Raw genomic sequence first — 144,179 nt, forward strand, 5'->3', positions numbered from 1 at the left:
AGTGAAAAAATGATGCCCCTTCTCAATCACCCCTGCCCTCACTGCCCAGAAGCAACAGATGCTCAGATTTTTTCCCAACACGGGTTAGTTTTGCCATGCGTCTCCTTTGCATAACTAACACCCCGCATTCATGAGCTCAGATGGACACGCTCAGATGGACCATTTAATTTCTTTCTGTTTTCCAGGGACGGGGGGACACCCATTTGATATTGCTGCCACTCCTGCTGGCCACTTCGCGTCGCAGCTAGTGGTGTGTGGGCCTTGTCATAGCCTATGAGATGGATAAAGATGCCAGGTCAGCATCGCTGGGGACGGGGTGGGGGTGGGGGGCATGGGAGAGCAGGGGAAGTGGAAATCACAGGTTAGGTGTTCATGAAATATGTGCAGTATATAGGCACTGCCCAATCATACTGGCTAAGGGAAGCAGTGCTTTTTGTCAGTAATTGTACGGTATAGGTCTATAACTATTTGTTTATTTTATGGTTTGACAACCCTTCTATTTTGCGAATCCTTTAGGCAACAATGAGCCAAAAATTTAAAAGCTAAACTAAAATGTATGTTTAGTGAAAAATTAGATATTAACCTTCTGTGTCTCAAGACGATTGATGAAAGTGTAATGTGCACCGAATGTGTTCGGCATTTTCTGTCCAAATCCCTTGCTGCTAAGGGTAATGCCCCTTATCTAGTGAAGGGTGTCACAGCAACACCACCAAGGACTGGAGAACCGCAGGTATAAATTGGTTCCTGAGGAAGCCTCAGCATCTACTTCACAGTCGGTGCGTATTCAAAGAAGGAAGTGCCCACAATGGTTGTAGCTACAGAATATGCATCTACAGATCCCTTCATAAAGCATGGCTTTCCACGCAGATCAACTGAATAGTCTCAATTAATTTTGTTTGTTTTCAACTTACAAAGTGAAGTGGTAGTTACTAACAAATTGGTGGCTTGGCAAAATTTTTTTAAAAGGTCCGTTTTACATATCACTGTCACTTGATACTTCAAATAGAAAAAGAGTTAAATTATTTTCTAAAATTGGATTTTAAAAAAAAAAACCAACTCACAGAATGGAAGGAAAGCTTTGGAAGTTCATCCTGTCCAAAGTGAAACACTTGACCTTATTTTTGAATGTTACTGTAAATTCAATTAAAATATTTAGCAATGATGATAAACTTATGTGCTTTTCCACTGATCATCTAAATGCAAGTTTTGGTGCCACACAGCCACGTAGTAAAAACAAAGCTCTTATTGAATGAAAACAGCCCACAGAACAGAACTGTACTGAGAACTGGTTGGGTACACACAAAATCCATAGTTTTATACAAACAAGAAACAATATGTTACCCATAAAAATAAAAGCTTGGGTTGTTAAATTTTACACACACACTCACACATGCACAGGAACTAAACTACCAAATTTTTGTGACAAGGCTAATGTTGAAATTAAACAAACAAACAAAATACCTTGGCATAGTGATATGAGCTTTATCTTCTTGTTTCCTCAAAGCATTCAGGTATTAGACATTTTTAAACTTTTGAATTATTATTTTGTAAATCAACCTAAGTGCTCTACAATGTATTAAATTTTTATTTAGTTCATTAGCAATGAGAGTGCTAAAATTTGATTGAATTTTATTTAAAATGCATTGGAACTCTTTAATTATAGTATGTGTTGAATGGAAAGCTCCTCAGTGCAGCTTTTGAAGCTTACGGAGAACTGCCATAAAAAAAAAAAAAAAAAACAAAGTTTGCAAACAAGAAGAGATTGAGATATTATTAAAGCAAAGAAGGAACTAAGCAAAATAATAACTCAAACAGAATAAGAGATTTGATTTGGAAAATAGGTAATTGAATTTGGAATATCTCAACATGTAGAAAGAATATTTAGATGCTGCTTCTGTTTTTAATTGGATAAAGTGTTATTCTGTGTCAGAATGAAGTATAAGTAAAAAACTATAATTTTTTTCAGCACTTAAATTTGGTCAAATGTTAATAATAACAATACAGACAATCTTTATGGTAAATTCTGTCTTTAGAAATATTTGTCAGAAACGTTACTCTGAATGGACGCTGAAAGACAGCATGTAAAATATTTAGGCTGAAATATTTAGTTATTCCCATTAAAAAATAGCATTGAGAATATCCTCCATCCAGTATAAATTACCCTTATCTTACCAGATACACTAGCATCTATAAAATACTTTCTTAATTAAAAATATATTTTTGCTATAAATAAGAGTTATTTGAATATTCCAAGAACTTGAAATGTATTCATCATAAATTATAACTTTGAAGATCTCAGGAATTTTATGAAAAAAATACCCCACAAAATAATAAAAATATAATGAAAAAAGAAAACATTCTTCATAAAAATACCAGTGACAGTTTTTAAGTTAAAAATGGCTAAAATGAGCAGGCAGAGCACAGAAGGCAGTGAAAATACTCTCTGTGATACTATAATGGCAGAAACATGTCCTTACACATTTGTCCAAACTCACAGAATGTACAAAATCAAGAGTGAGCTCTAATAAAAACGACAGACTTTGGGTGACAATGATGTGTCCGTATTGGTGTATCAATTGCAATAAATGGACCATTCTGGTGGGGGACATTGATAATAGGGGAGGCTGTGCATGTGTAGGGGCAGGGAGTATGTGGGAAAGTTCTATGCTCTCTGCTCAATTTTGCTATGAACCTAAACTGCTCTAAAAAAGTATTTTAAAAAATTTTAAAGCATAAAAATATTGCTAAAAGTATAATAACTTAATTAAATAAAATATGTGTTCAAGCCAGAAACATTTTATGATCAATTAAGATATTACATTAATAAAGCATCATTATTCTTTGTATTGTATAAAATTTTGGCACCAAAAACAATATTTTTCTAAGTTTGCTTTATTACTTATATATTACAACTACCCATATTACATTTTATAAGTAATAAAATATTTTAAAGTAAAATAAATGACTAAGAAACTTATTAAAGTACAAGAATATGTGCTAAGAATATTTCTCCTCATTGTTATTTTAATGGTCATTTAATCAGTATATAGACATTTAAAATTGGTTGAATTAAAATACATGTATATGTTATTTTCTGTTTACTAGAAATAATTTTTGAAAATTAAAAATATAAATCAAGTTTTTTACATTCTATTAATAAAACACATCTTAGTCAACAAATATTTCAAAATATATAACAAATTATTTTAACCTTCTTTTCTCCTTTCAAAGGTGTGCTCTCACTTTGAGGGCAGTTAGAAGAATCCTGTGTTCTGAAAGGAGTTTTAAAGCAGGAGTCACAGCAATGTTTTGAGTAAAGGCAATCACCAATCATGGCATTTCTGAAGGGAGACACTCGATAAAGGACAACACTCATGTAGAATTCCCAGCATAATGTAGAATAAAGAAAGTCAGTTCCATTGACTTAGTTCTCTTGTTTGTGAAAGGAAAAAAATTTGTGCTGAAGTAGATTCCACAAGCCAGTCTACCGGAGCACTTTAAACAGACCCAGAGCCCCAGTCTCTGAGAGCGACACCCAGAAAGCTGCATTTTCAAAGACTCCCAAGAGATTCTGTTGGGCAGCCAAGCTTGAGCCTGCTGACGCGGCTGACGACCACGTCTCTTCTTTGAATGAATTTCTGTGAATCCATAAATGTTTGCTCTGTGATGTCCTGAAAGACTCGGGACATTGCTGTCATTAAACAACAGGACTGAGCATCTGCCTTAATAAAACATCATACTAATTACCCAGTCCTGACCTCATGTTGCTCTGTGTGATGACAAGACAGCTTTCCCAAACTTGACGGAAGACTTCTCCCTTTTCCTCAAGAAGCTTCCATTCATCAAAGTCTTCCCAGGGGAGGAAGATTTGTTCAGACTCTTTCTATTGCAGAAGCTGCACATCAGACAGAAGTCACTCCTGCCCACCATAATGGCCATTCATGTAGGCTATACTGAGTTCTTTAATTACGAAGTGGGCAATGAAGCTTGCCCATCACTAGAAATGGTCTACTTGTAGCATATAAGTGTGTATTCACTCCATTTCCTTCTTTTTTTGACCCTGAAACATGTATTGTATTTTTCTCATGTTAAACTAGTAATATGCACTGGTAGAGAGAAATTTGAAAACACAGAAAAATAAAAGAATAAAACTTAAAAATCATCTAAAATATCACTTTCAAGAGAAAGTTAATCGCTGTGAACATTGCTGGTTTGTATGTTTTTCTAATCTTATGTAATTGCACTTTATTATATGTTTCAAACAAAAGTGAAACTGTATTTATATGTGGCTTTGATTTCTTAAGTATGAATATAGTGAACATGTGCAAGAAGTGTGTCTTAAACGGCCCTTTCTATTTTCACTCTTCCTGGAGATTAAAGTGTCAAAGTAAATGTTTTAATTTAACTCAGCAGAGGGAGAGATAAGCTGTCTCATTAAAATTGGGGTGAACTCTCTCGGTCACAGCTTATTTATTTTAGTAGTTTTCTTAAAATCAATGGCTCCCACTAAGACATATACATTAATGTCTCACGGCCAAAGACATGAGACAAATGGCTACTACTTCCTTATATACTAAACACACAACAACTGTCGGCTGTGATGTGTCAGCCTGCTCTGAAGTGCAAGATTAGAAAACCGAACTTCATTGATAATTTCATGAACCCGAATTCAAAATCAAAGCACAACTTTCTGTGTCTCATTGAACTTGGAAGGAAGTGTAAGTAACCTTTTTGAACAAAAGCTGCTGGAATCTGAAAGAACCATTTTCTAGCCAAAGATTGCCTTTGGGGTTCACTCCAAAAACCAAGTGACTACTGGGAACAGCTGGTCTCATAATTTTGAGTGTTTAATGTACAGCAATTCCAGCTCATGGGCACTAATACAATTGATGAAAAACAACATACCTACAACTGGCATCATACACAAAGCTAAAAAGGGCTCTTTCCTACTGGCGTGCACCGTAGGCTAATTTCTTCCAGTCATCAAACTGGAAGACACGCAGTACTAGGACAGTGTTTTGGAGGAGCACATAGCAACAGAGCACAGAAGCAGGTGATTTAATCATTTCTCATCTTTTTTTTCCTTTAGCAAACATTCCTTTCTCCATTTTATCCTCGTTGCGATCATTTCAGCAATTATCTGCCCTTCAGTTTGTGCAAAACTACCTGAATAATTCATAATGCAGAAGAGCTTATCCATTTTCTTCCATGTTCCTTTGCCCAGAAATGATTAGCAATGAAACATTTCAAACATACAGAAAAAGAGAGGTAAATAAAACCAACCAGGTGGAATAGAGGTTAACACTCCACTGTGCATGCTTAATATAGTTGTAATAAAGCTTTTCAGTCATCACTGCCACGTTTACAAGGCTATTTGGCCCTCTGCTATAACATGTCTTATGAATATACCCTTGTCTGTCAGTCTCTTACATATTTCTGGAAGTGGTTGCATAGCTTTCATCTCCTTGGTCTTTATTTTTCCAGTGCGGCCCACTCCACTGGGTTGGGGATAAGTCTGAGAGGCGTCGTGGCTGCAGCCTAGTTTGGGACCATGCAGGTCTGAGTTCCAGTTCCTGCCAAACAGCTGGGTGAACGTGGGCGAGTGCCTGTGCCGTCTCATTTATGAAATGGGAATGATAATGCCTCCCTTTTAGAGACGGTGAGAGGTGATGTAAGTAAAGCATTAACTGAGCACCTGACACGTGGCAGGTGGTTATTACCAGCTTGTGTGTCTATCGTACGTACCAAACAACTCTCACAAGCCTGAGTGCCTGTCCCACTGAAGCTGTGTTCACCAGGAACCAGCCAACCACTGTGCAAATAATAAAAAACTCTTATTTGTGGACTCACTAATGTATGCCACTTTGGCATGGAAGGCCAGATTTAGCCGCAAGAAATGGTGATTTTCCAATACTTCTTCTTTTAAAAACATGAAAATTTGTAGAGTTTCGTAGCACTTACCTTCATATAAAGTCAAATTAACCCATGAGAAAAGGGAGCAACTGGGTGTAACCACGAAGCGAGCCCCTTCGTGACCATGAGCATTATTTGGCTCTCTTTATTTCTGTGTGTATCTACTTCTCTTCCTCTCCTTAGGTTTAGCTATGATTTGTCATTAAAACAAATTGCCTTTAAAAGATCCCATTGTTTGACTCGGTGGTTCTCAAATATGGCTGAACTTCAAACTCACCTGTGTTTTAAAAATATCTGTCTATCTATCTACATATCAATCTATTATCTATTATTTATCTATCTATCCAAGGCTCCAACCCAAGCTATCCCGGGAATCTCTGGGATGGGGAGCAATGAGGGTGGGTAGTGTGAGGGTAGGGGTTAGCGTTCCATTCAGGTGAGACTAATATGGACCCAGGGTTGAAAATCACACTTGGTTCACTACTTGAAACGGTATGTATCTAAAGAGCAGTCTGAGAGATTTTGGAATTAATCAGGAAGCCTTTTCTTTTTGTTCCAATTATTTTGTAGGCAGGATGCTGCTATTTCAAGTCTTCTGTTGTAAATTATGTCTTCCATAGGAATGAAGCATACTCATGATCCATCCATGCACAGTGTAAACCAGAACAGATGTCCACAGCTGGAGCAAAAGCATTAGGACCATTTAACTGGATTCCACTGGAATTCTATGCTGAAGAAACTGTAAACAACCACCCTAAAGAAAGCTCCGTGGAAGATAGCCCAAATGCAAACAAACATCGTATTTAACTCAATGATCTATAAAAGAAAAAAAGGGAAATGTACACACTGTATCCTTTTGCAAACAAAACCACACTAAATGTCAGGAACCCTCACGAGTTTTTATTGTTTTTCATATACGAAGCTCATATCCCCTTCCCTCTCCCCATTCCTCTTTCTCCCCAATAGCAGTAGGCTCTCAGGTAACCTGGCAGAGAAGTGCATCTGAAGATGGAGACGTTAAGGAATCACGCTTCTCTATTTATTACAGTTTCCATGGCAAAAGCAAAATAAAAGACAACAATAAGTGTTTTCAAAGCAACAACAATAAAAGAAGCAACATCTCTCCCGGGCAGGCCACCCCTTGGAGGGACAGTAAAAGCTGTATTACTCTCTGCGCGATGATGCCCTGCACCTCCCCCCACACCAAGGGGCATGGCTCTTAGTGGGGCTGGCGACCTGTAGCCACGAATGCCAGCGCCCAAGAAGCTTCTCCTAGAATGTGCTACCTTTTCTATTTTCTTTGGGGATCCTGTTGCTAAGTTTCACTTTCAATTAACTTCCAGAAATCAGACAGTGAAATCTCTAGGACTTTCTGGGCCACCTAATTCAAAGGAATCGGGAACCTGAGTAGCGTTAGAATGCTGGCTGACTTTTTGCAACAAACAGGGACCTGGAATTGGGGGTAGTGAGATACTTAGCACGTTCTCTCCCTCAGAAGAGAGCCAGCTGGGAAATGGCCTGGGTGGTTGGGTTTTCTAGGGCCTGGACCCCTTTCCCTCTGAGACATCGAGGCCACACTTACTCATCACGTGGTACAATACTCCCCTCACTGCAACCTTATCCTCATTTTATCACCTTTGCCTTGATTTTCCAGTGCCCTGACCAATGTCAATTGTGCCTGTTTGCTTTCCTTTTCCATAAAAGCTCCAAGTAGTATTAAATCATTAGTTTCCATGACCAGCCAACCCACTGACAGTATTCTTCTTGATTAACCTTGAGCCCCCGTCAGAAGAGTGTGGGAAATTAGAGAGAATGGTGAAAGCAGTAGTTTCTAACAATTCATTTTCTTTTCTTTTTTTTTAAGGGAGGAAATTCCCTCAGTGGATGGACTTAGACCAAAAATGGTATCTCGGCTTTGGACTTGCCCCTATGTTCATTCATGTGGTACTTTTTTTAATTTAAGTTTTTATAGAAGGTAGTTTCTCTTTGCCTAAAAACCCAAGGGAAAAACCCCAATTCTTTCATTTACTCACATCCTGCTATGCTTTTCCACCACTTACCCCTCATCTTCAGCTGCAGCATCCTAGTTGGAAGGAAAGGGAGAGACAGGTCCGCCGCTGGATCTTGTCCCAAGCTCAGAGGGAGGGAACTCCTAAGCGCTTCTTCCTGGTCGCCAACACCAGGCCACTCCTTCAAAACCTTAGCAGGCTCAATCCTAGAAACAGACACCATTTACTTCCTAACCTGCCAGTGCTCAGTGAGGCGTAAGGAATAAATTAAGTAAATTAGGTAACAAAACCTAGTAACTCTCAGTTCCTGAGAACCCAAGAGATAACAGTGAGAGGTATCCTCCATCTTCAGGGGATGAAGACGATCCTGTGGCAAGAAAAAAATAAAGGGATAATGAGCTCTGAATATTTGGAGAGAAACTCTCCTTCTGCCCAGGGGGTTTCCCCCTGTGTCCCTGGCTCTAGGAGAACATCTGACCAGCAAGGTTGGCAGTTGCCCACAAAAAGCATAACTTCTGATCCACTTACAAGTTGGGCCTGTGGACGGGTTATATCCCAAGGGTGATTTTTAATTATTTTCTTCTTGTCAGGGTGGTCTACACTGCCTCTCACCCCAATCTCTATATCGAGGTTTAATCACACTAAAACGAACACTGAAGGTTGCCAGGGAGGAGCCACAATGGGGGAAGGAGGAAGAGACAGTAAGAGGAGGCCATAAAGCCTACATTGTTTGATTGACAAGAATAATAATGACTGTGCAGTAGGAATGGTGGAGATTGTAGATTATATTATACTTGACTATGAAATAGAGGCACTCATTTTACTGTCCGATTGTTAAGCCAATTTCATTATTGTGCTGCCATACTAAATATGTATATGAACTACAGGTTTTAAAAAAAATATTTTTAATTTTTTAGTCCCCATTAAAGAATCCACATCCATCTCCTCCTATGCGGCCCCGCTTCGTCACTGTGCAGCTATCAGCAAGGCCAAGTTCCCTGGCCCTCAAAGTATGGAAGCTCTGGCCACTGGCTACTTATAATTTTGCTTTCTGAAATCCTTACATCTCCTTCTGAGTTTACACACTCAGAATTTGACATTATATCTTTAAACTACAAAGTCCTCCCCTTTACGCCCATTCAGAAAGCCTAAGCAAGCAAGACTTGTTAACTGAGGAAATGGCCTCTTTATTGTATGGAAATCCGATCTTCTCATTGTCCAGTAACCTTGGACATGAAAAAATTGCTTCAGGGGGTAAGGCACTCAAATCCTACTTCTTGCTCTGTTTCTAATAGCCATTTAACTTTGGGAAAAGACCCGTCTTTTCTCTGGATTTTAGCTGTCTCCTTTTTAAAAATGAAAAGCTGGCTAGACAGTCACATCTCTCAGAGCTATATGTTTATGCTTTGCAACTGCAAGGCTGATGATCAGAGAATGTATGCATGCCAGGGGGCTTAAAAATAATAGTACCTAACACTTAAGCACTTTACATGTATGAACTCACTTAATACTCTCTAGAACTCTATGAGGTACTCTAGTTATGACCCCTGTTTTTTAGGTGAGGAACAAGACATAGAGATTGAACAGCTTGACCTGTGCCACACAGAAGTGGTATGAACTCAAGTGGTCGGACTCTAAGGTAAGTACTCAGTAACCACCAGAAATACAGGAAAATAGATTTGAGGGTTGAGCCTCCTAGATGTTTGCATGCTTAGAAGGTGAAAGAGGAAGTATGAGAATCACAATTTACCTGCCAGTTAACAGCATTTACAGGGAACCAAGACTAAAGCCTACACTGACTTCTTTACCCTCTGCTGGGTCCTCCGTAATCACCATAAACAAACACAAGTTCTTAGAGGCAATGGGGTCAATTAGGATGACTCTGGCAGCCAAGCCTAAAATCACCTGAAGATAAAACTATAAGCTTGGGATCTCTTTGCCACCTACTGACCTGTCGGTGTGTTGATGTGGTTTGGGGCAGTAAATGCTCAGATACTGGATGGGGGAACCCAAGAGGCCAGGCAAAGAGAACCACTCTCAAGACTGGTTTCAAGGAGAAATAAGCTGTGTCTTTAGGGCCTTCAAAACTCTTGAGTTCCCAAAGTGGCCTGTTCTGATATCCCAGCATTACCTTCCTCAAAAGTGAGTGCCTTTCAGGGAGCCCGACACGCGCCCAGCAAGACCTTGGCAAAGGAAAAGAAACATGAGTGTTTTTGAAAACGAGTCTATTAAAAACCCCCAAACACAAGTCTCTCTACCATGAAAGTCTTGGCCCTTCACTGCAGAAAGGCAGTCATGAGAATTTATACTATTATATCTTGATTCTAAGCTCACTGCACCAGGCCTAAAGTTCTGAATTAGGACTCTTTTCAATGCTTATTTACTATAGAGAAGTTTCATTAAGACGTTATTGAGTGTTGTTTCGTTCTGTGCCCTCTGGGGTTTTTCCACCATTAACTCTCTGGGAGCAGGGTGGGGTGGAGCTGGGAACAACATTATATATAATCATGGTTGCAGGTATCATACACAACACAGCACTCCACAAGGTAGCAGCACCTTTGGGGGGAAATCAACACAGCCGTGCCATTTGATACAGCTTCAGGCTCCAGTCACTGATATGTATACTATAGCCAACTTGGAAAGAGTTCTCTACATTGATACTTTCTTTGACTTTATCAACCAAATAGCTATGTGCCATGTGACAGAATGAAATAATACCCCCCTTCCCCTTGAGCTAAATGCATACAGTAATAAGCTGTATATTCTTTGCTACCATGTCATTGATTTACCTACTGTATTTTGTAACCCAGGAGAGCTATGAATCATCCCTGTTAACGTCCCAGCTAACAAAACAGGTTCGTTTTGGTACAAGCTGTTCTTTATCTAGATTTGTTCTGAATCCTGATTCATTCGTAGGGCATTATTTCTTACTGAAGACAGCTCTCCCTCAGTGTTTGTTTAGTGATAAGTTTTTATTTCAAGCTCTTCCTGAGTAGTATGCTTGCCCTTCCTGAAGGCTTTATATTCCTAGGAATACCTGAGTCACATGTTTTCAGATCTCCAGCGTTCATCAATTACAGGCGGGGGCAGACATTTTTGCATCTTTCTCTCTTCTCTCACATGGCTCACTGAACCGTGTTAAAATTCTCATTTCTTTAGGAGTTGAGCTCAGGGACATCTCTTTTCTTTTTTCTTTCCTCTCTTCATACTCATTACTTTAATTTCCAGATAATACCACATATCCTTTATTCATTCAAACGTTAGTTTAGGAATTGCTATGCGTTGGGCACTTTGCCGAGTGCAGGGACAGTTGAAGAAACGTGGTCTGCTCCATAGGAAGCTCCCGATATGATGAATGAGATGAGAAAGGTCATGACCAGATAGAGTAGGAGCTGCTCTGAGGAAAGATCCTTACAGGTGTGAGGAAGTGCTTGGTTCAACCTTAAAGGGTAAGTAGCAGCCATTTTGGGGTAGTCCAAGCAACAGACGGACAGGTGTGGTTGCTGCAGAGGGACATAATCAAGGGTGACTCTGGAGAGTTGTGGCCAGAGCATGCAGGGCTCTGTCCCTTGGGCTAAGAAATGTGAACTTTTTCTTAGACAGGAGCCACCAAAGGGAAGAGACAGCAGAACTGTAATATATAAAGGTATCATGAATGAGAGGACAAAATTTATACGCATTAGTAAGACAGCATCTCCATTTCTTTCACCTGGCATTGCTTACTTGGCCCCAGTGACGGCATACGAGCATGGGGACACTAGTCAGAGCTTAGTGCCAATTCATGACACTAGTCTACCTCTCCCAGAGACTTACAGCAATGACCACCTATCAGAAGGTTCCAGCTGGTGATCGTCCTGGAAGCCTTCCTAGAACAGGAAGAATCTCTTTGCATAAGGTCATGAAATGAGGGATCCAGGTGAGGGGCAGCAGTGTAAATGGCACTTGCAGATGGGAAGAGAATGTGCACAGAGGCAGAGACACGAGTCAGCAAGCCCCACATGGTGGGAAGAGGTGGGAAATGTGGGAAGGGATCAGAAGATCCATGGGTTCCCTGTTTCAGGAGAACATCGCTGCCCAGGATATTACACATGTCCAAGTTGGAGAAGCTGAAGTTGAAAGAAATAAATTGTCTCAGTACAAATATGAGGCAATAGGAAATCAATAAAACAAATAATATGGGTTTGCTTGCTTCTGTTTCTAACCTCTGTTCTCCACACCCACGAGCAACCTGCCCATCATATCTAGTTACATATTCTCCCTGTGAAATCAAGCATTCACGGAGCTGAAGGAAGTTTTCAGGTGGAAATATAATTACTTTTATATATATTTAAAAAAGGCTCCCTGGCTGCTGACGCTCAGTGGATTGAGCGAGCCAAGTGTCGCTGGTTCGATTCCCAGTCAGGGCACATGACCAGGTTGCACGTCAGGTCCCCAGTTGAGGGCACAAGTGAGAGGCAACCACACAATGATGTTTCTCTCCCTCTCTTTCTTCTTTTCCCTCTCTCTAAAAATAAAATAAACAAACAAATTATTTTAAAAAATAAAAGTAAAAAATAAAAAACGGCTCAAGTAAAGCCCTACTCATCTCCTATTGTCACCTCTGTGGCATAGCTCACGTTCACTCAAGGCTCATCAGAGGACTTAGAAACGGCTCAGGAGAACAACTGGACTCCTAATGACCCCTGAGCAATTATTTTCTCCCCTTCTGGACACAGGCCTTTTCAATTTTCCATGGAACTGTTAGGCTTCATTCATTTCATGTGTACTGGCCTCTCCCAACCTTTTTTTACCTCTTATGTTTCATGAAGGACTTTTCCAGGAATTTAAAAGTTTAACACTTTCACTCAAGCTAAGTCAGTTTTCATTAATAATTTCACTGGCCTAGGATGTGCTACGGGGACAAAGCAGTTTCAAAATTGCTGACTTGGTCACGTTGCCTGCAAGTGACTGTCAGCCTAGCAAGAAGAAAACGGTTTCTTGTGTTGTTACTGTCCCCAAATATACCCTGATGCTAGTGTGTAACCCCCCTGGTACCTCCCCACCCCTGTTGTGGTCATATTTCCCATTTCCCATTTCACAGATTTAAGGTCACACGTTCTGGATACTGTACGATGAATGTAGGTTAAATATCCTTAATACTATAGGTATATTTCTACAAACATATACATAAACGAGGATTTTTGTGAGCACCTTTAAAAACTACCTGAAGGGAATTTTCTAGGTAACTTCCTGTGAATCTTTTTATACAGCAAAAGCCCTTTTGAAAAAATAACATCACTCTCTACTTCATGTGTTGTAATTTCAGGTTTTCATGAATGAATTTTTTAAAAAACTGATGGAGGCCACCATTTTTTTTCAATTATTCAGTAAGCTCCACACCAGCCCAAGAGCCAATCTTGCTCTTCTGTTCAACTTCACTAAATAACAGATGACATTTGAAAAAACTGGCTACTGAACAGAAAACTTCCCCATGAGTCAGTAGCCAGGCCCAGCAAAAGCTTTCATGGTTCCAACTAACTAGCTCACAGACTTTCACATCCAGTTCTGCTTTTTTAGTGGTCACTAAGAGCCCAATTTCTGGTTAGGAACTGAGAAATTGGGCTGGTTTCTACTTCCGCAAGATAGCGGCGCTAAGATACCTTGTATTAAGAGTGGTAGAAACAGTAGCTGAGTCCCGAAGTCTCAAACGTGAGAATTTTCTCTTCGGCCCCCTTTCCAGACTCTCCCCGATGAGGTTCCAAAGGGATACAATAAATAAGCAGCGAACAAGGCCAGGCAAAAAAAGATGTATTGTTAGTAGGATTCCTGCCTCGAAGCCTAATGCAGGGGATTCTGGTGAGCTGGCTTGGATGATAAACACTCTTGCCAGAGAAATAGTTCCTAAATCTGGTCACACATCACAGTCAGCCTGAGGAGGTGTGGCTTTGTTTTGAACTGTAATTCCAAGTCTCTCCTCAGACTTATCTCACGATTCTATATTTTAAAAAGCATCGCATATTGGCATATGACTCCCCCTGCACCCACCACCATTAGGGGGGCACTAATCTGAGTTGAAAGGCACAATGCCAGTGGTGTGCGGAAGATGGCTTGTACCAGCTCGTGAGAACTGATCATTAAATGTTCAGGACTTTTGCAAGCCCTATTAAACTTTAAATTATATAAGCTTACTATTAAATTATATAATAAACAAAGATAATACCCAACACTCATCACTTCCTAATCATTTAAAACATCTTACTGTTACCTATGTTCTTCAGGTTTTGTATATTTATTATATATGTAACTGTGGGAAATGCTACACAATGGTGCCTGGCTGCACATCTCTTCCCACCTCTACATTCAGTGACATCACATCGGTAACTAGAGATAAGAGCATTTATACCATGGAAATCAGCAAATGCTAACATTCAGGACTTGATTCATTGTTGATTGTCTCTAGATTTAAGCAAGTTATGGAAAAATGTAGTTACCTACAAGGGAGCTCCCATAAGACTGTCAGCTGATTTCTCAACAGAAACTTTGCAGGCCAGAAGGGATTGGCATAAAATATTCAAAGTTATGAAATGAAAAGAACTACAACCCAAATTACTCTACCTAGCAAGGCTATCATTTAAAATCAAAGATGAGATAGAGAAAAATCTGAAAACGTTCACCACCACACAATCAGTATTACAAGAAATGTTAAAGGGACTTCTTTAAGAAGAAAATAAATAAAAACTACAAATAAGAAAATATTGCAGAGAAAAAAGTTCTCATTGACAAGGCAAATATAATAAAAGCAGTAGATCAATCAACACTACATTTAGTACAAAGGTGCAGAAGTAAAAAGACCATATATAATTCCAACAGTAAATTAAGGGATATACACAAAAAACACAGAGAAAATAATTAAAAGTAATGACACAAATATAAACCTAAAGGGTGTGAGTAGAAAATAATAGAGATTGTAGAATGTGTTTGAACTTAAGTGACCACCAAATCAAAATGGACTGCTGCTATAAATATAGCTTGGTATATATTAAGTAATGACAAACCAAAAATCTATAACAGATATACAAGAAATAAAAAGAAATAAACCCAAATACAACACTACAGAAGTTGTCAACATATAAGAGAACAGCACAAGAGAATAAAAAAGGAACAGAGAACTAAAATAAATAAATAAATAAATCAGAAAACAGTTAAATGGCAATAATTATATAGCTATCAATAATTACTTTAAATATGCTCTGGTCAAAAGACAAATAGACAAAGATGTGGTATATATATACAATGAAATATTACTCAGCCATTAAAAAGAATGAAATCTTGCCATTTGCGACAACAGGGATAAACCTAGAGGGTATAATGCTAAGCGAGTAAGTCAGGCAGAGAAAGACAAATACCATATGATTTCACTTCTATGTGGTATCTAAACAAAGAAACAAACAAAAAGAAATAGACTCACAGATACAAAGAACAAACTGATGGTTGCCAGATGGGAGAGGGGCTGGGGGGCTGGGTGAAAAATGTGAAGGAATTAAGAAGTACACATTGGCAGTTACAAAATAAGTCATGGGAATGCAAGGTATAGCTTAGGAAGTATAGTATTATTGTAAAAATTATATATAGTGGCATATAGGTGCAAGACTTCTCAGGGGAATCATTTTGTGAGTTATATAGATGTCTACCACTATGCTGTACACCTGGAATAAATATAATCTTGCACATCAACTGAAGTTAAAAAAAACTTTTTAATGAAACAATGTAATAATGCAGATTTAACTTTAAAATATGTCAGGTCTGGACTTCTGGTCAAGATGGAGACATAGGTAGACATGCTTCGCTTCCTCACACAACCCTAAGAAGGATCACAACTAACCTCAGAACAAAAAACAACCAGAACTGCCAGAAAACCAATTGTATGGAAGTCTAACAACCAAGGATTTAAGGAAGAAATATTTATCCAGACTGGTAGGAGGGACAGAGATGGGGAGCCAAGACAGAGAGGATGTGGTGTGCTGGTGGCAAGGAGGTAGTGATGGCAAGGCAGCAGCAGCAACTGGTGGAACAGGTGGCCCACATTCATGTGTAGGGGATAAAAGCTGGGAGGGACACCGGAGGAGTGGTCCCAGTCCCAGGCCAAACCGTGCAGCCCAGGGTTCCAGCAGCAGGAAAATAAAGCCTCATAGTTTCTTGCTGTGAAAACCAATGAGGGTTGGAGTAGCAGAAGAAACTGCCCATCTCTCAGGAGAATCCACGTAGAGGGCCCCCACGGTCCTACAACTCACGCAAACCCACCCACTCTGGGAATCACCACCAGGGCAACAGCTAGGGCACCAGTCACAAATAGGAAGTGGGTGAAATGACTGGAAACTGGGTAAGTGCTGAGCAAGCGGCATTATTCCCTCTCTGACCCCTCCCCACATACAGCACCACAAAGCAGTGAAACCGGTGGCCCCACCCTGGCTATAATTACGGCTCTACCCCTTACAATGTAACAGGTGTGCCAAGACAGTGAGTCAAAGCAGCTCTACCTAATACATAGAAACAAACATAAGGAGGCTGCCAACTTGAGGAAACAAAAACATATGGCCCAAGTAAAAGAACAGATCAAAACTCCAGAAAAAGAACTAAGCAAAACAGAGATAGCCAACCCATCAGATGCAGAGTTCAAAACAGTGGTAATAAGGATCCTCAGAGAACTCATTGAATATGGTAAATGCATAAGGGAATAAATGAAGGCTACCCTATGTGAAATAAAGAAAAATCCACAGTGAACCAATAGTGAAAGGAAGGAAGCTGGGGTTCAAATCAATGATTCGGAACAAAAGGAAGAAATAAACAGTACAGAATGAAGAAACAAGAATTCCAAAAAGTGAGAAGAGAATAAGAATACTCTCAGACATCTCCAAAGTGCCAACATCCAAATTATAGTGATGCCAGAAGGAAAAGAGGAAAAGCAAGAAATTAAACACTTATTTGAAAACACAATGAAAGAAAACTTCTCTAATTTGGTGAAGAAAATAGTCATACAAGTCCAGGAAGCACAGAGTCTAAAACAAGTTGGACCCGAAGAGGACCACACCAAGACATAATTAAAATGCCAAAGGTTAAAGATAAAGAGAGAATCTTAAAAGAATGCAAGAGAAAAACAGAGTTACCTACAAAAGAATTCCCATAAGATTATCAGCTGATTTCTCAAAAGAAACTTTGCAGGCAAGAAGGGACTGGCAAGCACTATTTGAACTGATGAAAAGCAAGGACCTACAACCATGATTACTCTATCCAGCAAAGCTATCATTTAGAATGGAAGGGCAGATAAAGTGCTTCCCAGACAAGGAAAGGCTAAAGGATAAAGGAGTTCATCATCACCAAGCCCTTATTATATGAAATGCTAAAGGGAATTATTTAAGAAAAAGAAGATGAAAAGTATGAACATTAGAATGACAACAAACTCACAACTTTCAACCACTGAATATAAAAAACAAAACAAACTAAGCAAACAACTAGAACAGGAGCAGAATCATAGATATGGAGTTCATTATCAGCTGGGGGGTGGGGGGAGAATGGGAGAAAAGGTACAGGAATTAAGAAACACAATTGGTAGGTCCAAAATAGATGGGGGGGGGGGCTGTTAAGAATAGGAAAGGAAATGCAGAACCCAAAGAACTTATATGCATGACTCAGGATGGGGGGGAATGCTGGAGGGAAGGGAGGTACTGGGCAGAGGCAGTTAAAGGGAAAAAAATTGGGATGACTGTAATAGCATAATCAATACAACACACTTAAAAAATAAAATATGTCAGGTATGTAGCTGGTACATTGTGAATAACACAGTATTTGAGGAAATATTCTTCTAGTAATCAAAACTTGTCTAATTTCATTAAAGACATTATTCTCTTCACTGACAAGTGAAATTCCAACATGTCTTTGTTGTTTTGACTTTCATCTTACTCTTTCATGTGAAAAAAAAAATATTAACCACCATTTGTGTCAGGAACCATACTTATTCAACTGCAACCATAGTTTGGCTACAGATACAAGAGTTCCATAAAATCAATGAAAATATTCTGTAAGAATTAGTGAACTATAAGTAAAACTTACAATAAAAAGTATTGTATGTTCTTTTATTGCTTGGGAATTGTATATTTCATTGAATTATGTTACTGTATTATACATTTATTATATTTAATAATATTGCACATTCTATTAAATACATGTATTATTTATTTTATTATTTGTATATCAGTAAAATTTCTAAGAGACTTACATTTGATTCTATCTGCAATATACATTTCTTCCTCAGAGAGCTGGCGGTTAAACAGGTACCAGCACACCACTTCCTAAATCAAGAATAACAGGTTGAAATCCTCCTTGGCTTCTTCTGTCCTATAGGTCCACACCCTTATCTCAGCTCTGTAGTTTTACCATTCCCCTCTCAAGAATATTACAAAGAATTGTACAAGAACACAAATCTAAAAAAAAAAAAAAAAAAGAGAGAGAGAGAGATTTTTCCTGAAGACTCAAAGCATATAAATTAATCTCCCTAATCCAGTCTTTCCTAAGAAGTCTGACATCTAAGAAGGGTCAGCTTTAGGCTGATTTGACCACATCTGCCACGTGGCAGAAGTCAGAGAGAATCCTAATAGTCTTGACACCATAACTTAATAAACATCCTCCCCCTTGAATCCACATAGATAGCTCCTTGGGAGCAGAGGAGAGGGACATAGTGGCATCACAGTAGGAACAAAAGGAGTCTGAATCTTGTCAGATTTGGAACATGTTTGGGATACATAACAAAGACTCACCAAGCACAGTGCACATAAACATCAGGCTTTCCTATGGATTTATTTTTTAATTGTCATTGCTTAATTTTAAAATGTCTTTCTAAAGGTGAAATAAAAGTTACCAAACCAAGATGTATAGATATTTGAAATATTGACAATAGGTAGTCTTATTGTTTGGTAACCTTAGGCCAATGCCAATAGCCAACACTAACCAGTGAGGAATTTCCTTCAGTACTAACAACAAACAAACAAACAACAAAAAAACCCTCAAAGTTTTCTTAAACAAAACAAACAAAAAAGATCAGACCTACCTTTAATCATATCAGATTTCTGACTGTTCATGTTGCCTTGTCTCCTTGTCCGGGAATCTATTCAATACCATACATGATTTTCCATTTGGGAGTCTTATCCTCCCCTTACCTTCTCTTTAATGATTTTTCTCTTAAAAAACAAAAGAAGCAAAAGCTCACCAGATATCTGTTATTATTACCTGAATACCATGAGGTAAAAATGTTTGCTAAACAGACATCCCCCAAAGAAAGGAAACATAATTTTTCATGAATGAAAAAACACAATTTATTAGGTAAGAAAAGAAAGAGGGAGTCTTCTGGTATGTTGTTTTGGTGTCTTATTTATAATGTTACAAACATAAATGCACTAAGAGAGTTCTTTGACCTCCAAATAAGAGATGAGTCAATGCTACCATCACAAAACGTTCACTTCCACCCACCACAAAAGCAAAACTGGCTTCAGAACATCATATAGAGAGCATAGAGTTAGTCTTGACAAATGGCAACACTTACTGAATTGGTATGTTCTTGAATCCCAGGCACACAACTGCTCTAACAAGATCCCCAGGCCCTTAAGAAAGCAATGTGTTTGGTGAAGGCCAGACTGACACATTTAGGGCGTTGGGGGCAGGGGGAAGAGTGGGAGAAGCCTAGTCTGTCTGGCATCCTACAAGGTATGAGCCATGTATTATTACATTTTATGAATTAATAACCGTGTTCATGATAAGAACGAGGGGTAGAGAAGCAATATATTTCAACCAAAAAAATATACAAAAATTTACAGAACAATCTGGGAAAAATCAAGGAGATACGTCTACTTACCAAGCTCTGCTATCTGCATAGAAAGAACACGTACTCTCGACCACAGAGACGTTTATTAACTTAAACATTGTTTATTAGACATTTCTTTTTCTATAACTTGTTACCCCAGAGTAAAAGGGAAGAAGTCTTGGGTCATCACCCCATAACTTTCCCTCTAAATAAGAATGCTGAGGTGCTTTCCTATTTGACCTTTAATTATTAATCCACACCAGCTGCCACCCACTCATGAATCAGCTAAAGAAACACATCATCCATTAATATTAAAATCTAGAGGACACTAAATGTCAGATTACTGTGGCAACAGCCACTTACTTCTATATTCCTGTAGGAGATGCTACTGTGTTCAACAAGCTGTTTTCGCTATATCAACAGAGGGGCATTTCCCCAATTCGTCTTTTTAATGTGGTAAACCCCAGAATTTCCTAATAAATTGATGTTTTTAGAAGAGGACTCTCTTGTAGGCTCTGGGGCCAGGCTACCTGCCTCGAATCCTGTCACTGCCCCTCGCTCGCTGTGTAATCTTACACAAGTTACGTAATGTATCTTTTGTGAAATACTGATAATACTAATACCTATCTTATGGGGTTGTATTGAAGACTTAATGAGTTAAAAATACATATGAACACCTGGAACACAATAAGTTAGCTACTGCTATGGTATTATTCTATTTTCATGATGAGCATATGTATAGTTTGGAGAGAAAAGGTCTGTATGTACTTGAAGAGAACTAACTAGATAACTAGAAAAATATTAAAATATCTACCTAGAAAATAAAAGTTTCTGTAGACAACTTCCCAAATGATACTTAAAAAAAATTATTTACCAGTCCAGGCTGATTGAGAGTCAGGGCCTTTAGCTAAGAATACTCAGTGCCCATGCACAGATGCTTACCATCATTGAATGAATAGTGTATTTCAACATTTTCTTTTGTTTAACTTAAAAAACTGTTACCACCTAGCAAATAGGGGGATTTATTTGAAATAAAGTGACAATATTACCTCTAGCTTGGGTAGATTTCTACCCACAAATTAGGTCTAATATAGACTGTTTATACTTTTGTAAGGTGTTTTATCATTTGGCGTTATTCCAGATTAGGAGATCACATTTTATTTCCCAGCCTTTCTGGACTGTTACATCAATTACTAATTTATTGTCTCTCAGATTCAAGTGTACCTTTCCATGCCTGCTCACAATAATCCAATGACTCTTCTGAGCACAATGCCCTCAGGAGAAGGCATCTGAGGGACATTGCTAGTTCCAGCTGCTGCATGGCTGGCCAGCAGATAGAGAACATACAGTGAAGCTCTGCCCCTGCCCTGTGCCAAGAACGACAGCCCCATCTTGGCCAGTGACTACCTTCCCATGGCCCTCCCAAAAGACACCATGTGCCACAGTGGCACCCTGAACCTGCAGAGCACAGGCCCAGCAGCGGAGGCTGCCCTAGAAGGAGGCTTCATATTTCCCTGATGAGCTATTGGACTCTGACTGATTAGGTTGTCAATATAGAAGACTGGTCACTAACTGATAGGAGCCTCCAAAATAAAAGCTGACGCAAATGCTTTTGGTTCTGAATTTTGACCAGATTCATGTTCTATATCATGATTTTATCCTTAAAGGAACTAAGCCCCTAATTTTTTAAAGCTTATGTTTTTCTAAGCTTGCCATTCAGAGGTAGAAGTTGTAATACTTAACTTCAGGATTTCAGGTAAACAGTACCTGTCCATAATGAAAACAAAAATCCCTCAGCACTTTCTGCATACAGTTACCACAAAGGCACAAACAGAACCACTACAGAGAACATACAAATTGATTCAAGAGTGGTCATGTAGTAAACACATTAGTGCTATTACTGAAGAACAGGACCTTCAGTTATCTCAAGTGGGAAATGCTATCTGTTAATACAGAACTATCTCAGCAGCAGTTAATACAACTTGAAAGCTGTAAACTGCAATGCAGGGTTTGAATTTTGGCGTTGCGCAGAAATCCCAGGGGTGGCCAGATTACATCATATCTGAGTTTGTTTCCTTATCCTGCTTTGCAATGGTGATTGTAAAGCAGGACATAACTACCTTATAGAATTCATCTCAATTCTAAACAAGATGAGCACACACCACTGTGAGTGATTTTTTCCTCCCGTGTCCTCATTTTACAGGTAAGACAATGTTGAGGCACGGAATAAGATTTTTACTGACAGTGCAACAATTTATAGGTAAAGTTGAAACTAGGCTTAAAATACTAGATTTAAGTATGCAAACTCGGGAAACAAAGTATGTGCTAAACAGCATTAGTTCTATTGAGAGGGATGGTAACTTATTAAGTACCATCCTATAGCTTCCTGATAATTGCCATTCTCTATCAGACTGCTGATAAGCCACTGATGGAAAGGGTAGAATAAGTGCAATTTATGTGATTAAAAAGTGACATCTTAGATTTATATAATACTTTATACTTGATAAAAATGCTATGTCTAATAACATTTAATGTAATCACAATAGCTGTATCTTTAAAAGACCTATTTTTTAGTGATAGAACAAAACATTTCATAAACTAAGAAATATGAGAAAAAATATATTATTTTAGGTATGGAAAAAGGAAAATCACAACTAATTCATGATTTTGCTAATAACTTCCCAACTTTTAATAAAAGCCAAACTTTCCCTTAATTGTACTTATCAGAGATAGTAGACATTAAATTAGAGGTTTTAAGAAATAGTCACTTTGCTAGAAAGAAAAAGGCTGCCAGGATTTGTTGCATAAAATATAAATAAGTGATAAAATATGAAAGTAAGCTTTATATGATAAAGAAAAACAGTCCCTGAGGCTAGTAACACTTTTGCAAAAGGCTTCTTTATACCTTATAATTTCTATTAAACAGTGTCTTCAGTATTACATGTCTAGATAAACCATACCGTCTCTCCAACACTGACTGTCCCCATGTCTTTAAACCAATGGAGCCACTAGGAAATAAAATTTTAAAATCCACACAAACTCTTTAAAATAATTTCAGTGGAAGACTACTACTGCTTTTTCCATTTACGAAAAGTTTAAATGTCTCCTGAAATACACCATTTGCTGTGCGTAACTTAACAGAACATTGATCTTTTGCATTCTGGCAATGCGGGTCCTGGGGCACTGCTCTGGGCTGGGCAACATCATCCTGTCGCTGCATTATCTGACAGCACGCACCCACCCGTACCTTCATAACCCACCACCACAAACTAACGCGTCCAATGTTCTTCCTTCCCTCCCTTCTTTAAAGCCACTTGACCTAGTGCAGAATCTTAACAACTCATACTTACATTGTAGCAAATGCTACCAGCGGGTGCCTGCTCATTGCTGTCCTCTGTGTGGACCAACCTTGCATATTGTGGACAGACTAATAATGTTAAAGCAGTTCTGCATGGTTCTTTCTTTCTTCAAAGACCAATAAATGTTTCCCATTAATAACGTCACATTGAAATTAATGGCTTATTCTGTCCTGCCACACACTTGGTGGTTTCATTTTGTCACTTCACCTCAAAGTCCATCACAATGCAATGTGTAATGAGGACAGATTTTCTTTGAAAACTAAGATTTAAATGCTATTTTTAATTTTGTCCCACACTCTCAGTACAATACATTAACTAATAGCACCACCTACCTTTCAATAAAAGGTTAGGAGATTAGGTTTACTTTCAGCGTAATGCCCAAAAGGATGGCCTACACAATATGGAAGAAAATTAAGTCCAAAATGCAAAAAAAACAAAAAACAAAAAAATAGGGGGGGGGAATCTAAAAATCCAAGTTCCATTTGACACCATATATAAAATGCTTATACCAGTACATATAAATTTCTCAGTAATGTTCCAAACAAGGGAGTCTGGCCAGCAGTATACTAATAGTTTAATCTGACACAGAACAGTGAACAAACTGTACCTGTAAGTGTTAACTAGAAGTTGCAGGCAGGGAGAAGCAGGGCTCTTTTGACTTACAAACTCTAGTATTCATCGATATTTTGCTGCCCAAGTGTTAAGTGGAATGTGTGTTGCCTTTTCCTTTGAAACCTTCTCAATATTTCAGTCATGATCCTTGTTTAAATGAGAAAAAAAAGATGACCAGGTATAAAATTTGACTTTTATAGCGTGATCCCTATCACTACTAAAAATATATTAAAAATGTGGACTAGAAGCTGCGCAGGCAGCATAGTTCTTTCTCTGTTATGATCCAAACCATGGGCACCATAGTTTTTTCTCAAATCAGTAACTCTTTGACTTCGTGCTGAAATAGAGTATTTTTTAACAGGAATTACAATTTCCTTACATAAACCCAAGCAGGTAGAACTATTAGAGAAAATACTTTTTAGTCAGCATGGACGAGCACCTGTACCAACAGCTGAGACGTGAAACCATGAGAAGCAACTGATTATATGAAAAGCCTGGTTGGGAGGCCCGAGAACAGTTAAAAGGTCTTAAATTTATATAGCGTTTCTCCCGTGCAGTTCACAACAACCCTATATGGTAGGTTGGGGTGCAGATCAACGTCCATTTAACCACAGGGAAACAGATGCGCTATGATTTACGCCCCTCAGTCCACGGAAACCAAAACGGAACCCCAGGCCAAGGGTTATTTATGGCTGTCTCACGCTCTACGCCTTAGATATAAAAATTAGAAAAAACAAAACAAAAGGATTTTAGTTTAAACTGAAAATAATTTAACACATAAAAATTTTAATAGTAGTTGGTTACAACTCAGTAAAACTGTTAATATGACAAAACTTTTGAAGACTATCTTATAAAAAACAGCCTGCTGAAACTCAGTAATTGGATTAAGCATTTTCTTAACCAATCACAGATTGGGGTTCTGATTATTTTAGAAGGCTCTTTTCTTTCCTTAGAGCATGAAGTTCATCATGTCACACCATGCCACTTGTACCAGTCTTTCTTCGGGTGAATCACATCAGCAGACACTAACATGGGCCAAGGTCAGTACAAGTGTCTTGCCAGTTATAGCAGAGTTGTTAAAAGAAACTCTTCTAACCTTTACAATAATTAGTGAAAATTTCATATCATCAATGGAATAACAAGGATACTTCTCACCTGCTTCTTTCACCTTCTTTCCTGCTCTCTTTACATTCCATATCCATTATTTTCCTAGTGTCATGTTAGTTTTAAATTCTTCTTCTCTTCCCGTAGAGTCCCCTGTAAGCTGTTCCAGGGAAATTACTAATGTACTTCCAGGTCTCACTGAACTGCCCTGACCTGACTGGCATGGTTCAGTTGGCTGGGCGTCATCGCGTAAAGCAGAAGGTCTCTGGTTTGATTCCTGGTCAGGGCATATAACCAGACTGCGGGTTTAGTCCTAGGTCGGGGCACATACGAGAGGCAACCTAATCAATGTTTGTCTCTCGCACTAATACTTCTCTCCCTATCTTTCTCGCTCTCTTCCCCTCTCTCTAAAAATAAATAAGTAAAAAATCTTTAAGAAAAAAAATGTTTCACTAAACTTTCGTGTCCTAACATTTAAAATACAACAGAAAGTTTTACATTGTCTCATATCTTACTGCACAATACAAACTTGATTGAAATGCATTAAGAAACATTTTGTGTTTAAATCAACACTAACAAAATGTTTGGTAGTAAACAGCATAATTTATTTAAATATATTCCAGCTTAGTATGAAGGTGAGCAGTTATTTCTGAGGGTTTAAATATTTAAATTATAGTTTACCATTGAAACAAACAATCTTTTTGGTCTCTCTTTCTCTCTTCATTTTTGATTTAACATTTTTCCCTCTTTAGAAGTTCACAGTGTCACAGGAGTAAAAAAGACTGATAGAAAGCACTCTTAAACATATGGCTTTATATACATAAAAAATTCAATAATGTTGCTGCGACCCCAAATACAATGTGATCCTTATTTACTATTACCCAGAATAAACTTATGTACATATTAAACTGTCAAGTATATCTAGAGCAGTGCTTGTAAAAGTGAGGTCCCACTGCTAAGTTAGTGGGTATTTCTTTGAGAACCACATCCAATGTCAATACAATTAAGTAGAACTGTACCACTTTTTTTAGTTTACAATTTATCATATATTTTCAAATGTTCTGAAATGCTCCAAGGAGGCAAACAAATGATTTATTTTACATCTAGTTTAACACCCCCTTTATACAGCACCAAGATTAAAAATGGATCTAACTACATGTCCTCTTTTTTTTATTATTGTCGTTACAGTTTGTTATCATTTATTTCTACAACCTTAAACCCACATTAAAAATGAAGACAGCTCAGGCCAAACTCTTTCACCTTAAATAAATAAACATTTCATCCACTTCACACTTAAATACCTAATTTTTTTCATATAGTATATGTTTCTGGATAACGGTTCCATCTTTGAGAACTAGGCAAGTCTAACAGGATTCTCTAGGTTTGCTTTAAAACTTTCAAGAAACCTGGTAGCTAGTTCGTCATCCACGAGTCGACCGTCACTTGACATTGTGACAGTGATGAGTTGGTGCTGCTGCAGTTTGTCATTCCCCTCTTCATCCTGTGTGAGCTTCAGCACGGGGCGGAATCTCCCAACGGCCAAAATGCAGGCCTGAGGAGGGTTGATCACCGCAGTAAACTCATCGATGCCAAACATCCCCAAGTTGGAAATGCTAGAGGAAAAACAAAGGCTCTGAAGGTGGCACGTCATCAATCAAATCAGACTTTCCCCATACGTGTATTTTTACTTTACTAAAAAACTGCTACAGACCTTACATGAAGTCATTCAAAGGCAAAAGACTGTTATTTACAATAGCATTAAAAATTGTGTATTAAATACCGACACATACAGATATTATGTCTAATATAAACACCTATTCAGCATGGAATTGGAAGTTGTAGACAGTGGCATATGGCAAGAAAAAGAAATGTAAGATGCAAGGACTAAAAAAGATAAAACTGTCACTATTTACAGATAAACTGATGGTATACATGGAAAATCTAAGACTCCACAGATAAACTAGTCAGATTAATAAGTGAATTTATTAGATAAAAGGTCAATATAAAAATTCATTTTATATCTATATACAAGTTGCTATAATTAGGAAATAAAATTTAAGAGCAATACCATTTATAATAATATCAAACATATCAAGGAATAAATCTAACAAAACATTTATAAGACTTCTATACAGGAAATTACAAAACATAACTGAAAGAAGTCAAAGAACTAAATAAACAGTGGTTTTTGCGATAGTCATTGGCTGGAAGGCTCAATGGCGTAAATATGCCAATTCTCGAACTAATGAAAAGAGTCAAGGGAACCCCAACCAAAATCCCAGCAAGGTTTTGTGTGTGTGAGACAAATGACCAGCTGATCCTAAAAAAAATCTACATAAAATAAACACAATCTACATATAATAAAGAAAACCCAATTTCAGATGGATTATGATCTATACGTGAAAAGTTCTACTGCTTCTAGAAGATAACATAAAGGAATAACTTTATAACTCTTTAGGCAATAATTCCTATCAGAAAACAAGGACGAACTATAAAGAAAAATACTGATAAACAGGACTTCATTAAAATTTAGATATTCTGTTTATTAAAAAATACCATCAAGAAAGTTCCAAGGAGAACACTGTGCTAAGTGAAATAAGCTTGTCAGAAAAAGACAAATACCATAGGATTTCACTCATATGTGGAATCTATTGAACAAACTTAACTAACAAGGAAAATGAGGACAGACTCATAGATGGAGAGCAGATGACAACTAAGGGTAGGAGGTGGAGGGGTTGAGCAACAAGCAAACAGGACTCATGGACGTGGACAACAGGGTGGTGATGGGGGGTGTATAAGGGGACTAAATGGTAATGGAAAATACAGTAAAGACCCTGTTAAGTATAAATTTGTATATGCATTTTAAAAATTGTTTGGCAGTATCTATTAAAGCTTTTAATCTAGCAATTCTACTTGTAGTATACACAATGAAAATATGAATAGTTATCATAAGACACTAGAAAATGTTCTTAGCACCGCTAATTGTAATAGCACCAAAGTCTATAAAGACCATAAATGCTCAACAGAAAAATGAATACTGGCATATTTATACGGCATAGTACAGAATACTAGATACTGCAATAATAACAGATAAATGACTGCTTTACACAGCAACATGATTAATCTCACAGACATTGAGTGAGAGAAGCCAGACACTAAGAATGCATATTTAACCCTGACCGGGTGGCTCAGTTAGTTTGGCATCAACTCATATGCCAAAAGATTGTGAGTTCAATCCCCAGGCAGGGCACATGCCTACGTTGTGGGTTCAATCCCCTGTAGTGCGGGAGGCAACTGATCAATGTTTCTCTCTTTCTCCCTCTCTCCCTTCCTTTCTCTCTAAAATCAGTGAACATACCCTTGGGTGAAGATTTAAAAAAATGCATATGTATATAAAGATCAGAGCTAGCAAAGCAAATCTATAGTGATTTTGAGAATAGTGGTTACCTTTAAGAGGATGATGATTAGGAAGGGTAGAGGGAGTATATCCTGCTTTGGTAGGTTATACAAGTTTCTTTATTTTGTAAAGCATTCAAGCTACACTAAGTGCACTTTATTGTGTTTAAATTACACTTAAAAATAGAGCTGGCAATAACTGAAGGGTCTAAGTATTAATATTTTTTCCTAAGGTACCTTAAGAGATCACAAGTAGAAAAAAACAGAGTTGAGGTTTATATATCTATTGTACTTACATATTTTTAAATATCAAAACCAAACTCTGAATGTCCTTCTATGAACATTTGAATTGAGTTAAACCCCTAAAGGGTTCCGATTAGCTTTGATATGAAAATCTGCTTCATCTGAAGAATATTTTTCATATATTCTGTTATCTACATACAATATATGATATTTAGCTTCAATTTTAAGAAAAAGTTTCAGAAAATAAGTAAAACAGGTTAACATGGGCTTTATAAGTCTTCTATCTGTTTGATGCTACTGCTAATTGGAGTTTAAACTTTACCTGAAAGATCCGCCTTGGTATTCTTCAGGTAACAATTTTCCATCTCTTGCTTTCTTTGATAGAGCCTGAGAAAAATACCAAGTGTGTCAAGCAATACTACATCATGCATATTACATCATGCAATACTACATCATGAAATATCGGTACAGGGTGTAGCCTCATCTCTTTTATGCTTTGATTTTACTTATAAGATGTATATATGGGTTTCTCTAAAATAATTTTTAAAATGAACAAGATAGAATACAGATAACCTAAAGAAGCTAAAGATGTGAATCAAAACTCTATAAAAACTTTCCTTTAAAAATTCTTCAAATATTGGAATTACCTTATGCACCATTACTATGCAGATTGTTTCAATGTTTTATACGTTCTGTCTATAAACTTTTTCTTAGAAGATAAATTAGAAGGAGCCACTCTTATTAATCGAGCATTTTAAATAAAGTATGCAATAGCAACAAACCCACAATCAACATATCAATTTTCATCTTTCAGTTTTTGCCTTTTTTACCCATAACATATGCACAAGTTCAGACAGTTGTTAAAAACACCAGAACTCTATATTTCACTTTTCAATATTATAAATGTCTTCTGTGTTGCTAAGTCTTTATAAACAATGTTTTAATATTTGCTTAACATTCTAAAGACTATATCTGCCAGAATTTACTTAGTCATTTCCCCAGGGTCATAATTTGGTTCATTGGTTTCTTTTGAATGATTTCATATAAATTCTCAGAAGTGGAATTACTAAGCCCCAGAAAATGGACATTATTTTGGTTCTTGATCCTATAGCTGAAGCATTTCCTGAGTGAGCTAGTTCAATTTACACTGCCACACAGAATGCAAGAATGCAGTAATTTTCTATCCCTCTTGACAATACTGATTCCTAAAAACAGAGAGGGAAAGACAGATGACACCCTGAGAGTGACTGTAAGAAAAGTTGTTAAATTTTCCTCTACTTGTACTTGCAATTAACCATACTCTGTTGATTTTTATTTTGCAATGCTTCCAAAGCAAGGAAACAGAGGTTGAGTCATTACACATGAAAAATCAATAATGAATTATTTTATGCGGAGAAGAGTAAAGCTGTTGTCATTTGAACAGATAAACTAAATCGGGGCTTACTTCAAGTTCTACATTACATAGCTCACATAAGTACAGTTACAACCACCGTTAATAACGATTTAATTTTACACCATAGATGATTTCAATTTTGAAAACTAAATGTTCTTTAAAAATCTAAAAATGATCTCAGTGTATCACTGTGATTTAATGCAACTGGAACAACTACAGATTCATACTATTTGGATATAGTTACTTATGAAGCTATTTGAAACCAAAATGAAAAATGAAGAGAGACTCGTATAGTCCATGGAATAACAGAGGTAGAGAGAAGAAACTACAAATGTATTTTTCCTGCCTTAACCAATACAACTGTTAACATGATTTGAACAGGCATGTATCATATGGATTTTGAAAGGCACTTCTTTCAAGGCAGATGATCTCCACACATCTGTGCCATACTAAAACACACAAAAATCATATTCATTTTAAACACTAGATTGCAAGGGCACATAACACACTTTTAAAAAAACAAATCTCTGTAAACCCGAACTAAAGAATATTCCTATCAATGAACCTTAAGAGCTTAAAATAAAAATAGAATTTGAGGACGATCGTTGGTTCTAAAAATTCCTGAAGAATTTTCACTGGATTTTCCTAGTAATATGAAAATATGAACTTAAAATAAAGCAGGTGTTACCTGAAGCATCCAACTAAAAGGACATAGTACAAGATAACTAGCAAATATTTCTAAAATAGATTGTGTGCCTTATTAATTCATTCAAGAATTTTACTGGGTACTAATGAGGTAACTTTCACCTCTGCCTTTTAAAATGGCTATAATTAACGAGGGATTAAGAACAGTGTGGGATCTAAGGCTTGTTACTATACTACTCTATTTCGGAAATACAAACTTGAAGTTGGCTGAGACATGCCTTTAGCACCATACATTGACATCCTTCAGACTACTAAAGGTCAAGAGGTAAATACTTACTTAGTGCAGGGGTTCTTAACCTGGGTCCATGGATGCATTTACAGGGACCTACAAACTCCTTGGAAAATTAATTTCAGTAGGAGTTTTTATTGAATGTTTTAAAAAATATATTGAGCAACTACTATCTTCCAAGCACTCTTTTAGAATTGGATATATGGCAATGAACAAGGCAGTCAATGTGAGATAGGAGAGAGCACAGAAGGGTCAACAAATAAGGTAATTTTTAAGACTGATAAACCGCACAAAGACAGTACAAGAGGGTAACGTAGGAAGCCATTTTAGCTATGGAAGCCACAGAAGGCTTAGGAAAGTGGCATTTGAAAATGAGAAATGCCTGGATTTAAATAAATCCCCACTTCCACTGCTTTCTAAATGTATCCCATCGGGCAAATTTCTTAAAGGTGCTCAACTCAGTTTCCTCAATTGTAAAATGGGGACGTTTAACTTCCAACTATACTATTGGGCCAATAGGATTATATGAAATGCTAAGCCTAGTATCTGGTGTATCATAAGGATAAGAGTGGACTGTTGATCACAGACAGCAGGGTGGGAGAGAGAAGCAGGTGGAATGAAAAGTACAGGCGAGTAGCCACAGCACAGCAAACCTTACAGGTGCCAGGAATTACAGGGGACGCCAAGGATTCGCAGAGGCCCCGGGATGCTCTGACGGGCCCGGACTGCCTTCCCCACAGTGCGGAGGCTGCTGACTGCTTCCTTACCACCCACCTTCAGTTCTTTCAGGATGGAAGGGAGAGAGGATGCTATCATAGCTACTTTATGAACTACAGTAGTAAAATTGGCAAATTGGTCAGAATCAAAGAAACCTTCCTTTAATTGTTAATTTAAAAACTTAAATACATATAAAGGTAAGAAAATTCTAACTCTACAGTTAAATTCAATTCCATGTGAACTTCACAAAAACACTAAAATACATGTACTCTCAAGGCTGCTGAAAAGCCTTGATGAATAACGGGCATGTATTATCCTAGTACACCAACCTCTATTACTTTGACTTTTAAATTGGCCAAATTATTACCACCTCTCAATTACAAAATAGTTTTGCTTTTATCTATAAAAACACACTCCGCAAATCTTTCCCAAGAGGCGTGAAGAAAGGCTTTAAAATGACAATTCTACTAAGGCCACCTTTAATTGTATCTAAGATTCCACAGGTATGCTTTTAGACTTGATTGTCTTGCACTTATTTATTTATTCTGGGCAAGTAGGTCTACACCAGCTTCCCAAAGAAATCTTATCTTCTACTTTTTAATCCCCCTTTTATCTTGTCCTACCACTACACATACAACTGGTCCTTGGTAAATGAAAAAAGAATCACTTATCTAAATGAATCCAAAATGTTCAGTGTTAACACTCTGATATTTCTGACCAAGAAACACACTTAGAAGTTATTGAGGCTGTCAAAGCTGACCTACTGCGTGTATTCCTGCTTATTCCATGTGATAGTTTTGGTAAAATCAGAGTAATCTATATTAGAGTTACAAAACTGCTTTTAAGAAAACCCAGGAAAAAATGGAGTACTTTTGTTTTTGGAGTCCTAAGTAAATTTAGTGGTCTAAATTCTAGAAAGGAAATGAATAAATTTTTAAGAATAAAATGATGTTAACAGTGAGGTCTATCTAATACCACTTTAATAGAAATACAGTTTCAGCTTTAACGATCTAAAATATCATCTTCAAAGTTGAATTCTAGACTTCAGGAAGTAAAGCATTCATTTATTAGTTGAATGCAGTTGACTGTAATTTATCTGTATGTTATTTCCGAAATTTTAAATGTTAAATATTCTTAAACTGGGTCGTGCCTGAGTAAAAACTTGAAACTCCAAATGTACAAATGACAATCACTTGGAAATACACACACACATACAACTGCATATATAAATATATAATTATATATAGATATATATTATATCAATCATAAAGTGACCAGATCATGTCAAGACTTAATCAGAAAGTAAATCCCAGCATTTTGAAAGCACAGTATTCCTTAAGGTGTACCTTCACAGAGTCAGCTATTTCCTGTATACCCTTAGCAGCAGCATCTTTTATGATCGGTGTAATTAAACCTTTATCTGTTGCCACAGCCACCGAAATGTCAATAAAGGGCAGCTGCTTTGGCCCTTCTCCATCCCAGCTTACATTAACACTTGGCATTTGCTAGAAAACATAAACAGAATAAAAACATGTTACTGAAGAAGCAGCTTTAGACCAACGTGATTACAGAAAAATAACTATCACTAGTATGCATGCCCTGGCTGGTTTAGCTCAGTGGATTGAGCGTCGGCCTGCGAGCTAAGTGTCGCTGGTTCGATCTTCCAGTCAGGGTACATCAGAGAAGGAAAACTCTGACTCCAAAAAACCTCCGCTGCCTTGCGGCATACCTCTTCAGGGGAAAGGCTAAGGGAGTAAACCCCGACAGAAAATCCGGAGCCGGAGTCCCTAAGGCGGTTTGACGTTGTAGTCAACACCGGCAACTCCTGCGGCGCACCTGAACCCAAGCTGTATCGACTCCGTCTTTCCCTTGGACCCTTCAGCTGCGAAGAGAGGGGGGGTCTGCTGCATGGGCAACAGCAGACCCTCCATATTACCCTGCCCAGGCTCTGTAGCTTCAGCGTCATCACAAGATGTCGATTCAACACGGGAGGAGACAGATACCATGTCACTCCCGAGTCGGACTGCACAGCCATTCTCGGCGGTGCAGATAGACTCTTAAGAAGCTACACCATCGTCTCTCGAGACGGACGGCTGCCGACGACGACTAGTATGCATATCTGAAAGTGAATAATAGCTCAACAGAAGGAAATAAAAATTCGATGTAAAAATGGTTTGGATCTCTGTGTTAATATATTTTATGTTTGGGACGAATAATTAAGCATATCATGTTTTTCGGAACAAGTTTGAGGAAATTCTGATGACGTACATGTTTTGTCTCTTTGTATCATGGTAAAAAAAAAAAAGGCGGCTCCCTTTCTTAAACCTGATTGCTAGAAAGTATTTAATATTTGCTCTGCTTCCTGCCTCAACATTTGACCAACATGACCTAGAGAAGAAAGGGAGGGAAGCGGGTGGGGACATTCATTCACATCACTTCTGTGGCATGAAGCCTGACTGTCTAGCACAGCCCTGGGACATATCAGCAGGCCATTAATAAATAACTTCTGTATTTAAGAGAGATTTTCTAGCTTCATAAACATATGATATATCCTGTATATGAGCATGTATATATTTAATATACTTATAACTACACTGAGAATGAAAAACCAGATGAAATGATTAAATGCCTGGAAACAATGTGCACTGATAATATCAAATATCATAGCAGAAAATGATGCTGAAAAACTAGGATCAAAATCAAATTTTTCTTCATAAGACCCATGCCTCCCCACATGTAGCCGCCCACAATATGGTTCCGCCTACCTACCAGTTTTACTTCCGACCACTGCGCTATGATGGATTTCCCACTTCACTCAGGCCTCTCATTAGCCAGCTGTGCTAATTTCCATTTCATCTCTTTTCAGCTGCTCATTTCACTTCCCCATCTTTCAAGGTTCAGCTCTTTCATTCAATAATCCCATTATAATAAACAATGAAAATCCCAAAATAGTAAACAATGAAGTCCCAGCCCCTTAGAAGAATTTATTCATTAGAGATAATGGTAATGTAAGAGAGAGAGAGAACCCTCACAAATGAAGAATACCTGGAAAATAAATTTAATTAGAAAACAATGTGACAAAAACCTATGGGACATAACCTAAGCTGTACTCAAAGGAAAATTTATAATCTAAATAATCTTGTTAATAAAATATAATTCAAGTTTCCTAATAAAATACCTCTACCCAAAACAAACTTAAGGGAATGAAGGCATACATAATGAAACAATAGAAAGGAAGTGAGAATATAAACATGCAATAATAAAAGTGGGACAGAGTTCAGAAACCCCCCAGCACTGGGAACATAATTCTAAGAAGCAAATTTAAATGACTCTAGGCTAATAAGTTTGGAATCTAGATGAAATAAATGACTTTCTGGGAATATATACATTTCCAAGAGTGATTTAGGAAAAGCTGAAAATTAAACAGCTCAATAACTATGGGGAAAAAATGAGAAAGTTGTCAACGCTCCCTCCTAGAACTCAGATATTTTTACTGGTGAATTCTATAAAACTTCAAGACATAAAAATCTTTACAATATTGAAACAATCACAGAGAAATAAAAGGAAAAAAAGCACCCAAAGTCATTTTGCTGAGACCATTCATTTAAAGAAGAAAAAGGAAAAGCCTAAAAAAGCTAGCACGAACTTTAAGTTACAATTACTATGGCTCCTGATACAAAATTATGAAGTGAAATATTGACAAATAGCTAATGACCACTTAAGGAGGGCAAGAATAACTCATAACTAGAAAATCATTAATGTAATTCAAAATATTTGGCCAAAAGATGAAAGACTTAAAAGCATTTAGATATGAACAAATGAAAAGGGCATGCCTTTAAATTCTCTATTATTTAACTGTTCAATAAAAAAAAACAAATTCTTTATAAATATACTTTAAGCACAGCCATTACTAAGCAGCGATGCAGAACAGCAGCCTTGTTCGTGCAACAGCGGGACAGAAACCGGCGCTGAGCAGCCTGCCAGGAAGGCGGGGTTGAGATGTACATCTCCGGTCAGACCATCTGCCTTCCTGCCACTCCCACTAAGACTATCAGGCTTCTCAAACTTAATACATGTCCAAAACCAAACTCGAGATTCCTGCCTCAAACCCGCTCCTTTCCTGTTTTCCGAATCTTAGTACATGGGGAGCTCCATGCCTGCCATGCTTGGGTCAAAATCCTCACCCTTCTTTCTCTCACATCTCACATCCAATCCACCAACAAATCCTGTCGTCTCTACTCCTGATACGTAACCAGAATCGCCACTTCAGCCCAGCTGCACTGCTACCAGCAGAGTCCAAACCACTGGCACCTTCTACGGCCTCCTGGGGCGCTCACTGCTCCCACCTGGCCTCTCCACTGCACGTGTCTACGTGGCTCGCACCTCCTTTTTTTCCAGGCCTGTCTCAATGATCACCTTGCCAGAGAGGCCTTCCTTTTGAAAGTAACACCCCTAGTTATTCTGTCCCCATACCCTGCTTTCTTTTCCCCTCAGCACTTTCACTAAATATGATTATAGTATTTGTTTGTCTCTCCCAACTAGAACTTACGCCCCACGGGAGCAGAAAATACGTAGGCTTTTGTGCACTACCATATTTTTAATGCCTGGCACGTATTTAGCACAAGACAGGGGATCAATTAGTATTTGCTGAATAAGTGGTTTTTATTCTGCTATGATTGATTAGTTGTGAGCCCTTCTGATTTTCAGTTTCTTCACCTGTAAAACTAAGGAAGATTAAATGATAGAATGATTTCAGCAATAAAATTATAAAATGTTTGTGCCTTAAAAAATAAGAGTTCTATGTATCATATAAAAATTAAACGATGTGCCATGGCTGGCTGGCTCAGTTGGTTGGAGTACTGTCCCATACACTGGTCAAGGCACATGCCTCGATGGTGGGTTCGATCCTCAGTCAGGGAACATACGGAAGGAAGGCAGCCAATTGAAGTTTCTCTCTCATGTCAATGTCTCTCTTTCTCTCCCTCTCTCTACCCCCCTTCCTCTCTGAAGTCAATAAACATGTCCTCAGGTGAGGATTAAAAAAAAAAAATCAAAGATGTGAGACTACTTTAGGAGCCAAAATTATTAGGGTTTGCTACTTACTTTAAGGGTAACAGCTGCTGCCTTGATGATAAAATCATTTACTGAGACTTTAATGTCATCTGAAAGAAAAACAAGCATATTAAAATTATTGTTCATAATAAACTTTAACACTGAACCATTATGATTTCAAACTTTTAAATTACGGACTACACTGACAAACGATGATAAAAAAATTACAGGTTTTTATTTGTTCGCTTATTTAAGAAGGTTCTGCTAATCAGAAAAACTTACATTATATGAGGTCCTGAATAAGTAGTATTAATCATGAATATAAATGTTTACTTCTGGGCCTTGATTATAATTCTTCTAAATTTCTCAGATGTCATATATAAGAGCTTGAAGGATACATTATAACCTCAATCAGAAAGAAAAGAACCAACTCCTATGTCTCTAAAGAGATAAATTATTTTTCTGTGATGATATAAACATGATGCTTACAAGATGATTCATTTTTCCTCATTCTTTTCAAATGTCCTTATTCTGTGTACATTTTATAATATACTGATTATATTAGAGCTGTGGTACGTGTAGTCACTCTAAAAAAACAAATATATACCTGGGGGAGAGTTAAAATTTTCTTTTTACTAATTGGGTGTATGACAAAAATTTTAGAGCACTGCATTAAATAAGATATGCTTTTTAACTTAACAAAGGATACAGCAAATGCCAAAGATGAGGCAATGATGATGTAGGTCCCAGTTTAATAACTAAAAATGAGGTTTTCTGTCTAGTTTTATGGTGAATTCATTTGAATTAATTTCCTTCCAGTACACATAATGATTTTTAGATAAAACTGAAGTCCTCTCCCTCCCCACAGAGCTGATATAACTAAAGCATTTGATTTATACCTTTGCTTTTCTCAGTGGATATGAAAGTGTTGGAAAACGTAAACTATACTTGATTCTTTATTGCAAGAGCTTCTAGAAGAAGCCTTTAAGATCGAGATGTAGTCAATGGTATGTGGCAGGAATCACAAATCCTGTTATTACAGTATCATGGAATTCCGTGTGAACGACAGCTCATTCCAAAGGCATGCTGAAGATTTTGGAAAGAGATTAGATGGATTACCATAAAAACTGCCCAACTGTGATGGTAACTGTCAGCTGCTTATTTAATTCACAGCTATTCTAATTCAGATTTCCATAAACACACACACAAATTTCCTGTTTCTTTGAAATCCCTTTAGGAATAGAAATATAAATGGATTTCCAGTGCTCAGACTTCTAATAATAAACCATATAAAAGACTTGGTCTGTCCAAATTCAAATATATCAACATAATCTTTTATGAACTCATTATATTTACCTTTCCCGGCTCCCTCAGCTTCCTTCTCACTTTATCTACTACACATAGGTATCCACAGTGAAGACTTCCCAACCACCTACTAGCCGGTGATCTCTAAACCTACGACCCACATCCATAGTCCTCACCTAAAGTTCCCCAGACACAATGGAGTTAAACTAGAAATCATAAAAAAAGATAACAGAAAGATCCTCAAGTATTTGGAAATCAAACCGACATGTCTAAATAATTCATGGATCAAAAAAGATATCACAAGTGAAATTAGAAAATATCTTGAATTAAATAAAAAGGAAAAATAAAAACATCAGAATTTGTGTGATACAGTTAAGCATTGCTCACAGAGAACTTAAAAGCATTATATGCTTATGTTAGGAATAAACAAAGTTTCTTATATTGATCTCAGTTTTCACCTTAAGAAACTATAAAAAGGGAAACAAATTAAACCAAAGCAAACAGAAGAAAACAACAAAGAGTAGAGCAAAAATCAATGAAAACAAAATTACAAAAATAATAAAATGAAATCAAATGCTGGCTCTTTGAAGAGATCAATAAAATTGATAAGCCTCTAGCCACATGGCTCAAAGGTAGAAGACAGAAATTACTAATATAGAAAATGGAGATATCACTCCAGATTATATAGATGTTAGAAGTATAATAAGGTAATGAATGACTTTATGTCAATAAATCAATAACTTAGATGACATAAATGACATAAACAAATTCTTCGGATGACACAAACTACCAAAGCTAATTCACATAGAAAAAGATAACTCACATCTATTTTAAAAAATAAATTCAAGTTAAAAATCTTCCCATTAAGAAAACCAGAGGCCTAAATAGCCTCAACTGCTAAATTCTACCAAACAATTAGAAATAAAATCAATTCTACCCAAACTCTTCCAGAAAACAATGGAGAGGAAAAAAATTTCCCACCTCATTCTGTTAGATCTGATAACAAACCCAGAAAAAGTATCTCAATAGAAGAAAACTACAGGTCAGACTTTCTCTGTACATAGGTGTAAAGCTTCTCAGCAAAATGTTAGAAAATGGAATCAAGCCATTATGAGAAAATTAATGATTAAATGAGTTTTATTCGTTCATTACAAGTAATCGCTCATATAAACAAATCAAATTCAACATTAAGAAATCAACCAATAAAGTTCACCATATTAACAGATGGGAAAAGAAAAGACTATCTCCAAAGATACACAAAAAGCAACTGACAAAATACAACACCCATCCAAATGTGAATTTCTTGGGCCTGAAAAAGGAAATTACAAAAACCTACAGCCAATATTAAAGACTACAGGCTTTCTCCCAAGATCAAGAACAAAACAAGAATGTCTGCTTTTACCACTTATGTCCATCACTGTAATAGAGGTCCTCTACAGTTCAACAAGGCAAGAAAATGAAATAAAAGCCATATAAATAGGAAAGAAAGAAATGATATATCTGTTTATGCTAAAAATTCTTCTCTCAGCAACCTTAGCTTTAACTCATTTTTGGGAGAAACATAAATTTAATAACCTAAAATGCATTTTGAAGAAGAAATTTAAAAATTAAAATATATCAAGAGTGATAAATAAGACATATTTATCTAAAACATTCTTAAACCAGTTTTGGATTCTATACTTTCTAAAATGTTAAGGGCTGTTTTGTTCAGGTATCATACCAAAAAATATAATTTATTCAATACTATGGAACAAATTTATTTTTATAGGAAAAAAAACCCAATTATGTTCTCTAGCACTAAAACATGCCCAGATCATATAATTGAAACACAAAGCTACACAATGAATATTTAAAGAATTTCATGATAGTTAGCATGTGTATTGCACTAAGTAAATTCAACTTTACTAACCTTTGACCAGATTTTGTCTAACTTTTAAAACAGCTCCAACGTCACAATCAGCAGTAGCATATGCGTGAGGTATAGTACTTTTAGATTCAGTTAACCTCTTGGCAATAACTCTTCGAATATTGCTTGCTGGGATTTCAGTGAATGTGCCCTGCAAAGAAGGAGCAATCTATCCATTAAACTATAAATGGAAGGGGAATAAAAAACAAAAACACAAAAACTTCATAATGGAAATTAGGTCTCAATTACTTAAGATAATAAAGATTAATATAGAAAAAGTACTATTACTATTTTTAGTGTGAGAAAGTGGAAAAATTCAAGTTTTAGTTGTACATGGAACCTCTTATGTTACTATGTTTAAAATTATTAAAAAGAAATCTAACAAATCATGAATAATTCCTCATGGATGTGTGTGTACACACACATGCACAAACACACACACACTCCAGAGATAGTACCTAAAAATAACTTTTGTTATAAACATCATTTCTTTCCCCCCCCCCCCCCGGGAGAATATTTATTTATTTATTTATTTATTTTTTAATGTTTTTTATTGATTATATTGTTACAACAGTTCCAATTTTCTCCCCCTTGTTCCCCTCCACCCAGCACCCCCCTCCCCCAGCAATCCCCCCCAAGTCCATACCCCTGGTTCGTAAAAATTAACTATCCCCCCCCCTCTCAAATATTAGGACCCTTTGTAATCTTGTAAAGGACAATGGGCGAAGGTCTCAAGCTCCTCTAGCTGCTTCAAGCTGGACATGGTCGTCGTCCTACCTACCCCTGGGTCCAGAAAACCCTAATAAGAGTGGGGGTGTGGAGGGGAGGCTGGCCTTCCCACATGGGTAAGGCTAACACTCAAAGTAGCCAATATATCAACAAACTAATAAAAAACAATTCTTACTTATAAAAATCGAATACATTAGAAAAAGATTATCTAATATACAGCAGTCCCTCTCTATGTCGTGGTTCACTTATTGTGGCCTCACTGTATCGCGGGATTTTTAAAAATATCATATTTAATTATTTCTTGTGGATTTTTCGCTATATCTCAGGATTTTGCAGTACTGTATACGTATGTTGTTAAAGTTACATAGGTTTAAGAGTGTAGAATAAATGTAAGGTTCCTACTTCGTGGGGGGGAGGTGTCTAGAATGTAATACCTGTGGTAAGTGAGGGAATACTGTATTGGATAATCTACCAAATTATTTCTATATTGGTTTGTGATAAAAAATTAATTAATTAATTAAAATCACATGCAGCCCTGGCTGGTGTGGCTCAGTGGATTGAGCACAGGCCTACAAATTAAAGGGTCAAGAGTTTGATTCCCAGTCAGGGCACATGCCTGGGTTGCGGGCCGGGTCCCCAGTTGGTGGAGCGCGAGAAGCAACCACATATTAATGTTTCTCTCCCTCTATTTCTCTCTGCCTTCCTCTCTCTCTAAAAATAAATAAATAAAATCTTTTTTTTAAAAAAATCACATGAGTATCTTATTTCCTAGAAATTCAAAACATAAAGTATGAATGAGATAATAAATTCTCCCTGTAATTTCATTGTAGCTTTTCCATTCTGTTCTTTGAACTTCTAACAAAAGCATGATGGACCTTAAATTACATCTAATTCTTTCCTGTTCTTTACACCATCCTAGCACTGGGTTACCATCACCTCAGGATAATACATAAAGGCAGAAAGTATAGCTGATTTCTTTTTTAACAAATGTTCTCTTGTGGAATTATATATTTTAGGTTAGCAAAGTACCTGATTAAATAGCATATATGATCTCTACATACAGTAAGAATTTGCAAGTACGGTTTATCTTCCTAATTTGAATAACTTACTTTTTAAAGAAATAAGATTTTATTACACAAAAACTTTTTGCACATGTAGTCACAAAGCATTAATGTAAAAAAACCTGTTTCCTATGAAACTTGTAGTGTTTTCGATTCATTTAAAATATTTTGTTAAAATATATTTCTCCTTAAGCCCTGGCTGCTATAGCTCAGGGAATTGAGCGTCGGCCTGTGAGCCAAGTGTCGCTGGTTCGATTCCCAGTCAGGGCACATGACTAGGTTGCACATCGGGTCCCCAGTTGGGGGCGCAAGTGAGAGGCAACCACACAGTGATGTTTCTTTCCCTCTCTTTCTCCTTTCCCCTCGCTCTAAAAATAAATAAATAAACAAATAGATTATTAAAAAATATATATGTATATATTTCTCCTTTAGAAAAGCAGTGTAGGTTTGTCTCTACTTTTTTATTTTTTTAAGTGCCCATTCAATTTTAAATAAACCAATTACCCTGCATTTCTTCTGATGGGAAGAAAGTGACATGAAACCTCAGAAAGGAAGACAGAGAAGCAGAATGGAGCAATTTGAAAACAAAAAAGGACTGTTATACGTCATATACCTAAGAAGAAAAACATGATTAGCTATAGGCTCTGCAGTTCTTCATAGTAAGGCCATCTATTTCCATAACAAAAAAATAAAACACATCACAAAAAGGAGCTAGCATCAGCTACCAATTATTGGTGCCACACCCGAGAAAAAACATGAAAAGTTTCATGATTATAGAGCATATATATGGTATGAAGTTGTGGAACTTGTAGTAAACTTAAGTTGAATCATAATTCTAATGTTCCTTTTGGAAGTTGGCATTGCACAAATAAATTTGATTTGTTGTAGGAAATCTACAAAACAAGGCATTTTGGAGAGTTTTGTCTTTATCTGCTACTAAGAGATTGCTAGAAGTACTTGTAAAAACACACAGTACTACTGGTGCTTATCTGCTCTCCCACTTAAATCTGAAAACTCTACTCAGATGACATTACCGCTGCGTTAGGTTGTCCAGGAGTTGACACTGGCGGGACCATCGGCCGGGGATAAGATGGCCCGGCTGCAGGCTGTGAGGGCAAAGGTGCCGCAGCAGTTACTGGAGGGGCTGGGGTCGGTCTGGACTCAGTGACCTTGCCCATCTGTTTCAGCTGGACAAGCTTGAGAGCATCCCTGGAGATAAGAGGGAATTAGATAACCATGATTAGCAACAAGAATTATAATAAAACTTTTAGAAAATGGAGGTGAGATGTGGAGGGAAGACACAGAAATAGATACATGTCAAGGCTATAATGCAAAGTAAACTATTTGAGTTACACAAGTAAATCTTGTCTCTTACCTATCCTGCCGATTCATATTATTTGTTCAATGTCTACAGTATTTGCACATTTTCAACAACCAAACAACAATTAGAATTTTATCAAAGTATTGGGTATAAATATTCAACAGTTATTTTTATAAAAAGATATTAGTCTTTTTTCTCAGGGGTTGTCATTTGCCAAATGAACGATTCATAAATTAAACCACGCCCTTATACTTGTGAAATAATTTTCATATGGCATTCAGAAGTATCAACTTTATTATACCCATGACTTTCATTAGGATATTTACTAAATAACTGTTTAGTTCAAATTAGCTTGTTTACGGACAGGAAATCACACCAGTATTAATTTTGCTGAATATGCTATCAGCACAATCTAACGTAATAAACCTAACCCACATCATCATTTAGAATGAAAAATAACTAAACTGGTAACAAACTTGCCTTTGTTTTAGAGTAAAACAAAGATATCTTTGTTTTTTAAGAAGATATAATTAGATTACTAAATATCAAGCCCTCAATTCTTATAAATTAGACAAATGGAAATAAGCATATTACTTTAAAACATTAACTCAATTAGAAAATTTTAATATTACTGCCAAGAGAAACGTGGCACAACCACAGCAACCTAACAGCAGTTCATAGGCCTAGCTGACTAATCTTTGTCTTCCCCACTAGAATAAGTTTCAATAGAGAAGGCATGGTCTGTTTTAATACACTCGTGAAAGACACAAAATTTAACCAAATGGGAAGACATATCAGTGTTCTTGAAAAGGAAGACTCAACATCAAAAAGACACCAGTTCTAAGGTAATTTAAAATGTGACACAATCCCAATAAAAATGCCATACTTCCTCCACCAAACCCTGTCAGTAGGGCCAGATGATTTGATCAAAATTCATTTGGAAGACTCAAGAGTGTGGCACTAAAAAAGTAGACAAGATAGAAAAGAAAATCCAAAGAGACCAAACTGTATATGGGAGTTAATTGAATGAAATCCAAACAGACAAGAATAAAATTGTTTTTAAGAGTATTTCCATGTTTTAGAAATTTAAGTGTGATTTCAAGTTTATTTCATACAAACATAAAACAATATAGTTTCACTACTCTACACTCTAATTTTCTGCATTTATCACCATTTCTAAGGATCTGGCTTAGTTACTAAATTAGAACTATTCTTCAGTAATGCTGCAATTATTCAGAAAACAACCCCTGCATATAATACAATTTTATACAGACAAAAGTACAGATACAAAAAAACCCAGTGTATACTGCCTTTTAAATCTTAACACTGAAGAAGCTTTTATTTAAACACTTTCGGAAAAAGATGATCTTGATAAATAACAAAACTGGTTATTACACAAAGCACACACATACTCTTTCGTGAAGATCCCGCGAGGACCAGTGGCCGTGCCCTGGCTAGCATCCAGTGTGTGTTTCGCCAGAATATTACGGGCAGCTGGACTTAAGCGGAACCTAAGAAGGAAACATGAAGATTAAAGAAATCAATTAGCATTCATATTTGATTCAAATATACCTAAATGTCAACAGCTTTGCTAATAAGTAAAAAAATAAAAACATAATAAAGCTAAAATATAGTCACAAATAAGTTAATCTGCACTAATCTGGTTTCTTGTATTAAATCAAAACATTTTCATACAAATTTAATTAGTTACTTCAAAATATTCTTTTAAAAGAGTAAATATTCATAAGGAGAGAGTTTCTACTTGTCACATGGCTCATCACACAGATAAATAAGGAACTCACTATAATGTTTCTTCACTTTCTTGTGATAAAATGTATTTAAAATTTACCGTTTTAAGCATTAAGTACAAGCTCATGGTTGTACAAGCAGCACCACCATCCACGTCCAGAACCTTTACACCTTTACACCTGCCCAAACAGGAACTCTGCACAATTATAGAGGGATTCCCTGTTCCTCCTTCCCCCAAACCCTGGTCACCATCATTACACCTTCTGTCTCTACAACTCGGACCCTCTAGGTAACCCGTGTAAGTGGAACTCAGACAGTGTTTGTCCTCTTATGAGTGGCTTATTTCACTTAGCATAAGGTTTTCCAAGTTCATCCACGTGGCAGCGCGTGGCAGCACTTCCTCCCGTTTTAAGGCTGAATAATGCTCCATTGTGTGTATATAGCACATTTAGGACGCACAGGTTGCTTCCACCTTTTGGCTATAGAAATAATGCTTTTATGAACGTGAGTGTCCAATACCTCTTTCGTTCCCTGCTTTTAATTCTTTTGAGTATTTACCCAGAAGAGAAACTGCTGTATCATAGGGTAATTCTATTTTTAATTTTTTGAGGAACTAGAACTGCCAGACTGTTTTCCCCAGTTAGTAACTGTACCATTTTACATTCTCACCAGTAGTGCATAAGAGTTCTAATTTCTCTACATCTTTGTCAACACTTATAATTTTCTAGGTTTTCCCTTTTGTTTTTGTTTTTTTAATAATAGCTATTTAATGAGTGTGAAGTAGTATTTCATTATAGTTTTGATTTGCAGTTCACTAATAGTCAGTGATATTGGACATGTTTTCATGTGTTCATTGGCCATCTGTATATCTTCTTTGGAAGAAATGTATACTTGGGTCCTTCGCCTGTTTTAATTAGGTTATTTGTTTTGTTGTGGTTCAACTGTATCTTTCGTGTATTGGCTCAAGTCCTTAGTATTGATGCGAAAGCATTTTTTACTTTACTTACACTCTAGAAGGTGAAGAGAGGCAAACACAATTATGCTGATTCTAGAGACAAGGAACCTGAGGCACACTGAAAGGTAACATGACTAGTAAGTGCCTGCTCTTCAATCGAGGCCTTACAGCACAGCGGCAAACGCAAATGACTGCACAGTCAGGTAAAAGGGGTAAAATGAGCCGAGTCCATAAGTTTATAGCTAACTTAGAGATGAAATGGAATAAATGTGGCACATGCTGCATGTCAGGGAACTGTTTCTAGCTGATACAGACTCATGCTACCAAATCTTCACTGAAATTTCTGATTTTTATGTAAGATTAACTAACCAGCCAATTAAAAATGTTTTAAAGAAAGAAAACCACTGTGTGTGCCAACACTGTGCAGGTTCACAGTCAGCTGGTTTTTAACCTACACCATGAGGCCTCAGACCTATGTATGTCTCCAATGGTGAATGGTAGTATACACTATTATCTATGAAAGGGGAGAAGAACATTAAGTACAAAACATCCATGGGCCTACCTTCTGATTTTCATGTAAATGAGAGAAAATAAAGGGAGTTATCACAATGGAATCAGAAGTACTGTGTGATAACAGGAATTTAAAACTCAGTACTTCAAAAACATTTTTGTATTTTTTTTTCTGACAAGAACTGACAATGGTAAATCTAAAGAAAAAATAGTAAAGAAAGAAGGGGTTTCACTTAAATTCAAAAGTGGTGTTTAGGACATTTTCTCTATGAATAACGTTTTCCTATAAAGTTATTTGTATTATAGAAAATATTAAATAAATAAAACTTGTTAGAATTTTCAGAGTCCACCAATTAAAGCTATATAAAGCTAAAGTAAAACAATGTTTACTAAGTATCTGTGTTGTTTCAGAACAACTAGACAAAACAATGCTCTAATCTGTCTCAAACTCAAATGCAAAATAACTGGAAAAGAAATGCATGTTAAACCACTAACTTCATTATTAATTATACAGTTAAAATTGGTATTCATATTACAGTAATTAGAATCCACGAATGGGAACACAACATAAAAGTTTTATATACTGAATTCCATTCTGGAATCCTACAACCTCCTTCAGGCTCAGTGTGGACACAGACTGTTTTGTTCTACTGGGTGTACATGCCTGGCCCCGTACATGGAACACAGCAGGTATTCACTAACTATTTGCTGAATGAATGATGATGGTAAAGTACTCATACCTACGTCTCAGTTTCCTAAAAGAAAAAAGGGAAGGCAGGCCAGCAACTTTCTACTTAATGTACAAAGATGTTTTAAATATTATATGATTAAAATATTCTAAAAGTTGCCATAACATTTTCTAAATACAGTATCATTCAAATACACATACTCACTGCAATTTCCCTGGTGTGTGTTCCTTTTTGACAGCGACAGGAATCGGTGGTTCTGGTGAGGGGCGAGGCACTGGTGGTTTTGAAGCGGCTGCTGGAGGGCCTACATCTTTGGGAATTTGGACATTTTTCCAATCTTCTCCTTCTTCAACTAGCAAACCAATTAGTGAACCCAGCCGTATATTTTTAGATCCTTCTTCAACCTATATTTTAAAAAGAAAATAACTGCAGAGATGGAAAGGCTCATGACCTCGTGAAACAGTTTATTCCTTTGTTGGACAATTCTGTATTGGTTAGAAGGATCTCTTAATTTGAGCTAAAATCTGCTTCTTCTTCCTCCTCCTTCTCCCACTCTCCACCTTCCTTCTTCCCACATTTATACCTTTCTTTACTACTTTCCCCTCCCAGTTACTGATGTTATCTCCAGATATTAAAATATATATGTATATATAAATATATATATCCAGAATCTACCCTCTTCCTGACAGCCTTTAAATATATAAGACATATCTATGACCGTCTTCCTTCTGATATTAATCAGTACAAATCCAAAACATGACTGCAGTTGCATATCTCAACTACTGATATTTGCCTTTCCCAGAGTTTCTATACAATTCCAAGAACTCATAAGAGATTAATTCCCCCAAATAGGTTCTATTTACTTTACTAAAATTAATTTAAAGAAAGTATTTTCAGTAGACTTGATTTAGAATAAATCTCATTGCACAGATAGCATTGGTTACTACTCTGGTTAATGTTAAGTGTAGTTTCTACCTTTCTCTCTATATCTATTTACAAACCTGAGATCATATACAACTGCACGAAATTTTGATCAGTATATCAGATACATGGTGGTGTCCTGGTTAACCAAACATGTTTTCACAGATAATGCCAATTAAAAGTATAAATAAGATTGAAGATAAAGTTTAAGATAAATATATTCTAACTGCTTTAGTAGCATCAATTTATTTTTTAAAAATCAATTTGCCCTGGCTGCTGTGGCTCAGTGGATTGAGTGCCGGCCTGTGAACCAAAGGGTTGCCGATTTGATTCCCAGGCAGGGCACATGCCTGGGTGGCCAGCCAGGTCCCCAGTTAGGGGCTCATGATAGGCGACCACATATTGACGTTTCTCTCCCTCTTTTGCCCTCCCATCCCCTCGCTCTAAAAATAAATAAATAAAATCTTTAAAAAGATCAATTCTTATTTATTTAATTTTAAAAAGTCCCTAGAGAACCTTCAGATGATAATATTTTATAAGTTCAGTAACAGAAGAAAATGTCATTCCTTTAAAATCTGCTATTTTTCCCTTTCAATTACTTTAAATAAAGGTTCATTACAGATGTAAGTTAATGAATAATTGAATGACAGGCTGTAGGGCGTTGACTAATACAGGAATTATAAACTCCTAGAATGAGGCTGACATTTCTGAGCAACACTAATTTTGATGCTGATTAGTATGGGCACAATTCCTAAAATAATAGGGCATAAGTTCCAGGAGTAAGGAGGTTTTCTAAGTTACTAATTACTAATGGAGAAGAAACAAAACAATGCTTTCATAAAGCAAAATATACATAAGAAATGTGTATTTAAAACTCAGTAAGGACATTTAAGGAATTGTAAGCTGTGGAAAATACTAAAAAGACCCAAGAACAATTTGTTTAGTGCTTTGCCACATACTAAAGTTTTACTTCTTTGGGCTGCTTCTTTGTCTTTACTACTTCAAAAAAGATGAGTTAAGATTATCATTTCGTTAATATTTTGTCTTCTTCTAAAAATGTCTAATTACCTGCTTATGAATTGCTAATTCAAAATCATGAAGTAAAATAGCTAATATTCTTTTTAAAATTGATTAAAAAAACACTAAGTGATATAAAGTCCACTTGATATTAATTCCTATCAACATTGATCCAGAAATAGGATCAATATCCAAGTACAAAGAACATCACTCCAATGCAAAGCATTCTTTAAGAGGAAAGTTGTATTGAAAAAAAAAATCAACAGATTTCTGAAATCTGAATCAGACACTATAGTAAATCTACAACTAATAGTTCAACTATTTTATTTACAATAAATCATAAAAATGAGTCCCATATATGTCTTACTAACTGATACCTTCACAAGTAGGCAATGAGCATATCATATCTAAATATTAAATAAAACTTATTTTTAACTATTCATATTTTTCTCATTAAAAATGACCATGAAGAATGATACCCAAATATAATGGACAAGTGTATACTACCACACAACTTGAATATATAACAGATTTAAAAGAAAATAGTCTACTTATAGTTCCATTTGAAGTCATTAAAATCACTAAATGAAGCCAAAATCCTTCCTCAGACTTTCTTTATTCCCTGAGAAATATGAGATCTTTTAGAGGTGTGCTAGTTTCCTGTAGACTAGTTTGCTCTTGTTATAGTCAGCAAATATTTAAAATTGGTGTGGACTTAGTAACAGAAGAGGAAATAATGCTCTTTCCAAATTGTGTTTAGAAACCAAACAAGCGAGCCTTTGTTATTGCTCCTCCTGAGTTAGCACAGTGGAGATGCTCAACTGCACGACAGCACCCAGTTCTTTTCCCAGGCACTTGGCTTACTTGGTCAACGTCCTCTCCTACTCTTGTGCCTCTAATCTCTTAAAATGAAATGCAGGATTTTTATACTTAGCCCTGCTAAAACTGCTGACTAATGCTGAAATACTGGATCTGAAATCTGTCATTCAACATATTAGCGTTCCCTCCCAATCTTCTACAGACTTCGTTGGTTTTAATGCTGGCTCTGCTACTTACTAGTTAGGTGACCTTAGTAAAGTTTCTTTATCTCACCATGACTGTTTCTTCATCTGTAATGAAAATAATAATAGTTGCTACTTATAGAGTTGTTATGAGGAATAAATGAGTTAGATATAAGACACAAAACAGTGCCAGAAATCTAGTAACCACTACATAAATGTATAAAGTATTATTATTATTATTATTATTATTATTATTATTATTATTATTATGGTGGTGTTGGTATTTTCCACCCAGTTACTGATTTTTAAAACAAAAGATATACTCAACATGGATTAAGATGGACTACAGAGGAGTGTCCCTTGGTTGGAAATTTATGACTTAAGGCCTAGCAAAAACAAGGCTGGAAGTATGATAGAGTAAATAGGAAAATATGAGACCTGTGACAAACTGTTTTTCCACAATACTCATACAGAGGCTGAATTCTGTCCCAAGGCGTGACCCCTAACAGGGGGCCTGTTAACCAGAGACATCTCCATAAGCTGACATAAATCACCGGCAAATGTGCTCAAAACACCCACCTCAGTCCATCAGTGTACCAAATAAGGACAGGAGATAAAGAGACAGGATAACTACAGCAACATTTCCCAACAGGGAAACTGTTTGAGGGAGTTCATTCCACTAAGTGTTGCTAATACAGTGTTTTGATTCTAATATTAAAAAATTATGAGTTAAGCGATTATTCAAATGCTTTTCTTTTTAAAAGTAAAATATTTGACAGCTGCTGAGTACTGAAGGAGGCTGCACAGTGGTTAGTGTGGATGAGCTGAGTCATAGGACTGACCTAGTTGATTTGAAAACAAAGTAAAGATTTGCCACTAGGGTTTGAACCACCATACAGTTTTCAATTGTTTTTATTCTTTAATATATACTGATTAACTTATATGTGCAATAAGCTTGGGTTTAAAAGGAAAATAAATAAGAAACACTGAAGCAGAAAACAAACCAATGACAAGAAAGGTAAAATGCAAAGGGGCTAAAGAAGCATTCAGTAAATCCTTGAATAAAGGTTTGTTTGGCATTAAAGTGCCAGGCTCTGTTCTAGTACAGTATTACCTCATTTAATTCTTCTAATAAGCTTATGAGGTTAAATGCTATTATCATTTCCACTTACAGATGAGGAAACTGAGGCATAAAAATGTTAAATGCTCAAGATCACAAGGCTATCAGGCACGAGCCAACCCCGCCTGGCATGCCCCTGTGATGGCATTCCATAGGATCAGCACCAAATCAGCAAATGGCATGCACATGACCAAAATGCTCATATAGCATCTCAGGATAGTGGAACCATCTTTAAAAACAAGCTTAAAAGAGAAGCAATAAAGTGTATTATAATTGATTTAGCTTTTAATTCTTGGGGAACATAGATTCATTTGCCATTTCAATAGGAAAAAATTAGAACTGAGAATATCTTTCATTTAATAGAATTTGCTCTGAGCTTTGAGAAGGTATATTCTCAATTAAAAATATTAGTCCACAGAAGAATTAACTGAAACTCTCACAAGTTCAAATTTCAACCATACACTTTCAAATTATAAAATGCAACTTTGAAGGCAATTGTGGGAATTTAATAAAAAATAAGGGGGGGAGTGGGACTATCTAACAATACAATAAAGTCCATATTGAAAAAAATTCTTTAAAAAACACCATTGATATATTAGATACAGCTAAGAAACTGATTGAAGACAATCTCTAATAAACTCTCTAAACAGGTTAACCTAATATTCTTCTTTTATTAATTTATCATTTAAAAGACCTGCCATCCAATTTGCTGAATAATAAACTTAAGCTTATTCACTAATATGTGTGTAATAATTTAAGGTTTTATGCTCAACAATTTACTAGTAATTAAATGAGAATTTAACTTTTCCATTAACTTAACTAAATTGGAAATAAATCATAGAATTATCTAAACTGACAGCAAATATTCTTTATTAACATTAAGAGTTTCTAAGCTTTCTTCCTGGTTCTAGGTGAAATGCAATAAATATTATTATTTTATATTTAAGATGGAATTCAGATGCAAAAATTTTAAGAGCAAATACAAAGAAAATCAGATTTGGGGGAGGGAATGCGAAAAACCCTCAAAGACCGTGGAAATCAATCCCTATAAATAGCAAAATAGGTTGTAATTTCTAGTACTTTCAAAAATATAGGAAAACTTAAAAACTATAGAGTTTTATATAATCTCTTGGCTTTAATAAGCTCAATTATCCAACTCCTTGATTCCGAAAGTAAAATCTTTTATGTATTCCTATAAGACTCATTTTATTATTTATGCTAATATGAGAATTATTTCACAATGAAGGACAAAGGTGTAACTTGCTTGTGTGGGGTGGAGGAACAGGAAATGGAGTTGGGTGAAAGACTAAAAAGAAATAAACCAGTAACGCCACCTCATTTTTTCTCTCATTTTTCCCCATAAAATTGCACATACTGTGAATTAATAAACTCCCATTTCTATTACCCAAAAAGCATGTGAAATGCTAATAAAGCCATAAAGCCCTAAAATATACATACAATCTTTTCTTTGGCAAGAAAACAGCTATTTGTGCCACTAACACTTCTATCAATCATATCCCCACAGCTTTCCAGGACATTAGGGAGCCAGATGAATAGGCACTACTGACCTAAGACATTGTTAGCAATTTGAAATGCACTGCTAAGCGGCTAATGGGAAAACGCTATCAACTCTGGAAGACTTTCATAGCCAAACACTCCAGACAATCTAGGGCCAGGAACAGAGCTTGCCAAAAGCACACACAATAAATTGTAGCTGGGTTTACTGCATATGGTAATTCAACCAACCTTTTTCTTTTCCAAAATGCTGCATAAATTAGTCAAAGAAGCTATTTTTGTACGGATATTTATATTTTTGAAGCCTAAACAATCTCAGCTGCTGCATCATATGTTTATATTCAGTTATAAAGGTAAAGAAATTTTCACCTTCTGTTCCTATTTCCTCCAAGGAAGCATTTTTAACAATGTGTTTTACATGGCTATTAATACTGTAGATGACAAGTAAAGGACATTTGGCAAATCAGAATGTAAAAAAATAAAATATAAGCAACTAGAAAAAAGGGAAAGGGGATTTTCTATTAAGAAAGACAAATGAAAACTATGTATGGATCTACATCTAATTAGAGTACAACATTTCAAAGTGTAGTCTTTGGATAGAATATACAAAGGAAGGCATTATATCCATGCTCAAAGCAGCAGTGAGCTGGAGTTCTGGAATTAAAAGCACATGAACAAGGGAAGACTAATAGATATGCAGCATATCTGTACAAATCAAATTATAGAGGTATGAATGGATATTTATCGTCTAGTAATAAAGAACCATTACTTTATTAGACGAACATGCAGAAAGCATGGGATCTAATGGTCACCAAGAGCTGAGTGAATGATTTGAATAATGATGGGAATAGCAACATTTATTGACACTTGGTGGGTGACGGGTCTTCTGATGATTGCATATGTGCTCCTTCATTTAATCTCCACTATTATCCCGTAACGTAGGTATTACTATTATCTCCACTTCTTTATGAAGAAAAAGGCAGATGGAAGTTAAAAATTTTGCCAATCATTATATAATGAACCACTGGTACAACTTATTCGCTACATGAGTCAGGTAGCAGGGCGACTGCAGAGCCCACAATCTTAACTGCTTCACCAGACTGGCTATTAAATGTTTGGGAAGTTAAGAAACGAACATGCACCATCAGTGAATACAGCATGTTCATGTAATCCTAGTCAGGCTTCACGCATTTTAATTCACTTACTTTTCACATGAACTCTAACATTCCATTTTTAAAATAATGTGCTTAGTATAGAAAATTTAGAGGATAGGAAAAATGGGGAGGGAAGATCACTTAGTTCTACTCCCCGAAGACAAACACTCAACATTTTTATAACGTTTTATTCTTTTCTATACTTATATTTTTCCTTATAGCCCTAAGATTGTAATCACTATATAAAATTTTAAAACCATTTTTTTCCAAAATCTTTAAATATTTATTAATGTATACTATATATAAATATATCACATTTTTAATGGAAATAATTTTTAATGGCTACAGCATATTTCTTATTTTCTTCTGTTGTTTAAGTAACCTCTCTTACACTGCTACACATTTTGTTTGAAGAGATATATTAACTTCAGGTTCTAGTAAAACCACTAGAGTACCCAAGATGTTGCTCCCTATTTTAGTTATAAAGATTGCCCAGAGGAGAGCTCTCCAAATGACTGACAGCAGGCCTGAGGGTGGGAGAGACCAGAGACTGGAGAGGTTAATCAGTTAACAACCGGTGGGCAAAACCAACAAAAGACTGCTTACATTCCTGATATCTCGAAACTTATTTAACTTTCAGGTGGCTATTTTTTTGAAAATCTGATTTAACTTCCAGGTGGCTATTTTTAGAAACTTTGATTTAACTTCCAGGTGGCTATTTCCGGGATTATCTAAAGAGAATAACCAAGTAGCCTACCACCAGGTGCCTCCGCCACTGGCTGATGCTTGAACTTTCTGGACTGTTGCCTGCAACCAGTCCAAAGGAACAAACACTTCCTTAGGGACTATGCACTTAGCCCAGAATGAGCTCTTCTTGACCTTCTCCCACCCCCTATATCTACAGCCAATGCAAATTCTTTCAAAACAACTTACATCTTTCTTCCTCAAACTGTTTGCACAAGAGCCCTTTGGTTACTTCATCGAGCCCTGTTGCTGGTGGTTCGGACTTCCGGCCCCAGGACCTGGTCCTTTTTTGGGCTAGCATTTGGCTCAACAAACCCATTCTTTTATAAAAAGCTTTTGGCCAGTAAATGTCTTTAACAACTTAATATATCTAAATTTAGGTCTAAAAGGAAATGACTGGTCTTGCTAGATGCACAAGCATATTTTCTATAAAAATGCATATGAAACAAAATATCCTATCAACAGAAAAGACTATTCAAGTATACAGAATATTCTGTACACATGTTTTTACGTAAATATATATTTTAAATGATTATTAAAATGTCCAAATTGTTAGAATAAATAAGAATTTAACCAGGCCAGTGAGTGTGGCTATGAAACCTACACACAAGACTTCACAGGACACCTTAAAACAGTCTTGTCTAGAGAAAGGAGTTGAGCAGATGATAACTTTCACACTTGCAGTCCTGGGTCTCCTGAGGATCAATAGAGAGATGATTTTTTATTTTCCTGTGATAAGAGTAAAACATACCTTTTGATAAACTTCCAAATTGCTAGTTCTAAGCTTTCACCTACTGCTTTTTTTTGTCTTCAAATTACACCCCAAATAGCCTTCCCTCATCCATCAGACCAGAATACTTCTCATTCTTCACTGGAGAACCCCGAACACTCAGCACCACTCATAAGGTTGATCAGGTTTTCTGTTGTCTGATCATCACTGGCTATTTGCAGTCCTTAACACTAAAATATTTTATACATATGAATTTAAAATGTATTATGCAGTAGATAATACAATACTATAAAAAGGAGGTAAAAATAAAAGGTAACTTTATTTCAAGGAACTTTCCATTTAAGAAATCTTCATCCTGTTGAAAACAATCAAAATAAAAACTTACCACTATTTTGGCCAAGATGCCATCATCACTTGCATCCAAGGTGACCACCGCTTTGTCAGTCTCTATTTCACATAAGGCATCTCCCGCACTCACAGCTTCACCTACAAAATAAGACTGGGTTTGTTCTGTCTTTTAAAATATGAATTTTAGTATATGAGTTGGTGTGTGTATATGTGTGTGAAACATGAATAATAAATACCAAAATATTCAGTAGCTATTTCTGGGCTGTAGAATTGCAAGTAATTCTCATCGTGTACGTATATGTGTTTGCCTGTGTATATACATATGCTCTGTTGCATTTTCCAGAAGCTCTATAATAGACATAAGTGATACTTTGTTTTTTTTAAATGACTTTATTGGGGGGACATTGGTTACTAAAATTATATATGTTTCAGGGGGTACAATTCTATAATACATCATTTGTATATGTACTGTGTGTTCAACACCCAATATTTGTTATAATAAAAAAGCAAGTACAAAGATTACTACGCAAATATTAAAAATGAAATCACATTTTAGAGACCATAGCAGTGAATGTACACCCTTCTCTTAACAAATCAATTCCAGACCACACATTCCTTCTTTTATGATATACTTTGACTATTATTACATGAAGAGAAAAGTTTTACAATTAATGGCACTTCTGGGTTAACATGATAGGCTGAGTTCAGAAAACCTGCTGGCCCCACAGGGCATAAATAAATAAAGCATATAAAGCAAAAAGAGAGATAATCAAGATACAATGAGGTCAAATAAAAAACGCTTCTGTGCAACAGAAACAGTATGGGAACTCAAAAATGTTGAGCAGGACGTGACTGGCTGGTTTCTAGATCTAGAAATAGATGGGGGTAAAGTCAGGGGACTCAACTCAGATTCTCAACTTAAAGCTGAGTCAGGGTTCCTCTCTTCCTAATAGGAGGCTGATAAAATATGCAATCAACACCTCTGGACTAGGACTGCGGCTTTAATTAGAACTCGGGTCTAGGAAGGTGGGGGAACAAGATACTGCCTCAATACCAGGAAGAGTACCAGGCCAGCCTCTGGCTCCATTAATGCACCTGCTAGTATCTCTAATATCAGCAGTAAAAATCCCTGACTGGAGGGTGGGGGAGAGGAAAAGTAGGGGACAGGTGGGAAGGCATTAAAACACAAACAAACACTTTCCACTCAAAAGTAAATTGCAAAACAAAGTTCCAAAACATACGAAGATATCTAATGCTAAGAAAGAAAACCACAAAATCAATAATTGGAAAAGAAATTCATTTTAGATGCAATTCATTTAGTGCAACCTGCCAAAGGTTTTAAAATAAGTATCTTGAGGCTGTTCAGAAATACAGACGAAAAGAAATATCCATCACAAAAACAAGAGATAGAAAAAAGCAATAACGTACAGGAATACAATATCAGGTAGAAAGAAAAAACTAATTAGAAATCTTGGAAATGAAATAAATCTTGGAAGTAAAATAAAAAGAAAATCCTAAAGGACCCATGGACATGAACTACAGAGTGGGGACTGACTGTGGGAGTGGGGAGTGAGTGGGGCAGAGGAGAGCAATGAGGGAAAAACTGGGACAAGTGTAACTGAATAACAATAAAATTTTTAAAATAAAAAAAAATAAAGAGTCAACGGAGTATATTCTAGATGAACATAATGAAGAGAACTGGTAAATTATAGATAGCAGTAAGGAACTAGCTAGAACTCAACATAGGCAGACAAGAAGATAAAAAACAGAAAAGAGGAGTCAGACATAGATTGAGATTGCAATGTTTGATTAATGGAGTTCCAAGGGAAGAGACTGGAGGGAATGGTGGAGAAGCAATACATGAAAAGATAATCGCTGAGAATTTCTCAGAACTGAAAAGAGACGTGTACCCACAAAATGAGAGTTCCGAACAAGTTTAGAATAATAGCTATCTATGGAGCATTGACTACAAGGAGCACGGGGAGCCTTGCAGCTTGTTGGAAATACCCTATTTCCTGATCTAGGTGGTGGTAACCTAAATATATGTGTATGTCAAAATTAACTGAGCTTACACTTTCTGCAAGGACTCACTTGATTTAAAAAGAGGTTAAGCAGAAAAAGCAGTATTAAACTGTATAAACATGAATCCACATCTGATTCCCTGTAGATAAATTGCATACTATCAACAATAAAAACACAATGAAAAGCTTTCAGAGGAAAAAAAAAAACAAAAACAGATTACCTCAATGCAATGACAGACTGAGACATACTTCTCAGCAGCTGCTATAGAGGTCAGAAGACAATAGAGAAATATCTTCAAAAAGCTGATGAAAAATAACTGCCTAGATTCTGATACGTAGCCAAACCAACATTTAAGAAAGACAGAAGAGTATTCTTTAGACATATAAAGGCCAAGGAAATTTACTACCTATTGATGAGTTATTACAAAATGCAGTACATCAAGAAGAAAAGTGGACACAGAGGCAACCCATGGGCTACAAAAAATAAATAGCACAGAAATTGATAAGTGTTAACTATTAATTATTTACAAGGCCATTTCTGAAAATTTATAAAGGTGTAAAACTCAAACTCTAAAAAAGAACAAGATGATTAAGGAAATGTTTAGGTGATGGTTAAAGCATGCTAAGAACTTTGATATAGACAGGAGGAAAAATACCAAATAATTCTAGACTTTATTGGCTAAATTTAATTAAATATGTACCTTAAAAACTTAATGTTGTACACCAAAAATTATAAATATAGAAATGCAATCTACAGTATTCAAAAAACTGAGGAAACATAGAAAATAATTAACATCCAATTGAAGGCACACACACAAAAAAGCAGCACAGGAAAGGAGAAATAAGTCCAAATGCATCAGTAATTGCAATAAATATAACTGGATTAAATATAAATATAAATGAATTAAAACCACCTACTAAAAGCAGATCATCAAAATGAATTAAAAAAAATAAAATCCAGATAAGTGTGGCTTACAATAGACAGTCCTAAAACAAAAACAGAATAAAAATAAGGGCTAGAAAAATAGGCGACATACAGATACCCGCCCCCCCCCACACACACACCAAAAATACAGTACAGCAACATTAATAGGCACATTTTGTAAAAGCCTGAAGGAAAACCTAAAATACTAAGATAACAAAAATGCTCTGGAAGTTCACTGCACAGAACTGCTTCGCTGTACACCAAGATTCCCACATAGATGGCTGTACTGTATCTCTAGTGAAAACAGCTCAGAACCACCAATCTATACTGTTTCAATGAAACAAACTTATCTGTTAGATAATATCTAGGAACACCTACAGGTGCTTGGTCTAACCCTGAAGAGATTTTTCTACTCAACAAATATTTACTGAAAATACATTAGGGCTAAGAATACAGAAGCGGGGGGGTTGGGGGGGTGTAGTTTCGATTTCTGAATTTGTGAAGCTTACTTTCGGGTGACAAGTTAATTACAGTAGTATTAGGTGAAGTCAGGATGCTATGGGAATACTCAGGATGGGCATCTAATTCACTTTTTGGAGGTGAAAGACATCTAATCTGAGCCTGAAAAGATGAGGAGGAGACAATGAAGTGAAGGGGCAGTGATCCAGGCAGAAGGCACAACACACCCAAAGTCCTGGGGACAAAAGAAAACAGGAAACTTTGGAGGATCTGCCTAATAGCAGTTGAGAGGAGGGCTGAGATATTAGGAAAGTGAGGTAAGTAGGAATCAGACCAAAAGACCATTCCTTGTACGCCATACAGAGAAAGCTTACAGTGCCAGGTTATAGAATCTTAAGACACTTCTTTATATGACAGATATTTTAGTAGTTAAAACAGACTGTACGTCAGAAGGGAAAAAAAATCACACCATTCTATGTTTCTGCTGTAATCATGGAAAAAATAATTGAACTAGGCAACCTAGCAATTAATTACTTCTAGAAAAGAAATTCTGGCCACTGGAAAAAAGAAAATGATGTTTTATCACTTGAGCTCACCCATTCCCCATTCCAAACATCCTTTAAGAACCACCCACAAATTCTGCTTCAACCATAGATCAACACAGACATTTTCGTTCCTATTCCTGAATTCCTAAAGTTGTAATTTATTTCCAATGAATCAGAAATTGCATTATAAAATGGTATGTTAATTACTGCTTTTAAAATTAGATCATCCTCTATTTACCAGACTATGAGCTTCTTCACAATAGGAACAGGACATACATACCTTAAAGTGTTTTACAGTCTCCCTAATTCCCTACGCTAGGTCCTCACAGATAACAAGTTTGAGATTAAAACACTTGAGAAAAACAAATGCAGTCATTTCATACAAGCTCATTTCCTCATAAGGTACACATCAAACCGTTCTTTATATTTCTTTTTATTGTAACATTTGGTTATTAATATGCTATAACATTTAGAAATTTAGGTAACCTGTTTCCCTTTTATTTTAATTACATATGCATCTATTTCCATAACACAGACATATGTATTAGCTATATGAAAATGGAGAGAGAGAAAGGGAAAGAGAGGGACGGGGTAGGGGAAGAGAGAAAGAGAAAGAAAAGAAACACAGGGAAGGATATATCTATTATGTGGTGAACTGTCCCAAGGAACCATAGCCAAATTTAAAACACCATATTATTATGTAAGAGCACTACCCTTATCATGAAACTAAGGTTCTATTAATTAAATCAAATATAATATAAATGCCAATGGAAAATTTTGAGACCAAATAATTAACCATGAAGATTCCTTGACCAACAATTTATCATTATAACTTAGAAAAGCTGCAAGGCAGAGCAGTTACAAGGAACTCTTCCAACCCAGGCACAGGTCCGAGTCCAAGCTCTGACACTTACTAGTAATCTTGACCAAGCTACTTATCTCTCTGTCAGAAAGGTTTCAAATGTGCAGATATATATGTGTGTGTGTGTGTGTGTATATATATATATATATATATATATATATTTTTTTTTTTTTTTTTTTTTTAAATCACAGAACTGGAAATGTTAGGTTAACTCTTCATATGCATCTTCAAATAACACTTTGCAACATCTTTAGATAAAAATGTTAGGTATGTTATTAATAACCATTAAGAACCAAGACTCATTCTAGCTCCCTAGTCCATACCTCATTATTTCAAACAGATCATTCAGCAAATATTAGTTTACAAGGCATTATACTAAGCACTGGGTATAAATACAACAGTAAGATATGGTTCTGTCCACAAGTTCATAGTTGAGAAGAGAACACTGAGAAGCTAGGAAAGAGCTTCGAGGTTGGCGTGGGGTGACAGACGGCTCCTCCGCTGTCATGTTGGCGGCTGATGGGCTGTAGAAGAGATGGTAGCCTTGCAGTTTCCCTGTGCCATCTCCTCGTGGTGCAGCCGAGGCGGAGCGGGCCTGGAGCGAGAGTGCGGGCCCCAGGAGGGGCCAGAGCAGAGGCCCGCCCGGGGGCCGCTCCCCAGCACCGAAGCCAGCATCGTCATCCTGTTCCTTTGTCCCGATGAGTAGCTGCCAGGGCTGAGGAACGGCGTATAAAGAGGCTTCCCTCTCCCTTAGAAATTCTGGGTATGAAGTAGTCTTGATGAAGCACAGTTAATGGTGATGTTTATGTTATTAACGAAACACATCCTGTGGCTTTCACAAATTTTGTTCTGCCAAAAATTAAGAATAAAAGTCTCTACTTAAAAGATGTACGTATGTGGTAGTAGTGGCGAGGGAGAGTTAGTTTTTAGCTGTAAGACCAAATAAATCAAACCTACTTTAATGTTCATTAAAAAAAAAAAATCTCTTTTTTGTGCTGTTCAACCATCATGACAGAGAGACAAAAATAATTCCATCATTTATTCAATGAATATTTACTAGCTGTCCCTATGTGTAAGACCCTGTGTAAGACACTACTATAAAAAAGAGCAAGACAGACCTGCTTCAAGAAATTCCTAATCTGATTAAAGAAGAGTACGTACAAACCAGGCAGCAATGCTAATTCCATCCAATCAGTGCCTACAGCAGAGTGGGAAGAGAGAGAAGGGGCCGGCCCCTAGTCAGCAAGTTGGCCAATGCTTTTCATTTAGTCATACACGAGAAAACAGTATTATTTGCATGGCCCAAGCAAGACACCAGGCACCCTGGCTCCTAGGCCATCGGAGGTTCTGTACGGAGGGCCGAGGGCATGCGTAGCAGCTGAAGAAGGAAATTGTTAGACAAAGTTATAACTCCCTTACATCCTCCAGACCTCTTACATTTTATTGCATTGTTCATTTCAAGTACTTGCCACATGTGGTGAGTGGTTACTGTACTAGGCAGAGCTGACACAGAACATTTCCATCACCCCAGAAAGTTCTATTGATAATACTGTAATCTAGAATTCCACCCACCAATTCTAAAATAATGACAAACAGAAATACGAACAATAAGAGTAAGAAAGCGTAACAACGGAATGCTATTTAGCAGGAAAAGGAATGAATTGCTGATACATGCTACAACATGAAACAACCTAAAATCATGCTAAATGGAAGAAGCCAGTGACAAAAGACTACATATTATGTGATTCTGTGTACATGAAATGTCCAGAAAAGGCAAAATTTCAGAGACAAACAGTAGATCAGGCTTGTTTAGGACTAGTGATGAAAGGAGAAAGTCACAGCGACCAGGCACTAGGTATCATATGCGGTGACAGAAATATCCTAAAACTGGATTGTGGTAATGGTTGCAAAACTCTACACATTTACTAAAAGTCATTAAATTGTACACTTAAAATAGGTAGATGTTACGTTGTATAAATTATACTTCAATAAATCTGTGTTAAAATAGAAGTACCATGTGTGCTTAAGTACTTCATATAACTGCCTCGGCCTACTTTTGTTCCAGTGTTTCATGATATGCTCTCAAATATCTCAAGAAAGAAAACAATGTTTCTCATACTCTCTAATATCCTCTCACCAAAGAGACAAAAAGAATATTTTCTTCCTTTGTTATCTGAACAAATTCAACCTTACAAATGATGAAAAAGTAAACCATATCCACTTTAATTAAACTGAATATATCAGAAGCACACTTTCCCCCGAATAACAAATTTGTATCAAAGGTGTGGAATTACAGCTCAATTCGCCCTTCAAGAGATGTTGTATGTGTTGCCTAGCACTTTTGAAGTGCCTTCTCCACTAATTTTATGATGCAGATTCTTTCCTTAATCCTCAGACTGAAATTCAGTATTCTGATGCTCATTATAAAACTACTTTTCAAACATCAGATGAACAAAGACAGAAATAATTTATATACTATGTTATTGCATGTTCTGTGTCTTAAAAAAAGAAAATGAAATTAAGTTATCAGAGAATTCTAAAGCCAGGGATATACCTTAAGTCTCATCTAATTCAACTCTATTCCCAGATATTTCATGGCAGAGTGGAAACCACAAGAGACAAAGTGTGATTCCTAGGGCAGCGTTCTTTTCATTGTACTCTTAACGCCTTGGCTTACAGCACGGGTGCACGCACACAACTGACTTTAATAATAGTAATTGTAACAGTCTCAGATTTTTAAGACCCTTTAAAGCAAGACCAAAATGCTATCCATCAAAGATGATCAGATTAGCCTTTGCTTATAAACAAACAGATTCACAATGAGCTATAACACTACTCTTTTTTTAATGAAAAAAATTTCAATATCTTAATGTTTGAAGGTTTAAACTCCCTTTAAATAATGGTGGTCATACATTAATAAAGATCCCAAGATAAATTTTAAAAACAAAGCTAATAAGAGAAAAAGGTATATAAAAAGTTTTGGGCCAGAATATAAATGATTTTAATACAGAATGACTGAACCAAGTTACCATAAACATATCTAATACCGAACATATGTAGGTAGGCATATATAGTCATACCCATGTGTATAGTACATAAATGTTAATAAAAAGAAGTAAATTATGCCCAGTTAAATCACAAAGATGATGAATTTAAAAAGCCAGTGAATTATTGAGAAACAAGGATTAAAGTTGCTCTCAATTATTTACAGTGTATTAACAAATAAACATTTCTCCTCAGTTAAAAGGACACAAAATTTTAAGAGCAACCTTCAGGAAAACATGCTCCATGGGCTGAAAGTACATCTTGGCTTCTCCGATATAAAAATAGCACATTGTAATCAAAAGGAAAAAAGAAATGAATGATGAGGCCATTGTCTCCTAGCTCTTCATCATACTCTCTCTATTCTAATGGGTGTGAATAACTTATCAGATTGCCAGTAAGCTAGAAGTCTGAGAGATAAATGTGGTCTGAAGAATCCTCCTATCCTACTTGCCTATCAGTTCTCAAAGTGTAAAAAAATTTAATCTTTTTATAACAACCCTGAAAGCCTGTTCTGTGTCTGAATTATTATTTCATGACACCAACACTCTATCATACTGAATATGGGAATTGCCAAAACTCTGTAATTTATCAGGAAAAAGAAAGTTAAAAATAGATTCCAACTGATTACATTATTTATAAAGGTGAAACTTTCTTAGATACTGATAATTATTTTAAAAGATGGCAACAGCCATGCAGAGCCAATTACCCGAAGTGCTTCCTAATGAAGCACTAGCTGTTTCAATTATATGACATGTCTTTCTCAATTCTAGAAAACTCTGCCACTTTTTCTTTGACTATTACTTCTTCCTCATTCCCTCTCTTTGTCTCCTTCTGGAATTCCTCCTGTTGGATTACTCATCGAGTCTCATTTTTATTCTTCATGTCTCAACTCCTCTTTCATATTTTCTACTGCATTCTCTCTCTGTGCTGCACACAAGCTGGTTTTTTCAGGTTGGTCTTCAGTTCACGAATTCTTTGGTCAGTCATGTTTAACCACACTTTGAACCCAACCTTGAGATACTGCTTTTTAATTTTAGAGATAATATTTTTCATTCCTAAAAATTCTATTTGTCCTTTTCAAATCTGTCCAGACTTTTGAGATAGGTTAGTCTTTTTTGTATTTTCAATTCCTTCTCTTACATGTTTAATCTGTCCAAACATACATTCATTTTATATCTCTAGCAATTCCAATTAACTGAAGTTCTTGGAAATCAAGTTCTGTTGCTGGTTATTACACCTAATGACTTTTGCCAGTGTAACACTGAGACAGAATTTCTAGAACTAGAATTTCTGTCACTATGATTGGTAAGAAATGCTATTTCAGTGTAGTATTAGTTTGCTTATTTCTTATTAGTAAGAGATTAAGTCTCTTTTCATATGTTTAAAACCAATTTGCCATTCTTTTTCTGAAAACCATTTGTTCATATATCTTTCCCATTTTCCTACTGAGTTAATAGTTTTCTTATTCTCTAAATTTTAGGGATATTAACCCTTTGCGATTGCAAATATCCTTCTTCAATTTGTCACTTGTTTTTTACTTGTGTTTTCAGCCACACAAAAGTTATGATTTTTATCATCAAATTTATCAACATTTCCCTTTATTGCATTTGGATTTTGAGCTATAGTTAGGGTGTTTATTTCACTTCCAGGGTCAGAGGAATTCATCATCCCCCCCCCCCCCCAGCACTTATATAAACTTATATAGTTTCATTTTTGTATATTAAGCGTCTGATTCATTTGTAATTTTTCCTTTGCATAGTACAAAGACTAAACCTAATATTGTCTTCATTATACACTAAATACCCATGTTCAACTAACTGTTTATTTCCTCATTTTCTATTCAGTTCTATTATTCTGTCTTTTTAAGCACCAATACCATAGTTTTAATTATGGGGGCTTAAAAATATATTTCAATATATAGTAGAGAAACAATCTTCTTCTACTGTTCTTTTTTCTAAAGTTTTCCTTATTATTCTTACTTTTTTGTTCTAATTAAATTTATAATCAACTTGCCTAGCCCCAGGAAACACATACATACACACACACACACACACACACACACACACACACAGAATCGTCATAAAGCCATAAATTAATTTAAGGGGATTGACAAATATAACGTTGAAACCAGAAGTATTAGGACTAAAACTTGGGGGAAGAAAGACCCTTAAAATATTCTACCATTCTCTGCTTGTGAAAAGCTATAGGCTGAACCCAGAAAACTTTTGTTATATTATCATGAGAAATTTTTATTGAAAAAAAACTTAGATTAACTAGCAGAGTAACCCAATTTATTTCATTTATTATGTATTGTGTAATACAACTAATTAGGGGAAAATGATCGAATAACACAAGGCATTAGTAATGTACTTGCTCACCTTCCTTTTTCAGCCATTTCACAATGTTCCCCTCTTCCATTGTCGGAGACAGGGATGGCATCAGTATCTTAATAGGATCACCTGAAATTTAAAAAAGCAAAGATTAGTCACAAAAAAAAAATAATGTACCTCACAAGGCATCAATAAAAAGGTCAAGCAAATTAACACCAAATTTAATTTGAGAAAGAAAATATTCCAAAGTTGGAAAGACTCCCAACTGGTCAAACTAAGTACCCTGGTAATAAATGGAAACATAAAATTCTCAACTTTTTAAAAATAGAACTTTTTGGGAATACTTTCAACTCCTTTCTCATGGTTCCCCAGTACTTTATGCATAAATTCAAGTCAGGTGTTCATAAGATAGAAAAGTTGATTTATGTATGTTTCATCTTCTTCTTCCCCTTCTGTTGCTGCAAAAAATATTTACAAGTAAAATGATCAAAGAAAAAGACAAATGCGAAAAAAGAAAATAAAAGGCTAGGGTTCTGATAACCTACAATTAAATAATCAAAACAGACTTTAAGAAACTGGCTGTATTTTTATTTTTCTGTAATATTATACTACTACTCAAGAATCAAAGGTTCTTGTGATGCAAGACCATATACGATCCTATTAATCAATGTCACCCCAATAAATTTAATTAAAGAGTAAATGCAAAATAAAAAAGAAATTGGTTGTGTTTTTAATTTCTTCTGATATTACACTGTTCTTGGCTGGTATGTGTGAAAAAAAAGGTTTATCTTGTCAAGATGATCAGGCAAATGAACCTAAATGGTTAAATGAACCTCAGATTGTGTTCCATTCCACAATTCACTGGGGATCCAAAAAGATAAGAGACAAACCGGAGTAACCACTCAATAAAGCACAGCTATTTTTTCCTTAGACATCAAAACAGGAGATGCTCTAAAATATTTGGCCAGATGTGCCTCCCAGTAGCCACCCACTGAACGAGACCATATTCATAGAGCACACAGCTGTTAGATTACAATTTACATAAAGTTTACACTAATAAACTTGTTAAACAGCATGCTCCAGCTCTAGCAGTAGCCATGGTAACGAACCTATTCTCTCAGATTATTCAGGAGGCTACACTAAGGGACATAAAGAAAAATCTTCAGGGAGCCAACAGTGGAAGGGATGAAGCTGGGACTCAAATCAATGATTTGAAACATAAGCATTCAGACTAAATAGCAAGAAGAAACAGAATTAAAAACAAACAAACAAACAAAAAACGAGGATAGTATAAGGAGCCTGTGGGACATCTCCAAATGTACCAACATCCAAATCATAGTTTCCAGAAAGAGAAGAGCAAGAGCAAGAAATTGAAAACTTATTTGAAAAAATAATGAAAGAAAACTTCTTTCTTGCTGCCTTTAGGACTCTCTTTGTCTCTGAATGTTGCCATTTTAATTATGATGTGCCTTACAGTGGGTCTCCTTGAGTTCATCTTCAGTGGGACCCTCTGTGCTTCCTGGACTTGTGTGACTTTTTCTCTCATCACGTTCAGGAAGTTTTCTGTCATTACTTTTCCAATCAGGTTTTCTATCCCTTGTTCCTCTTCTTCTCCTTCTGGAATTCCTATGACAAGGATATTATTACATTTCATGTTGTCCTGCAGCTCTCTTAAAACCTCTTCATTCTTTTTAATCTTTTTTCATTTTGTTGCAGTGTCTGGGAATTTTTTTCTACATTGTTCTCTAGCTCACTGATCCAATCCTCTGCTTCGTTTAACCTGCTTTGTTCTTCGGTTCAGAAACTGTATTCTTCATTTCCTCCTGGCTTTTATTGATAGTTTTTATGTCCTTTTAAATGCTGGTGTAGTTCTCAGTAAGTTCATTGTAGCTTCTCTGGAATTCTTTATAGTTTCCCTGGAATTCTTTGTAGTTCAAACTAAAGAGTTTCTGCTCAGTGGAAGAAAACATCAGCAAGATAAAAAGGGAACCAACCATATGGGAAAACATATTTGCCAATGATACCACAGACTAGGGATTGATCTCCAAAATATATAAAGAACTTATATGACTCAATACCAAGATGACAGACAATCCAAATAAAAAATGGGCAAAGGACCTGAACAAACACTTCTCCAAGAAGGACATACAGAGGGCCCATAGGCATATGAAAGAATGCTCAACATCACTAGCCATCAGAGAGATATAAATATAAACCACAATGAGAAACCACCTCACACAGGTCAGAATGGACATCATCAACAAATCAACAAACAATAAGTGCTGGTGAGGATGCGGAGAAAAGGGAACTCTAGGGCACTGTTGGTGGGAATGCAGGCTAGTACAGTCACAATGGAAAACAGTATGGAATTTCCTCAAAAAACTAATAATGGAACTGCCTTTTGAACCAACGATTCCACTGCTAGGATTATACCCAAAGGATCCTGAAACCCCAATTCAAAAGAACCTATACACCCCTATGTTCATAGCAGCACTATTTACAATAGCCAAGTGCTAGAAACAGCCTAAGTGCCCATCAGTGGATGAGTGGATCAAAAAACTGGAGCACATTTTCACAATGGAATACTATGCAGCAGAAAGAAAGAAGAAACTCCTACCTTTTGCAACAACGTGGGTGGAACTGGAGAGTATTATGCTCAATGAAATTAAGTCAGGCAGCAAAAGACAAATATCATGACATCACCTATACAGGAAACTAATGAACAACACAAACAAACAAGCAAAATTGAACCAGAGGCATGTAAACTAGGAACAGACTAACAGTTACTGGGGGGTGGGGGGAGAAGGGGGGAAGAAGGGGAAGGGTCTAGTCAAGGAACTAGTATGAATGACTCATGGACATGGACAACAGAATGGGGACTAAATGTGGGAAGGGGAGTGGAAAGGGTAGGGGGGAGCAATGGGGGAATAAACGGGACAACTGTAATAGAAAATAAATAAATAAATAAATAAATAAGAAAAAAGAGAAAACTTGGTGAAGTAAATACACATACAAGTCTAGGAAACACAGAGTCCCAAACAAGTTGGACCAAAAGAGGACCACGCCAAGACACATCATAATTAAAATGCCAAAGATTAAAGATAAAGAGAAAATCTTAAAAGCAGCAAGAGAAAAGAAGCGAGTTACCTACAAAGGAGTTCCCATAAGACTGTCAATTAATTTCATAAAAGAAACTGCAGGCAAGAAGGGGCAGGCAAGAAGTATTCAAAGTGATGAAAGGCAAGGACCTACAACCTAGATTACTCTATCCAGCACAGCTATCATTTAGAATGGAAGGGCAGGTAAAGTGCTTCCCAGACAACGTAAAGCTAAAGGAATTCATCATCACCAAGTCCTTATTATAGGAAATACTAAAGGGAATTATTTAAGAAAAAGAAGATCAAAACTATGAACACTAAAATGACAACAAACTCACAACTATCAACTGAATCTAAAAAATGAAAACAAAATCCAACTAAGCAAACCAGAATAGGAACAGAATCATAGGTATAGAGATTATTTGGAGGGTTATCAGCTAGGAGGGGGTGGGGGGAGAATGCCGGAAAAGGTGCATGGATTAAGAAGCATAATTGGTAGGAACAAAGTAGACAGGGGAAGTTAGGAATGGTATAGGAAATGGAGAAGCCAAAGAACTTAAATGCATGTCCTATGGGCATGAACTAAGGCTGAGGATTGTTGGAGGGAATGGGGGTACTTGGCAGAGGGGGACCAAGGGGGAAAAACTGGGACACTGTAATAACATAACCAATAAAATATATTTTAAAAATATAAAATAGAAAAATTTTTAAATGAGGTGAATTATTTTCTTTGGGAAACTGAACTAATTCACTGTAATTTCAAATAAAGTGTTCCTATGGGTTCATAATAAAGGAATTCTACCTCTGAAGCACTTGGAAGGAAGCTTCTGTCTTCTTTTCCCTTTTTATTCTTTCTTCTCTAAAGTACTGGGGGAAAGACCTGAGCATATACCTGCCTCAGCCCCTTCCTCATGTTCTTTTAAAAACTGCCTGTGTGTAGGGAAGCTGCGGTTTCCTTTCAGTTCTTCCACGTGCTAGGAGTAAATGGACCTGACTTGGCAGAGGCAGGAAGCAGCCCACCTCCCTGTACCCCCCACCATCGGACTCACTGGATGTGAGCAAAGAATTCAGGTATGTGCATTTGCTTTATCTACACAAACTCTCCCTCTCAAACAAAAGCCCTGAGTCTAACACGGAATGGTACCGGGAAACCCAACTATAGAAGGCCACATATCTAAGTCACATTCTCGCACCTAGGAAGACCATCAGCATTAAAACTGTTACTTTTGATTTCTATAAGCTTTTTTGCCTCTCTCTCAATCGGTACCAAACTCTAAGAATAAAAAAAAAGAATTATCATTCCTAATACACCAACAATAACAGGACCCAACAAAACTCCAGGTCAACACATCCATTTCACCAATGAGAAAACTACAATGCAGACGGATGAAGGGGTTTGAATTCTGCCTAACTCTCAAGGCTGTACTCCGTTACTTCTACTACTTCTTATCATTAATTACAAGTAAGGATCATCAACTCATCATTGGTTATTTATTTATTTCTATTCACCCAGAAATTCAAACATGAAACAGACGTATCAAGTCAATGTGAGCATTCTTCTTATGTCCAATCAAATATCCTAATAAACACTTTCCCTACTGTGGGTATAAAGATTTCCTGTACTAAGAAACTGCCTCTACTACTGACAATGAATACAGTATTCCCTCACTTATTGTGGGTATTACGTTCTAGACCCCCCCTGCGAAGTAGGAACCTTACATTTATTCTACACTCTTAAACCTACGTAACTTTAACAACATACGTATACAGTACTGCAAAATCCTGCGATGTAGTGAAAAATCTGCGATAAATAATTAAATATAATATTTTTAAAAATCCCGCAATACAGTGAGGCCGCGATAAGTGAACCGCGATATAGAGAGGGACTACTGTATTTTGAATTTAGAAGAGAACAGTTAATCTTTAAGTGCATTATACACATATCTTGGAAATAAGGGGAAAAATATAACCACAATGAATTTCCTAACTCCTGATTTGTTTTTAAAGGACAAAGTTATCTCAGAAGAGGCTGGAGAATCTGTGCACTATGGCTCTCAATACCTTTCACTGTAACAGTTTCATTTAATTTCCAAGTGGCCTCTAGTTGAAAAGCAAATTATGTCTACAATATAGCTTTAAACACTCTCATTTTTTTCTTAGTAAAGTAAGTCCTCATGGACTAAAATAGGCACTTTGAATAGGTACAAAATAATGTGGACTACAATGTACAACCTCAGGGCACTGCTGTCTATAAAACACCGCAGCACTAAATTTGAGTGAAGTGAATTAGAATTAGGGGAGTATATTTAGGTTAAACACACACACAGGCAAACTTATATTGTAACATTATGGAGGCATCTCCAAATCCAAACCTACGCTTTAACTGCAAGCCTACACTTATCTGCAAGAATTCTTAAAAAGTACTCAAAGCTTTACACTGTCAGTACATAAGGAAATAATAAATGTATTTTCTCATCCCCTACATTATTTGTATACATATCACCTTTTTTATTTTTTACATGGCTTGATGAAAAAAATAAAAACATTTGCCTAAAGAATTAGCCAGCCTAAGCCTAAGCATTTAATTTTTTAAAGCTCACAATGGAAGAAAGGCAAAAAACAAACAAACAAACAAACAAACAAAAACCCCTACAATCTAATAGCACTATAATAAGAGGCCAGCCTCTCCTCGAAAAACATAGCTTAAAACAAATCCCAATTTGTTGTGTCTAACAAAAAAGGTCAAGGTTGAGGTAGAATATTTCATATGCACTTACATATTAAATTTATATAAAATAAGAGTTCCACTTCAAAGAAGCAAAACAAATGGACTTCAATGATTCTATGTCCAGATTCCAAGTTATGACAAAAATTTAAGTCAATTCTCTCAAAACAAAGTCTGTCTTCAGTATTTTTACATGTTGGTTCTAGCTGCCATGATACAATTCATATTTATTTTATGATTCTATCTGCCATTATAATTTCTCACCTAAGAGACCTTCACATTTCCATTATTCCTGACATTAAAAGCTATATTATAAAATTTTGCATTTATTATTTTCCAAATTACCACATCGAAAGCCTCAAAACTGTTCATATTTTTAAAATAAAAAGAACATAATCATTCCTCATAGAGCCACCCTTCATGGATGAATTGAAATTGCTTCTCTAAATAATGACAATAAAATATAAAAATTGTGTAATAGATCACTGTCCTTACTCTGAAACAAAGGTGACAAAAAACAAAGAAAGACATTTTGGACATCTCCATTATTCAGGACTGTCTTTTGATGGATTATACTGGCTTACCATGGAAAGTAAAACGTGCAATGTATTTTCTGATTTATCCTCAAACTGTCATGTGGGAAAATAGCATCAAACATAAGCATTAATTTATTAACAATGGTACATATTTCATTCTAATATATCCTCTTTCAACTGGAACATTATACACATCTTTTTCAAATTTATTTTTCCAGCGGAAAAGTAATTATACAAGCACAATACCACCAGCTCTGCGTGACAGGGCCGCACATAATTAACGTCCACCCTTTCCACTGCCATCAATTCTACTGAGCAAGGGTGGGCTTTTCTAGACTCCTGGAATGTTAACCTACACCTAATATTGTTTAATTTCACTAGAAATTAAATAGAGCTTCCTTTTCCATTCCAGTAAGCAGTACATTCTACCTTCCTCCTATCACATTCAGGAGGCCTTGAAATGTGCACCAGTTCTAGTTCCTACAAACAAGTGGGCACACTTTTGGGTAAGAATAAAGAAAATGTTTTGTTTTGTTTTTTCTCTACTGGTCACACAGGTTATTTCAAACAGTAAAAATACCACAATTCATAAAAATACCTCAAATTTAGTTAGAATTTAACACATTTGTAGTCATTTTAGTGTTCTATTCCTTTCTATCAAGCTATCAAACTATACTAATGGCTTTTAAAGTCTGTCTTTCTGTAACAGTTTATGACTACAGTAATGTACATTTCCAGTTTATATTTTAAAATACTGATTTTAAAAATAGGGCCTCAGAAATCATTTTAACTGTCTTAATCTTTTTTTCATCAACAGAATGACACAACACATCAAAATGTTTTGCTGAGCATATTACTGCTTTACCTGACATATTGGGACATGAGAAATCTATCAATCACTGAATTTTATAGCAGTTTCCCTACGCAACTCTTACATTTCTTCAAATCTGCTCTTCCAGTCTTTCAACAGCATAATTCTGTTTTCAACATCAACTATAGTACACTAATCTAATTGTAGTTTCTTGTTCTCTAAAGTATTTCTTTTACCCTAAGAGCAAAACACACATACTTCAGGCAAAATCAATTATATCAAAGCTTTAAACTGATGATCTATATATCAGTTCTAAAAATTCTCAAGTTAAAAATAATAATAATATAAGCAAACAATATACAAATGCAGATCAAATTGCTTTGTGGCTAAAATGAAGCAGATCTAGGCTCTATCATGGGCCTCAAGTAATTAAGGAAATTTAGCAGTTTACATAATGGTACAGCTCACGGGTCATTCTAGCCCAATTACGCCACTATAATCCAAACACAAAAACCATGAAATGAAGACAGGCCAAATGAAGAAGGAAATTACCCAGTACATTCTTAGTGTGGCTCCCTGTTCCTAACATTAACTTGCTTCTTTATTAGGAAGAGATGCTGCTCATTTAATCATTTCTCTTTCCGAGGCAAGAACTAATTAAGTGTAACTGAACCTTTAAAACTTCCATTCAAGAAAAACAATTCTGCCATCTGCAGGCTGAATAAAATAAAGCAGAATAAAATATACAGGTAATTCAAAAATCAACACCAGGGCACAGAATAATATTAACACTGCAGCTTTGAGTAAAGGTAGCCAAAGCAATTTTTTTAAATGGGTGATTGTTATGTAAGTCTTCTTTATTCAAATAGTTATTTTAGTATGGTATTGGTGTAAGAATACATTGAAAATATCCATGGATGACAACAGAAAATGATGCATAATAGTCTGTGTGAAAATATCATTTGTAAGTCCTGGCATGGTACAAAAACATATAAGAGATGCCCCAAATATTATATATAGCATAACCTAATTTCTACCTGCTTAGCTTGTACAAAAAGACTGAAAGGATATATTCTAAAATGACAACAGTATTTATCTTTAGTTGGTGATATTATTATAAATTCCTTTCATTATGTTTGTTTCTTAAAATCTACATGTTAAGTTTCTACCATAAATTTTTCTAATTTTACTCCCTCTCCAAAACTTCTCTAACACTAGGTTTAAAAATGTGCTTCGTTCTTCTTATATTTAGACAGAAACCCACAAGGACTGGGAGAAAAGAAGGGACAACTGCATAAAATTTTGGAAGTAGAAAAGTAACTAGATGAGTAATAGCTGACTAACAAGACTCTATAAAGCCACATGCAGGGCTGGGTAACAACCCACCCTTATGCAACAGAAGACCAGAAGGCTAGAGATGGCTTTCTCTGGAGAGGGTACTTCGGAATGGAGGTTCCGCCTACGCACCTGGGACATACAGACACTGCAAATATAAGTTAACTGAGAGATTACCTGATGTGAGTGGCAATACAGAAAACAGGGCTGAAAGCTAGCAGATGGTGTGGGATGAATTAGCAGTAGTTACAGAGAAAACTAAAGAAAAAATTTAAAAGACAACCATGTCAAAAAAAAAAAAAAAGCCAAAAGAAAGGTAACAATCATAATATGGGACAATATATGACAATTCTCAGTTGTGTAGAATATTTGTTTAGTGTAAACAATGAATATGAATTTAACCAAGAACTGCAAAAGAACTACATTAAGAGAATGGGGGAGAGAAAATATGAGGGGAGGGTGGCACTGACCAGCACTCACCCACAGATAACACAAAAATAGAAATAGGGAGAGGAGCAAATACCAGAAGAAAGTTAAGAGATAAAATTTGTTGCTTCTAATGAAGACTGGGAAGTAGGGGGAGAGACAGGGTAGAGACCTACTTTACTATTAATAAGTCATTAATTTTATTTGACTATTTAAACCAAGTGCATGTATTACTGTGTTAAAATAAGAAATGTACTATTGAAATAAAATGTTTAATTAAATTAAAAAACTTATCCCACTACTTACAAGTTAATTATTCTATGCCTCAGTTACCTCTTCGGTAAAATAGTTTTGTAAGGATTAAATAAAGTAACACATGCAAAGTCTTTGCAATGGGGCCTGGCAAAGAGTCAGTCAGTCTCAACCCTGTTAGCTGTTTCTTTTATAAGCAGCACAGATATGGTTAGAGGGCGGACTCTGAAGGCGTCCAGACAGTTGGCTAGATGTATCGCCTTATCACTGTCTACAGTTCCTTCCTCCAGTAACGAGAGATGGATTTATGGCTTCCTTTAATAAGCATCCCAGCCTAAACCTGGTTTTCCTTTTACTCTCTCCTTTTCCTGCTTCAGCCTTGTTCTCAGAGCTGAAGTACACGCATGACCTCTATTTTAACTGTAGTTCACATCTGAAAACTAAACTCTCATAAAATCACTGGCAGATGTTTCGGTGGACCATGTAAGTTAAAAAATCATGTTGGAACTACTACCTCAGTTTATAGTACCTCATAGTACCGTAGTACCTTATAGTACACTTTAATACCTACTTAGTGGTTTGAGGTTATTTAAATAGCAATGGAAAGCCACGAAGAAACTTTTGAGCAAGAGAAATAACCACAATAAGAAACTGAACTTGTCCACAGTTCCACCTATGTGGCTAATGTTCACTAGTCTGTTTTTTTTAAATGCACATGTTTTGAGATGGTCACAACTTAAATGTCATGGAAAAGCTAAAACAAGTACAAAGTAGATACCCATGAATGTGTTTCCTGTTCTCCTTTACTCAGTCAGACCATTTGACTTGAGGGACTGAAAGGCACCTTAAGGACAAGATCCTTCTAAACTTTGGGCCTCTGTCCTAAAGTGTTAGAGGGAAATAGAAGGGTTTTAAGCAGGGGTGTGGGCATCTCTGGAAGATCATGGCACAGGAGTGGCGAGAAGGAGAAAGAAAAAAAACACTTTATTTATTTGTAATTCACTCAACAAATATTTATTCAGCACCTTCCAGGTAGCTGATTCTAGGGGTTGAAGACATCAAAGGTGAATAATCCCTACTCTCATGGGCCTCAGCTTCTAACGTTAGGAAATAGAAAATAAATATGCCTGGTGGTGATATAAACTAAGAAAAGAAGGGAAGGGAAGGGGACAGTGACAGTGGAGGAACTATTTTATCAGCTGAGCAGAAAAGGCCTCCTCTGAAAAAGTGAGCAGAAATGAATGGAGGAAGCCATGCACGTATCTGATCGAAGAGCCTTCTAAATAGAGGAAATGGCAGACACAAAGACTGAGCAGTGTGTCCTTGCTGTGTTCAAAGCTCAGGGGAGCCAGTCTGCTGGAGTGAGTGAGAGGCAGGGTAAGAGTGGAGGTCGAGCAGTGGAGGGCCTTCATCTCCTTCTGCGGCCTTATGAGCCACAGCAAGGACTTTGGATTTTATTCTGAGTTTAATGAGAAGCTCTTGGAGGGTTTTCAGTGACATGATCTGACTTACAATTTACAAGTACTCAGAGCGGCCTGGGAAACAATCTGGGCCAAGGGTAGTGGCAGGGACATCTATTGAGACACTCCTGCAAGAAACTAGATGAGAGGTAACTTGGACCAGTCTAGTGGGTAGTGGTAGACACAGTGAGCAGTGGTCAGATTACACTTAAAACCTAGAATCAAGGAATTTTTGGTTGACTGGATGTGAAATATGAAAGTCAGTAGTCACAGATGAGTGAGGAGTACAAGAGAAAAACAAAAACCAGAATCAGATGCCATAGCACCAAAAGAAAATCTTTCTTCCTACAAAAAGTGCCCCAAGAACATTATAAACTACATAAACTTGATTCCTATTCAGCTACTCAAATGTAGACAGGAAAAAAAAAAAAAAAACATTGAAAATCAGGTCAGTCATAAAAACGTCCTGGTGCTTAGCTGACTTTTGTGCAAGACACTGGCCTAGGGACACAATCCAGGGAAATTATACCTGATTCTTCCAAGTGGAGAAATTATACTTATTCTCTTCATCTCTCTTAGTATGAGAACTATGACATACACATAAAGTATAGTACTTGACAGTTTCAGTGCTAAAAGTGGGGTATAAATTGGAATGACTGATGAATATGAGTCCCGTGGGTTTAGGAGGTATTCCCCATTTGTTTTTCCAGATGTACTTCTCAACCTTCCCCCACACTATTGCATGGGCTCTGGCCTCCAGTTGGGTTCCACCAATGGGCAGCATAAGCAGGAGGCTAAAGAGAGAGAGGAGAGTAAGGACAGAGTATTTGTTTCCCCAGCTACCTCTTGTGGGGTGACCTCAGGCTGGCTGGATCCTTTAACTAAAGCGCACAGCTCCATCACAGGGCCTCCCTACAGGCTCCCTCCTTTCCAGTTCTCATAACAGGCCCCTCCCATGGCTCTTCAAGCCCAGAAAGGGTGACAGCACCTTGCTCTAAATAGCCCCTCAGTACAGCACCATATCTATACCCTGAATTTGCAAAAATGGTTATTTATTCAACTCAGCTCAAATTACCCATTTTTAGAATGCCATCTGTTCCCTGCCAGGACCCTATGGGAAGACTTAGAAGGCTGGCACTTAATGAGAAAAATTTCACACCACTAGGTCATCCCATCAGAAGCCACAGCATGAGCAAATGAAAGAGAAGTATCAATGTTGAGAGAAAGGTAAATGGTCTGAGGAGCCTAAATGCCCAAGTCCACTTAATCCAAACTTAGATGTGAATCAAGATGTGCAGATGAGTGGCTCTGTTGTAGTCTCTTATGTAAATGTAACCACTAGTCATTTATTTATAGTTGGAATCCCTTTAGTAAGAAACACTTCCTTATTCTCAGATATAGTAAGTATCCTTGCAAAGTAGCACCACTATTTTCTGTAGGAAATGCCCAAAATGTTTATGGAAATAGGGTAGGCAGTATTCATAAATTATAGGGAGATCCATGAGTTCCCTGAAATCACAAACATAATTTTACGTGTGTATTTTTCTGAAAAAGTGGTACAGCTTTTAACCATTTTCAAATAGATTTGTGCCCCTTTAAAAACCAATGCTGGCAGATCCCCAAGGAAGCTCTTCTGGAATTATAAATTTGCCAACTCTAAGCCTTCTCTAGAAATGTTTTGTGTAATACAAAAAAGTCCTTGATTGCAGAAAATTATCTACATCACTAGCTACTATAAATGCACTGCCTAGGTCAGTTTACTGGCGGCCAATTTGCAATCCCGCTGTGGGCCTCTGTGTCCTTTTCTAACTTCCTAGATTTTTAGCTTCCCTAGATGTTTATTTAACATTTATAATATGCAAGGCCTGCAGCTATATATTAGGCAAACCACTACAAAGGTTGAACCTCATTTGTTCTTCTATTCACATGTTATTTTAAATTCAACATGTTATTCCTCAGAAAGAACTTAAAACCAATATAATTAACATCTTAGTTATTAAACTCCAAACCATGCCAGTTAGTCTGAAAGGGCAGCAATGGAAACGCTCCAAAATTAACTGGTTAGACTAGTTTGAGAAACTGTTTCCAGATGCTATATCCCTTATGTAAATACCACATCTGGCTTCTGGGCCTTTCTATCTGCTGTTCCTTTCACCTGGAAGGGATGCCACCTCTAGAAAGCCTTCTTATGCACTCCCTTATTATCCTGAACTTACCCCTCAGAGCTCACTGCACACACTATTGATATCATACCCTTATTGTTTATTTCCCCAAGTAGACTACACAGAATTTAGGACTGCATCTCCTAAATATGATTAAATGGTCCATGTGCCAAATACAGAGATCTATTCCATTCTTACTGGCTAACTAATTTCCAAGCAGGCTACCATGTAGCCTGATGTTCATTCCTCCACTCGGTTATCGATAGAATGTGAATAACAATAAGTCTCTGCCTTCTCAATAAGCATCTCAGTTGAAAGAATGAAACAAGTTAGGAATTTCTTAAACAAGATATATATATACACATCCCTCAGTTGATTATCATTAGAGCTGTAAGGCTTTTGAGACACTGACTTAAGTTCTCTGAGCTTTAGTATTTTTGTCCAATAAAATGCAGATAATGCCAACTTCACTAGGCTGTTACGGGAAGTGAATAAGGACTTCCTAGGAAGTGCTAAACATGGCATATATCATAGATGATAAAAATGATGCCAATAAACACCATTTAACACATTAAGCACCATATCAGTCACGGTGACTGACACTATACTTTCCACAAAGGAAGACAAAACAGGCTTGGCGCTTAACGTGTTAAGGAAACCAAAATCCAGTGTACTTCGACAGACATATTTTTAAATCCTGGATAGACACGTGGAAAAAAAAAAGAAAATAGTCCAATACCCATACTTAATTCACATAATCTATAGGTTACCAAATAGTTGCTTGGTCTTATGAAACGATTTCTACCGAGCTCAGAGAAAAATGAACAAACACCATGTAAAGTCATGCTGCTCTGTAAAACCAATAGCTCAAGAATTGCCATGTGTATTCAGCACGGCAAAACAAAAACTTTTAGGTGAAAAGGTAGGAGACAAATTTTGGCTCAGGGTTAGGAAAAAAAATCCAAACCTTTCAAATAACTTAGAGGTACCCAACAACATAATCAGCTTCTATGGTAGGCAAAATAATGCCCACAGCCCCCTCACCACGACCCCAGGAAAGATGTCTCAGTCCTAACACCCAGAACCTGTGAATATGTTATATTACATGAGAAGGGAGAATTAAGTTTTAAGATGAAATTAAAGTTGCTAAGCAGCTGACCTTGAGGAGGGGAAAGCATCCTATATTACTGGGTAGACCTGATGCAATCACAAGTGTCCTTCCTTATACGTGAAAAAGGGAGGCACTAGGAAACTAATACAGCTTCCTTGGGATGTAGCAGTACTGTCCTCTTCCTTACTGATGATGCTCAAACAGTCACCCAAGTTGATCATGGTGGTGGAGCGGGGAGAAAGGGGAGGGTAAAATGTCATGATATATCACGTCAGATAAGGATTGCCTAAGTTGAGTTTCTAAAGGCAGGGGTCCTTAAAATGGGTCTAAGGAAAACCTCCTAACCTGCATGAACATATGCCCCTTTCTCTGTAGAGAGGATCTAGAGCATTCAAATATTCTTAAAATGGTCTGTTTTACAAACAAGGTTAAAAACACTCTTCCTAGATTATTTCCAAAACTGGGCTTTTACTATTCCATGCTTTTCTAAGGCAGTGAGTCTTAACAGTGTAGCCCATCAAACACCAACATAAAACATCAGAACTCCTCTCTAAGGCTGTTTGTAAAATTCAGATTGCTGAGCTCCGCCCCAGGCAAAAGTTCTGGGAGCTGTATGAAAGTTCAATATTTGATAAACTAGGAGGAAAAGGGAATTCTATACACAGTTAAAGAACCATTGCTCCAAGTATTTGATGAAATATTAACCTGAAGAAACTGAAATAAATCATTCCTATCACCAAATCTTTAGAAATCTCAGTGCACTCATCTTACCATGTGACTTTCTGTAACTTACTCTTTTTTTCTCTGAGCCTCGGGCAGCCTAGAATTTGTAGGCAAGGCCTACCGCACCTAATTTTTTAGATTAAAATTCATTCTGCGCAGTGCCAGAATGATGATCAGCAGGTAATGGGTCACATTCAAAAAATGTTAATCCAATGACCCCGCACCACCTGCATGTAAAGATAAATAATGCCCCACATGCTATACTACCTACTGCTTAATGCCGGAAGAATTGTTCATTGTGTCAATATCATCAACAAATAACGATTTCCTATAATAAACTTCATGGTATGATTTCCCCTCTTAACTTTTCACTCTTTCAAGCTATTTTGCCGGGCCTATGTCTGCGATGCGGTGGGCATTTACACATTAAGTCCTTTACTAGTCTTCGCGTGGGGCAAGCGGAGTGGCCCAGAAGAAAAGGTCTCCCACTAGAGAAGGCCGAAAGAATGAATAAGAACAGCCAAAAGTGGCTCTTCAATGTCAGCAACCTTAAGCAGCTTTTCCCTGACAGAGATGCTTGACAACCCTAAAGGAACCTGAGACGTGACTAGGGAGGGGCCTCAGCGAAGGGCGTTTAGGACCTCTCTTCGCGCCTCACAAAACAAAAACAAAAACAAAAACCCACAACAACAACAAATTCCAAGGCAAGGTCAAAAGAAACCATACCAACCAGGGGGCCAGAGACCGAGTCAAGTCCTCCCACCTCCCAAGAAAGCCCTTCGGGGCATGCACGTATTGGACAGTCGAGTCAGCGGACCTCTCCCCGAGAAAAGGCCTAGGTAACTGGGAGCCCCGAATACCTCCACATCCAAATCAAAAATCCCGTGACCCTGGCCCAATGATCATTTACCCAGAGAAGCTAGGGAGCTCCCGTCACTCACCATGCAGCCACTGAGTGCTGTGAAGCCATCTCCAACTAGCTCCGCGGCCGGCAGTCCACCCAGCAGCCCCCTTAATCAGCCCTAAGCCTCGCCTGCCGCCGAAGCCTAGGAGGTAGCGCAGCACCAGCGGGTCACAGCCTAGCCTCCAGGAGGCCGCCATCTTCCCAGCCTTCTCACCGGCTGCTGCAGCACAGCCTGATAGCTCTGTCACCAAGCCCCTCCCAGGCTCCGCCTCTCACCGGACTAGCCACGCCCCCTACGCCACTTAGTCCCGTGTCCAAGTTCGTTGGCTCCGCCTCCCAGTGAGGCGGCTGCGCCGCTGGCTTTGCATTCAGCGAGACCCGCCCAGGCCCGCCCCTCGCTGTGTGCCCCGCCCCTGGGATGGCCGCAGCACCGCCTGATCGTATTTAAGGCTTCGGCGCAGTAGCCCACGTGGCTCGCCGAAAGTAAAACTGTGGTAATATCAAAGGCAGAGGGTGTCCCTAGGCGGGGTCATGTCTGGCTGTCCTGCTGCAGATGGAGAGTGCTGCTCAAGGCAAAGTGGCGCGCAGGTAGGGGCGGGGCCGCGGGTGTCCTTTAATCCCAGGAGGCAAGGCGCGTGTGAGGCTTGGCGGGGGCTTCCGAGTGGCCGGACGCGACCCCTGTTCACCGCCGCTCATTTCCGCTTGGCGACCTGAGATCACGGCCTGCTGCGGTCGGCTCCTGGGGCTGGGGTGCCCTATGGCCGTTGCTGGCCACCGAACGTTGAAAACAGGAGAAATCACGAAGGAAAGCACTCGGGGTCTTAAGTATTTTAAAGCAATTTATCAGGAAGACAGACCAATTAAGGGAACGTGCAGCGCTGGAGTGGAAATGGAGCCAAGACTGAGCTCTCGCGCTTACCTTTTTAACACTGGCGGCCAGCCCGACGTTTGCGAAGCACGTCCTAGGCACAGGGGGACACGTTCGCCTTAGTAGCCAGCACCTTCCCTTTGAGCAGTTTTTAGCGTCCGTTTAGATTGATCGTGGGATAATCATAGAAGCGATTCTTCCTTAAGCTGAAGTCAAAAGAAACCCCATCTTGGGGCTGCTAATGCTTTTCATTTACTTACATACACCAACAGTTTTATGGAACATCAACATTTTTAACTTGATACAGTGCTGATTATAACAAATGGCCTAGGGCCTAGAGGAATACTAAACAATTCCGTTGCTATGTGAGAAGCCTTGCTTATGGGGCAGGGATAAAATTAACGTCGCCTTGTTCTCCCATTTTTCTTTCTTAAGGCTGAAGGTCCCAATTAAAAAGTAATAACTAGGCCTGAAGTTTTATTGTGAAATACTTGTAGCGGAAGATGAACTTTTCCCTTACCCTTCTAGGTTCTTCTGGCTGGTCCAATCAAATCAACATGAGAAAGATGAATAAGAGAAAATAACTGAATTTAATAACATAGTAAGTAAGGAAACCTCATATACATGAGAGGTTCAGAGGCAGAAAGGTAAACCGAGGCATACGAGGTCTGTCTGGAAAAAGTCCAGCCGTTGTTAATATAACGAGAACATTTGGGTGACATGATGTAACCTGGCAGCCAAGGAGAGGGGACTGGAATGTGCGTGCGTAGACAGTGACCACTGTACTAGTCAGTGGGGGTGGTAGATGCCTTGAGTGAGCATGTGTATTGTGTGCCCATTGCATTCAAAATGACTAGGCGAGTACAGCAACGAATCTGCATCAAATGTTGCCTTATGCGTGAACATTCCTCCACAGAAACTATTCGGATGATTCAGAAGGCCGCAGCTATGGGCAACTGGTGATTGGCAGCTTCATCACAACATTGCGCCTGCTCATGCATCTAGTCTGGTGCAAAGTTTTTTGGTGAAAAATTAAATCACTCAGGTCACTCAGCATCCCTTCCAGCCCCCCAACACACACACACACACATCCCAAATTTGGGTCCCTGCAACTTCTGGCTTTTCCCAAAACTAAAGTCACCTTTAAAAGGGAACAGATTGATTGAGATTCAGGGAAATACAACAGGGCAGCTGATGGTGATTGGGAGAACTGTGTGAGGTCCCAAGGGGCCTACTTTGAAAGGGACTGAGACATCATAGTCCTATGTACAATGTTTCTTGTATCTTGTATCTTCTTCAATAAATGTCTTTTTCATGTTACACTACATTATAATGGAAAAGTTAAGGACTAGGCATCTAGAATCAGACTACCTGGGTTCAAATCTTACCTCTCTACCTTGGACAAATTAATCTTTCTTAGTGTCGGCAGCCGTCCGTCTTGAGAGATGATGGTGTAGCTTCTCAAGAGTCTATCTGCACCACCGAGAATGGCTGTGCAGTCCGACTCGGGAGTGACACGGTATCTGTCTCCTCCTGTGTTGAATCGACATCTTGTGATGACGCTGGAGTGTCCTCTCCAGTGAAGCTGAAGCTACAGAGCCTGGGCAGGGTGATATGGAGGGTCTGCTGTTGCCCATGCAGCAGACCCCCCCTCTCTTCGCAGCTGAAGGGTTCAAGGGAAAGACGGAGTCAATACAGCTTGGCTTCAGGTGCGCCGCAGGAGTTGCCGGTGTTGACTACAACGTCAAACCGCCTTAGGGACTCCAGCTCCGGATTTTCTGTCGGGGTTTACTCCCTTAGCCTTTCCCCTGAAGAGATATGCCGCAAGGCAGCGGAGGTTTTTTGGAGTCAGAGTTTTCCTTCTCCGATGTGCCCTGACTGGAAGATCGAACCAGCGACACTTAGCTCGCAGGCCGACGCTCAATCCACTGAGCCAAACCAGCCAGGGACAGTCTTTCTTAGTATAGTATGGTTATTACAAGGATTAAGTAAAGCCCATATAAAGCCTGTAGAATAGTGCCTGGCACAAAATAAGCACTCAAAAAAATGGTACCTGTTCTTAATACCAGTTGTATTATTACATACAGGGGGGAAAAGTAGGTTTACAGTTGTATGTGAAACACAGTTTATTGTATTATTTATTAATTACTGTATTTTCCATATAAACAACTGTAAACCTACTTTAGCCCCACGCTGTATTTACTTGCATCTTTGCTCTTCCTCTTGTCCAAGGCAAGTATTTTCCTGTTTTCCTAATTCCAGTTTCTGTATCTACAACAACTGACCTATCAGTTAGGCTATTGCTACCCTATACCTTTAATCTCTCTTTCCCTAATTTTACCTCCTAACGTGAAAAACTATTAACCAGTTTTTCCTTCTATTTCCCTATCAACCCCTTCGTAGCAACACTGTCGAAAGAGTTCTTAGAGTCCTCCACCTCTAAGTTTTATTCATTTCTTAATCCATTTTGATCCAGTTTTTATAACCAGTTCGTTGAAATAGTTGTTACTTAAAATCACGGTTGACCTTATTTACAAATATAGTTGACCTAGCAAAATTTCAGCCCAAGGTGCACCCCACTATCCATGCTGTTGTGGCCACACTGTGTAGCTGAACATTGCTAGAGAAAAATTACACAGCTGTCTGATGGGCCTCACATCATAGTCAAGATTTAACCTCAGATTGGCACTTAAAACACTGCCCAACATCCCTCCTGTGTTTCCCCAGTAGTTCGCTGTCCCACTCATGGAGATGACTAGTTGATACCTAGTAGTCTCTTTTCGAGGCTCTCATACCCTGTCCCCACACTCTCACTCAGCTGATGACTTTGTTTGTACTTAAGCAAATAGAAATCGCGAGATACTAACTTCCTGCCACAAAACCTGCAGATCTGCCTACACATGAACCCATCACCTTTTCTTATTTTGCACAATGAAAAGCCAGTCCTCCCACTTGTGCTCAGGATCTCCATCCGCTCTCACCTTCTGAAGTTGTTTCTCTCCCTCTCCTTGTTTCTCTTACAGGGAATCAATTCCTTTCCTGGCAGGACTGTTCTCACCAGCATGGCTTTCAAGCTCCTGTGGGATCTGGACCTACAAACTCATAGTCTACCACTCTCAACACTTCATCACTGCTCTAGCCAACTAATCATCTTTCTACTCTTTAAACTCCTCAAACACTTTCTCACTCTTGGGTCGACAAACCTGCTGTTTCTGCTGCCTAGAGTGCTGGCCGCTCCCCAGCACAAAATCTTGCTTGTGCCCACACACTCATCCACCATACACTGGTTTTTCCACACCTGTTAAGCCTTAACTGTTTCCTGCTCAGAGAAGCCTCCCTTAATCAAAGTTGATGTTTGCTATTTTTCTCCACGTCCCTTGTTTGTTTCCTTATTGCAATTTATTTATTAATTTATCCTTCCATTTGTAAAAACTACCCCCTGCCAGGTAAATTCCTTTAGAGCAGGGACTTTGTCTTGTTCATAGCTGAATTCCCAGAAGTGCTTTGCCAGTAAGGACTTACATCACTATCTACTTACGCTACTCAGCTAATCCAAAACTTAGAGATCTTGAAGCCTTCCTTCTCTTCAGTTCTCTCATCCAGAGTTATGCCTTTTTTTTTTTTTTTTAAACTTCTAAAATACCTTCCAAGGCCATCTCCACCATCACTCCCTTGCTATTTCCTTTTAAAACTTTACACAGCCTCCTTAACTGGTCTGGTCTTTTGCTTTCTTGATCACCACCCTTCATCCTCTTCTCCCCACTGCTACTGTAGAAATGTTTCAAAACCGAGATCTGATCATGTCATCTATCTAAAACTGCTTAGTGGTTTTCAACTACCTGTAAAATAAAGTCTAAACTCCTGTGCATGTCATGACTGATCCTATGTACTCTGCTTTCCTTTCCCCTCCATCCCACAGAACCTAATTTATAACCAGTTCCAACTACTGAGAGCTCTCTCTGACTGAAATGCCCTTTCTCCTTTTTACCTACCCAGTATATTCCCACTTTCCTTCATTAAGACATAGCACAACTATCCTCTCTTTGAAGATTTTCCTAACTCCTCCTTCCTCCTACCAAGAGCCTCTGCTCCCGTAATGCCCTGGATTATCTCTTATTCTATGTTGCTTTTTTTTTCTTATACCTGTTAACTTCTTTACTAGATTGTGAGACCCTCAAGGGTAAGGAATTTTATCTTATTTACACTAATGGGGGGGTGGGGGCACTTCCGTTAATGTTGTTGAATGAATGAATGGATGAGAGGGTTCCATAATTAATTCCAGAAGAAAAGAACGTAGAGCAAATGTTGTGGCTCCAAGAATCCAAGGAGGGAGTGATTACTTCCTGGCGCAATGAGAGAAGGAATCATAGATGAAGCGGGTAGGGGGCCTGGTGAGAAGGCTGACAAGCAGGAGTCTGACAGCTAGAGTTGGGACTATTGGAGATCCAGCAGGAGCAGTAACAGTGCAAAGAAAAAGAATGTATTCTCAGCTGGCAAGAAAATGTCTTAGTTATCTATTGCTGCATAACAAGTATCCCAAAACTTAAGCTTAAAACACAAACATTTGTTGTCTCAGTTTCTGAGGATTAGGAATCCAGGAGAGTTTAGCTTGAGGTTCTGGCTCAGGGTTTCTCGTGAGTTGGCAGTCAAGCTGTCAGCTGGAGCTGCAGTGAGCTTCCAGGCCCGCTCATGGAGTTGTTGGCAGGCCTCTGTTCCTCGCTGATTGCTGGCCTGTCACGAGCCTCAGTTCCTCACCATATGGCCTTCTGCATAGGCTGTCTGAGTATCATGCAGCTGGCTTTCCCCACACCAAATGATCCGAAAAAGAGAGGGCAACGAAATTGGAAACTAGAGTCTTATAAACTAATCCCAATCCCAAAAGTGACATACTATCACTTCTGCAGTAGTCTGTTGGTCATACAGACCAATCCCAGTACAACGTGGAGAGGAACTATGTACCATGGTGTGAATACCAGGGGATCCTGGTGGTTGGCATTCACAACTAGGTTGAATAGAACTGGGAGATTTATGTAAAAAAGTGAAAGAAAGTGTTTGAAAAGTTAAATTAGGGCAAGAAAGCAGAAGGACTTAGACAAAGAAGTTAGTGTTTAGGTATTAGATGATGTGAGCAATGGAGTTCAATGATCAAAGTAATTTATTATTTCAGTATTAATAGTAGAATGAAGGGTAAGCTGGAGAAGGAGAAGAAATTGTAGGCAAGGGGACCAAATAGGAAAAGATAACCTTAATCTTTCCCCAAATATCAATCTGAAAGAATTTTTACTTGATTACTGCAAAATAAGAAAAATTAGGACAGTTAAAAAGTGAATTTAACAAAGCTAATTGCATTCAATTTAAAGAATGACCTTGTATTCTGAGATTATTCTTCCTACTTTTTTATGTTTAAAATGTACTTTATTTTTTGAAGAAGGCGATAGTGATTGTTAAATATCCTTAATGCTGTGACTTAGCAACCTTATGTCAGTTCCTAAAATTTAAAAACAACAAAAACTATGAATCTTGAAATTCAGGAATTTGAGAATCACTGATTCATATTATTAATACAAGGAAACTGATATCCAGAAGGCACTGACTGGCCTTAGGATCTTCTGATTTTTGGTGAGTACTTGACTAATGTGAAGAAGAATTTTTAAGTATGGCAGAGGGCTTTGAGTGGAGATAACGTTGCAAAGAAAACTAATATACACAGAGAGGAGAATGAAGCAGACATGCAGAAAGGAACAAAAACAATGCTGACAACTTTGCTGTGTCTGCGTCTAGTCCCTTCGGAGGCCAGAGTCAGGAAGAATTGTGAAAGACTGAAATGAGCAAAAATGATAACTGGCTGCCTTGGGGCTATCTTTGATCTACTTTACAACTTTGAATTGTTGAATACTGACAGTAATGCAGATGATCGTTGTTCACAGAAATGCAGTTTGTATTATGGGTATTCAGCTTATTGCTGCCTGGTGGATATTGTCCTGTTTTTGCTTTATTTGTAAATCTAGAATTCCTGATTACTTATATGTGCTAGTGTTTGTTTTGAATTGCTTTGATACCAGTTGTAACATATTTCTGGCTCCCTCATTAATTGATGGGTTAAGTAATATCTCACACATGTTTATTTATTTTATTTTTTAAATTATTTTGTATTGATTATGCTATTACAGTTGTCCCAACTTTTCCCCATTTGTCCCTTTCCACTCAGCAGCCCCCACTAACTACCTCAGGCAATCCCCACACCATTCATTGTTCATGTCCATGAGTCATGTGTATAAGTTTTTTGGCTGCTCCCTTTTCTGTACTGTTCCTAATAGCCTTTCCATGGCTGTTCTGTAGCTACCAATTTGTACTTCTTAATCCCTTCATCTTTTCACCCAATCCCCCAGAATTCTGTCCTCTCTGGCAACCATCAAAATATTCTCCATATTTGTGTTTCTATTTCTGTTCTGCTTGTTTGCTTAGTTTGTTTTTTTAGATTCAATTGTTGATAAGTATTTATTGTCACTTTATTGTTCATAGTTTTGATCTTTTTTCTTAAATAAGTCCCTTTAACATTTCATACAGTAATGGTTTGGTGATTATGAACTCCTTTAGCTTTTACTTGTTTTGGAAGTTCTTTATCTGCCCTTTGATTCTAAATGATAACTTTGCTGGGTCGATAATCTTGGTTGTAGGTCCTTGCTTTTCATCACTTTGAATATTTCTTGCCAATCCCTTCTAGCCTGAAAAGTTCCTTTTGAGAAATCAGATGACAGTCTGGCAGTCTTTTGGGAACTCCCTTGACTAACTGCTTTTCTCTTGCTGTTTTAAGATTCTCTCTTTATCTTTAACTTTTGGCATTTTTATGATGTGTCTTGGTGTGGACGTCTCTTCATCCATCTTGTTTTGGACTCTGTGCTTCCTGGATTTGTATGTCTATTTTCTTCACCAAATTAGGGAAGTTTTCTTTCATTATTTTTTCAAATAGGCTTCCAATTTCTTACTTTTTCTCTTCTCATTCTGGCACCCCATGATGCAAATGTTGGTATGCTTGAAGTTGATCCAGAGACTCCTTACACTATCCTCATTTTTTTTTTTTTTTGGACTCTTTTTCTTCTTGCTGTTCTGTTTGGTTATTTTTTGCTTCCTTATATTCCAAATCATTGATTTGATTCTCAGCTTCATCTACTCTACTGTTGATTCCCTGTAAATTGTTCTTTATTTCAATTAGTGTATCCGTCCTTTCTGACTGCATCTTTTTTATGCTGTTGAGGTCCTCACTAAGTCCCTTGAGCATCTTTATAACCAGTGTTTTGAACTCTATATCTGGTAGATAGCTTATCTCTATTTTGTTTAGTTCTTTTTCTGGAGTTTTGATCTGTTCTATAATTTGGGTCATGTTTTTTTGTCTCCTCATTTTGGCAACCTCCCTGTGTTTGTTTTTATGTATTAGGTAGAGCTGCTCTGACTCCCTGTCTTAGTAACATGGCCTAATGTAGGTGTCCTGTAGGGTCCAGTGGCACAGCCTCACTTATCACCCATGCTGGGTACTTGAGGTGTGCCCTTCATGTGGACTGAGTACAGCCTCCCCTTGTAGTTGAGCCTTGATTGCTGTTGGTAGATCAATGGCAGAGATTTAGCCAGGCCAGGCAGGTGCAAGGACTGGCTGTGACCACTGACCACCAACCTCTTCTCTCCATGGAAGATCAGCTGTGCAGGGGCCCACTCCACAGTGCAGGACTTAGTTCAGCAGGGCTCTGGTGCCCACTGAGTCTGCCCTTTGAGTGTGTTGCTTGTGGAGGTGGTTAGGTAGTGTTGCTCTGATGTGGTCTATAGCTGTCCACTGGGTGCTCAGGCTCTGGGGTTTCCCAGAAGGTGCAGGCCAAGATCAGCCACCACCTGTGTTCTATCTGGGGCCACTTGGCATAAGCGATAAAGCAAGTTGCAGATGGCTGCTATTTGTGCTGGGCTTGGAGGTGCTCAAGTGTGGCCAGGCTGTGAACCAAGGCCACCTACTGCTAGTGCTGAGCCTGGGGCTACTTAGCAAGAGGTACTGAGGCCAGCAGCTGCTTGTTTGAGAGAATTTAGAAAGATCTGAAGCATGAGCAAAGGCAAGCCATTCATATGGAAAAGTCACTGTTAACAGGTTGGGTGGGTCTGTAAGTTGGGTGGGGCAGAGCCTCAGGGAATCATCAGTGTGGGGCAAACTGTGGGAGCCAGGTTGATGGAGTTTTAGATATGGTTTCTTCAACTCTGTGGTTCTGGGGGGAGAGGGCTCAGAAAAGGAACAATGGCCTCTACCAGCAGTTCTGTCTGGGAGAAAGTTGTCCCCCAGCTCTTGCCCTGATGCCAGACACTTCAGTTCCTCCCTATTTGCCACTGGTGCCTTTGAAGCTGCATCGCCAGTCCTGGAGCTCAGAGGGAGTGAGTGTGAGTAAGTCTACGCATGGGCTCTTTAAGAGGAACTGCTTGAGAATCCAGCAGTTTCTTCCACCAACTCCATCCCTGTTGGTTTTTGTGGCCAGAATTTATGAGGACTTAACGTTCTGGCCCTGGAACCCTGGGCTGGGAGGTCTGTTGTGGGACTGGGACTCCTCCCGATTTTTATCCAGTGCACGTGGCTGTGGGACCAGCCCGTTTCGTGTCTCCGATTCTCTGGTCCTCCTACCACTCTAGATGGAGGTGGTTTCTCTAATTCCATACTTGTAGAACTTCCATTCAGCTGAATTTCTGATGGTTCTGTGTGATGGTTGTTCTATAGTTTAGTTATAATTTTGATGTGGTTGTGCAAAGAGGTGAGGCACGTTTCCTAGGACTCCATCTTAGAATTCTCCTGACACATGTTTATTTATATTTGTTTTAGAGTCCCCAGGAAAATCTCTGAGCAGCACAAGCCTCTGTTATGCTGAAATCAAAACAAAAGGTAGCAGGTATCTCAGTGACAATTGAGACTGATTTCCTTAAAAAGATAGATTGAAAAATTGGAAAAATAAAATACTGATTGAAAAACTTTAATGTTTTTAATATATAAAAAATACTGTGTAGTGTTGAATGTTCCTCCCTCACTTAGAGTAGAACTTCTACTGTAAGCAGTTGATTGTAATCCATCTTTAGATACATCTTTCAAAATTCATATTCTAATTGAAAACCAGATATAAAAATTCTTGTTTAAAATATATTCTGATTTTTACTCTGGACAATTTAAATAACTGCATTTTTACCAAATGTAGCTCTGTTGGTTCCTGCTAAGTGATTATTCTCCTTGAGACTGTAATTTTGTGGGTTTGAACTATTGAATGAAACTTTATTAACAACAGCTGCCTTATCATTGTTCCTGTAGAATGAAGCTGGCTAATTGCTGTAATACCTCAGTACTGGAAAAGACAAAAGAGCAAACGGAGATCCTTAATAACAGACCATTTTCTAGAATGTTTGCAACTTGCTGGGCAAATTGGTGGTTTTAAGGATTGGAAAACTGCAGCAGTCTTCTCATTAGCTGTACTTTACTATATAATTAAAATATAATTTATATCCCTAAAAAAGGAAATAGCACATTATCCAGGGTATGGATAACTTGGCTAGATTTCATAGGGACAGATATAAAATAAAAAAACCAACATAGCTTTACTATCAATTTTAATTCAAGAACTTTTAACTCATCAAAATGGGAAGGAAATTAACATTGATTGTGTCACACATTATGCTGGTTGCTTTATATTCATTACATCTCATTTTAATCCTCATAATGTTTTCATTTTATGGATCAGTAAACTGAAACTCAAAGTCATGTAAGCAAAAAATTGTGTAATACAGATTTGACTTTTATGTCCATTAACTCCTAAGCCCTGTGTTGAATCAGAACTTTAAAAAATGTAAACGTTCCCATGTTCTTAATTTTATATTTCGAATCTACTCCATCAAATTATTATTCAAAATATCTAAAATAAACTGTATATGTCAGATATTAACAGTATATTTGGAAAAACACCATGATTTCAGAAATCCAGTTAAGTAGCTGAAAATTCGGTCTGTTCAATAATAATTTGTTTGAACTCAGAGATGTTTTTTTCTGTTTTATCCAGTGCCAAGATTTACGTAGGCAAGCTTCCTTGCTGTGCTTTTCTTCGCTGTGGCTGTATTTTAGCTAGAGGGTATTTTAGCTAGATCCCCATGGGATCTCTAGCATATATAGGGATTTTCTGTTAGATGCCCCATTTTGAGCATGCCCGAGGTTTCATCTGTGTTTTTAGTAGCTTGCATTGCTGTCAAAGTTGAAGCTCAAGGTCATCAGAGATTTGCAGAAACCTTCAGGGAAATGATGGCTTTGGAGCTCATATCCCTTCTAGGTAGACTTACTCTCATTTCTTTTATGGCTCCTTTGAGACCTTACTTTCCTGCCAGCTCAGCAATTTATTTTGAAATATTTTAAAAAATAATTCATTCAGTGTTTTAGTTGTTTTCAAAGTTAGGGTTGTATATCATACTGCCAAAAATGGAGTTCATTGTATTTCTTTATTTTTGTTTTCATTAATTTTAACTTAAAAAAAAAGAGGGGTAAACCTTGGTGTTTATTCCCTAAAGAAGTAATTATTAGACTTATATAAAAATAAGGCTCTTATTTTAAATAGATTTACTGTGCTGATCATTTCACAGTATATAGAAATATCAAGTAATTATGTTTCTGTGCCTGAAACTAAAATGTTTTATGTCAATTATGCCTCAATAAAAATAAATAAGTCTCAGTGTTTATCCTAACATATATACAAGTGTTCCTGTACACACCTATTTTTACAGAAATAGGCCCAAGAAGTATATTAGTTGTGATTATTTCTGAGAGAGTGCTTTTTATGGTATTTCCTTGACTTTATATTTCACAGTAAGTATACACTGCTTCTGTAATAAATGAAAAAAAAACAATCACTATGGTGGAAACACAAGGCATTTTTAGAATTAAAAAAATCGAAACAACAGAATATGAACAAATAGCTGTTACAGTATATCATATATTTGTGCCTCAATTAAATGTTTTGTGTACTAGAAATTTACTAGATGACAAGCATGTTCCTTTAAACACTAGATTTTATTTTATTTCAGCCATCTCAATAGACACTTTGCAACATATTCTGGGCATTTCCTCACTTTGTTCTTATAGCCTGTTTCATAGTGTTGAACGGTAGGCCCTATACTGAATAATTCCAGGTTGCCACATAATATAGTAAACACTAAAAACAAAGTATGTGTTATAATAGTTTTCTCCCTCACAGTATCCTCTCTGTGGTAGATTTTCGTAAAGTTTCTTAAATTGGCTTCTTAATAGAGATTTCAGTTAGCATAGTCACTTCATTAAATAATATCTGGTTTTAAAACCATTGTTTTCTTTTTAAGGACAAGGAACATCCAAGATACCTGATCCCAGAGCTTTGCAAACAGTTTTACCATTTGGGCTGGGTCACTGGGACTGGAGGAGGAATTAGCTTGAAGCATGGGTAAGTTTCTTGCTGGTTTCATTTCTGGGAGAAGGAGACAGTGGAGAGCCTAGCATACATTTATGTCCAAAGAAAACTTGTGTAGTTCTGTGTGATGCTGAAGGTATTTCATTTGTACTTGGAGAAACAGATATTTGCATAACTAAGTGGAACGAGTATACTGTATGTCAAAGTTGCAAATACAATAAATACCTAAGGATTTGAGAACACAATTTCTAATCAGAATAATTTGGTCCTCAGTCTTTGTAGTACGAAAGTTAAATTTAACAGGCAGCCAAATACGTTCATATGTCTGGAATTGTAAAGAATCACCTCTAGATAGACAGGATTTGTTTCAAAGGTTCAGAAACATATTTTAAAGTCACCTAAATACAGATTACTAACCATTGAATTCCTAAGAATTACATTTTATTGAGTCAAAAGAAAGGCAATATGCCATTCTAAGGCACATGTATCATTATTAATGGACATAACACCTGCTGGTCCACATTGCTCAGAGGACAAAACAAGAGGTACTGAACTAGAAACAGAAGAAATGAATAGTATCTAATACTTCATTACATTTATTCAGTGCCTTTCCTCCAAGAGGTTGAAGAAATAAGTAACTAACTGACAATGAAAAGAGAGGTTGTAGAATCTTATTCTCTTAAGTGTTTTTTTCCTCCTGGAATGGTTAGGAACATTAATGTCTGGAGGCTGAAAGTTAAACTGAGTAACTCAATTTATTTCTTTATCCTAATTCACTTTCTTTAATAAAATTGGATTGCTAGAATATTTATATAACATTGAGTATATAGAGTAATACCCCCAACGAGGCTGCATCGTGTACAAGGAATGGAATATAAAATGTAATCAGGACATTTTGAACAAAAGGGATTTTATGACATAATGCAAGATGATGCCATTGAGATTTTTCATCTGCTTCAAATGACCAGGTACCTCATGAAATATTAATGGAACTGTGCAAAGGGTCAGGAAGGGCCTTAGTCAACAACCACCACAGATGTGTGCAAGGATGTGAAAAGGTCACATTCTGGGTGCATCATACATTCATTTATGCCTCTTTTCTTAGCATCAGCCCAGTGCTAACATGTCAAGTCGGCATTGTGCAGGCTTTCAGATTATTTTGCCCAAACTTTTAAGGTAACCTGTTTCTAGCAAAGTCCTACAAAACATCATTGGTTGTTATTTTATCCATTCAGGAGTTGAGTCCCAGTACTGCTTTCTCAGATGTAGTATTTAAAATAAATCACATTCTAAACATTGCCTTTAATTAACTGCTTTTTATTTGCACATACAGAAGTAGTTCGTGTAGGTACAAGACAGAGCTTTCTAACAAACTGAATTAAAATAACCATTTTTAACTGACTTAGTTTTTAAAGCAAAGTTAAAAATAGAATGCGGATAAGGGATCATGGCAGATCTCAAGAGGGAATTTTTTTTTATCATAAAGACATGAAGACTATGTTCTTTCTAGAGAATTTTACTAAACCATATATTGAAATTGTGTGATCACCCTGAAACATTCACTGGCACCTTTTAAAATTAACTGGCTTTTATAAGCACTCTAATCAGGTTATAGGAAAGTAGCATTATGTATGAAATGCTTTTGCTTTAGATTCTTAACGGGTGAGGAGCTCCTCCTGGGGGTCACGAGTGGAAATAGCCCCAATTGTATGGCACTGTATTTGGAATCTTATTAAGTTTGTGCCTTACACGGTAAGATAGGTAATGTGTACTAAAATGTTGAATTTTTTTCCCTAAGATTTAAGTGACTTCATAAGCCCACATGAACTACCTTATCAGCAATGTTATTCTCATGTTATTAGTGAAGGCTTGGTTTTCTTTTTCTGATGCTTAGGACAAATACATTTGGGATGAAGTACAAACCCAGAATAATAATAACAATAAGCTCTTTGGGAATGTAAAATTATTTACTGATCCCAAGTTCTGGTTGATACTATTCCAGCTTATGCTACTGAGGTGTGATACCAAAAGATGTGTAAAAGGCAGCTTAAGACACATGGAAGAGTTAGGTCAGAAGGAGGAAATGGAGGACCAACAAAAAGACAGTAATCAAGGCAGCCCGAGGGTACGCAGCAGCCATTGTGTTTAAGTTGGGTCCCTACCACTCACATTTAGCATTTCCTGTTTTTATGGCCAGAGATGCTAATCCTGTTGCATGCTTAGAATTAAAATTAATAAAATAGACAAGATAATTAAGATACAGTAAGATTTAAATGACTAGACAGTAAATAAAAATAGATGTATTACAAACTCTTGGATCTTGTCCATGTGCTTAACCACTTGTGAAAGAGCAGGGAGTGTAGAGAAGTAAATTCCCAAACTTAATACCTTGAAATTTAAAATGCTTTTTGTTTGTGGCTTACAGTACCAAGTAAGTACTTTACTTTTAGTCTTTGGCATGTTTTCCTCCTAAAATAAAAGTTCTGTCATCTTTGTTATTTTTATCCAGATATTGCCTTCTTTGTAGGTTTAAATATATTTTTTCTAAAACCTATTTACCTAATCTTCTAATTATCCAAAGTTGATCAAAGTCTAAACTAATTTCCATTTTATAAGGGCAATAATAAAGACAGATTTGGCATACCAAATCACTTGAATAAACAGAATAAATACCCTGGATTTTCCTACTTTGTAGATGGGTTTTATTTACCAGCAGACTAGGGTCTGTTCCCAGGACTGCATAAATTTCTCCCACATAAGAAGACCTGCAGCTCCACTTACCACCAGAGGTGATTTGAGTCCACCACACATCATTCTAGACTTTCTCCCATGTGACTCAGGACAAAATATGTGCATCCCTGGTATTCATAAAGGCCTTTTTATCAGCAGGATTCCCTACCCATTCCCCCCAGTTCAGGAGGAGTGCCACTCTATGGTTTTCTGATGCAGCAAAGCTTTAAAGTACTAGCTGCTTTGTGAAAACAAATGTTTGAGCGTTACTTACGTGCTTTGGTTTTCACTGCCATAAGGTCAGGCATTTACTTTCTAGACCTTAATTTACCAGTGGACCATTAAGGAACTTTCATTTCCTAACATTTTCATCAGTTGCAAATCAGTAGGCTTACTAGTGACTTCAACTTTGACAGCTTGATTCAATACCAGTTGTCCTCATTTTCACTATGAAACAGTATTTATTCCACGTCACTGTGTCCATACCTCCGTGGCAGAAGCTGGAGCATGCGTCTGCATGCATGTGGCAGCTCTAGTAGCAACTGATAAATGAGCAAAGAATCTTTGGGCGGGGCAGGGGGAGAATTTAGAGAAAATTTTGAAATTAATTCCCAAATCAAATTTGGGAGCACCTTGCAGTAAATGGTAGAATATAACACAACATTCTGTAACAGAGAGACTTTCAGATGTAGCCATGCCTTTTATATTTTAAACTTTTGTAATTGTTTTAGCTTTATTACCAAATATTTTCATAAGATAGATGTGTTTTTCAAACAGGAGGCATACTGTTCCACCCCAAAAGTAGCCATGTTAATCCTGTAATTTTAATAAACTGTCCAGCAGAGGTCTCTGAACTTCATGTTTTATAATAAGAGCATTTAAAACAGTAAAATTAAGCCTGATTCCTCTCAAGACAGATATGTACTCCTAGTGAGCATATTTTTTCCCTGACTGGATTTTAGATGAACTGTATTCTACATATACTAGAATAAACTCTGCTTATTCGTGCTTAAATATTCATGCTCAAGACTTGTGTTTTCAGGTTTTATTTCTCCTAACCAGATAAAAGCCTGGTTACCAATGATTTTTTTTTCCTAAAAAGAAATAAAGAAATGTATTTGAAAACATAGAAGACTAAAGCAGCTACCTCCGTTTTACTGTGTCACCAACATTACAAAGGCATTAAAGTATTTGGTTTCTTTCTACACAGCCTATATCATTAATTACCGTATTTTTCGCACTATAAGATGCACCTGGGTTTAGAGGAGGAAAACAAGAAAAAATATATTCTGAACCAAATGGTGTACTAAAATATTTAATAAAATATGTCATTATATTATTTCAACCATGTAAAGTGAACAGCAGTCAACAGCGGTATTAAGAACCATCATCACTGTCATTAACAAATGAGGAGAGACTTGAAGGTTCAAGGACTCTTCTAGTTTTCTGGGAACCCCAAGAACCCATCATCGCTAGTGTCAGAATTTATGAAGCTCAGTTGCTCACAATCACTGATATCACTTTCTTCCTATCTTCATACTGACCAGACGCCCTGAGATTCAGCAGTGAAGTGGGACATTTAAGCATCCCCAGGGGTTTCACGTGGGCCCTCTGCTTCCTCTTCTAACAGCTGTCACCACTGCTGACAGGTCAGGTAATACACATCACGGTCTGTGATACAATATTTGCTCCATAAGACGCACAGACATTTTCCCCCTCCTTTTGGAGAAAGAAAAGTACATCTTATGGAGCAAAAAATAGGTAAATCAGGTTGCTACTTGTATGATTTGATTTATACAGAACATTAATGATTGGACTGCAAGGATACATTTTTCTTTGTACAAAAACAGGATTTTAGAGTTAAATAAATATCAATTTCTATATTTTGTGTTACCAGCAATGAAATCTACATTGCTCCCTCAGGAGTGCAAAAGGAACGGATTCAGGTATGGTAAAGGGATCCTTCTTAAATTCAGATGTCTTTTCTTCTCCACTTGACTATTGTTCTGTGAAATGGAATTAATTTTAAAAGAAATGTTTATTTTGAAGGGTGGTTCATTATAATAATTTAAATAACTAATTAATAAACATTAGTTGAGTAAGTATTAAAATTTTTTTAAGGGGCTAAGTATCCTCCCTGCTACCAGTATGTTTTGAACTCCCATTTGGCCTCTAGAGGGCAAAAGTTAATAGCGCAATCTTAAGGCATAGAATAAAAAGGGGTCTAACTTTGCAGCATTATAACGCCATCTTTATCAGGCTAGTAGGATAATCAGATTGATGGTCTCAAATGAACCAAACTTAATTCCTATTTGATAATAGCAAAGATATTCCAATTTAAAGTTATAAAACTTATTTCAAATTTTGAGAAGACTCATTTGTATTAATATTAGAATAATACCCCAAATCTATTTAAAATAACCACATAATACTTAACTTCTATCTATGGCATAATGCTTTATTAATTAAACATTTGTAATAAACCCTGTAGTTTGTAGTTGGTAATGAACTCTGACAGATGCAAGTTGCAAGTCAGAACTATGCATGCACTACTAGAAAATATCTGACTCTCCATAAGTGTGATACTTAGAACTTTACTAATAAATACACCTTGTTAAGATTAACATTTCTGAGTACCAGCTAAGTATCTCAGTGGATAAGAAAATTTGACTCTATATTTTTCCTCTTATATTATGAAATTAAAACACCCATCTTAGAATAATGGCTTCTTTATATAGTCTCTCTGAAATAGAGTTGTGAACCTAAATTGATGAAGTGACAGCCACTATCACTGCATACATGTTAAAAATTCCATATCAATTTTTTCTTCAAATTCTAAAAGAAGATTTTTTTAGCTCTCTTGAGAATATTTTCACTAGTATAAAATATTTTTCTTCTCAAAATGGGTAAAAAATTTAGAGAAACTATAATTGTATGAATATTTAATATATGAGTTGAGTATGTGTACATATATATTATCACTGCATGTGAGTGTATACTATATACAGGGATGGGCAAAAGTTGGTTTACAGTGGTAATACAAATATAATACAATAATTAATAAACAATAATACAATAAGCTCTTTTGTGTACTCACAACTTTAGCCAACCCTTGGATTATAAGAAAAGGGACATTTCTAATGATACTGTATAACCATTTTTTCTTTTTCGCCCTCTGTAAATAGCCTGAAGACATGTTTGTTTGTGACATCAATGAACGGGACATAAGCGGACCTCCCCCATGCAAGAAGCTAAGAAAAAGCCAGTGCACTCCTCTTTTTATGAATGCTTACACTATGAGAGGTAGGCAGGAAATGTATTTGATATAAAGAATATTTGTAGAGTAGGCTCCCCTAACCCATGGGAATTATTGTTACAGTTAACATTTCTTGGGTACCTACTATGTGCAAGAGCTTTCAATATGTTAACCTCTTCAGTCTTTGCATCAGCTTATGTGGAAGGTTCATGATTACTCCATTTTACATGTGAGAGGACAGAGGCTCTGGGAAGATTTTTCCAAAATAAACAGCTAGTGAGTGTTGGGGCTAGAATTCCAACCTAGATCAGTGGGACTCTACTAGATTGTCAAATTAACTAAATATTATATTTACAATCAGATTCCCACTGCTAGTTCAGAGTTATACCTCTGGGAACTTGTAGTAGAAGTAAATCAAATTACAATGAGGGAGAATCGGTCTTTTCTTCACCTTGGTCAGAGTATCCCATCTGTTTGAAAAATTTACTGTGCGATAAAAATAGGAGTCCTGTTATAATTCCCCAAAATCATAGTAGAAAACCAGCCTGGAAAGGTTGACCCTAAAGGACAATGTAAAAATAGAAAATTATAACTGAAGTACTGGCTCAGCCATAGCAATAAAGTCATTGGAACTCTGCTTTAATGTGGTCACTAAATGAAGTCAGTACTGAGGACGCAATCTTGCTATGCTCTGTTCCTGAACATTGTCAGCTACTACTGAAAGGATAAAACTTCAGGAACAGGTTCTAATAGCGTGAAGGAACTTTCCCAGCATAACGCTAAATAAACTTCCCATTTCAGAAATAGCCATTACTGAATTGTATAGCATTCAAATCCTTTTTAGGTAAATTTATTACATCTATACCTTAAAGTCCCCACCATCCCTTATGCTACCAAGATATGTCCTGTACTGCGAAACCTGACTTGGTGATTAAGTGTCAGACTGACGTGGGTTCAAAGTCAAGTTCTGTCACTAGCGTCTGTGAACCATGGACAAGTTCTTTTTAACCTCTCTGAGCCTCCACTGACCACTAAATGGTGACATCTGTGGTGGTGGTGATGATGCAAAGACATATAAAAATGAGGTTTGCCCAGTGCCTGGCACATAAGAATCCTTTTGATCTCCATGATTATTATAGCTGTGCTTCTAAACGATACTTCATGAGCACATGTAAAGTATTACATATTGTTCTGATACTGGAAAAAGTGTCTTTTTTTTTTTTGCTTTCTGACTCCTCTATTAGTATTCCTCTCTTCCTGCCTCCCCCCTACCTTCCTACCTACTGCCAGCTTATTCCATGCCAAGAAAAACAAGTCCATAACCATGTATAAATGTGTGTGTGTCCATGTGTGTTTGTGTGTGTACATATATTTCTTCTTTAAAAAGTATCATTCAGCTGTCACGGAGGATGTGCCTTTTTCTCCCCACCTCAGGAGCAGGCGCGGTGATTCATACGCACTCGAAAGCTGCTGTCATGGCCACCCTTCTCTTTCCCGGACGGGAGTTTAAAATCACACATCAAGAGATGATAAAAGGAATAAAGAAATGTACCTCGGAAGGGTATTATAGGTAGTGTTTTTTTCCTACTTTTGCTTAAATAATATGAAAAGTAATTTTTCTTCTTGTGATAAACAGGCTACATGTTTTTTTAATGCTTTTAACGAGATGTTGTGGGATCTCTGTTAAATAATACCCCACTTAATAATTATACTTCCAAATCTGTTCTTAGTGACACCAATCAGATGCCACCCTTCCCCCCGCCCACCATAGCCTTGGTAAATTATTAGCAACATGAATAACGAAATATTTGTCAGAGAAAAATGACAAAACCTTCGCTGAGAAATCTATAAAGATGGAAAGATTACGTCCCTACAATGATGCACCCAAAGAGCACAATCTCCCCACCTTCACTTTGTCTGCAGGAAGTTTCGACCCTGACTAAAATTTTCGCTTTGTTTTGATTTGATTTGGTATTTCTAGAATATGTTCATATTTTTTAAAGTTTTATTATTTCAATTAAGTAGATCTCCATATTTTTCATAATTTTTCACTGTGGAAAGTGTCACAGATAATATGGAACAAAGGTCTTGATAAAATCAAATAAATCCACCAGCCCACAAAAATGTAATTATTCATCAATCTAGATGACGTGATGAAACATGCTCTCAGTACTGGGGTACAAGCTAAGCATTCCACTTGAATGTATTGGCATTCTTATGCCCGAGGCTTCACCCTTCCTAACTTCCTAAAGGGCCTCGTTCAGAGGAAAGGGTATCAGTTTTTCTAAAGTGTTCCTACAGCAACACCTTATTGTCGCTGCATGTAATAGAAGGTACATGTTTAAACTAGTGTGCTGAGAAATCAATTTGATTTGATTTTAGTTAATATTTATTGTGTGCGGAAAACATTCCTTAGCACTGTGAAATAACTATTTACAAAAGTTAAATATTTATATTATGAAAGTGTACATACTAAAGAAAGTATAGTTGCCTTTTCCGTATCTGGGTCTTGAAGGAAAGGCATTATGTGTGATATCAATTTCATCAGCATTTGATTGCTTTGGCGAAGGAATAAAAATAGAAGGACATATGAAAGGGTGGGTAAAGGAACAGAGCTCAGTAGAGAGCTTTGGAATTTTGTGGGGGAAAAAAGGACATGAATTTTTGAAAAGATGTCATTTCTTATATATTATAATATACATTTAGTATATTCTTGTGAATGTTTCAGGGGGAAAAAAGGACATGAATTTTTGAAAAGATGTCATTTCTTATATATTATAATATACATTTAGTATATTCTTGTGAATGTTTCAGAATTTAAAGAATACAAACTTTTCAGAGCCGTCCTTTGTGATTCTATTTGAGCCTGGCTGGGAAATCAGTAACAGAGTCATTACTTCAGCTAAGCGTGGGAGTGATATTTTATCAGAGTTTGTGGAGAATCCTAAGAGCCCAGTTTTCAAAAGAAAGCAATAAAGGCTGGATGAAGTAAGAAAAGGAGGTTCTGATATTCTCTATTCTATTTTTTTAAGTCCATCTTGGGAAAAAAATTTTTGACATACCTAATTCTTATCAGCAGAGGTTACCATATTTAAATACAATTGTCCTCCTTTTTGGAAACAACATGTGTATGGCAGAGTGAAAAGAGCACTATTTGATGGTCAGGGACTATTCTGGCTCTGTCTCTCATTTAACATATAAGGATTAGTGTAAAGTGGGTGGCTTGGATTGAAATTACTTCTCAGGTCTGTTTTGCTGTGGAATTATTTGTCCCTGAAAATATGTCTGACTATTCAGTATATGCTAGAGGAAAATATAAGTTTGTGGTTCTCCTGGCTAACATTAGGAAAGATTTGGGACTAGCAATTCCTTCCTTCCATATTTAAGAATATTTTATAATTACCTCTACTTTACTTAAATGAAATAATGAGCAACTCTATACTGTTAATAATAATGGCTGACCAGGTTACACATGACAGCTACTTAGCCTGTACCTGCCCTAATGTAGCAATTTTTGATATTGCTTTAGCAGAACTCTTAGGATAAGTTTAGCCATTACAGAAGGAGTGAAAAAGCAGATGTTGTATTTACCAAGGCCAGGGAAATTCATGTAAAAAGGAAGACATGTCTGAGTTTTGACTGGTTATAAATGACCGTAGGGATAGACTTAAACTTTACAGTGACTAAGTTATTTGCTTAAATGTTATTACATGAGTAAAAAGGAAAACACATATTCTGATTTTATCACATATATTTACTGAAACAAGGTGGAAGAAGTTTTAATGCCACATATTTAAGAATGTTCTGAAATATTATCATATCTTTAATGATGATCTCCAGAAGTTTCTTGCTATCCCAATGCCACAAACCACACCTCTATTTATTTGTCTAGCTGAGATACTTTGAGGTCCTGCAGGGTTAAAGTAATATGGTTTGTATTATTGAAAAATTCCTACTTAATAAGCAGTTCAACTGTTAATGATTCAGTTATGATTCTGAAATCTGTCATTTCCCATCTCCTGTTAAAAATATTTTGATTGTCTCAGCTTCAAGGAAATACTTGTTTGATCTTGATAATTTCTGTTCAGTCTTGGTATCCTATACAAATTTCTGCCACTTAGTCTAAGGATCAGAATAATGCCTGCTAAATTCCCAAGGCATCTTTTGATACAGATATTTGTGCAAGATACACAGAACAACATGCAACATCTTGTTCATAATTTGGAGTGGCTTTCCAGATATAAAGAGGATGTCTTAACTGGTTGCTTGAAAAATAATTACAGATTTTACATATGGATATTTTTGTTTTAATGGAAAAAATGACTTGTTTTGTCTTGCAGATATGATGACATGTTGGTGGTACCCATTATTGAGAATACACCTGAGGAGAAAGACCTCAAAGAACGAATGGCTCGCGCCATGCACGAATACCCAGACTCCTGTGCGGTCCTAGTCAGACGTCACGGAGTTTATGTCTGGGGAGAAACGTGGGAGAAGGCTAAAACTATGTAAGTATAAATCAAAGAACATTTGGGACAAGTCACCACACTCTAAATGAAAAAGAAAACAAGGTATGTCTTAGGATTTTAAATGGAGTGTGATTTTTTTTCTTTTATTGGTCAAATTGATTTAAATTTAAATAGTATATTATTTAGCCCTAGCTCATGTGGCTTGGTTGATTGGGGTGTCATCCTATAAGCCAAATGGTGGCGGGTTCAATTCCTGGTCAGGGCACATACCCAGGTTACGGGTTCAATTCCCAGTCAGGGCATGTACAAGAAGGCAGACAATCAATCAGTCACTCTCTCTTTCTTCTCTCTCTCTCTCTCTCTCTCTCATCACTCCCTCTCTCTCTAAAGGCAATAAAAAAATGTCCTCGGGTTAGGATAAAAAAAGTTTTTTCAAAAGAAATATTTATTCAATGAGCTATTATTTGACACAGAGCTATGCAGTTTGGTGCAAAGGAGAGACAGATCTTGTTTTTGGAGTTTAAGGTTGGAAGGGAGAATGAAGTTAATCCAAGTTATATAATGATTTATTACATTTATTTCAAAAAGTGGCATGGAGTAAAAAATTTAAGTTTATATAAGTGGTGTATTTTAAACTTCTTTTTATATCCTGAGAAGTATATAATATGATTGCATGATTCAATATTATTTCATTCCATGTTTTAATAAAGTTGGGGGCAAAATAAAAATTTAGATTGAAATTGAGAAAAACTAACCCTGCTAGGAACATGATTAACTTGATGGAGAAGAGAAGTGTGATTCTTAGGATTGGAGAAGTCTGTTTCTCTAACAACCTTCAGTTCTTTTTGCTTTTTCTTTTATAGGTGTGAGTGTTATGACTATTTGTTTGATATTGCTGTATCAATGAAGAAAGTAGGACTGGATCCTACACAGCTTCCAGTTGGAGAAAATGGGATTGTGTAAGCCAAATGGAAGTTTATATACAGAGACAAAGCTTATCTTAATTATTACTTAACTGAAACCTGACTTTTTAAAATTAATTGAAAATTTTTATGCTGCCATTAATTTGTCACTAAATACTGCAGATGATCACCCTGAATCTCTTCTGACATTAATTTGCTTAAATTCTTGTAATTTTTAAATGACAATGCAGTAGAATAAAATTTTTATAATGAGTATGTTTTGCTTATTTTTAAATCCATAACAGCAAAATATTTCCCTTTATATTAATTCTCTTTTTTGTATACACTCTTAGGGAATCTCTCTTATTCTTTAAAGCTGCTGGTGATAATAGAATCCATTGGGAAATTTCCACTTATGAAATGAACAGTTTCTTGTTTTTGCCAAAACTAGTGGCCAGTTCTCTGTATTTTATGTCACTTCATAGTAGCATTACTAGTGAGCACTCCCTGCTTAAAACATTTTTCTTGGGCTTCCATGACGCCAGACAGATGTGATTTTCTACTCACCTCATTGGCTGCTTTTATGGTTATTTTCTTAAATTTTTTACCTCTATCAGACTTGGAAATGTGGGAGGCCCTCAGGGCTCTCTGCCCTTAACCATGGTCTTCCTCTAGACTTTCTTCTAGGAAATCTCATGCAGTGCCATAGCTTTAAATATTATCTAGATGCTGATGCCTCACAATGTTTATCTCCAGTCCAGACCCCAGTACTTCCCAGACTTATCTCTCCACCTCCTACTTCTCACCATTTGGTTATCTAATTGGCATCTTAAACCTACCATCACCTAGAACAATGCTATTGATTTTTCTTCCCTATGAGCTGTTACTGCCCCATCACCCCCAAGTGTTCTCTGAATGCTTATGCCAAAAACCTCCCAGATGGGCCTCTGTTTTATTCACTATAACTAAGAAAAGTCCCGACACATGGTAAGCACTCAGTAAATACCTGTTCTCTGCGTTCTAGGTGGAGGTTCTTCCACTGGGGAGAAGGGGTTTTGGTCACTCTGCTTAGCCTCATTTTTAAAATGGAGCTAATGAATGAGATAACGTACGAGAAAGAACAGTCATTTAAACTACGCCCCAGCGGAGCCCACCTTTGTGTGCTGCTTCACCACTGGAGTGCAGAAAAGGTTTACAGAGCCTGGTGAAAGTCTCTGCTGCTTAGCTTTTCTGTTCAGAAGAATCTGATCTGTACGCTGTGATGGCCGGTGCTGAGTGCAGAGATGAAGGCAAAGGGCTCGTTCTGTGTCTGGCCCGTGGGTGGGTGTTCAGTGTGTATTTGTGGAAGGGGCCACAGCCACGCTTCCATGCCCTGGTGACTGCTGCTCTCTTGGTTATTCTTACTTCTTTAAATAAGGGGTAGGGTTGGCTATGAGTGAAGGGTTAAACTCATGAGATCTAGATTAAACACTTTTACTTCATTAAGTGCGGGACATTCCACTCTCAGACTGAAGAAGGGATTAACATATTTTAGTCAAGAGTCTGTCACTTGTTTCTCAAATGATTTTAGAGCCATCTGGTCCCACCCAGCTCTTTTTTTTCTTTAAGAAGTACCTCATAATAATATAGTTCCCCAGAGAATGGTCCAAACAATCAGAAAGGCAAAGCCGTAACCTTAAGGGGAGTTTCATCTTATATTTCAATGTGCTCAGATACTTCCCTTCCAGTGAAGAAAACTGCCGCCTCAACAGCGACTCCAGTCAAGCGCTTGGATGTGGGACTGGGAACATTGATAGCACTTTTCAAGAAGCAATTCAAATTCTCATATCACAGTGCTTTAACACATGGCTGCGAGCAAGAGAGGGAGAATTTGCCTTTCATTTCACTAATCTGTGTCCATAATCACTGAACCATCACGTTCTGGATGACAGTCACTGAACTAGGTATTCTTTTCTGGTTAAAAGTATGAGCAGTGTCCATCTCTTCCACGGTCCTAACGGTGCGAGTTCATTGTTTGAAAGTGTATTTTCTGGAAATTAAATAATCCCGATTTAAGAAAAAAATAGATACAGTTTTTCTCTGTTTACTTCCTCCTTGTATATATTTCTACAAATTTTTCATTATGGGACTTTGAGAGGCCGGAGAAAAAGCAGGCCAATTTTTATCATAAATGCTGTATTAATCTCTATGATTGTTCTTGAAACTTTCTGATTTAGAAGTAAAGTAAAAGTTAAGAGGATAAAATTAATTTATCCGTGTCATTAGAATGGCACCTAGCACAGGCCAGGTGTAAATGTAATAATCATAGCAGTCCTTATCGTTAGGAACCCATAGACTATATAGTAAGGACCTTTAAATACAGTACATTACATTCAATTCTTATAACCCGTGAAGGTATCATTATCCCCATTTTACAGATGAAGAAAAGAAAATTCAGAATTTTACCCAAGTAAAAATTTTACCAATATCACTCAGTAAGCCCTCTGCACTTTTCTGCATTAATTCAGCTTTATCTCATCAAGTATATTACAAGTTGCTCTTACCGGTGTCAAGAGAACTTTCTCTTAAAGCATATGTGTCTTTTGAGATAGGTATTAAGGACTTGGCTCTAACAGAATTTTTAATATGTTCACAAAGAAGCATCTTTGGCTTTACTGACCTAATATTTCCCAAAATTTCTCCAGCAAGCATTTATTAATGAAGCATTGGGTTTCCATTTATTATTGAACTATATGATTAATTTTTATCCTTTTAAATATAAATCTAGAATTCTGTTATTTAACTTAAAACTTTACTAAGTACCTTTTACTTTTCTACTTGGTACTATTTTTTTATTGCAGTGAGGCCCACATCTTTGCAAATGAAACCCAGGAATTATTTCCTTTTTTATAAACAGTACAGCTGCAAGTTAGGTTTGAAAGTTAACAAGTAAAGTGAAAATTTCCAACAGTCTTTTAATTCAGCCATAAAGTATCATACTACATACGTGATTTGTGAATTCAATGTACTTTGTTTCATCCTCTCAATAGTAAGTGTTTATCTATGGCCCTCAATTCATCATACTTTTTTCCTTTCATGAGACTATGGATGAAGCCATAATCAACCATTTATCTACTATTTGAACAATGTGTTTTAAAATCACAAATTTTTCTGTTGGTTTCAGCCTTAATTGCATTTACCACATTTAATATAATTAAGGAAAAAGGGATGTTGTCCTGATGTAGAACCCCTTTAGGTTAATACTAACATGATTCAATACCGCTGTGACTGGAACTCTACTAGCTAGCTAAGATTCCTTCTCTTTTCTCATGCATGGTTGAACTTTCCAATTAATAAACTTTCCTTCCCATGCAATGAACATAAAAAGAGTGTGTGTGTGTGTGTGTGTGTGTGTGTGTGTGTGTGTGTGTGTGTGTTCATTTAGGCTTGTATTATTTTATAAAAACTAAGAGCAAAGCACCTTATCCCAAGGAAACAATATATTAGTGTAACAAGTACTCTCTTGAAGCAGGCAGTCGTGTTGGTGTCAAATACAAGGCTCCCTAGTTGAATCACTGATGACCATCTGTAAGCTTATAAGTTTGATGCAAACGATCTAAAAGACACAAGAAGGATACAACAGCAAGAGAATGGAGTAGAGGCATCCCCAGGGTACTGAATGTTCCTGGGTGGGGAATCTTGACCCTTCAAATGATAGCTGCAAACCTAGGATAGTAAGGAGATGTCAATAGATACTGAATGGATCTTTCTTGGCCTCCCAGCAATACTAAAGCAGGTGGGTGTTCCAAGTAAAAGGGAATGTCTGACTCCACTGGGAGAGAATTGAGCCTGGGAAAAATGAATGTCATGTTAGCTTTTATATTATGGACATAAATTGGTCATGGTGGTTAGTGGAACAGGATTGAGAAAATCTTAAATCCCTGTTTAGGACAGAATTAGGAGGGGGAGTCATAAATAAACAAATTAACATTACATCAAAAAGGAAGGGAATGGGAAGAATAGGGTTATTAAATAGAGAAGGAAAGAAAAGCTTATATCTAATTGAATGCCTTTATTTTTATGAGTCTTCCCATTAGCAAGCTATGAATCACTTTACCCATTAACTAAATTTAATAATAATTGCATAAAATCTATAGTTTAGCAAACACTTTCCCTCCTCTTGTCAACTCAACCGTCCTGTGATTGTAGTGTTGTCGGCATCCACCAAAGAATAAATGCGTCTGGTGAACCAGGGCAATGTTTTATCAATTTCCATGACCCTGTGCCCACATACAGTAGACAATCAAAACTGTTTGTTTTTTTAATAAACCCAATGTTACAAATGAAAACATAGGCCCAGAAAGATTAAATTGCCCAATGCCTGTGACCAGTAGAGGTGGGAATTTGTCCTTGGCCTTTGGCTCTAAATTCCGTGGCATTCACCCACCTGGATGAGCAAATACCTATCAGCAAATGCAGATCTATGCATTTGATTGGTTAATTTTTAAATTGTTCAAGATAATGTACATAAGGACATTTTCAGGTTGATTTATCTATTTTCATTCCTCATATAAATTTCAGGTATAGCCCTGGCTGATGTGGTTCAGTGAATTGAGTGTCAGCCTGTGAACCAAAGATTGCCGATTTGGTTCCCAGTCAGGGCACATGCCTGGGTTGTGGGCCAGGTCCCCTGTTGGGGGTGTGAGAGAGACAACCACACATTGCTATTTCTCTCCCTCTTTTTCTCCCTCCCTTCCCCTCTCGCTAAAAAAAAAAATAATGATAATAAAATAAAACATTTAAATTACTTACAGAGGATTTTAACATCAAAATATTAGAATATTAGGTTATCATTAAAAAAGCAATTATTTCCCTACCTCCCTCTACAATTCTTAATAAGAAACTTATTTATACACACTAATAAGCCTGCACATTCCTGCCTTTCCACTTAGTTCAGTAGCTCCTCACAGAGAGAGAGTCCTGGTAACCTCTGTCTCCTGGAACTTAGAAATGCTTTGATTCTGTTTTAAATTCAAACCTCTAAGGGCTTTGCACCTAAGTGACGCTTTCCAATGACACTTTCAAAGCAATTCCTTTTACAGGACATAGGGTATAATTCTGCCCTTTAAATTCTCTTATTTTTTAACAATTATTGCAGTTCATTTAATCTCATGGCATCTCTAAGTAGTGATCTTATCACACAATGGAATGAACTAACTCATTTTGGTCGACATTCATTAATGTCATATCAGCAATCCCTGTGTGCTTTTCATAGACATCCTTTGAAAAGGACTTCTTTTCTCCATTTTCCTGAATTTCAGAACCTATTGTAATGTTCTCTTTTGCCTCTTTTTATCCACTCACCTCAAGCTGCTGGTTTCCCTACCCAGCCTAGAGCGACAGTGTTGCAACCTTGTGTTGCGAAAGCTGGCATTGTGAGAGATGCTACTTTTGCCCCAAGTAACTTTGTAAGCATTACTATTTAGCATTTACAACAACTCTGACTCACCAAGCTTACAAAAAAGTGTGATTTTAACCCAGTCCTTAACTACTTCTAGCTGTTAATCTTCAATCATTCAATGTCATTCACATATTCTTCAGGCATTTTTTTTTTATATTCTTAGGAAACAAATCACCACCTATAGTTCCAATATGAAATAAGAACTTATTGTAAACCAAATCCATGTTATATTAAAGTATCTGTTATCACTTGTAATATTTCTTAAAGCTCTCACACTCTGGGACTGTGGCTTTCTTATTCGCTTTTCTTCAATTCCTTCTGCTCATCCATTCTTAATTAGGGGGATTTTATTCGTTGCTTTATTCCTTTTATTCCCCTTCACCTTTTCTTGTTTCTCTTCTTTTTCACTCTTTAAACATGTCTTTTGTTTTATACTTTTATCCTTCTGTCCTGACATACTTTCTTCCCTGACTCCTATATTCTCAGCATATTAGCACTTCGAATATTTTTACAGTGACCATGAGAAGAATCTCTTAAACTTCCTTCCCTTTTCTGGCTATTTCCTAAGGATCTTTTAATTCCTAATTTCGGCTACTTTTCTTTTATACTCAGTACCCAGGTACTGGTATTATTGTTGGAGTCTGCCCAATTTCCCTCACTCAGTGAACCCACTTTCACCCAACCCCCTAGTCTATGAAGTTCTAGCAGAGCTGCCAGCCACAATGTCCCCCACCTGCCCTCTGGCTACAGACACAAGCACATAACCCAGGCCTGGCCAATCATGGCACACCCGTCCCCTGCCCACAGGAATGGTTCCAAGTATGAGGTTCTGGACTCAAACCTGTCATGGCCCTTCTTCAACTCTGCCAGACACAGAAAACCTGTCTCCTGCGGAGGCAAAAGAAACCAATACACAAAGAGAAGGGGGGGAAAGCAGCTGTAGAAATAGAGAATTCTAATAGAGAACTATCTATTGAAAAAGTGAGTTTCGGTGCCTGGATCCAGCCATGCTGTTGGATTCACCTTCACCCTTTTGAGTCAGAAGGGGAGAACAAATACGCTTTGTTTTTTTTACTTGTTATTTTGAGATGGGTTCTTTCCTAATAGTATTAATTGATAACAATGCCTGAATAATAGGTGCTATGCAAATGCATGAAATAAAAGGCTAACCCACTTTAATGTTGATGAGAACACAGTCTTTTAGGCACGTTACTTCATACAGAATCGGTAAGTAGATAAATGATGTTGGTATATTGGCATCACTGAAAGGTGTTTTGGTTGATACATAATTTTTCTCAGCACATCAGGGCAAGCTCTCACAATTGAGAAAGCTTTAGAAAACAGGAAAACCTTGGGGGGCAAAACTGAAAATCTGTAGAAGCTTGTACTTTACAAAAAAGAAAAAAAAAAAGGCTAATTTAGTACCTTTGCAAGCCCTCAGTGTTTTTCAGTCTGTTGAGCTATCTGGGGCAGCCAAGGATGAAGACAGTAAGAAGACAACTCCCCTCCTTCACAAACACACACACACACACACACACACACACACACACACACTATAAAACAATAGATTAATGAAGAAGGCCTCAAACAGAATTACAAGGAAGTAAACAATTAACAGTGATGCTAGTTGCAAACATGGAAAGAGCGCTAACTGCGCTAGCATTTTTATTAGTAATGTTATTGTTTTTATTGCTGTTCTCATTACATAATCCCATAATTTTTTGGTCCTGTCAATCCATATGCCTTATTATTTCAATCACAGCATAGTTTATTTAGAAACATATATATGGTGTTAGAGCATTTAGAGTACATTTACATATATCCACACTCATTCTAAAACGGATTGAGGACCATATGAAAAGGTGATTTGGGGGGAACAGTGAAGGGAAAGAAAGAAATAGAAACATAGGCATTAATGTTGGAGGGTAAAGTTAAGGCTAGAAAAACTGAATGTTGCAAAGCCCTGTCATATACTCACTTCAAGCTGCTGTTTCCCTTCCAAGCCTAGAATGACATTGGTAGGTATACTATTTAGATTTTGTTTAAAATCAGGAGGCAATTCTGTAGCAAGCCAGTTAATTAATATTACTATTCATCTCATTCTACCCAGCTGTCTGTGTTGGTTTAGATTGAAAAATAAGAGCATAAACTTGGTAGAAACCAAGTATTTTTACCCATTTGGTTTAAAGGGGTGTGGTAGTCAAGGGTTTTGCCTTTTTTTTTTTTTTTTTTTTAAATATTTAGGATCCTGGCACGTAATAGGACTCAATAAATATTTGCCAAAAGACTGTATTTAAAAGTTTATACCTTTAGGTTCTAAATTATTTCTTAATGTATTTTCATGTTTTTTAGTATATTTTTCAATTAAAACTCACATTTGTAATGTACATGTACACTTAACATGATAGAAAAATTCAAAATGTACAAAGAAGTGTCTCTTTGTTCTCCTGATCACCTCTCTTGGAGGCAGCCACTGTTACCAATGTCTTGTGCATCCTTCCACAGATACAAATATAAGAATATGTCTATATACTTCCATACTGGCCACAGGAATGCTCCAGGCAGATCCCTTTTCACAAAAGGAATTGTTGCCCCAACTCCTGAGTCAGCAGACAGCCTTTGGCTGCCATCCCATTCAGAGATGTCTCGGCTGCAGATTTGCTCTCCCAAGGCCATGTCATTCCCAGGGAAGCCCATATCCAATGGCTGTGAAAGCAGGTGTATAAAGGCCTGGCTATTTCAGCCTGATGCTGAACATGTCTGATGGACCGACTTAATTCCAGAATTCTTTCTCCATGGGGTTATCTGAGGCTGTTGGGCCTGCAATGCAGCTTGACTTCTCTGACCAATCCTGCTTCTGCCCTCCCCTTCTACAGGTAGGATTAACAACTCTCCTGGTTTTCTAAGGACTGAGGTGGTGGTGGAGGGTTGTCCCAGAATGCCGGCTCTTCAGTGCTAAAATCAAAGATGTCTCAAAGCCACAACGTAATAATCATCCTGTACATTAAATTTGGTCTCAAATTCCACTACCTGGGATATTTAGCCTGTGATAGTAGCAAGAGTGGTCTGAGAAAGTAGGTATAATACAGAGGTTTGGATCCAATTCTCTTACCACCAAAGTGGCATTGAGGACCCCATCCAGTGGTAGATGGAGCAGATAGTCCCTGCCACAGGTGATCGTTCAACTGTTAAAACTTGCACTGATGGTAAAATGGGATAGCACACCAAGGAAGGAAAAACACTAGCGTGCACAGTATATCCAGCATTGGAAAATCAGGCAGGAAATAGTTACTATAACAACAGTGGAAGTGGATGGCTACTCTGATTAGTTGCTCTGGTAAAAGATAACAGAAGGCTGAGAGTGATTAGTAGGTAATTGAAAGCCAACAGTGAAAGCCATAGAGCTTCCTTGGTAGCCAAGAGATTCTCATATCCTGCAGAAGGAGAGCAAAGAAAGCTGAACAGGCTGGGTTTAAATTACCAGAGCATTTGAGATTCAACGGTTCATCTTCCAACTAAGGCTGGTCAGCCATAACAAGGCCAAGGCTCTTGTTGGAAAAGAATGGGACCTCGACACATTGGATGGGGAAATCAGCATTATGTCCCTGAAAATCTTTAATTTCCATATTTTCTGAACTTTCTAAGCTTACAGAAATGAACTCCTCTCCCTTTTAGGAGCTAGTACTACTCCCTTGCCTTTCCCCTTAAGGCAGCATCCCCCAGGTTCTGCTCTCACCTCTTCCTCTTTTCTACTAGGTGAATAATCAGGGTTAAGTCACAGAATAACCCAGCCAGGGTTGTGTGAGGTTCAATAAGAGAGGAAAGAGACCTCCAAGTAACTGCAACACCTAGTTCCAGGTACCAGCAGGAGCCAGGTGAGTTCTGTGGGAATAAATCAAGCGTGCTTGATCAAGAAAGCTGGAGCATTGGCTAGTTATGGGAGAGTTTATTTATTTTCCTTGCAGCACTCAACCATTGTTGGGCACAGGGTCTGAAGTGACATTGATAGTTAGAGACTCAAAATATCATCATGGCCCATGACCCCATCTGGAGTTAGATAGGGCCAGGTTAAAAATGGACTGTTGACCAAGTTCTGGCTTACATGGACCCACTAGGTCCATGGACCCACCTGCTGGTCAGTTCCAAGTGTAGAGTTGGAACAGACACAGTTGGAAGATGAAGCAACCCCCATACTGGATTCTTGGCCTGTGGAGTAAAAGCTACCTATCATAGTCAAGAAGGCCAAGTAGAAGCCTTTGCACTTGCCACCTACTCCCATCCTGCCCCTAGCCAAGATTTTAAATAAAAAGAAATTTACTTCCTTGAAAGGATGACAGAAGTGAATGCTAATCTTAATGATCTAAAAGAGGCAGAGATTCCCATTTTATCTCCTCTAATTCACCAGTTTGGGCACCTGCAGAAATCAGACAGATCTCCTTGAGGATGACAATACACTGTCACAAAACCAACTGCAGCTGCCATGCCAGATATGGCATCCTTGCTGGAGAAGATTAACATGGCTTCAGATGCATGATATGGGGCCATCGATTTCTATACCAGAAAAGAAGAGAAGAAACAGTTTACCATCATGTGAAATAGGCACTAGTTATAATTTCCCTCCAGAGCTGTGTTAGCTCTCACTCTGCTAAATAGTGCAAAGAGATTTGTATTTTCTCTATAACTCTCAGAACATGATATTGATTTACTACATTAATGATATTATGCTAAATGAGCCGAATAAGTAAGAAGTAGCTAGTATCTGCCTCAGTGGTTGGGAGATAAACCCTATGAAGATTTCAGGGTTTCACACATGAGAAAAAAATTTAAGTTTCAATGTTTAGGGACATGCCAGGATATCCAATTCAAAGCAAAAGACAAATAATTACATCTTGTACTTCCCACTAGAAAGGAGGCACAATGCGTTGTAGGTTTTTGGGTTCTGGAGATAGCACATGCCACACGTGGGAATACTGCTGCAGTCGATACACTGAGTGTCTTAATGGTCTGCTAGCTTTGAATAGGATCTGGAGCAGAAAAGGATTCTGCAGCAGCTCCAAACTTATATGCAAGCAGCCCTGCTGCTTGGGTCATATGATTCAAAAGACACTGTGGTATTTGAGAATCTATGTTGGGGAAAAGTTTCATGTGTGGTTTATGATGGGTCCCACTAGGCAGGTCCTGAGATTCTGCAATGGAAGATAATTTTGCCTTTTGAAAAACCCTAGTGTGCTCCTGGGCCCTGCTGAAGACAGAACTTGCCTATGAGACACCATGGATAATGGTTAATTTTATGTGTCAGCTCAGTCAACCTATGGCATCTAGATGTCTAGTTAAACATCAGCCTAGATGTTTCTCTGAAGGTATTTCTTATAGATGTGATTAACATTTAAATCAGCAGTCTTTGAGTAAAGCAGATTACACTCCATAATAGAGGTAGGCCTCCTCCAATCAGTTGAAGGACTTAAGGGAAAAGATTGAGGTATTCTGTGGAGGAAAAAATTCTTCCTCCCATCTGCCTTCAATTTCAAGATGGCAACATCGCTTATGCCTCCAGCCTACTGGTCTTCTCTGTAGAATTTGGACTTGCCAGCCCTACCATCATGTGAGCCAATTCCTTAAAATAAGTCCTATCTATCTATCTATCTATCTATCTATCTATCTATCTATCCATCTAGATATCTAGATATAGATATAAATATCTATTTATATACATAGGTAGAAAGATATAGATGTAAATAAATATATATATAGAGAGAGAGATATTTCCTATTGGTTCTATTTCTCTGGAGAATTCTGACGAATATACCAAGTTACCATGCATCCAGAACACACTCATCATCATAAGGAGCCGGGTTTTGTAGACCTACCAAGCCGTAGTTTAGACAGGCCCAGCCATAATCCATAAGATAGCAGTGGTACACTTGCAGGTCAAGCACGAGCTGGGCCAGAGGTAACAAACAAGTTGCAAGAGGGCATAGCTCAGGCTTCCATGCCATTCGTTACTGTTGCACTAGTGTCTCTCCCTTAGCTCACACCTATGCCATGTGGCAGATTCCTTCCAACCAGCTGAAAGGGAAGGAAAAAGCCTGCGCTTGATTTACGGATGGGTCAACTTAATATATGGGTGCAAACCAAAAATAGCAAATAGCTGCAGTAGAGCCCCACCCAAGGGTGGCCTTGAAAGATAGTGGTGATGCAAAAATTCTTCCACTTCTTGCAATCAGGTGATGAATCTCATCACCCACTTCACATGGACAAAAGAAGTGGCCCAATGTTGAAATATATACAGGCTTACTGGCAGTGGCAAACGGCCTGACTGGCTGATCAGGTGCCTGGAAAGAGAAAGATTGGAAAGTCAGGAACAAACTGGTCTGGGACAGAAGCATGAGGACAGACATATGAGAGCGGGCATGAAGTGTGAAGATTTTTGAATCACAAGTTAATGCCCACCAGAGGGCACATACTATAGAATAGGTATGAAGCAGATGGACAGGGTGATTCAGCCAGCAGATGTCATCCAGCCTCTAAGTCTCTCTCTGATAATGCCACCCACACATTATTTGATTAATTATTTCAGACTGAACAAACCCTCAGTGGTCCACACCCCTAGTAATTAAGAACAGCTACCAACTTTGACATTCACAGCCACATTTTATAGGCGTATTTGAGCACTCAGAGTAGGAGAAGGCAACTAAGAGACCTGGAGGCCCTGATAGAATTATGTCTCTTCATAGTTATGAGCTCGTTATTCTTCCATGCCTAGACTTGAGCTGGAATTAAGTCTCCCTGAGCATTCAACACCAGGATGCATTTATCCACCCTTAAATGAGCTACCATTGCTTAAGATGCAGAAATTCTTCTCCATCTATGTCTTCTTAGCAAGGATGCCACTCCATAGCTGTACCGAGATACTCTCAGAGGAGCTCACACCCATGTCATTGGGAGGACCCAGGCTCTGTTCTCTCTTGTGGGAGGTTTATTGCCTACCTTGGTAATACAGCTTGCTCTGAAAGGACAACATGAGAGAGTCCAACTGGTGTGGCTGCCCCAGCAAATTCTTAAAACTCTCAGGAGTTCCACCAAGCTCTTACTACCATTTTACAGCAGTGACAGGGCACTAAGGTGGAAAAATCCAGTGGGATAGCTGAAAATATGGGTCTAGACTTTGGGAAAAACAGTATCTGAGAAATCTCAGTAGATTAGTGATTCATCCATCCATTCACATATTTATTTATTTGGGAATATTCATTGAACACCTACTATATGTCAGGCACCCTACAAGATGTTCAAAATTTTCCAGGGAATATGACAGATCTGGTCTCTGTTGTCCTGGTATTTAGAATCTGGTGGGATTGTGGAAGTGTTCATTGAAGACATGAATATAGATCATCTTTCCAAGGATGTGAAGAAACGCTAAGCTTTGGGGCATGTTTATAATGTGTAAAAAAGAAGAGAAACCAACAAAGGAAATAGAAGAAGAGGAAATAGGTGGAAAACAAAAACAGCATAACATTTAGTTTAAGATGTGAGAGTTTCAAAAGGGAGAAAGAAGGTAAAATATCATCTACTGCTAACATCAAAAGTATGACTGAGGGAAGAAAAATGTAGCATAATATTAAGAACATGGACTTATAGCTTCAGAAAAACATAATTTTGAGTGGGGTTGCAATTATCTCCTATAGGGTTGTGTAAATGAGCTCATGTATGCAAAGTGTCAAGTATACTTTTAATAGGTAAAGGTTTAGTTCTTTTATCTTTTTAAATTTTGGGGGGGGGAGATCTTTGAATTTGCACAAAGGACAAATGGTGAATTCTAGGATATTTGCTTAAAGCCTTTAAAATCCAGCCAACATGCTCTTCTTCATAAAACCTTCCAGTGTCTATATGTCAGACCAGTCTTCCACTAGGCAGCCTTCAGATGAGCTATCAAAAGAAAGGTAATATAGGAGACATTTTGATAATAATTTAGGGCCACCAGTTGGTGCCCAGGTGCCTCAAACTTTTAGCTTACATGGTGTAATCCGTCACACAGCTGGACATTTAAGCAAAGTATGTACCCAGGCTCTCGCAACTCAGAACTTGGGGCTGAATTGAACTCTGTCTCCCGCAGCATATAAATAAATCAATCCTCAGACTCAGCCCAAGTTAGAAAAGCTACAAACTATTTTCTCCTCTTGCCCTTACTTGTACCTTGGAGGCAGAGATAGTTGTAGGGAACCATTAAAAGAAACAGCGGGGCAACTGTAGAAAGTACAGGCAAACCCAGATGCAGAAAGGGAGATTGCTGGGCTTGGGGAAGACTGAAAAACGGATGCCAGATGTCAGAAGGTCAAGGGGAAGACCTTGAGAAGTATGCAAAGACCACTCATTGGAGAAGTTTGGTATTGAAAAGACAGAGACACAGAGAATTCTGACTGTGCCTCTGTCAACTTCAACCCAAGCTTAGACGGATTACTTAAACTAACTCCTGTTAGATGAGTTGGTTTCTCAAGCAAGGAATCTGTCTCAGCTATTTCCCAGGGCCTGGCTTTCTCATGTTCCATAAACAGAAAGGATCCTAATTCTTACCGAGATGTCAGTGGAGAAGACTATTTTCTAGTCTGCCCAGCCTGCAGATAACGATCTTGACTAGAAGATTGCAAGGCAGTTAAGGTGCCAGGTCACACTGTCCTTATTCCAGCCGGGGAGAGATCATTCTTTCTATGCCTTAGCTTAAACAAATAAAGCAACCACTAAAAGTTCCATTCTCTGCAGGCACATCAGGTTTCGTGTCAGTTTCCTGGGTGCAGGTAGGGCAACAACGAGGTCATCCGTGCGGATTTGGCTTTCCAAATCACTGACAGGCTGTGAGTTACTCTAGAGTCAGATCATTTCCTCAAAGAAAGACTGCACAGTGATGAGGGATACAGACTATGGTTTGGCTCAAAATTCTTAAGACCTCTCTCCTATCCCAAATCAATTCCAGAGTATCTTCTACCGTGTCACAACTGGTCCTAACTCTGACCCTGGTGACCTAGGGAAGACCAGACCTTCCATGTGTGGTCCTCTCACTCCCAATTCCTGCTCTTGTTAGCTGGAATGTCTCTGCCAGCCCGTGACCATGTGGCTGGATTTACCACAGGGTCTGCCTTTGATCCTTTGTGTGTGCATATGTGCCAGCCAGAGTAGTGAGGGAAATTGTCAGAATGTATGGTCAGAAAGCATAATGACCAAATGTTTATGGCGATGTCTGGCTGATGGGTTTCAAAGCCCCCTAAAACTTGAGATCCAAAATTTAAGTTAATCTGAATACTAACCTCATGGCCATTCTAAGAAATTTCAAGGGAAGCTACAGCTGCTTTCTGAAAACATTAATATCAGGTATAGTTCATTGGCTGGCATGGGATAGGTGAACCTCTAAAAGTGAGAAGGTGGACTTGTTCTACAGAGTTCCATTGTTCAATTTAAATTTAAACAAAACAGTCTGACATTAGGTTGCTGTATTGTGAGGACAGGAATAAAACAAAGCATTGTTTTTATTTTTGTTTCTTCTTCATGCAACATATATTTCTTGGGCACTGTGCTAAATGCTGGAGGTGTAGCATGAGCAAAACCAGTCAGGTTCCTTCCCTGATGGAGCTAGAAGAAATAAGTCAAATCATTTTACAAGTAAATGGAAAACTATAAGTGCTACAAAAGAGAGCTATGGGGTGCTATAAGAACGTATGATAAAGAATTTTGACCTGGTTTTGGTGGTCATGATGATGGAGTTAAGAAACATCAAAGTTTAATGTCAAGAACACAAAAGACATTCCCAGCCCATCATATGCAGAGACCTTGGGAAAGTCTTAGCTATCATGTCCTTCCCTACTCCTGTTGAGTTGTTCCATGTTTCCTTCTGGATGGACAGGGAAGACGAGAAAGCAGCCATGTAGGTTTAGAAGACATATTTGGGTAAAGAAGGAATCTGATAAGAGAACGTGATTTCTTAATTCACTAAATTCAAGGCAAGCTATGCTAGGTGGTACTTTCTAAGTGAAAAACTATCAGGTAGAATCGTAAGAAGTTGATGATATTCAAAATTTTATGTACCATAAAAGCAGCAAATTCATAGGCTTTGGATTAACTGTATAGAGACTTCAGATAAAGAACTTTAAAGTGTGACCTTGGAGAACAGGACTGAACTGAAACCACGCGATGAGGAACAATGCCCAAATAATGCTCGTGCAACTCAAGGGCCAGTGAAACTCCATGGTAACAAGAAGGTGTACAAGAAAGACCACTAGACTGGGTGCCAGGAGACTCTGGCGTTGACCCCAGCAAGGCCACTAACGTGTCCTCTGTGATTTTGCGTAAGTTGTTTTCTGTCTCAGAAACAATGGTCCCTCATTTGTGAAATTGTGAGGTTTGACCTATGATATCTAAGGTGCCACCCCTTCACAACCCTTTTTCTCTACCTGCTGCAGCAAGACAGCAAGACTTAGACTAACAAGTTTCGATAATTTCGAGCTTATTTCCAATGCTTCGTTATGCGGACGGGTGCAGACAAGTAACAATATGGCTTATATCTTTCTGTCCGTTTTACATGGTGGGCACCGGGTGGGCCAAGGTAAGAATAGATTCACTTTTCTCTGTCAGACAGTTTGTGAGTTAAGAGCTCAGATCTGGATCTGAGCTAGCTAGCATTAAGTTTTTACTACCTGTGGCATCTGGGTAACTTATTTCAACTCTCTGAGACTCTATGTGCCCATCTACAAAGTGGCGATGACCATCACCACCTCTCAGGGTGTTCATGTGTCTGTCATATACTATATGGAGGTAGATAACTTTGTGGTTGTGTGCAAAACTGCTAGACTCAGACTCCTGGGTTCAACTCCCACATCCATCACATATCAGCCCTGTGCCCTTGGTCCGGTTGCTTAACATGACCTGCATTTCACTTTTCAATCTGTAAAATGGACATGATAATTATAGGGGTGTGCCTCAAATGCAATAATCCCATGTAAGCACATAGAGCAGTACATGACTCTTACACTCAATAAAAGTTAATTATTATTATTAATAAATGGTAACTAGTATTTTATATTATATATCAAAAATGTAAACATTCAGCAGGAAACCACTACTGAGGACATGACTCAAAGAATCTGAGAAATCAGTGCCCTGATGGCTAGCTAAAGCAAACACAAATTAATTACTAAGCATTTCGTTTTTCCCCTTGATGAAAACAGAGATAGCATTGTTCAGGACTGAGAGGCTGAATCCAAAGAAATGGGACTGGAAATGCTTTCTGAGGTCCAGGTTTTGGTCACGTCATGTCCGTTCTTCGACCAGTGTGGCCATGTGGCAGCAGCTAAAGCCTCGCATGTGTCAGCAGAAGGGCCAGTGGTGAGCACACGGGCTTCGGGCCTGCTGAGAGTGAGGTCATGATTCAGGCGGTTGACACTGTCAGGCAGTGCTGACAAAGACACACTGTTTTCCCTGACAGTACAGAATCATATTACTGCTCACACAAGTGTCTCACACCTGGGAAAGATGAAATTACACTGAGCTTAATCCTCCGAAACCAGCTCAACGAGAAGTCGCTTAAACATTTCGGATAAGAGTTGTCTCCTGGCAAAGAGAATATTGCAGGGCAACTGGACAGTTTTCATTAATTAGAAGGGCCTGGCCTTGTCAGTTGAAATAATCTTTGATCTTTTATTCTATTAATTAGACCTTGAGAGGTCTAGATGCAGGCTCTTTTAAATGGGCATTTGGGTCTTGTGCACTTTTATTTACGGAGGGAATCAGTCCTTCAGTGAGGTTACGTAAGCATATTAGAGCAAAGCAGGTTGATACCAGATACCTCACTTAAAATAGATTTATAAATTCATTCCTTTCAGCAAAACTGAGCTTTGCTCCAGTTAGGGTCAGTGAAGATTATGTGCATGCCAGAATGTGTCAGTGAACTTATACCCAGGGTTGTAACCAAAACTGGGGCCTGAAAGGGTTTCACAACTTTTATCTCTGGGCTTAAGTAACCAGAAAGCCAGCATTCGGGAAGGTGTTTAAACGAAAGTCCTCCAACGAGCTCTGCTGCGCACCTTCCCCCGGACACAATCTCTGCCACCTGCCAGTCCTGCAGATCAAACTTAAACCAGGAGGTGGACGGAAGCGGCCACCTCACCAAGCTAATTTCACCCTGAGGCCCCAGCTTATTTGGCCATGTCTTTCCCTTTTCTCCTTCCCACAAAAAGATAATAACTTAGTTTGGAGTTTTATAGAAATTTAAATCTATGAAACATATCAATTGCTCCTCCTATCGAATGCATAACAATGTAATGGTTTAAGGGGGTGTCAACCAACATTTTGAATTAACGATTAAAAATAAAATAACACATGACAAAAAAATGTAAAAAGGAAACATATGATTAAAAAGACTCAAGACTCCAAAATCATACTATAAAAGTAGAGCTTCATAATTTCTCTCTCCCCAGCTACCTAGTTTCCTTTCCTAGAGGCAATCAGTGTTATGAATTTCTTCTGACTCTTCTATAAATGTTTAATGTATATTCAAGCCTAAATATATATATTTCCTTAAACACACATGCACATACGAATGGTAACAAACCTACCCCACTGTTGCATACCTTGCTTTTTTCACTATATGTTGAAGTTTCTGCCGCATCAGTACATAGAGCACAGGCTCACTCTTCTTAAAGACATCAAAGAATCCTATTATATGGTATGGTATGGAAGCTTAACCATTTCCTTAGTGAAGGACATTTAAGTTTTTTCTCCCACTCTTTTGCTCTTACAAACAATGTTGTAACATACATATCCTTGCACATATGGCATCATATCCATGCATTAATATTGCAGAATTAATTCCTGAGAGTGGAACTGTAAGGTTAACAAGTGTGCACATATATAATTTTGATAGATATTGCCCAATTACCCTCCCAAAGGCTGGGCCAATTTACCCTTCTGCCAGCTATGTTTGATTATAGCTATATCCCCAAACCCCAGCTGGTCCAGTGTATCCTCAAACCTTTTATCTTTGCCAAACCAACAGTGACAATTATCTTACTCTTGTTTTCATTTGCATTGCTCTTATTACAAGTAGGCAGAGCACCTCTAGAAATGCTTAGATGACTTTTCTTTAAACTGTCTTGCTCATGTCCTTTGTCTTAATTCCTCTTCTTTTTTACAGTCTTTTTTCCCTCTTCTTTAGTGACAAAATTGACATATAACATTATGTTAACTTCAGGTGTACAACATAATGACTTGATGTTTGTATATATTGCGAAATGATCACCACAATAAGTCCATCATCACATAGAGTTCCCTTATTGATTTGTAAACACACTTAGTACATTATGAAAATTTGTGCTGTGCAGTGTAAATATTTTATCCTAAGTCATTGTTTGACTTTTGACTTTCCTTTATTTCTTGCATATTAAATTTTTTTGAATAATTGAATTTAGTAGGCCTTCTTTCATGATTTTGAAGTAGTAGAAGTAGGGGGAGGTTATCAATATTTAACCCAACAAAGTCAAAGCCAAACTCCTCAAAATGACAATTTATGTTTTCTTTGCTTTTCTTTCAAGTCCTGTCTCTACACATCCTCTCCAAGCACATCAAGTTATAGCCATGTAGATTATTTGCATCTGCCAAAACAAATCATCATATCTTTCTGTTTATTTATACATACAGATTGTAGCATGGGCTATTCTTTCTACTTGCAATGCAATCCTCAGTCCTGTCCTCCAAATGTATTCACTGGGCAAAATCCTGTTTCATACAAAGCAATTCAAGTATCATTACCTGTGTGAAGACTTCCCTGTTACATCTTACCCCTGCATAGTTACTTATATATTAATAGCATTTCCTACAAACCCTCCTGGTACTGGCCATATGGCTTAGTTCATACCCTAGATGCTAGTAGTGTGGACTCTGGAGCCAGGCTGTTGGGTTTCAAATCCTGGCTTTGCTACTTATTTGATGTGCAACTGACCTGGAACAAATTACTTAACTTCTCTGTGCTTCAATGTCCTCATCTGTAAAATGGAGATAATAACAATGCCATATATCAATGCTGTGGGAATTAAACAGGTCAATTTTTGCAAAAGTGTTAAATGGCACCTTGTTGAGAACAGTACACAGTACACAGAAAATACTTATGAAATAAATAAAAACATATTAATCCAGTGCCAGTCTAAGCAACAGAGAATAATCCTCCAGGAGGAAGCTGTGCTATAAGTTATCTGCTTTTTTATCTAAATAGCTACTTTCCCAGACTGCAAAGTCTTGAAGGAAGAGGCCAGATGGTGTGTTTCACCAAGCAGCCAACCCATGGTAGCTTCATTGAATGAATAAATGCCTTTCTTCCCAAGCTCTCACTTTAGTTGAAATATAACAAATACATAAGTGGATTTAAGCAAACCCTCAACATAAAAATAAAGGAATATAAGTAGTTTGTAACACAAGCAAATACAAAGTCCTTCTATGTGTGATTGCTGACGAAATAGTCAAGGAGACCAGTGGAATAGAACAAAGAAATGTTCTTGGGGGGGTTTCCTTTAAAGGTTTAAATCAAAGAAAGAACATGTATTGTAGAGACAATAAACCCATTAGGAGAGGAAATAATCCATCCATGGGACCACTTGAAGATGCTCTTTAGTCCTAGACAGATTCACCTGTATCTTATCAAACATGTTCAAATATACCCACATCCATCATAATTTAGGGGCAAAAACAAAAAAGAAAAATTGAAAGGCATTTTCTAACTTGACTTTTGAAGTTATTTTCTACAAGTAACACCTTTGGTTCACACTAGGTTATGACTTCTCAGCAATCATTGGATGCCCATGAGAAATACTAAGAAAATCAAATCCACATATTATTTTTAATTTTAATGAGATGCTTATAAATATTGAATTTGAGAATGGTTGAAGTTGACATATACTGTTATTTGCAGCTATGTCACTAAACACTTTAAAATTCTGATTTCACAATTCTCATATTTAGGAGGTAAAACAGTTCTTTCTCTCCCCCTGCCCCCAGGTCTAAGGTATTTTAATCAGCTCTTGAAATGTTCTTGGGCCCTAGCCTAGGCACTATGCCTATGGTGCCTACTGGGAAACGTAGCCCTGTTTGTTCAAAGGCCAGGAGACAAGTGCAATCAAGTTTTCTGCTGAATATGGCAAACTTATTTTCTCTGTTGAGGCCAAGTATTTATGTGGAGGATTAGTTGGACGCATACTTCCTAAGGGAACCAGCTGTTTCTATAAGTAGATGCCTGTTACAAAAAGAACAAAAATCCTGTTTCAATTAGGAGGTGAGGATGAGGGGGGACACATTGCTTTTCTCCTCATCTGCCAGCAACACTATGCCCTCATTTCATCTCAAAATCTATTAATGCTCAACATCAGGCACAAGATACAGGATCTAAAATATATTTTCTATCACAAAGTCAGTCCTCACGTCTGTTCCAGAACAAATCCTCATACATTGTCCAGCATCTCTGGAGCCACTTTGGACCCTGTCTCTTTCTCATCTCACCTCCCTTGTGCTAGATGTTGCATATCACAGCCCTTGGTAACAGAGGCAAGGTCCCATCTTTGAATGATGAACAGAAAAAGGTAAAAATAGACTGAGACAAAAGACATTATTTGACCTGAACCAGATGGTGGGAAAAGAATACTGGAATGGAGTATCCAGCTGGACACGAACATCATTTTTGCAGGCACTTGGGTGAATGACCCCATTATAGAGGATTTGTGGTTGGTGTTTTGCACAACTCTTGGGGGCAACAATCACGTAAGGTCATGGTGCTTCCTGGAGTTGTGCAACCTGTGGGTCTGAAAGCAACAATCACATGCCTCTCATTGTCCGGGAAACAAGGAGCAAGATGGCCAAGGAGAAAAGAGACTATTCTACCAAGTCACATATGTACTACAAACATTCCAGACTGCAATCAATTTCACGCTCAACTCTTGATACAGCTCAGATTTGCATAATCCAGGACTGGGGAGTTTTGAGGGGAAAACCAGGATTCCACCCCTGAACCCAAGCCAGACCTTCAATGACTGAAGACTGGGAAAACTGCTTTTGTCAATTTTAATCCAGTTTCTCTTTCCCAACAGTATTTAAAGGACAAACGTGTTCTGTTCTGCAGCTCTGGAACTCACTCTTCATGGTTAAGCCATTACCTATGAGGACTTTATAAAAGTTACTGGAAGTTTAGCTTTACAGTAAATGTAGCCTAATTTACACAATAAAATACAGTCCTTTGCTTAATTACTTACTCACCTATTGGGAGTTTTTCTCATTTCTCAGGCCAACGTTTTTACTTAAAGCTCTAACTACAGAGTTGACATTGCAATGAAACACTTCTGAACCCCTAAGAATAAGACTTGACTACACCTACAGAGCTACTCGCCAAAAACAATGAATGGTGTTTCACAATCTGAGTGGGTGTACTTCACCCAACTAATATGTAAATAAAGGAGTGGTGAGTGAATAACTCAATACTGGAGGGGCCTCTCAAGAAAGCTCAGCTACTAGAAATCAAGGGCAACTTCACCTAAATCCTGTGACACTGTGGAATTTAGGCACAGCAAGGTAGTTGGGCCTGGACCAAGGGGAGGACAAAAGGCTCCTTTCTCTCTCAGGAGCTCTCCCATGTCCGTAGAGATGGGATGCCAGGAGGTGGGACTCCAGCACTGATTCTGATTCCTCCCATGTAGTTTCTAGTCTGGACTTTTCTTTTCCTATTGAAAACCAGAGAGAATTATAGATAGTCCCAGGCAAGGAAAGACCAATGGTGCACTTTGGTCTTGCCCTTTGGCTCACGTCAGGGTAAAAGCCCAATAGGCCAACACAGCCTGAGGGAGCAGAACCACCCTGGCCCAACCAGACCAAGAAAAACAGGGATCTTGAAAGAGAAAATAATAATATTTGTTGGCACTAGCAGAATCACTATAACAATAACAATTCAAATGTCAGTAGGTAGCACTTGTTCAGAATTATATAAACGTGAGACCTCAGACCCCAGAACATTCTGCCCGCCTTCTAAGGTTTTCTGGGAGGCCCAAGGTGATGTCCCATTGGCATTTACATACAATCTTGTGGTTTTTCATTCGAAGTCTGTGCTGACAATGTCTGGTTCCCAAGAGTCCCTCCGTGGTCTCCATGACAAAACTAGTGTCTGGGTCAAGGCTGTGTCTCCTGGTGCTGCCAGAGCTGCTAACCTGAAAGGGGCCAAAGTGGTACTATCTTTTTCCCTGGGCATCAAAGCGCACCAGCTCTCACAGAGCCCCCTGTGAAAATTGTTCCTTTTGCCTCTCTATGGAGGGTTCAGACAGGAGTCTCAAGGGGTGACATTGGTCCTTTTGGGAGCTGATAACTAAGAAAGTTATTATTCTTTTCTCTATTTTATTCCTTTCCCTATGCCTTATTTTCCCCCAGCCCTCCTTCCACCTATTCTGTTTTAATATATCAGAGTGAACCCCAATAATCTGCATTTTAATGAGTCCCCACGGAGACCAGATACCAAACCAGACACCACCTTCTGAGAAACAGCACTGTTCATGAAGAGCCTGCTGGATAAAGCTGTAAGTCACACCTAATTCTGAATACAGGCTCTACCACTTACTGTGTCCTTAAACAAGTGACTTAATCTCTTCGTGGCCCGGTCTATGCCATTGCCAAATGGAGATAACAAGAAGACTTAGCTCATAGGGTTGTGATTAGAATTCCACGAGATCATTCATTTATGCCTGCCTTGTATGAATACTTTATTGAGGGCCTGTAATGTTCCAAGAACTGCTCTAGATGTTAGGGATAGACCACAGACCAGCCACGGCCAACTGATATGTCGTGAGAAGCGCACCGCTGTGCTGCAAGAATTTTTAAAAGATGCAATACCTGACTGCTTAGTCAGGGACACTGACCTCTTTTCCCTTAGACTGTCAAATTAAAAAATGATAACAGCAACAACAAAAAGATAACAGCCAAAACAACAATAGCCATCCAGTTTGAATAAATCAAATCATATCTTTTTTTTTTTTTTCGGTCAGATTGGCAAAAAATATATTTTTTGGTGTGCCGCAGAATTTTAGTATTAGTTTATGTGTACCACAAGATGAAAAAAAGTTGAAAATCACTGGCATAGACCAAGCACACAAAACCTCTGTCCTCATGGAGCTTAAACTCTAGTTGGGGAAACAAACAAGGAGCATAAAAATAACATCATGTTGGGCAGGGATTAATTCTATAAAGCATAAAGCCTGATTAGAGTTTGGAGAAGGACAGAAAGCCTATCTGAGAGAGATTAGTCAGGAAAGGACTCCTTGAGAAGGCGGCATATGAGCAAAGACCTGAGTGTAAAATGTTAGCACAGTTTAGGCATAGGGTGTCTAATAAATGAGACCATTAATGGTACTACTTTCCAGGTTCTCAGCTTCCAGATGCTCACAGACCGTGTGCCTGGAAATGCCATAGGTTTTTTATTTTATTTTTAAAATACGCATCTATAAACAACATTTAAAAGTATCAGGGCATTTCACAAAATAATCAGATAGTAACTAATTAAAATAACCACTCTTACTTTAATTATTGTATCTTGTTAAGTCTTAGTTTCTCAGACCCAGTTACCTTTCTACTGGGTGCCAGAGCAAGGTTCATGACTGGGTGTTTTGACTGCTGGTCCATTACCCAAGAAAGGTCTGTCAGTACCTGAGAAGGGTAGTGATATACTTTCTAGAGTAGAGCCATTGTATGTTTGCTTCTGTGGAATCTGGACTGCAGCTGGGAGGGAAGTAATGGGGAAGGGAGTGAAGCACATTAGTAGACAGCTCTCAGGGGTATAATTCTATTGGTGGTGGGTAAGCCAGTATGACTTCACTGTGTAATATTCAGCGTAATATCAGTGCAGAATTATCTCAAACTACCCAGGAACCACTGAAACCTGGTATTGCTGTAAGGCAGACATTTCCGAAGTCTCTTGCTGGAAACATTTGTTCTATGGGGTTCCATGTTCAAAATCTTTGGGGAACATTGCAGACGAAATTTTTGTCCTGGAGATTTTCTCCTGGCGGACTGACAGATTAGATGAAAGGACTTGAAATGTTCTGCAGTAAAGACATCTCTTTATCCATAATTCTCTGACCACCACGGAACCCCTTTCTCTCTGAACACTTATTAACCTGCACTTTTTGAAATGCAACTATAATGTCTTGAAGTTTAATCAACTCATCATAACAGATTCTAGAATCTTAGAAAGAGCACAAGAGTGGGCAATTGGTAAATATGGGCTGAATACCTCCATCCAGGGGTCGTGACAGGTGAAAGTCCTATCAAATACACATATTGAAAAACTTACGTTCAAATTTATACATATAAAGGAGAGCTCTTGCTTCAAGTGTCCCAGTGTCACTGACACAGAAAGGTTTTGAAACTTCTTTTGGGGAGACTCATTTTCAGAATCTAAAACTTTGGAGGTGAAAAATAAGCCTTTTTTTAATAGGTGATTTTTTATTGTATTTCTTCCCATTATCATGTATCCCCCTTATACCTTCTTCCCCTTTCAGGAAAGTAATCTTAAAGAGCATTCTTAACCACCAGTTATGAACTACGTTGTCAAGACACTGTGAAAGTTGTTAACAGTGATTTTAAAACACAGGAAAGTACTATAGATTGCAAACGATGTTCTACAAAACTGTATTAGAACAGCATCAAGGTTCTCCATCTCCATTATTCCACTCATCCCATTGCATTCCAGTATCATTTTTGAGTGGGAGAAAAGGGTGGAGTTACAGCCAGCCTGCTGGGAAGTGCACATAACCCGCAGCCTCTCTTATGGGTGCTGAGGGGCACACCCTTGGGAGTGTATCAGGCATGTAAATCTTATCTCTCATGTTTGTTATCTGATGGAAGAAAGCTAAGAAATGCTGAACCAACACAAATCCCATATTGTACAGAGGAGAACATGAAGGCCTAGAGAGGCAAAATAGCATGTCTAGATCACTCAGCCAGAAGAAAACTCATTAGAACTAAGACCCAGACATTCTGTCTTCTGGCTCTGAATGGTGTGGCCTCTTCTGAAGCACCTGTCTCAGGTGGGGTTCCCTGGAAGCAGAGCCACCTGAGATGCAAGTTCTAGTGTAAGAGATTTCTTGGAGAACTGTTCAGACCCCACTCAATCTAGGTTCCTCCTTGTTACCCAATAAACGGATCAGTATTCCAACATGGAACATGATACCTCCTAAACCCGAAGAGGCCTAGTAAGTACTATGCTTCTTTCTTAGCTGTATAAGAAAATTGACCTTTATTTTAGATAGGACAATTCAGCATGCCTTGGATCACTGGACCCCTAAAAACTGCCCCAATGTGGCAAGTCGCTGAATCTTTATAGTGTTTATCTCCCATGCCTAGAAGCACGTGTATGTTACCAAGGCATCTGGAGACCTTGCCACCTCTTATCCAGTTGGGATAACATGATCGCATCGACACAGTGGACCAAGGTGATGGTCTGCACAATTGTCAGATGGTTTGTTTCCTTTGGACTACATTGTGACAGAGAAGGCAGAAAGGAACGCAGTCCTGTGGTAAAACTGCGAATGTCTGTTGTTCATTCCATATACATGTCAGCTGCTTCTGAGCCTTCTTTCTGATGGGTATTATGTACAACCAAATAGCTGAATGTGATACATATTAGGAAGTGTTTATCTGTTTTAGTAAAAAGCAGCTGCAGCTGGGGGAATATTCCTTGGTTAAGTTTGCCTCAGTACACTGTCTTCCCCCATAGTCCAGCTTGTCAAGGGCCAGACTGATACATTACATGAGCAGATGATGGGGACCACCACCAGTACATCATTTATATCTTTGAGGGTGGCACCAGTTGCCATTCCCGCAGGATGCAGAGCATTTTGATATACTATCTTAAACAAAGGATGCAGTTTTGGGGACTGTCATGTGTCTTTTTCTACTACAGTTGCTTTTACTCTACAGTATTCCCTCACTTATCACGGGTATTATGTTCTAGACCCCCCTCCCCCCACAATAGGTGAAAATCCGCGAAGTAGGAACCTTACATTTATTTTAGTGCTTATATATATTTTAAGGCTGTATAAACCCTTCCCACACACTTATAAACTGTTCCCAGTCCCTTATTAACCTTTCCCACTCCCTTATTAACCTTTTCCACACTTTTATAAATACTACTTATGTTCTTAACCATATTCTATGGTTTTAAACCTACGTACCTTTAGCAACATATGTATACAGTACCACAAAATCCCACGCTATAGCAAAAAATTCACAATAAATAATTAAATACAATATTTTTTAAAATCCTGCAATACAGTGAGGGCACAATAAGTGAACCACAATATAGAGACAGAGGAACTACCGTATAGCTCAAAGTTCAATGTAAGGATTCTGCAAACTGCTAAGAATATCTATTTCGTTTATAAATCTGGGAGCTGGGGAAATGACCATGGGGTGGACCCAGGGACTAAGTTTACCAACTGGGAGACAAATATCTGGATCAGGGCTCAACTTATTACTTGGCTTTCCTATGTGCCTGGAACCCTGATATTAAAGTCCCACTCTTGGAAATTCCTGCCTCTGATTGAAACTGGTCAGACATAATTTTCTGAGTATAGGTTACAATGTATATTGAGATGTGGGGGCAGGAGGAGGGAGAAAGGAGCAGGGAGTAAGTTGAGAAGGAGGAACGGAGAGGTTGGAACCTACCACGGAGGCATGGAGAAGCCACAGCAACATGAAGCTGGAGGAATTGAAGACTCACACAACCACGTCCCCCTCCCAGGTGTCCTGGCACCTGAAAGCTGGGAACCAACAGGAGACAAACTCTCTTAATGGGCTGAGCTGACGCCTGAGCTCCCTGGAAACCATTCTGGAGAAGGATGGAGGAGGCAGACGGGCTCCGTCTTCCTTGAGGAAGTCAGAGTCCTTGCGAAGACCTCACTTGCTCACGATGGCAGCTCTCATTCATGAGCATCTCACCTGAACCCCAGGTAGTTCAACATCCCTTTGGCTTCCAGGGAACACAAGCAAGATGGAGTCCCAGGAACACCACAAAAGTGTCTGCTGGGAGAAGGCGCATTGTCCATCAAGGACCAGGGAGGAGGGGGAAGAGAGGGAAGCATGAGCCAGGCTAAGTGGGGGCCAAGGCACGTAAAAAAAAGAAAAAAAAGTCATGAAGAATAGAGCCCAAAATCAACTGAGTGAACAGAAAGGCTTTTTTCACACACTGCATGAGAAGAATGCATTTATTGGGTGAAAAATGTTTACTGAGTATGTATGAGAATGCTCTGCTACACTGGAGTCGATACCTGCAGAGTATGTGTCTGGAATGAGATGTAGACCCTACCTCCTGACCTTTGCATATGCTGTGCCTTCCACTGAAATGCCTTTTCCACTGTTTCTGTGTCCACACCAAATTCACCCTTTAAGACTCAGCTCAAAGATTGCCTCCCCTAGGTAGCCTTCTGTGATCCCCCCACCCCCTTTAAATTACCAGCCAGGTATGGATTATGCTGCTGGGTATCCAGAATATCCTGTGTTATAGATGACTAAATGGACTCAAAATAATTTGTATCTATGACTATCTCCCTGGCCATACTGATGTTCCCTGAGGGCTTGTGTCTTATTCATCTTCATGTCCCCAATGCCTAGCACTTAGTAGAGGCTCAGCAAATATGTGTTGCATTAATTATGTTGATTCTTCATTCCCCCCATATGCACCACCAACTAATCAAATGCATCTAAGTCAGAGACAGCTCTTACAGGATAAAGAATATAGTCTGGGAATCAACCTGAGTTCTAGTCCAGGTCACACCACTGTCAGGAACTATAACCTTGGGGTGTTACGCAATCTCTCTGAACTTTAGTTTCCTCATATGTAAATGGAGCTAAAATATTCCAACTTGAAGAGCTGTGTAAGGATTTAATGAACTAATTTATGTCCCTGGCAGAGTTCCTGGCACATAGAGGATATCCAGTAACTATTAGTTCCCTTTAGTAATAAATTATTGTAAAAGGTCATGCAAGGGTGGTCAGGGCTAGGCAATTTTCTAGGCCTTGGTAAGGAATGAAGTCTACTGTCCTCTGGGTGTTACAGGAGTAACTGTGGGAATTTTCAGTGGTCCCTGAAGGGGGCAGTGGGGAACATGGCCTAGGATACCACCAGCTGAGAACCCACCACCACCTCCTTCTGGGGCAGGCACGCATGGGGCAGGACACACGGGGCAGGTTAATGAGAAGGGCTTGTGTCAAAAGTACCTCCAGGTGGAAAAGAGACTAAGACGGCCTTGAATAGCAATAGACGTGGCTATAGAAGGCAGCCCTGGTGCAGCTAAGACTTCTGTGTCTAACAGAAGTCCGAGTAGAGCTGGCTTCTGTGGTCAGGTTCACCTCCTCCTTCTCCTGTACTGGAGCACAGTCGTCCTAAGGCCTCTGCATCTCCAGCCAGGGAAAACATCCCCAACACTGGAAATCAGATGAAAAGGAGTGATTGAACAACCACCTTAAAGGCCAAGGAAGGGAAAAGGTGGAATGAGAAAAAGAATAGAAGGATTTAGGGAGTCCTAGGCCTGTGGAGACTGTGTGGTTAGGAGGCCCCCCAGAAGAGAAAGTTTCCCCAAGTATCCAGGAGGGGAGAAGATCTTCAGCTGGTGGCTCAGTCGGAATGTATTCCTGAGTCCATGCCCAAGATGGGCCCCAAAGGATCACAGAGGTCAGCTACAGACTCAGGAAAGAGCAGTTCTATATGTCTTTCTGGGTTCGCCATTAGTTAGCCATGAAATATTGTAGATAATGGGCTGTGCTTTCCTGCCACTGTGATGTTAAGAGCAAAGTCAAGACATTTGGTAGAGACTACTGACTATTCTCTGATATTTCTTCTCTCTTTCAAAGCAATAGGTCCCCACTCCATATTTTAGCTGTATGTGCAGCTACGTAGAACAAAGACTACATTTCCCAACCACCCTTGCAGCTCAGCTTTGCCATGAGACTAAGTTCTGGCTCAATGGAGGAATGCAAAAGCAAGTGTGCAACGTCCACGGAATGTTCTCAAAGGTAGGAGGTATGCCCTTCTCCTTCCAGATGCCTTGGAATGCAGACATGATGGCTGGGGCTGCAGCAGCCAGACTGTGTCAAGAGGTAGGAATATCATGTTGATGATAACATGCACAAGCTTAAAGAATTTTTGCTCTTCGAAGACTGTGGAGTTGCCATACTAGCTAGAAATGCATGACATGAAAGGAAAATAAACTTATACCTCTTACTTTAAGTTTGTTTTTTGTTTTTGTTTATATTTTTGTTTTTCTTGGCTTGCCACTCATAGGTAAGCCAAATCTTAACTGATACATGGGCTCCACAATAATTTCAAAAGCCAAAATCCTCTATTGCCCTGGGGAAAATACCAGGTGGGTTAATGATACTGAGTAATATCTGTTGAGTGCTCACTAACTCTCAGACACTGTCCTAAGCACTTTACATGCATTAGTTCACTTAATTCTCAAAATAATCCTATGGAGTACTATGTTATCCTTGTTTTATAGATGAGGAAACAGGAATGAGGAAAGTTAACTATCTTGCTCAAGTTCATATGGTAAGTAGTAGAATTGGTATCTGAACCCAGATAGCCAGGCTCCATCCAAATCAAGACTTTTAATCACTATATTAACTATTGGGTTGGCCAAAAAGTCCGGTTTTTTTTGTTTGTTTGTTTTTGTTTTTTCTATAAAATAGAAGACACATTTTTCATTTTCACCAGTAACTTTATTGATTTTGATATTTTGAGTATGTCAGCTCTCTCCCACTATTGGCTTCTAGTGGGTAGAGGCCAGGAGTGCTGTTAAATGTCTTCCAGTGCTTAAGACAGCCCCACAGCAAAGAATCATTTAGGCAAAATGTCAGTAGTACAAGAAACTTTGCAAAGCACTTTTGAGATATTCAATCAGTCATAGCACCTTCTTCATACATTGCACAAATCTTTTTTGTGTATTTCAGTTGCATTTTTACCTTTCTTGAAATAATAAAGCATAATATGCCAAAAAAAGTTGCATATCTTCTTCCATCTTCAATATTAAAATGGCTGCACAAAAAGTTGCCAATTTTGATAAGTTTTTTTAAATGCATGCTGATAGAACAGCTGTCACAATACACTGTAACAAAACTGTTCTGAATGAAGTTAAAGACAACTAGGTGCTACTAGAGCCATTGCACGGGGGGAAAAAAACTGTAATGGACATTTTGGCCAACCCAATACAATTTAATTATATCAGAAGTCCAAACCAGATTAGATTTGGTCTTTCCCTGTCCTGCTTTCTATCATCCAGAGTTGTTTTCGTCTTTCATTATTTTCAAAACTGGGAAATAAATGCATTACTTAATACAGCAGTTTGAGAGGACCTTTTTTGAAACATGGGATTCATAATGGAAATGGAAGTGTGGGTGTGAACTGATAAAAAGAGCTCCTTTTATTAATTTGGGTACCCTTAGTTTAATTGATGGTCTTCAAATTTTCTGGATGTCATGACCTATCAGCATCACATGTGGGGGCACACAATTGCCAAAGTATGAGCGTGTGTGCAATTCAAATACACTCCTCTATGAATAGATTCTTAGGTGGATACAATGGTGATCTGTCCTTATCTCCTCTTTAGAGCTGAAGTTTCCATCTCCAGCAGCTGGGAGTACCACATGCTGGAGACTCACAGCTCCATCCCTCATTGGAAACAGCCCTTGGTTGAAGGAAACTGCTCGCCCAAAGTCTTGGCCTCCCAGGGGTGATCTGTAGCCAGTGACTGATTGATTGGTGTATGAAGACCCAACTCCTCTGCCTTAATTTAGGGCCACTTTGAAGAGCCATCTCAGCTCTAGAGATCCCTGTGGGATGGCGGAACCGTTATTGCATGGTCAGCTGCCTCCTCTGCCCAGTCCTGCCTTCCTCACTTCCTTACAGGTGTATCACCTGAGACCTGCGCCCAACTTCACATTTCAGAGTCTGTTTTCGGGGACCCAATCACAGACAATTATATGCATCATCAAATATACACTTAAATTAAAATTCAAACAAAAGTGAGGTGAAAATAAATTAAAGAGCTCTGGTATTTTCTATTTATATCCCAGAAATTGTCTTGTGCACCCCATAAGCTGTACCTACCCACTTTGGAGGCAATTCCCAAGGCTTGTAGTTTAACACACTATTCACATAAACCCAGCCCAGGGATAGACACAGAGGTCCAATAGGAGGGCTCCAAGGAGAAGGAAGAAAGAAGGGAGTCCTCCCCTGACCTTCCCACCCAGTTTAGGTTTCTTATTTCCTTCCCCTTTGGGACATTCCTCACACTTGTGATAACTTGTTAAACCACTGTCTTCCCAAAAGACTGATGATTAATGAAGTCAAGTTCTGTGCTTGTCTTGTTCATTGTTGTATACTTGATTCTGAAAAGTTCCTGGTATTTAGTAGATGCACAATAAATATTTGTTAATGGGAAAAAAGATGGAGAGATAGAGGGAGAGAAAGAGAGAGGAACAGGGAGAGAGAGAGAAGAAAAGGGATAAAGGAGAGAGGAATGGGAGGGAGGGGAGAGTGGGAGAGAGGGAGTAAGGGAGGGGAAGAGGGAGGAACTCTATCAGGATCTGTTCACCCTTCATTCTCAGCTCCTGGTGGTACACACAGGCTGAGCCTTTTCCCAGCTATTTCAATCTAGCATGTCCTAGGGGATGCCTTGAACCTAGAGGACCCTCTGTAAGGAATACAGAGGGAGGATGGATCCAATTGTTCAGCCAACAGATGCCATAAAACTTACTGCTCATCAAGCAACCTGCTCTGCTCTAGAGGCACAAAAGTGAGTGAGCACAGACAAGGTCCCTGACATCAATCAAACAAAAGCACAGAAATAGAATGCAGGATTAGGTTAAATACTCCAAAGGGAAGAAGGGGCATGCCCTGAGAGTGGCACAGTCTGGTGTGCATTTGGGGTGGTGGCCCGGGGTGAGAATGGCAGGAAAGTTGGGTCAGACACAGCCTCCTTAGGGGAGGAAGTGGTGCTTGGGCTATAGTGGATGGATGTAGTTCACGGGGCCAGTGTTTTTCATCCATGGCACAACTGACATTTGAAACCAGACAGTTTTTTGCTGTGTGGCACTGTCCTGTGCACTATACGATCTTTAGCAGAGGCCTTGACCTCGACCAATCAGATGTGATACATTCCAGGTGTGTTAATCAAAATGTCTGCAGACATTACCAAGTGTCTCCTGTGGGGCAACATTACCCACAGTTTAGCACCACTGAACCACAGAGGAGGCCAGGTGTTCAGGGAATGGAGAGGGGCGACAGGGGAAAGGTACACCGAAGGTGAGGGGCCGCATCTCTAAAGGCCCTGTGGGAGGGCAGTGTGTCTGGAGGGGCTGGTGACGCACTCTGAGAGGCAGACAGGACCAGACTCCGCAAGCTGAGAAAGAAGAAAACGAGTCGTCTGCTCTCTGGTAAAGAAAACAGAAACATGCAGAGAGGGTGGGAGCCTACCAGGGCTAATGACAGGATCTCATGACTCTAATCATTGAGATCCAAAAACTAAGAAATAAGTCTGCATAAATCCGGAACCCTGAGACAATATTAATTGAGCTGGGTTAGCACATGTAGCCCATCCACCAGGCTCTCAGGGCTGACGAGGGGATGACAGATGAATCCAGAGCTGGGCTTGAGGACGTGCCAAGAGTTCCATTTAATAAATCAGCTGACACTCCCCTGCATTTGCATTGCTAATGGTGGTACCTAAACCCCAGGTGTTGCTGCAGAAACTTGTCCCAAAGCTGCCTCGCAGTGTGTAACTTCCCAAGGGAGTTGGCCAAGGGCAGCAGGGTACTGGGAGGTTAGGCCTGAAGTAAATTTTAAAGGCAGCCTGAAGCTGGGGGGTAAACTGTCCAAAAGATCCTGCTACAGATGTGCAGAGTTGGTGTCCTAAATAAGCACCTCAAAGCCTGGGTCACAGGGACCCTGAGGCAGAAGTGCCTGGGAATGGGACACCAGGCCATCCAGCCGCCAACTGCATACTTTTCTGTTTGTTGAGCTCCCAGACATGTCACCATTAATTAATTTGCTAACCAGTAGTGGCCTCTACTAGTAAGTGAAAGTTAACCACTTGGGATCCATTTCCTCCAGTATGTGCTGAATATTTTTCTTTTCTTTGTGGGGTGTGTGTGTGTGTGTGTGTGCGCACGTGCGTGTGTGTGTGTTTAGTGGGGACAGAATAATGGGGAATGCTGACTATCAGAATCATCTGGGGAGCTTTCTCAATACATATCCCATGCCCTGGTTACCCCTAAGATTCCCATATGCTGTCACAGGAGTGTGTCCTTCAGGATCAGTATTGCAAATTTTTCCTCTTGTCTCAAGACTCTTATAGAGCTTGATACAACACTGTTCCTGATCCTGTCTCAATTTAAATTTTTGACTTTTTGTCTTTGCGGATTTTTTGCATTAAGTTTGATTTTTAAAATATTGCATTAGAATATTATTTATGTTGATGATTCAATTTCTTAGTACCCCTTAAAATGTTATTTAATTTTAATTTTAATTGTAGTAAAACACATAACAAAATTTACCGTCATAACTATTTTTAAGAGCACAGTTCAATGGCATTAAGGACATTCACGCTGTTTTGAAACTATCACCACCCTCCATCAACAGAACTCTTCACTGTCCCAGTCTGAAATGCTATACCCACTAAATAATAACTCCCCATTCCCTCCTCTCTCAGCCCCTGGAAACCATTATCTCACTCTCCATCTCTATAAAATTCAACAATTCTAGATATTTCATATAAGTGGAATCCTACATATTTGCCTTTTTGTGACTTGTTTATTTTACTTAACATAATGTGCTCAGGGTTCATCCATCCTGTAGCATGTATATGAATCTCCTTCCTTTTTAAGGTTGAATAATATTTCATTGCATGTATATGCCATATTTTTTAATCCATTCATCTCTCCATGGACACTCATAACATTTCCACCTTTTAGCTATTGAAAATAATTCTGCTATGAACTTGGGTGCACAAATACATGTTTAGAGTGATTTCAGCTCTTTTGGTATATACCTAGAAGGAGAATTGTTAAATCATATGGTAATTCTATTTTTAATTTCTTGAGAAATTGTCATATTGTTTTCCACAGGGTCTGCATCATTTTACACTCCCATCAACAGTATACTAGGGTTCCAATATGTCCTCATCCTTGCCAACACTTGTTATTTTCTTTTTCTTTTTCTTTTTTTGACACTAGTCATCCTAATGGTTGTGAGGTGGTCATGCCTCTTCGATTTTTGTCCCAGAGAGGTTCACTCACTTCACTGTAGTGAGTCCCTGCCCTGCCCCTAGTTATAAACTGACATCTAATGAGCCTGTGATCCTGACAGATGTGTTTTACATCCTGCAAGTGGGCTGGGATAAGAAAAAATCCTGTGCATTTGGATTAGAAGCCTGACTCAACCGCAGTATAACTGTGTGACCTCAGGAAAGACACTTAACCTGCCTGTGCCTTACCTCCCTCATTAATGAAAGGAGGATAACAATTGTAATTACCTGATAAAATTGACAGGAGAATCATATATATATATGGAGTGACCCTCCAAAACCAGAATTATCTTCTGCAGGGCAGACCCCTTGTAGTACAGGCTTTCCCCACTAGGTGAGTGTTCTAGAAAACAATCTGTATTAGTGCACTAGCTGGTGTTGTTGTGAGAGGCTGTGTTCTGCTTCAGTGAGTTTTTTTTTAAAGTCTCTTTTAACACATTTGCCCTTTTCATAATGGGTGATTTACACACCTGCCCACACCAAGCTGATTGCTCAGCTGTTTCTGACCAAAAATGGCATAATCCCCATGCCCCGTCCTCCCTATTCACCCAATCTCACCCCAAGAGACGTTTTTTTGTTTCCTCAGGTGAAAAAAGTTCTCAAAGGGAAATGTCTTGCCAATGTGGAAGAGGTGAAACAGAAAATGGCAGAAGCACTAAAAGACATCAAAAACGGTTGAGTTCAAAAACTGTTGCAGTGAAAAAACATTTCGATAGGTGTACTGCATCAAATGAAGAGTAATTTCAAGGTGACTGAAATTGAAACATGTAAGAATAAACATACAATTCTTAAAAATAAAATCTGTTTATTTGGATCTCCCTCATATATACTAATGTAAATATATATATATATATATTCCTATATATATATATAGGAAGCCTCTTATCTAACTAAGTGATACCTACTATTATCATAAATTTCACCTATGGATGTAGCTGTTTTGTTTTTTAATTTATTTATCACTTTAGAATAAATTTAGATTTACAAAAATGTTGCAGAGTTAATACAAAGAGTTCCCACATACTCTTCACCCAACTCCCTCTAATATTAGCATCTTACACAATCATGGTACTGTTGCCAAAACTAAGAAATTAACATCGGTACATAACTATTATCGAAACTACAGACTTCATTTCCAGTTCATTGGTTTTTCCTCTAATGCTCTCTCTCTGTCCCAGGATCTAAGCCAGGATATCACATTGCATTTAGGATGTAGCTGTTTTTGTTTGTGTTTCTGTTATTTTGCCTGAAGAGTGTTTGTAACAGCTGGGAATGGAATGCCTTTAGATGGGGCCTGGCTCTCCATTCTGCCACAGTCTCCCACCTCTGCCTATTGTCACACGCCTGCTCTGTACATCTGCCTTTACTGCATTTATGGGTGACACATGAATGGGGAGCCCCTAAACTAGCAGACAGCTCTGCCCATTCCCCTCTGTGGAAATGTCCTTCGGTAATTAATTCTTTGGGGTTCCCAGAAATTTTCTATTAAAATCCAAATACAGTCAGGTAGCTAGTTGCAGTAAATTAAATCACAGATAAACAGCATAAATTAATCAACAGAGAGGAAGGCCTCATGGGAAGTTACTGAAAGAGTATCTGGAGGTGAAAAGCTGATGGGGGATAGAGAGGAACCTTTAAGGAAAGGCTGGCCAGGCTTTGATACTAGATTTATCTATTTTATGTGTTGGGCTGGACCCTGCCTGGCATGCACTCTGACTCTTACTGCTCAGCTATGTTAAATTCCCTGCCACCTCCACCCACCCGAGTGCTCCCTGACATCAGGGGACTATGAGCCCAGCTCACTTGGCTCCCCATGTTGCTGTCTTGGGCCATTCCCCTGGCTCTGCCTCCTTCCTTTCCAGAACATGGGAAACTCAGATCCTCAGTGTTGCATGGGGAAGAAAGGTTTATTTATTAAGGACGTTCTCTTAGGCCAAAACAATGCTAAGTGCTAAGTAGGGACTTGAGAGTGGAAAGCTGACATCTGCATACAGCAGCAATGCTTTCTCTTTTTCTTAGCATCAATCCATACATATCTCTTTTTAAATTATAGTTTACATTTTTAATAATTTGAGGACAATCCATACTGTTTTCCACAGTGGCTGCACCAGTCTGCGTTCCCACCAACAGTGCACTAGCATTCCCTTTTCTCTACATCCTCGCCAGCACTTGTTTGTTGATTTATTTATGATAGCCGTTCTGACAGGTGTGAGATGGTATCTCATTGTGGTTTTAATTAGCATTTCTCTGATGATTAGTGGTGTTGAGCATCTTTTCATATGTTTATTGGCCATCTGTGTGTCCTCTTTGGAAAAGTTTCTATTTAGATAAACTCTACAACAGCAGTATTTTCAATCTTGTTTTTTACTCAGAAATAAGCCGCAGGCTTTGAGCAATCAACTAGCTTATTTTCTTCACGGTTTTACATATCTGGATGTGCATATACAAAACTTTCATGTAAGGGTTACTTGTCTTGTATCTGGATATCTAGAGAAGGCCACTTCCTGACAAAGCAGATGAATGAGCAGAGAAAAGATGATAGGACTGATTATTTAAAGAAAAGTGAGAAAGTTTCCTTACCTTGGACTCTTGATCTTGCTTGTGGGTAGAGCTTACAAGATACTTCAATTTCAGTTACACCCTCCCTCCTTCCTGCCTGCACCCTAGAGTTTCTCTTGGTGCTGTAGCATAGTTGGGTAATAGAATGGGTCATACAGACCTCATTTTGAGTACCAACTCTACCACTAACTGGCTGTGGGCACTTGGGCAACCTACTCAGCCTCTTTGTGTCTCAGCTTCACCTGTACAATGGGTATAATTACAGCACCTGCCTCCCAGGCTTGTTGTGAGCTTAAACCAAAGGCAGAGAAGCAAAGCTTGCAATGTGCTCAGTGCAGTACCTGGTGTATGATAAGTGCTCCGAATGGTTAGCTCCTGTTATGGGGCACGCTCAGGGGAAGGTCGCCCAATCATCACCCAAATGGCCACTGACAGGGCAACAGGGGAAGAGAAGAGGTAAGAATAAAAAGGGAGCTCTGGTGGAAGGCTGACATTGTGAGGGCTCTAACCACCTTCACACATAGCAGCTCATTATTTCTGACAAGAACCATATAATTGTCTCCATTTGCCAAACGAGGAAAGTTATGCCCAGAGAGTTCAGATGGTGCACCAGTGATCACACGGCAAAGAAAATGTAGAACTGGCCTTGAAATAGTGGAGTGGAGTGGTTAAGAGTATGAACTCTAGAAGTTAGTGCCTTTTGAGTAACTTACCCATTTCCACCCCTCCTCACTCTCTAACTCTGGTAACCACCAATCTGTTCTCTGTTTCTATGGACTGTTTTTTAGATTCCACATGTAAGTGAGCTCATACAGCATTTACCTTTCTCTGCCAGGCTTATTTCACTTACTGTAATGTCCTCAAGGATTATCTATGTTGTTACATATGGCAGGATATCCTTTTTTTGCTACATAATATTCCATTATACACACATGTACATACACATACCACATTCTGTACATATATGTGTGTATATTTGCATACATTATATATGTACAGAATTCCGTGTGTGAGTGTATATATACACCATTTTTAAAATTTATTTGTCTGTTGATGAACACTTAGGTTGCTTCTATATCTTAGCTTTTGTGAGTAATGCTGCAATGAACATGAGGTGCACTATCTCTTCAATGGTAACTATAGTTAATAATATGGTATTGTATATTTGAAAGTTGCTAAGAGAGTAGATTTCAGAAGTTCTCATTACACAACATTAATTGTAACTGTGAGCTGATGGATATGTTAACTACTTTATTGTGGTAATTGTGTCACAATATGTACACATATCAAACCATCACATTGTACATCTTAACCTTACATAATGCTATATGTCAACTGTATTTTAATAAAGCTGGGGGGAAAAAAGAAGTATGAACCCTAGTGTTTAAATCCTGCCTACCAACCATCTCAGACTAGCCATATAATGTGGGAGTCTAAGTTTTATGTATTGGTTACCTCATATGCAAATTGAAGATAATAATATTACCCCATAGACATAGAGTTGTTGTGAAGACTATGAGAGAGAGAGAGAGAGAGAGAGAGAGAGAGAGAGAGGATATTTGGCACGTAGTCTCTAGTAGTCTTTATAGAAGTATGTGGGGGAGAAAATCATGGAAACCCAGAACCTCTGAGTCCAGATCCCCTTCTTTCTGAAGATATAACTGACTGGAAGACGCATCCTTCCTCTACTCCCATTTTACAGATGAGAAAACTAAGTCCATGAAAATGCAATATTTTTGTTTCAGTTTAGGAAATAAAAGTAGGGGAAATAAAATTTGGGAGATAAAAAAAATATCTGAGATAGAAACACAAAGACAAAACAGCAGGGGCAGACTGAATAGAAGCTAGATAGAGGATCCATGAAAATGTGAAGGCTGAGTGAGAAGGTTAACAAAACAGTGAGCTCCTTTCTGACAGGTAACCGGAAAGAACAAGCCATGTTGTCAAACACCACAGAGGCCTGGCCAACGGCCGGCCACATGCCAACAGCGGCCTGGCCCAGCGCGCAGCTGTGTGGCTCTTCGTTCCTTTTCCCAGCTCAGCTACACCTGGGAGAATGTTCCCATCAAGCCCCCTGAGAAGATTCACTATGAGCG

The 144,179-nt window shown here is 38.0% G+C and overlaps 2 protein-coding genes across 3 annotated transcripts; one reads left to right on the forward strand and one right to left on the reverse strand.

Annotated features, from left to right (window-relative positions):
* Window positions 1-25,410: 25,410 nt before the first annotated feature.
* PDHX (pyruvate dehydrogenase complex component X) lies at window positions 25,411-81,317 on the reverse strand. The gene is made up of 11 exons (XM_090262708.1): window positions 81,105-81,317; window positions 65,573-65,653; window positions 55,375-55,475; window positions 46,992-47,191; window positions 44,297-44,395; window positions 42,598-42,772; window positions 39,777-39,924; window positions 36,614-36,672; window positions 32,857-33,015; window positions 28,789-28,853; window positions 25,411-26,440 (listed from the first exon to the last, which is right to left on the reverse strand). The coding sequence occupies exons 1-11, from the start codon at window positions 81,262-81,264 to the stop codon at window positions 26,182-26,184; spliced, it is 1,506 nt and encodes a 501-aa protein (XP_090118834.1). The 5' UTR covers window positions 81,265-81,317; the 3' UTR covers window positions 25,411-26,181.
* A 194-nt stretch (window positions 81,318-81,511) lies between these two features.
* On the forward strand, window positions 81,512-104,992 carry APIP (APAF1 interacting protein). 2 transcript variants are annotated; one of them, XM_090267582.1, is made up of 7 exons: window positions 81,512-81,655; window positions 93,303-93,403; window positions 97,998-98,046; window positions 99,286-99,403; window positions 100,791-100,926; window positions 103,697-103,864; window positions 104,689-104,992. In XM_090267582.1, exons 1-7 carry the CDS (start codon window positions 81,599-81,601, stop codon window positions 104,786-104,788), a joined length of 729 nt encoding a protein of 242 aa, XP_090123708.1. In that variant the 5' UTR covers window positions 81,512-81,598; the 3' UTR covers window positions 104,789-104,992. The 2 variants fall into 2 exon arrangements, with proteins under 2 accessions (XP_090123708.1, XP_090123709.1); XM_090267583.1 differs by lacking the exon at window positions 81,512-81,655 and adding an exon at window positions 90,781-90,840.
* Window positions 104,993-144,179: the final 39,187 nt, after the last annotated feature.

The sequence above is a fragment of the Furipterus horrens genome, unplaced genomic scaffold (assembly GCF_987537825.1).
Source record: "Furipterus horrens unplaced genomic scaffold, mFurHor1.1.pri manual_scaffold_2, whole genome shotgun sequence".
Taxonomy (NCBI): domain Eukaryota; kingdom Metazoa; phylum Chordata; class Mammalia; order Chiroptera; family Furipteridae; genus Furipterus; species Furipterus horrens.

Excerpts from the sequence above, each read along its gene's own strand:
- APIP (XM_090267582.1), top strand. The coding sequence starts at position 81,599 with ATGTCTGGCTGTCCTGCTGCAGATGGAGAGTGCTGCTCAAGGCAAAGT. Across the intron at positions 93,404-97,997 it reads GGAATTAGCTTGAAGCATGG|CAATGAAATCTACATTGCTC; the intron begins GTAAGTTTCTTG and ends TTGTGTTACCAG. Across the intron at positions 99,404-100,790 it reads GAATGCTTACACTATGAGAG|GAGCAGGCGCGGTGATTCAT; the intron begins GTAGGCAGGAAA and ends TCCCCACCTCAG.
- PDHX (XM_090262708.1), bottom strand. The coding sequence starts at position 81,264 with ATGGCGGCCTCCTGGAGGCTAGGCTGTGACCCGCTGGTGCTGCGCTAC. Across the intron at positions 42,773-44,296 it reads CGCGGGATCTTCACGAAAGA|GGATGCTCTCAAGCTTGTCC; the intron begins GTATGTGTGTGC and ends TCTTATCTCCAG. Across the intron at positions 26,441-28,788 it reads TACCAAGGCGGATCTTTCAG|CATTTCCAACTTGGGGATGT; the intron begins GTAAAGTTTAAA and ends TTTTTCCTCTAG.